Source organism: Protomyctophum bolini, assembly GCF_963924005.1.
Source record: "Protomyctophum bolini genome assembly, chromosome: 3".
Classification (NCBI taxonomy): domain Eukaryota; kingdom Metazoa; phylum Chordata; class Actinopteri; order Myctophiformes; family Myctophidae; genus Protomyctophum; species Protomyctophum bolini.
In genome coordinates, this window is record NC_137864.1 from 48,668,183 (window position 1) to 48,806,880 (window position 138,698).

Sequence of the window (138,698 nt, forward strand, 5' to 3'; positions counted from 1 at the left end):
TCCTGTGGTTTTTAGCTATAGAAAGAGAACAAAAATAATGACAGCTTATTAGAAAATACTGTTTGTGGAATATGAAAATATATATAAATTATAAACATAAACAAACAATGTATAATTATTTTTGTTAAAATACACAGCAATTTACTTACCTGACTGTTACCTATACACTGCATGCGTTGTGGCTCATATAAGGATAGTTCATGCAAAATATGTATATAGGCTAGGCTTGGGTTCGGTTGTGTCAGTGTGACATCTCAAAAAAAGACCTTCCTCTTTATTGAATGTCTGTAAAGGATGTTTGATCTATGTACACTATGTGAAGTAGTTTCATGGTTTTAATTCAACTAACAGTTACAATTTTGTATTATGACATTGTTACGCAAACTTCCAGGTATAAAGTAAGTCTATATCTATTTCACATTAGATAAGAGGTGTCACAAAATGTGTCACATTTGAGGCTTGAGGTTCTCAGAGACGAACATGTGACTGTCACAGTGCGACTCAGGATATGTAGAACCCAATTGCAGAAACAGAGCAGGAGCAGAGCAGGTCAAATGGCTTACGAGGCTTCTGAGGGATACTGGGAGAAGTTGCAACACGACCCAAAGCAATGTTGTGAGCACCAGCCCCACGATCGAGGACCTCCAAGAGCCAAGCTGGTGCCTAGATATGGGTCGTCTTCAGAATCTGGGTCTGAATAGACGGGGGGATCTTGACCCTGCTCTGGAAATAGCTGAGCAGGTCCATCATGGTGCTGGGTCTTCTCAGGAGCAGGATGGGAGCATGCTGGTTGCAAGCTCACGATACCAAGCCTGACACAGTGAGAAGCAGGCTGGGGAGCAGGTGTAACTGAGGTGGAGTGACGAAAGTCCTTTAGCCTCTCAAGTCACGGACGAGGTTAATGTGAGGTACAAAGTGGCTCACCCATGGCCGCTCCCGGAACCATTGCTGCTGGGTCGAAATCCTTTTTTCAAATTCAGCACACTGATCGGGAGCTGAGGTGATGACGAGGCACGTCACAACAGTGTCAAATTCATCCACTTTTTGCTGGAAAAGTCTCTGTTCTGCTGGGTCCATTTTATGGCTTGATTATACTGCCACGGTGCGACTCAGGATATGTAGAACCCAATTGCAGAAACAGAGCAGGAGCAGAGCAGGTCAAATGTAGGCGATTTATTCTCCAAAACACTACAGGAACACAAGAGAACGCAGGAGAATACAAAGAACACTACAAAAACATAAATAGGACTGAACACTGTAACAACATCTATAATCAAGCAGGGAACATAAGGGACTGAGGGTTTAAGTAGACACAGGGATCACAATACACACAGGTGAACAGAACAAACAATCAACACTGGGATTGGCTGGGAGACTAAACAGGACACAGGTGGAGAAAACTAGTAATCACAGGGAGGTGAGACAAGACAGGCAAACACAACTAGGCAGAACAGGAAACACTAGGGCAACACTACGTAATAAAAGTGTACAACAGACTAATATCGTGACAGTGATCTGTGGTTGCATGCTGAATAGTGTGAAATTAATCAGCACTGTTAAAAAAAACAGGATGATGAGAATTGGTCACTGAATGTACTGCCAACACTCCAACAATTTCAGGCACATATAGAGCTGTTGAATTTGTCATAATTGGTTTTGAGACTATTATTGGTGCAGATTGCAGGGCTACCGCACAGGAAATTAGAAGAGCTGGCCTATGCATTTTATGTTCGTGCATCAATTAATCATTTTAAAGGTACACAGAGAAGCAAAGCTTTGCGTGGAATGCAAGAACGTGCAGTGCCCAAAACAAAACGTTTGTGTGGACTGGCTATACGGTATGCTTTTTACTGCATAACGTATATGATTCTGCCTATACGTGCTTAGTGGAGAGACAGCGAGCTCTAATCATTCCGAAGAAGAATTTATGCATATACAGGTAGAACAGTGTGATAATTGTGAATCCCAGCCGTTGTATTCTCACAGTGCCCAATCTGGTTTACGCATGCCTTGACCTGTTCTTTGACCTCCCTTCTAAGCTTTAAGCCGGGGCCAATCATATAGTGTTTCTTGACATGACAGGGTCTGGCCGAGGATGTTGAGACGTCTCCCGGGGAAACAGATGTGAACCAGGAAATTTAGAGAGGGTGGTTTTCTTGTGAATAAATTCCAGCACTCAAATATGTACACAAACAGATCAACTGCGTGGATTAGCACTTGCAAACACAGATTCAATGTGACCAAGGCCAAATTCCAATAACCCAAATCTCAGCCACTCACTCACTCACTCACACTCGGTCACTCCAACACGTTACAGTGAAATTGATGACCTGCCGAAATATGTGACCATCTCAGAACATGCGCGACTTTATGGTAATTGTTTTTATAAATGGGACCATAATTTTCCAAAAAGAATATTATGACATTAGAAATGAGACTTTAAACTAGTGACTGAAAAGTATTCATGACCATGGCGCATGTTCTGAGATGGTCACATGTATTAAGGTAATACAGTCTAGGTGAAGTTGGGCCCAAATACATGGACTTCTATGGGGCTATGGGGGTTTTTGGGTCCAATGACAGCGCCACAACAGGCGTTCATTATATGAACTTTCAGGAAATCCCGATTTCCTTGTGGCTTCACAAAATATCTGTCTGACTGCCCCCCTGGTTAAATATCTGTCTGACTGTCCCCCTGATTCAAACCCGGGAGTCTAATTATTAACTACAAATGCCACCGAACTGGCTGCCAGAATTGTTTTTTCCGGCTGTTTTATAATGTGAAAATGCGGAGTCCGCCCCTACTACAGGTAGTATGCCCCCCCACCACCACTTCAGGGAGAGACCACAGACCAGTGAATGAGGAAGGAAGCCTCCCTTGAACAACTGAGGGTCAGACCTGTAGAGGGAGACATTCAATAATCTCTACAGGAGTTTCGTCAGAGAGACTCTTTCCTATGCCATATTATGATCATGGCTTGTCAACACATTGAAGGCCATGTAGTATGCTAATGTTTTCCACTGTTTACTGGATTCTCTGATATGATACAGTATATTGTCCAAGGGAAAAGCCTAGTAAGACCCACAATATCTCACACTGAATCCAGTTAATGCTACTTGTCCCGCTTCAGCAAATGGAGAAAATGTGTTATGGGTTAACGCCCATAGCAGGTGCTGTGTGTGTGTGTGTGTGTGTGTGTGTGTGTGTGTGTGTGTGTGTGTGTGTGTGTGTGTGTGTGTGTGTGTGTGTGTGTGCGTGCACGTGCGTGCGTGCGTGCGTGTGTATGCATGCGTGGTGTGCACGTGATCCACCATGTATTGCACAGGAGGCCTAGCCATAATATAAGAGTCAAGGCCATGTATGTGGATGCGTGCGTACGAGTGAGACAGACAGACAGACAGACAGACAGACAGACAGACAGACAGACAGACAGACAAATAAAACATATGTGATATTCTTTAAATACATGCAGGTATATGTGGGTATATGACACATCATGTAGGCTACTGTAAGAATAGAATATACCGGTATATATATATATATAGAAGGTAAAGTCGACGGTCAATGACAGAGGGAAGAATGAAAGTCATGAAAGTGGAGCACAGCTAGCTTTAATGCGGCTTAGTTGAATGTCAGCTGCATGAAATGCTGAACCATCGTGTATGACCAGCAACCACTAAGCCTGGTATACTGTTTTGACATGACTAAAGTGTTTTAGCTGTAGTTGGTCTGGCCTATTACTACAGTTGACAGCCCATAACACACTAAAAGTGATACGAACAGCAACATCTGTATTTAATAGCCCACTGCACCAATTAATAGGAAGCTGTGTACGTCGTTAAAAAAAAAAGCTCCCTTTCTGACCTTGAAAGCAAATCATTTGTGAATTGAGGACATCACTTTTTTACCATCTACAACACGGTTTATGTCCCATCAAAAGTAGAACAATCACAAACACAGTGGTTATAAGTAAGTACACAGGTAGCCACAGTGGTTCCAGAAACTGGAAAGACGGACCCATAAGCGCCCATTTGGTTAAATTTTTACACTCAGAGTTACAGAAATGTAAAGTTCCATTTGGATCCCTGGTGATCCCATAAGATCGTGACACCTGGACAAAGTGGTGTTGTCGCTCATGCATGGGGATGGTTTGTATTGTGTGACGTCAGCCCTGAACTCAGCCAATATAAAGTGTGGAAAAACATTTTCAAACGAGTGAAGTGAGTGAATTGTAGGCTATGAAACACCTAAACTAAAATCCCATCACAGTCCATGTGTACAGTAGCAACCTTTTCTGAGAATAACCCCCCATGCTCTCCCGTAAGGTAAGAGGTCTGCGTCTGCCCAGACTCAGGTCAGCTTTACTGAACAGCCATATGACTTAACGTCTCAGGTCTACCTTCATCGATACGCAAAGATGAGCCACAATGATCAGGAAATGCAGAGAAAAGGCCAGACCCTCTCAGCCGCCTGTCAGACGATCAACAGCTCTCTAAACCGACAGAAACAAGAAGACACAAACCACCCAAGATTGCATTGTGGTGATTGTGACAAGAGTAGCCTGAAGACACACCTGCGTATCCACACTGAAGAAAAACCCTACCACTGTAAACATTGTGACAAGGGTTTCAATCAGTTAGGTCACCTGAAGACACACCTGCGTATCCACACTGAAGAAAAACCCTACCACTGTAAGCATTGTGACAAGGGTTTCAATCAGTTAGGTCACCTGAAGATACACCAGCGTGTCCACACTGGAGAAAAACCCTACCACTGTAAGCATTGTGACATCAGTTTCAGTCGTGCTGATGCTTTGAAAATACACCAGCATATCCACACTGGAGAAAAACCCTACCACTGTAAACATTGTGACAAGGGTTTCAATCAGTTAGGTCACCTGAAGATACACCAGCGTGTGCACACTGGAGAAAAACCCTACCACTGTAAGCATTGTGACAAGAGTTTCATTCAGTCAAGTCACCTGAAGATACACCAGCATGTCCACACTGGAGAAAAACCCTACCACTGTAAGCATTGTGACAAGAGTTTCAGTGAGTTACGTGCATTGAAGACACACCAGAATATCCACACTGGAGAAAAACCCTACCACTGTAAGCATTGCGACAAGAGTTTCAGTCGTGCTGATGCTTTGAAAATACACCAGCATAGCCACACTGGAGAAAAACCCTACCACTGTAAACATTGTGACAAGAGTTTCAGTCATCTCACGTCTTTGAAGACACACCAGCGTATCCACACCGGAGAAAAACCCTACTACTGTGAACAATGTGACATCAGTTTCAGTCGTGCTGATGCTTTGAAAATACACCTGGATAAAGATCTTACATCTTACATCTTACGTGTTTTAATGAATCCGAAGAGACACCAGCGAATCCACACTGGAGAAAAGCCTTGATATCCTACTATACATACATTCCGTGCTCAGCCAATCAAATCATCACAAATGTCATTCCGGCCAGTCACTTTTGGCGTCTTCACTTTTCTGCCCTTTTATCCTCAATAATTTACTTTGCACAGCCAATCAAATCATCGCTATGGGGTGACCAGCCAATCATCCGCCAATGTTTGTGATCACACAAAACCCCTCAAAGGGCATAGGCTAGCACCCTTCAAATCTTCCTCCTAGTATAATCATTACCTGATGATCATGCATTGTTTTTTCGTTGGGGGGGGGGGGAATTAAAAGATTTCAGTGCACTGTGCCTACACATGTCGCGACCGCAGGTCGCGACATGTGTAGGCACAATGCAAGGAATAAATGCATTCGCCATGTATCCGAAGGAAGTCTGATCCAATCACTTTTAGATTTCTCCAGTTTAATCCTGAGTTTAAGTTTTTTAGTGTTCAAGATCTAATTTTAGGCATGTTTAAGCCTCGAGGAAAATCCGTGTTGAGGTTCTTAATCCACTGTTTTTCATTAAAACGTCTTTGTCCTACTGTCCAGTTAGGATTGTGTTGAAGTCCAGCGCATTTTAGAGCTCCAATGCCGTGCGCCATAAAATGTTGCACCAATCTTGTGGTTGTCTTTTTGGCATTGTTAATATTGTATCTGTGTCATCCCAGCCTAGTACCTATTGTTTTACCTGTCTCTCCGACATATTGTAAACCACATTTTTCACATGTGATTAAATAAATGCAGTTGCTGGTTCTGGCTGTTATTTGTTGTTTAATCTCCAAGACGCGTTTTGTGGTTCTATTTTTTACTAATTGTTTGGGTTTGAAGTATTCTGGTCCCTGGCGTGCTGGTGTGTTGATTTCTTTTAGCTTGCTGTGTACTAGATAATCTTTAAGGTTTTTATTTTTTCTGTAGGCCGATATAATTTTATAATCTTTTAGAAGATCGTCTGTTCGGTTCTCAAAATTCCTTTTTATTCTGTTGTTGGCTAGTGTGCTCTGTGTTGAATAACTGGTTATCAGGGCCAATTTGGGGCCTGTATCTCGCACTTTTATTTCTAAGAAGGTTTTTTGGGCTTTCCGGAGGAAGGTCCTAGTGTATCCTCTTAGTCTGAGGGCATTAAATAGAGTTTTACAAGCTATTTTGAAATCATTTCTTTGTGTGCAAATCCTATGGAATCTTAGTAGTTGTGATTTGACTATTCCTGTGTAGGAGTGTGTCGGGTGGAATGACGTTTTGTGTAATAGGGCGTGAGTGTCTGTTTCTTTAAAGAATACTTTTAAGTCTAGTTTCCCATTTGTGTTAAAGTTTGGGCCCTTGAAGATTGTTACATCAAGAAAGTCAATCCTTTCTGTGTGTGTCACATATTTTATCGTTATGGATCTATGATGGCTATTTAAAACATCAATAAATTCCTGGAATTCTTCTTGGCTATGTTCCCATATTCCAAATATATCATCTAGAAATCTATAGTAATGTGTCGGTTTAAGTCTGCATTTTTCTAGTGCGGTCTGTTCCCATATGCTCATGTAAATGTTTGCATAAGATGGTGCAAATCTCTTTCCCATGGCCGTGCCTTTGATTTGTAAATAGAATTTGTTGTTAAAGGAAAAATCATTCTGGGTTAGATTTAAGTCTAGTAATTGGAGTATTTCCTCCTCTGGTCGACTTGTGTCTGGGTATTTACTAAAGACTTCCCTGACTGCTTGGAGTCCTGATTCTGTTTCAATGTTTGTGTAGAGGCTGTCTATATCTATTGAAAATAGAAGGGCCTCCTTTCCTACTTTAATAGCTTTAATTTTGTCCACAAAATCGTAAGTGTCTTTTATAAAACTGGGGTGTTTTATCGACAGTGGGTTCAGGAAATATTCAATAAACTCTGCTGTCTGATACGTCTCGCTGCCACAGTCCGACACAATTGGTCTCCCGGGTGGAATTTCATATGGTATTGTCCATGAATCCGGGTTTTTGTGTATTTTTGGTAAAAGATAAAATATCCTAGCCCGTGGGCTATCCTGTCCTATTAAGTATTGGTGTTGTTTGGCGTTTATGTGCCTTTTGTCCTTAAGACTGTTTATGATGGCTATGGCCTTCGTAGCTGTCTGCATGTAAATGGGTTGGTCTAATTGCCTATAATGGTCCTGATTGTTGAGCTGTCTCTCACCTTCTAAAAGGTATTGGTGTCGATCCATAATTACTATGCAGGAGCCTTTGTCTGCTGGTTTGATAATGATTTGTTTGTTGTTGATTAGTTCCCTAAGTGCCCTGGTTTGTTCTATTGTGAGATTATCTTTTTCCTTAATGTGTCCTGGTATGCGTGTTACCGTATTCATGTCCTTCTGCATCAGTCGTTTAAGACTGCTTGGGATTAAATTCTCAGACGGTTCCCAGCTTGATTTTGGTCGAAAAGGCAGTATCTCCGTTCCTTGGTCCATTCCAAAGTGTGTAGCTAGTTTCAATCTGCGGTGATACTGAGAAAGGTCTTTCTTTAACCTGTTGGTTTGTTGTTTATAGATATCCAGTGTCGGGACAAAGGAAAGTCCCTTTTCCAGCAGTTCGGTCTGGTGTTGATCTGGCTGGAAGTAATGGGACAGATTAATTATGTTTGACTTGCCCCCCCTCCTTTCTGGGTTTATGGGGTCTATAAGTTTAAACTAGTAAGCCAATTTACAAGCATTGCTTTGCCTGTCTCTGTTGTCCAATGTACGTTATCAGGAACCACTTTAAACTCCCTGTCATCCAATTTAGCGAGGTAATTATAGGTAACAATATTGCGATTTAGCTCTCTCATGTTATCCTTATCCTTTATTGAGAAATTAGTTGAGTAGTTGACTAAAGGGACATGGATACTTGCAGTTGGGAAGGCGTTCTGTGCTGCTGCGATGGCCTCTCTCAATGCCCTCTGCGCTTGTTTTGGAGCGTGGCCTCTCTCGTTTATCCCAACCGACAGGATGCAATAGGCTACAGTGGTGTTGCTCGGTATCCTCTCTAGTAGGGCCTTCGTATGTTGGAAGCCCATTCCTGGGTAGCAATCCACTTGCAGATCTGGTCGTGTCAGAGATGGAAGTTGGCTCATGTTTGAGTCTCCTATGATGAGGATGCTTTTCTTTGGGAATAGTCTCCAACGTTGGTTCTTCTTCCCGGTGTTGATGTGTTTGTAGACTTCCCCTGGGGTCCTTGGCTCGTCTATTTCTGGTTCATCTGATTCCTTTTCTCGGTTCTCTCCTGGGTCTGTCCTGGTCCTCCTAGGGGCTGCTTCTGTGTCCTGGGTCCGGTCCTGTGTAGTCTTCTTCTTTGTTGGTTCCGTCCTGTTATGGTCAGTCCTCTGGGGTTTTGGCGTGCCATTTGGATTGGCTCTCCTACTTCGTGTTTGCCTCTGTGGTGGGCTCTTCTGTGGTGGTAGGGTCAGGGAGGGGAACTCTACTTCCGATAGATCCGTTCTAGGGGGGACCTGTACTATGGTTGGTAGTATTGTCTTGGAAATAAGTATGGTGGGGAACATGGGGGGGGTCGAGGTCAGAGAGGGTGGGGAGAGGGGAGGGTGGGGAGAGGGGAGAGGGGGGGGGGGGGGGGATCACAGCAGCTGTTTGGGTGGGCCGTGTGCATTTTCTGAGCATGATTATTTGAATGATCAATCTACAATTTACAATTTAGGCATTTAACAGACGCTCTTAATCCAGAGCGATTTACATTAAGCAAGAACAAATAAAGCATGACAATACATCACATACATAAAAAGGAGTTATCATGAAACATAATAGTGGAATAGTCTATATAATGAAACTATACTACTACTACAAAGTGCCATGTCTACATAAAATGCTATTCTAGTGCTGTCTAAATCTACTGAATGGGTTCCATGCTTGGATCAATGGAACTAACATATAGTGAACTAACATACTGTATCACAATAAAAACCTTTTCTCCCAAGGTTTAAAGACTAAATGGGGTGGTGGTGGGGGGTGGGGGGGGGGGGGGGTTGTCACAATTTGGTAGCCAACTGGCCATATAACGGGCCATCAGTAGGCTCCCACCGCGTGCGCGTGGGAGTCTTTCGACATGCGTCGCATTCCCTGGCGTCAAGTTCAAGCTACACCCATGATTGAACCCCTACCATGAAATGTTCTGCAGGGCCTGGCTCTAAACAAGTTCTTGAGCTTAGTCCAGTTACCCTGCAGGGTAAACATAGTACCTTTCCTTTGCTTCTGCCGACCGTCCACCGTCCGAAGACTCCCGACGATAGGGACAGAATCCTAAATCATGTTTTGGGGTGAGCATTCGGCACAGCATTCGGCACAGACCAGCTTGCTGTACAAGCTGGTAAAAAAAATCAGTTCCTGTTAATACCTGTGTGAAGCTAGTGTGAAGCCCCATTGACTTGATACTGTTGCTCCCACTGCAGTTTAACCCTCTCCCGCTCCCATTCAATTCCCCTGGCTCAGACTTAATAGCTTGTCTTGGTGCAGACTTTCTCTTATTTAGCATGTTTGATGACTTCTCCGGAGAGATATGGAGGATTGTAATGAGGGTTAATGAAAAATAGCACCAGTTCAAGTCTCAGCACATGGGAGAATCTCTGTCTTCCTGCCATAGCCCGCTGAGTACTTGGCCCAGGTACAAGAATAACACTGTATAATGAATACATAAACACACATTATGTGCTTGTACACATCGCATTCCACTGATAATATTGGCAGCAGTTCTGCATTTTGTAGTTATCGTGCTATTTTGATGATAGGAGTAGTTAGTATTTGTAAGGAATTATAGGACATTTCAACTGCCATGCTGTATACACAGTTTAGTACCTTAGTTTGTACATTTGTAGCCTACTAATTAGTAATTTCCACCATGAGAAAAATTGACATGATTTTACGGCATAGTGGACACTTTAATGGGAAGGACATGAGTCACTTATTAGCCAATGAAATCTCACTTCTACTTAAATATATATATTTTTGGTTTAATGGGGCTTGTGGGGTACATTATGTAGCATGAAGTTGAACAAACATTGGGAAAGGAGGAGCCGAATACTACATATAGGCCTATCATGTTTACATATTAATTGTGGGACAAAAAACACATCCAGATAATGGTTTAAATGTGCTTAATAAAATAAATAAAAAACAATACTAGGCTGTGTATTTGTTTACTTATACTTTGTTCTTTTAATTGTAGTGTAATCTTCCTCACGTAGCATAAATAGGGGCAGGTATAAATAAGATTTATCCTGCTCCTTTTCTTTTCTGATATGGAATATGTAAAAAAAAAAGAAAAGTAAAATTAATATAATCATGTAAAACCATAACTGAAATGAAATAAATAAATATGAAATTAAATAAATTGTTGACAAATACATTGGTCAAATTAAATTTCATTGACAAAATGTGTACTTGTCCACAAATTAGCACACATAGTCTACATGTACTGTACAAGGGAATACTAAACTAACACAACCACTGTACTTTGATACAAACTTACACACATAACAACGTTTACTGTGTCCACATTTCCATCCTCTTCCTAGCCAACATCGGGGCCAGGTCTCAATGTTGGTTCTTCTCATCATGATAAATAATAGGAATAGTTACATCACATCCATTGCACTCGTCCAGTGAATGCCACATTTTTCCTCATCATCATTAGCAGAGTCAGAGAGACATAAATTGGCAAATGAAGCAGTACATGGCCCTCCCAGACACCATAGCAACCAACCTGCGGCAACACATAATTCAGTACAGAGCAAGGCAATAGTAGTGTGTAAAATAGAGCATTGCTAAGTGAAAATAATGGCAATAACAAATAGCTGTATAACGATATAATGACTTCATGTTAGTATAAATTAGCCATTATAGGAATAACCCCATGAGGTTAAACATGGGCTAAACATTTCCATTAAATTATGGCCGACATGATGTTCTGGTGTGTATACTTTATAATTAGCCTTTGGACATGGCCCATGTTACATTCTGGTTTGTAAGGAATGATAAGAACTTTCTCTCTCTTCTCTCTATCTCTCTCTCTCTCTCACGCACGCACGCACGCACGCACACGCACACACACAGACACAGAAAAGCGTCCTATAAACAGCATGCGCTGTGTTAACACACATGTAAACACCCCTAAGTGGCGTGTTGACAACAGCATACAGAGCTGCTATCTGCCTCCTGTTCTCTCCTCTGCATGTGACACATCAAACACAGCACTTTACGGGAATAAGCACCTTCCTGTCAACAGAGGTGTCGATGGACCTGTGTTTGGGTGATGCTTATCCGTTTGTTTGTTTTGTGTGCGAGTGCGTGCATGCGTGTGTGCGCGTGCCCACGTGCACGTGTGTGTTCACAGTGTGAGTGTGAAGATACCATCTCATAAAAACACAAACATTGCAGTTTCTCTTCCACTCCTTTCCTTTCCTTCCTTTACAGTCTTTGGGATTTCTGTGTCAGGGCCTCGATTTAGCATCAACACGATTATTCCTCCTTCATCTAAAAAGCAGCATGCCTTTTCAAACGACGGCCGTGATGATGTCATCCAGCTCTGTGTGAACTTAACAGAGAGAGTTTTGTTTGCGTTACGTGTGCATGTGTGAGTTCACCACAAACGTTGAACAATACCCCCCCCCACACACACACACACACACACACACACACACACTTCCCTTCATTAAACGCACCAGAAATAACCGTCCTTCAGAAAGCACTGTATTGTTTTAGAGCCAAAATGACCACATCAGCTCAGGCAGCACTGAAAGCCCTTCACTTCAGTCATCCAAACAAACACACCACAGGCAATGCAACACATCCTTCGCTGTCAACACAGTGACAATGAGGCAGAGATCCTCCTTTTGGATGAGGGGAAGAGGGGGGATATAATTTCTTCTCTTTTGGATGAGGGAAAGAGGGGGGATTTCTTCTCTTTTGGTCCTTTTGGATGAGGGGAAAAGGGGGGATTTCTTCTCTCGCATGTTTCCAGAGCAGCGTCCGCTGTCGTGAGAACTTTACTATAAATTGGCCTAAAGGAAAACTGATCTTTCTGACAAGAAATAATGTTCAAAATCTTTCCTTTTTGGCAAACAAAGACATACTAACCATGGAGTTTGAGTGAGGCTTTAAGCTTCTGAAAATGCAGCAGAAAGAAAGGCACAACTCCGTGTGGGGGTCCCCGGAACTTCCAGACCCACAGGGTGCCGGCCCGGTTCCAGCGAGCCGCCCGTGTCCGAAACGGTCGAGAAATGACAGCGTTACCGTGTGGGGGTCCCCAGAGCCACAAACAGAGCCACGAGATAGAAAACCCATTGGACTAAACCAAATTATAAAACAGCAAAGGGAAACTATCTGACACATTGGAAAGAAGCAACACAAAAGCTGAGTAAACTAGAATGCTATCTGGCCCTAAACAGAGAATACACAGTGGCAGAATACCTGAGCACCGTGACCGACCCAAAACAAAGAAAAATCTTAACTAGGTACAGATTCAGTGAGCACAGTCTCACGATCGAGAAAGGCCGTCATAGGCAGACCTGTATCCCGAGAGAAGACAGACTATGCACCCACTGCACACTAAACGAAGTGGAAACCGAGCTACACTTCCTAACCATCTGTCCATTGTACCAAGACATCAGAGACACATACTTCCCACAGATTAAAACCACACACGAAGATTTTGAAAACATGACCAATGACAAAAAACTCCCATATCTGCGGGGCGAAGTACAACAATGTGCAAACACAGCAGCAAGATTTGTGAGTTGCTGTGATAGGAGAAGGATATCAAATGGAACACAACCACCCTAAAGACTAATCATTGTGTATATTCCTGCACTATACCTGCATCAAGTGATCTTGGTACACAGAAGTTGATCTATTGAAGATTCTGACCTTCAAAGTACATAATTTTTGTTCTGATTGTATTGCTGTATCGTTGTATTGTTCTTTCTGCTTTGGCAATGTAAACGTATGTTTTCTCATGCCAATAAAGCCCTTTGAATTGAATTGAGTGTGTGTGTGTGTGTGTGTGTGTGTGTGTGTGTGTGTGTGTGTGTGTGTGTGTGTGTGTGTGTGTGTGTGTGTGTGTGTGTGTGTGTGTGTGTGTGTGACGTGTGTGTGTGACGTGTGTGTGTGTGTGTGTGTGTGTGTGTGTGTGCGTACCTACTGTACAGTACATGCACATGATGTGTGCAGCGTACTTTTCCTGGCCCTCACAAGAGAAGGTAAAACAATTATATTTTAGGGTTGGTCTTATAATTAGAAAAAGATTCAGGTTGGGGTTTAGGATTAGGCATATAGGGACAGGGGTTTAGGGGTTGTTCGAGTTATGCATTGCAACGTGTGGTGAGCTTGTGTAGATTTGCTATAAGTACAGTATAATGCTATTAAGAAATAATGCAGGCTTTAGAGTTATAGGGTTAAGAATGGCAGAGAGATTGGTCAAAATGGCATCTAGAAATTTGCCATCTGAACATTTGAAGGACCTCATGTACTGTATACAGAAATAATACAAACGTGTGTGTGTGTGTGTGTGTGTGTGTGTGTGTGTGTGTGTGTGTGTGTGTGTGAGAGAGAGAGAGAGAGTGGTCAATGGGATTTAACAACACATACACATCCTGGTGATTCAACAAAGCATAACACAATTAACTCTCTCAGTGCCTCTCAATTAGTTCCAAGGAAAGGATTAGGGGGCTGTGGAAAGACTCTGACGGAACTGATGTACAATCAGGGGATAGATGGACCTCTGAATCAAATGTTCCACTGATCAAATGGTCCAATATGGCGTCTGCTCTCACACGGCTCAATCATTGTTCCAAAGCAGCTGTCAGCCGGACTGGACTGTGGGCTGGAAATAATGTTGTTTGTGTCTGTGTGTGTGTGTGTGTGTGTGTGTGTGTGTGTGTGTGTGTGTGTGTGTGTGTGTGTGTGTGTGTGTGTGTGTGTGTGTGTGCGTGTGTGTGTGTGTGTGTGTGTGTGTGTGTGTGTGTGTGTGCGTGTGTGTGCGTGTGTGTGTGTGTGTGTGTGTGTGTGTGTGTGTGTGTGTGTGTGTGTTAGGGGGCAGCCTTGGACACGCAGCTGTGTGCAGTTGTGTTGATCATCACCTCATCCCAGAAATCAATTAAGTGAGCAGAGGAAAGAATGTCGTTAGAATAGGAGGAAGATGGAAAGGGAAGGAAGCAAGGGACACAGAGAGAGAGAGAGAGAGAGAGAGAGAGAGAGAGAGAGAGAGAGAGAGAGAGAGAGAGAGAGAGAGAGAGAATTGTAACATACAGCTGGACTAACTGAGGAGGAGTTATGAGAGAGAGAAACAGAATACACACTACAGTAATATCCTCAGTGTTCATTAGCGTAAGTAGTATAGAGACTAGAGTCCAGCTGGGAGATGGAAACTGAGTGTGTAAAGACATACTGTAGGACCTGCGGAATCACAGCCAACTCAATCTTTCCCAGAGTACAATCTTTATATCCAGAAGGTTCAATTATAACTGCGCTGTCCTCTACATTGTTCTGCTGAGCTCTGGGTTTTTCAAGGCCATTGTAGTATTTCATAAAGCTCACCATCTGATTGCAAATGCAGAATAGAACAAGCTGTCGCGTCCAGAAATGAAGGGAAGGTGCAGAATAAAAGAAACATAATTGCAAAGTACAGTAGCTCCCAATGCGGTGCCAGTTCATTCTGAAGAAGGCATTAAGATCCAAAATGAAAAGAAATCCACTTTCGGGGGAAACTGCTAACTTTATTTTTGTTGAAACTCTTTGTCTCTATACCATCTGAGGACAAATGTTAAAAGTTTACCAAAGTACAGGAAGTGCCAGATATTGCAGGAATGTTTAGGTATGGACGAAGGGCAACATGTTCTGTGCATTCCTTACCAATATACAATATTAGTTATCTGTAGTTGTCATGCCTATTATTTATTGTTTAGTGTTTCATATAGATCTAAAGTGAACAGGAAAGTGTGGGTTTGGATCCCAGCAGTGGGTATTATGTGACTTTATGTGGTAAGTAGAAGGTCACACATTTGATCTGTACGTGTATATGCACTAACAACAACCCTCACCAGGTGCACCGCACCATTCCTTGTGGCCCAATTTAACCACATGTTTAAGCATAACATCCCTGTTTGTTCTGGTCTTAATTGACATAGTAGACCTTCAGTAAGCATAGGCAAACATTCGGCATCAATAGCTGATTTACAAGCTTTCAACGCGTTGCAACTCTAGAACTACTGAACACAGAGCCACTCCGCCCCATGGCATGGCAATATGGCATGTCATACATAGTCCTGTAGGCTTTTCACCAAAGAGATTTGGTGAAGAGGGAAAAAAGGAGGGAAACCAATTAGACTCATGGAGCACTCTGGTCAACTGAAGTAGTGTGTAGGGTAAACTCATGCATCTAAGATGGATATTATGCAAAACAACTTTCCTATTGACTTTGTGTGTCATCGATGTGTTACAAAAAAGGTCTAGCTGTAGCAGTTCAACTATTTCCCTACCAGTTGAGCTCATGCACTTCCAAGGCTTTGACTTTACACCGCACAACGAACCTCTGTTTGCCCTCCTCAAACACAATTAAATGAGCTCCCCCCCCCCCCCCACAATACCGTGGAGCCTATGACAATACAGAATGAGGGAATTGCATTATGCATAATAGGTAAACTCCAACATATTTCAGATCTTAATCCAGGATAAATCCATAGTTGGCCCATGCTCATGCCTCTCACAATAGGTTTTGGGTGGCGTCCAATAGAGCTTACCCTTTGGCTTAATGGTGAAATCCATTCCGACTTTTTTTGGCCAGGGCTTTTATAATTAATGTTGGGCAAATAGGCTGGAGGAGAAGGAAAATAGGAGGAGGAAAAATCTATATAAAGAGTTTTACCACCATGTTGAGGGAGTTTTGAATAGAATTGGGGATAGCCCTTATAACCCCCACCCTGCCTGTAACATTTTTATCCTCTTGTGGGATTAACTGCCTTTCATTACATTACAATGCTCACTTTTCTCCCTCACTGTAATGACCATACAGTATCTCCATCAACAGCCCATATTCTAAACTCTTACAGACCCTTTCTCTTTCTACACAATATATACTACTGTTCACACTTATGTTATAGGCCAGCAGGTTGATAATCGAGGGATTACTGGTTTGACTTCTATAATGTACAGTAAGTGTGCACCCAGTATTGCTGATGATAGTAAGCCAAGTAAGGACACTTGAACACCCAAGCATGTGTGTGTGTGTGTGTGTGTGTGTGTGTGTGTGTGTGTGTGTGTGTGTGTGACATAATATGTTACCCCTTTATTCTACATACTAGTACAACTGTATTTCTAAATGGTAAATGGTCTGCATTTCTGTAGTGACCAAACTGCCAGGTCAACTGTCTTTGACCTGTACTGTACATTGTCTTTGCACAGCTTGCACATACTGTATATTAGCACTAACTGTGTATACTTTGCTGCATGTATACCCGCTATTCCTGGTTAATTTTGCCATTCATATTCTATATATTTTATATTCTGTACATTCTCCAATGTAAACATTTGTTTTCCAATCTATCCAGTCCCAGAAAAGACGCTCTGTGGTTCACCAGTAGACAGACACACAGCGACGCAGTGTGCCTTCCGCACTTTCACTCGACTTCCATCTTACAACGAACTGCAGTGGCCAATGAGGCTTTTTTTTTAAATATATCTATTCCACCACTTCACCCTTCCCCCCTGGTGAGTCCTAGATTGACACTCTGGGCTCCACCTGGGTCCACAGGTGAAAGCTGTTTCCCTAATTACTGCATGCCTATTGGCCAGAGACTATTTAAGGCTGTCTGGGACGTACTGCGCTCTTGTTTGTTTCTCATGTTGCTTGTTCTGGGTCTCTGTGACGTGACGTGTACCTTGTTTTGTATTATGTTATTTTTAAGTAAAGGTCCCGGCACACTGGCTGAGTTTCCCCGTCGGTTGTGTGCAACCACCTTAAGTCCTTGTTCAATAGGCTTCCTGAGTTTACTTTGAAGTTGAGTTCTGCATTTTGGGTCAAAAAAACTTCCTCAGCGGTCCAGGCACCTTGGCTGGTAATCCAGCTGGCAGTGTGCCCCCATCTCTCTACCCATTTCATGAAAATAAAGGCGAAAGCCACAAAAAAACACTTCCCGGGCCCTGTACTATACTCTCGCCATAACCGCACCCACCAAGGCACCAGAGGAAACCTATCCAATCCATCAACCTATATCCTATCCTATCCACCGACACTGTCTTACTCAAGCTCACTTCAACACAAAGCCAGGAAGAGCCATGGGGATCGAACTGTGAACTTTCCGGTTCCCAGACAACGATGATGCTACCTCCTGAGCCTCTGGCACTACATTTCTCATCTGACACAGCCACTGTGCTCTTCTCATCCAAATACACATCTATCATAACTAGATATCCCTCTCACTTATTTCATTCTTCTGGGTAGTCTTTACATTTTTAATCTATTAAAATTACCCAAAGCTCAACACAAGAACACCGGTGAGGCCGCTTTCTGGGTCTATGGCCCCAAGTTGTGGAACACCCTACCACTGCACCTTAAAAGGGCTTTCTGGGTCTATGGCCCCAAGTTGTGGAACACCCTACCACTGCACCTTAAAAGGGCTTTCTGGGTCTATGGCCCCAAGTTGTGGAACACCCTACCACTGCACCTTAAAAGGGCTTTCTGGGTCTATGGCCCCAAGTTGTGGAACACCCTACCACTGCACCTTAAAAGGGCTTTCTGGGTCTATGGCCCCAAGTTGTGGAACACCCTACCACTGCACCTTAAAAGGGCGACCTCCCTTGATGTTTTTAAGAGCAAGCTGAAAACTTATTTTTTCAACTTGGCATTTGTTTAGTTTTATCTTGTGTTCTGGTACAAATTTCCTTACCATTTTTTATGTTTTAGTTTTGTATTGCTATTTTTATTTGCTAATTGTATATACTGTGTATTGTAATGATTGACCTACTTTTGTTTCCGGCATTCCGCTGCTTGTTATTTATTTATTTCATTTCATTTCATTTCATTTCATTTCATTTCATTTCATTTCATTTCATTTTATTTTATTTTTATGTGAAGCACTTTGAGTTGCATTTTATGTTATTTATTATTATTACAACTTTTGCTTTTTCATCATCTCTCTGCTACACTCTTTTTCTCTGTCCTCCTAAACTGTAGGAAACTGAGCAGCAAGCTGGGTGCATCATGGTGCTGACGACATGCCTCTGCGGATGAAGATCACTGGTGCTGATAGAGAGTTCTGCTGCTAATTAACAGCTCTGCAGATAATGAAGAGCCGCTGGCTTTGGCTCTGATTCTGTATTGTACAGTATTATATTATACTTTACTGTACAAAACGTGAGTTAACGAGAGAACTATAGGTAAGTCTAGGAAGACAAAGGATAGGGTAGCACACAGAGATAAACAACATGCTGACGTATCTTCATGTTGCTGGCTTCCATTGAAAATGAATGGTAGACGCTAGACGGTATCTTTGTATATCTGCCTGTGTGAACGCAGCATAAGAGCAGCAGCAGCAGCCTCATGCAACTGCATGTGGAGTGCCGGTGGTATAATCTCCCAGTCCTTAGTTGTACGCAGCAGAATTCTCACTGTTAATTTGCCATGTGTAACTCAGGGTTGTGACATTGCACAAAAGGGACCACAGAATGGTGTTTTAAGGATCATGTTATAGGACTTTAGCTATTGAAAAATCGAATCTTTGACTCTTTGAAGGCGCAAATCTTTATATATAATATTATATGCTTTCAGAGTGAACGTTTTTAACTAAAATCTATTATCTTTGCTTCTGGGGGGGTCCCTGGAACTACATATTTTCAGATGGGGGTCGGTGGCCAATTACATATATTTTAGGAGGTCCGTGACATGAAAAGGTTTGAGCACCACTGACATATAGAATAATGAGTTTTTCAGAAAACTGTTAGCATTTAGAAGGTATTTGTGGAATCGTCCTCGATCAGGTCTAAATGGGTTAAACAGTAATTGAAATGCACAGTAAAAATATGGACTGCACATGTGCAGTAAGTGATATTTGTTGGTTGAAGTAGGTGTTTAATAGCTCTATTCTGATAGTAATCATTGAAATAGTTCAGTAACTGGGGTCTCACATATCTCCAGATAATGAAAAAAAAAAAAAAAAAAAAACTAAAGTAATCATAAGCCAGTAAACACAGTCGACAGTCATCTTGTAAATCAATTTTTGTTCACCCTTTAGAATTGGGAAGTTGAGCAAGTGCTCATACTCACTGTGAGAAAAGACAATCAGCCCAATTCGACACAGGTCTTAAATCAAATGCTGTTCAATAGCGCCACCCTGTGGCACTACACTTACAGATGATGATAGACAAACCATACATCATTGCCACATCACCTTAGCTGTAGGTGTCCCTTGTTGACTTGTGGTGTCCTGTTTTGACTACTTCTGTGTAATAATGACTTTAAGAAATTATGTTCTTTAATATTATGCATTCTGTGTCAGGAATTCTTGGACAAACATCACGCATGTGTGTATTGAAGGGATCAACAGTAGATATGCCATGCCCAGGTACATCTCTCTCACTCAACAGACTATTTAGACAATGGTTCGATTTTAAACAGCCGTTTGATGATGTTACGTTGTAGTGTATTCTCCAGATGGTCAGTCAACTCACAGAATCGATGAAGTGAGAGAGAGTGATGCAAAGATCCATGTACCACTACCAGTGCACAGCTCTGTATAAATATGGTCCACCATCAACGACGTCGAGTCTGTGGGGGCTGTAGCCCCCATGAAGAATTAAATAGCCCCTTTTAGCCTTGTAAACCTTGTCCGCTTCCAGTCGCTTTGTAGCAAACAGTAGCGCGCGCTGGTTTGTTTTGGGAAACAGCAAAACGCAAAATGTATTTTCCAAGGCAAAGATAAAGTAATTCAGAAGAAGAAGCTGTGACTCGGCAGCTTCTGTGAACTCACAGTTCACACCACTGCAGCAACACTGACACGTTCAGCGGAGTGACTGCTGTCTCTGTGCCGTCTGTGAAGAGCCATGAGCCGCGACTCCCGGGAGGGGCAGCAACACCGCCGGGTAATCTACACAGACTATAGTGAGACTAAACACACTGACTCGAGAAAAGACCCATATCGTCCAAAATAGGCTAATCAGTCGTTGTCTGTGTATAGGCTAATTCATTGGTAAAAGTATGCTAAATAACTCATTTTTAGACCATTTGGGAAATAAATAAATCCGGCGGCACGATCTAAGGGTAATGGACACATAACAGACACCCGGGTATAAATGCAATAATTTATTAACAAGAAAATAATGAATATTTACAGATATATGGCATCATGCATAAATTACAATCAACATGAAACATATTACTTTTATTACAATTTTTTTTTACTATGGCGTCTTCTCTCGTGTATCATCAGATGTCCGGCTCCATGCTCGCCTCTCCTTGGAGTCCAGTTGGGTCAAAACAAAGTATACCACATTGTGACAGCTGTAGTGAGTCTACAGTCCACCTGCCTGCTGGCAATATAGCCTGGTTGTGATATGTAGATGTGATTGATATTTTGTTTTTTTAAGTCTTTCTATAACAACAACACAAAGTAATTGAATTTATTTTATGTATTAATTGTATTTTATATATTACTATGTTATTACTAATTTTATGTATAACTATATTACTAATTGTATTTATTTGATGAATTACTATGTTATTACTAATTTTACTTCATGCATTACAAATTGTATTTGTTTTATGTATTACTGTTATTACTAATTTTATTTTTTATGCATTTATTTATTTTATGCATTACTGTTATTACTAATTTTATGCATTACTATATTGATAATTTATTTTATGTATTATTGTCTATATTACTAATTATATTTATTTTGTCCATTACTATGCCATTACTAATTTTAATTTACTTTTATTTTACTATTTTAATTTACTTTTATTTTACTATAATCCATTTTGTTATCGTTCGTTTTATCAATTTATTTATATTATTATCTAGTTATTTATATTGGTTTATTATTTTATTGTTTATCATTTTCAAAGAGCCCTGATTGATCACATCTACATATCACCACTACCAGTCAGGATCTGAGTGACTCAGAACCCTGGTGACTTCCAGATGGAGCCACACAGGAGACCAGCAACGTCCTAAAGAAAAGAAAGAAATGCTCATTACTACTTTGTTCATAAAACAATATTGATTGAAATATTTATTAACAGTTTGCAGAATTACAGTACATGTCAAGCACAAACTCAATACAAAGACTGTTAACTGTAAGTGGACGAACCAATTAAGCATTACACTTGTTTACAAGAGGGTCCACCATGTTCAATTCATCAAAACATTTAGAGACGTACAAATAAGACACTTCTATATAGTCAAAGAACAGAACAGGAATTCATCATAAAGGAGGTAAAAAGGGAAAATAAACTTATACAGTGAGGGGAAAAAGGGAGTCAAGGGATTCACATGTCTTAATGACTGTTGGTAGGGCGTTCCACATTTTGGTGGCATAGGAGTGAAAATAATTTAGTCCCTTGTTTGTGCCGAATCTGGGTTGTACATGGTTCGTTGCACTCCCTCTGGTGTTGTGGGTGTGGACTTCGTTAACATAAAGGAAGTATCTGGACAGGTACATGGGTATCTTGGTGGTGTATCGAATCTTGTGGACCAGACCCATTGCAAGATGCTGTACTCTGTCGTCAACCCTAAGCCATTCCAGCCTGTCAAAGTGGGCAGGGGTGAGGTAGGTTCGGGGGGTGAGGCCAAGTAGGAGCCTGACCAGTTTGTTTTGGGAGGTCTGCATGGAGCCTAGTTAAGGGCCTTTGAGGTGCATGCATAGTCAAAGAAACCTTGTACGAGGGCTCCTGTTAAGGTCTTCAAGGTGTTTTTGTTGACCAGTGAGGAGATCCTGTAAAGGAATCTTGTTCTTTGGTTGACTTTTTTGATTACGTTGGTGGCCATTTTATCACCGGAAAGATTAGCCTCCAGGATGGAACCTAGGTAGGTAATTTCATCTTTACGTGTGATAATATTGTCACCCACTCTAACCAAGAAGCCATTTGCCTTGCTGAGATTACTATTAGATCCAAAGAGAATGGATTCAGTTTTTCACAGGTGTAAAGATAGTTTGTTATCAGCGAGCCAGATGCAGATTCTACCGAGTTCAGAGCTGAGGGCCTTTTCAACCTGCAGTTTGTTCCTGTCCGAGACTAGCAGTGCCGAGTCATCTGCGAACAGGAACAAGTTGCAGTCACAAGCTGATGTCATGTCATAATCATAGTGTGTGTGCGCGTGTTGTATAGTTACCTTGCTGTGATGTAACTCCAAAGGTGATCAGAAATAGTTGCTCCATCGGCTAGAAACGTGCTCTTCACCGGCATGATGATCTTGTTCCTAAAAAAAAGTCTATAGTCAACCCTAACTGATTACAGAACATGATATAAAAAAACACAACTAGAAGGATTTAGGCCTGTCACAATTACCTAATCGCCAAGTATTTGAGATACTTTTTTAGAGTCATAATCGTCTCCATGTTGAAAATGTTCATATATTGTCAAACATTTTAAAGAAATAATGCAAGCAACCGATCTACAAGCTCTAAATGTGTCACTTTGTAATTTACTTCTCTTTTGTTAGTGTATAAAGTTATTGAATTATACCATGTGCAGCTTTTTGTTTACAAAGCCTACAAAAGCCAAAGTTTTATTTAGAATGTTAGTATGACGCAATTAAATTGTTACTTGTAATTTAGCTTAGCTTTGCTGTGTGCGTGCGTGTCCTGTCACAACATACACATGCACTTACAGTAACGTTTAAGAATAGGGATCGACCAATTATCGGCAACGGACGATTATTGGCTTTTTACGAAGCCTAAAAAAGCCCTAAAGCGGTTCGTACCGTTGAGTTCCTCACTGAGAAGGCCCAGGTCCGAAGTCCTCCAGCGTCTACCCAGATCTCCGTCCTCCGTCCTCCCATCCATCCAGGCCCAGGTCCGAAGTCCTCCAGCGTCTACCCAGATCTCAGTCCTCCGTCCTCCCATCCATCCAGGCCCAGGTCCGAAGTCCTCCAGCGTCTACCCAGATCTCCGTCCTCCGTCCTCCCATCCATCCAGGCCCAGGTCCGAAGTCCTCCAGCGTCTACCCAGATCGCCGTCCTCCGTTCTCCCATCCATGGACAGACCTGCAGATCTCCATCTCTAGAGGCTCCAGCCTCCAGCTGTGTCTATGATCTCCATCCTGAGAGAGAAAGAAACCATTAGCTCTACAAGCTCACAACACATTGCAGTGTGAGCTTGTAGATCTGCTATTTTTGCTGAACGGAATAGGGATGCTGGGGTTGAAGTGGTTAACAAAAGTGTCAAAGACTTTGATTAGCTTGGAAAGCTGACAGACATTCAACCAGAGTGCCACTAGGAGGCATCAACACATGTACAGTCCTCAACATCTTTTGTAATTTGTATTCAAGTTGTTACAAAGACCAAGAGGTACGCTCATGATATGAGATATTGACTCTCAAACTATTGTGCAGATTTAGATTTATCCTAAAATATTTAAAACATTTGGATTACTGTAAATGATGCCATTCTTCGTACCATAACAGTACAAAAGCAGTTATCCATCCTCAGAAACAAGCAAGAACTATTCCTACTCACAGCTCATCAGAGTCCTCTGAGGAAGCCCCCGGGGGGGGGGGGGGGAGCTTTGGAACGGATCTCTGTCCAGGGAACATCAGCTCGTCTATCGATATCTCCATTCTAACAAAGAAAGAAAAGAAAAAAACACACCAAATTAGCTTTGCTCTGTGTGTGTGTGTGTGTGTGTGTGTGCGTGTACCCTGTCCAGCAGTGGCGTTCCAGCGACGTCTACCACGATCTCCATCCTAACAAAGAAATAAAGATTGATTAGAGTGACCAAGAGCCAGATATATATTATATCCCGTCACAACATATATATATATATATATATATATATATATATATAGCCTAGTCCTACATCAAACTTTTATTTATAGAGAAAATAAAAACAAGAAATATTCCTACTCACAGCTCATCAGAAGTACCCAGATCTCCGTCCTCCGTCCTCCCATCCATCCAGGCCCAGGTCCGAAGTCCTCCAGCGTCTACCCAGATCTCCGTCCTCCGTCCTCCCATCCATCCAGGCCCAGGTCCGAAGTCCTCCAGCGTCTACCCAGATCTCAGTCCTCCCATCCATCCATGGACAGACCTGCAGATCTCCATCTCCAGAGGCTCCAGCTGTGTCTACTGCCATCTCCATCCTGAGAGAGAAAGAAGAAAGCATTAGCTCTACAAGCTCACAACACGTTGCAACGCGGTGTGAGCTTGTAGATCTGCTATTTTTGCTGAACGCTCCCTCAGAATAGGGATGCTGGGGTTGAAGTGGTTAACAAAAGTGCCATTAAGACTTTGATTAGCTTGGAAAGCTGACAAGACATTAAACCACAGTGCCACTAGGAGGCACATGTGGTTGAACACATGTACAGTACTCAACATCTCCTTCCCAACAAGAAATATTCCTATACTCACAGCTCATCAGAGGAAGCCCCCGGGAGGGAAGCTTTGGAACGGATCTCTGTCCTTCCACGACCCATCCACCCTATAAGAAAGAAAGAAAGATTAATTTAAGTGACCAAGAGCCAGATATACGTACATTGTGTCCTTTCACATCATACACAAAATGTATAGAGAACATTTAAAACAGAAGCCGACCATACGACTCGCAGTAATAGAAAAGTCTAAGTGGTTTCTTACTTTGAGCCGCCTTCAGAGCCCCCCATGCAGATTCATCCATGGACAGCGAGAACTGCAGATGTCCACCTGTAGGGGCTCCGGTTGAGCCTCGCAGCATCTGGAATGAAGACATGGTGGTTATATTCTATGAATAGCTTTGCACATCACTCACTTGTTGCTGCCAATAGGAATTTGTGATGTCTGTGTGGCGACAATTGCTGTGTGTCTGTTTTTTTAAATAATACATACAATTTATATAGCACTTTTCAAGGTACCCAAAGTTGCTTCACAAAACAGTAAAAACAAATTTATTTGAAAATAAACTAGATTAAAAAGGTTCAAAACTAGAATTTTTTGGCATGTTTGTGAAGCTTTTCGGTTCCACACCAGTAACTGCTGTTCAACACTAACAGCTACATCCATGACCTCCCTGCAACAACATCAATGAAGTATGGCTATGCAGACGACCCGAGTACTGTGTCCCAGTCTGGAGCCGTAGCTCTCATGTCAAGAAGCTGGATGCTGCCCTCAACACCGGATGGGCCACGCCAAACAAACTGCCTGCCTGCTCTCGCTGGAATCACTCCAACAGAGGTCAGACGAGAAGCAGCCACGCTGGCCCTCACTGAGAAGGCACAGCTGAGTGAATCCCAGCCATCTCCTCCACAAGGTCGTCAGAGACACCACAGCACACGTGCCTCAAGTCACGGTGCCCTTTGCCACAACACACACACACACACCAAGTCACGGCAACCTTTGCCACAGCACACGTGCCTCAAGTCACTGTGCCCCTTTGCCACACAGGCCCAGGAACTGCTCCACACAACACCAGCTGACACCTCCAAGGCATCCTGGGTGAAGGCAAGACAGAGGGACCAGTGGAATACATCGAGGACCCCAAATATGTTCTTTGCCAGCACCTCCCCTGCAAGGCGTGGACAACCCTCAAAGCAGAAGTGGGACATCTCGGACAGTGCCCACTGTGAATGCGAGGATCCACTACAGACTGTGGAACACGTAATGACCATTTGCCCCAAATACCGGCCACCGAATGGTGATCGTGGCTTAGGTGACCTAGACAATGACACATTGTACTGGCTTGCTGCAACAGAGCTGAAGTTCTATGGACATACGGCAGAAGATGTTTAAGAAACGTATTTTTTGTAATTTCTTCATTTTTTCGGCAAACCTTTGTGGCATTTAATTTATGGAACATGTGGATGTTTCTTTATTTATTGGTGAAGTTTTAGTGCCACTTGTGGCATTCTTTGAAATGTATTGACACGTTTGATATACGTTTGTGTTAGGGATGTCCGATATTATCGGCCGATAAAGGCATTAAAAATTAATAACCCTAACCCTTAATTTTACTTTATTTATTATTTTACATTAAAAACATCTACAAGCTCACAATACAATAAGACACATGTGAGTGATTAGATCATTTTAGATGAGACATTTTGCATAATTATTAATAATTACTTTTGGTATTTTAAGTACATTTTATACCAAAACCTTTGTACCTTTACTCGAGTACATGTTGAATGGTAACGGAGTATTTCTATATTGCAGTATTGCCTACTTTTATTTAAGTAAAAAGTTTGAGTTATGTTTCCACCACTGGAAAAAGCCTGCATATAATATATATATCGGTATCTGTTGATATCGGCAATTAGGAGTTGGACAATATCCAACACTGACTGTCGGACATCCCTTGATTTGTGTGATTTTTGTGCAGCTTTTAGAGTTTGTGGCATTTTTTTGTTTGTTTGTTTTGTGAACGACCAAAGAGCACACCCAGTATGTATCACAAGGCTATTCCACCAGTCAGGTGTACTTATATCTACATCTCATAAGCGGCCATGAACTAAACACTACAGATATCACAATTTGACTTTGGCAGCAGCAAGAAACGACTGATATGCAAAGCTCTTCAGCCATGCTTCTCTCTATACAAACACTCATAATGTCCACATGGACATCTTAGCAGTCAGGATGGGGTGGTTCACACAGGAGACCAGGTTCAGTGTTCTAGCAGCATCTACAGTCATCTCCATCTACATCTAGAAAGAAAGAAAGACATCAGAAGCTGACCATATCACTCACAGTAATAGAAACATTTTAAAAGGATCTCTGGCTAATAAGACAAATACTCCTTAACATTATACTTGCCATCTATAACTAAAATTGTAAAATATAAACCAGTTAAATATTTTATTTCTTTCATATAATCTTTTACTACATAGGAACTGTTCCCGTTGCAGGTTTATGATGTCCATGTGTGGTCCAGCGCTATGGAATGCACTTGCTAATAAAAAGTACTTAAAATATTGCTTTGATGCTTATATCAATTAAGCTGTTTTTGTATTAGCAAACACACGGACAGGCCTCTTTCATACTGGAGTAGCCTAATTCATCCGCTTTATTTACAGACATCAGTAAAACGTGACGTGACGTCCGTATTTAGAATACAACAGCAGCGCTTATTTTCCAGATCCAAACTTAGCGTTGCACAAAGCTTGCTTAATAGCGACATCAATTCATTCCAATCCACATTAAATGTCGCGCTCTGCTCGTTCAGCCGTATGGTATCGCTCATTTCATTAGCTTCAATAGCGTGACACATCCATTATGGTTAGATCCTTCCAATCGATCCAATTTCAATACTTACCGTATCAGAGTAAAGATTTCAACTTGAATGTATAGGGCCAATATGCCTTTCTTTCTTTTATCACCAGAGATATACGGTTTAACAACGTGCTCACACTTTGGGACTTGGGCGTCTTGTTGTTTACTCACTTGTAGTGGTTTGTCGATGGTGATTGATGATGACTGCAACAGGTTGATTGTAGCTGCCCCTCGATTGATGAAAGAATGACAAGTTTGGGTGGTCTCGACGGGTGTGTTTATTGTTCCAACACGGTGAAAACTATAAGGATATAGAATAAATACAGTTACAATCGAATAATCTCATAGTTTCACTACTAAAATCTGTGCAATAAACTTGTCACTTCAGCAGTACAATCAACAATAAAAATGGTTAATTTATGGTCAATTATAAATACAGTGATACAAAACTCAAGTCATTTCAATTATAAGACAAGGAAAATGCACAATAACCAAAAGTACCACAACCATACGAAAACCAAACAAATACAATCATGAATGATATACTCCAAATGGAAACTAGACAAATAAATAATCATGTATACCTCACTCCGCGTATCGAGGGTGCTAAAGGGCTGCATAACCAACTTGAACCTCAGGGCACATCAACAGTCACCGATGGTCACATTTACACATAGTGTGACGGACAGGCACTGTAGACAATAGACAACTTCAGTCACTAAAAGTTCACTACAACTGCAAATGTCACAGGCTTTAACACTGCTTAATCAATAAGAGTAGGCTACAAACATAATAAGAGTCACATAAACAGTCAAACATTTCATACCGTGTGGTCTGGTGCAACACACACACACACACACACACACACACACACACACACACACACACACACACACACACACACAGGTGCTCTCTCCCTCTGCTCACTCTGGAGTCTGGCTGTGTGAAATGAGTCTATTGGTCTGAGGTGAGTGAAGCTAACAGGCTTCAGCTATATATGGATAGGTAACAGGAGGTGTCAAAGTAAAAGTATGCCAAATTACAGGAAGTATCCAAACAAACAATAAAATAAGACAAACAATAAATAAAGAATAAACAGACTTCAAACTAAATAAATTATTGCAGAACCAACTGTCACTGGCAGTTACATTGATATTATGGTAGGAGTTTGTGTTGTGTGAGTGTAATGGTTTCAAAATAAACGGGGCAAACAAAACAAGAACAGGCTCAAGACATAAACTAAATAAAGGTCTCAAAAAACAGACGAGCGCAGGTTCAATAAACAAATAATAAAGTACTTTTCTTTCTCTCTCTTGTTTGTGCGTTGCGTGCGAGCTGTTGAAATCTGTGTCTCTGCTCCGCTCGGCCGCGACAGTCCCCCCCCCCCCACCCCAACGCAATTCTGTCTACCCAAAGGATTTACCCAAATTCTGGCTACCAGTGAAAACATCAACTTCTTTTTTACTGCGGAAGGGAGGAACACCAACCTAGCGTGGAGTGGCTTCACAACACGTTAAACAGGACCCAGGAAGGGGTGAGTAGCTCCGAGGCTAAAACATAACAAGCGCTCACAGTCAAGTTCACCGTCAGCCATTAAGTGCAGGCGATTGTAACAGCAACGTACAGAAAACATACCTGCACTTAAGTGCGGACCAACACGCTGTCGGCTGTCACCCGAGGGACAGCTTTGTGTATGATGATCGCCTCAATGCGGGAGGAATCACTCCTGGCCGTGGGACGTGTGGCAGTGCACACACCAGCCGTGTGGCAGAGAGAGACTGACAGCTAACAAACACGGCCGACACGTCACCTTATAAAGCCAGCTGGGACACTAATCAAGCCCTAATCAGTGGGCGGAGGACGGGCCGTGACGGCGTGGGAACGCTCACGAGTCACGCCCATCATCCTGCCACACATGCATTGCATCAAAGCTTTCATTTCATTTGTAGACATTTTGTAACTGAAGTGATGAATTCAAAGTATTCTGAGGCACCCTAGGGTGCACCTTTTGATCAACCCTATAGTTTAAAAAAGTGACTAGACACGCACGCACGCACGCACCAACGCACCCACGCACACACAACCTGTGACCTTGACTCCCATCAGAGCAGAGAGAGAGAGAGGATCGAACGCCATGCATATCTCTGAACAACTTATTACAGACTAATCCAGCAGTGCCAGCTGGGTGAAGAACATGCTGTCATGTGTCATAGAAGCACCGTTGATTCTGAAGCACAGTTTTAGTCATATTTTTGTCATCTGAAATGTTTCATCTCATTTACTGTAGATAGCATTGTATAGTAGACATAGCATCCTATAGTGTAGCTTCATTGTACACAGATATTCTATACTGTAAGACAGATGTTAGGTTCTGAGCTTATACTTAAATTATGATCCTTGATGACTGTATGATGTTAGTCGCTCTGGATTGAGAGCATATCTGATAAATGTCTACATTGTAAATTCTAATACATTAATATTATTAGACACAAATGGAAACAGCACAGTGTACAGTCCAAGTTTGTCATCAAATTTTGTTTGCCGGCGCAGCGCTGGTTGGCAGGTATAGGCTATACCATCCCCAGACAATGGGGACAGCCTCTGTAGAACTGGCTTTAAAGCACAGCTCAAAACCTATTTATTTCTTCACTCTTGTTGCTTTTAATTGATATATTTGCGCACGCAGTCGCACACGCACACGCACAGCTCCTGCTGCCTTGGAGCCGAGGCCATGCTCTGGGCCTGCCATGACTCAGAATGGGGGAAGGATTTCACATTTGGTACTTTGAACCAAATGTGTGAAACGTTGTGACGTTGCTCCTGGACAGCTGGACTGCTTTAACCTCAATAATGTTTTCCCCTACGCCAGTAGAGTATACACTTTGTGAGGGGGGGGGGGGGGATACTGGAGTCCCTGATCACTGATGGTGTGAATCCTATTTTGAATAGGAATCTGAATCCTATTTTATTTGCATTGTAATCCCCATAGGGGGATTTTACTAGATCGCCTCATATAACTCTAGGACGTTTTCCAGGCCTACTCTATATTAGGAAGCGAACACAGGTCACATCACACCAAGAACCACACGCCTGGCAGCACCTCAGAACCCCCAGTTAGAACTGACTGATCTCACCTGCGAATGGGAAGTCTGTGATTCTCTGCAGGAACAGCTACCTGCGAACCGACTCAAAAGAAGCAGACAAAGATGGATGGATGGATGGAGCATTTCACCCATTACAAATTGTTGGTTTACTCATGATAATTCACTTGTTTTTTAAAGAAAATACTGTATATAAATGTTTTTATTTTGGCAGAAATTATACATTTTATGTCATATGGGGCATGTTGAGTAATATTTAATTGACAACAGCTGAATATAGACGTTGCATATCATCACTGTCAGGCAGGACGATTGTATGTCCAAATTTCATCCTTTTTTACTGTATGTTCCCCTCAAAAATGTATATAGTTGATCCAGGATTTGCTTGACAGTTACTTCATTGTAAGTAATTCAGTTCAGTTCATTTATTTTGGTCATTAAAAACAGATTAATACAGTGCCTGCTTTGTTTTTTTTGTTGCAAAAGAAACATTGACCAAAAAGGTGTAGGCTGTAGCCTAAACTTATTGTGCCTAGCCTACCCTTGTTCCAAAAAACGCTACCAGAGCATCAAATCTCGTACCACCCGTCTCAGTAACAGTTTTTACCCCCAGGCAGTCAGGCTGCTGAACAGCTGACCTCGAACTGTATTGCACTTCATTTCACTTGCACTTTTCTTTTCCTGTTTTTCGTCTTTTTGTTTTATGTCCTGTGTATGTAAGATTGAGAGTGCTCTGAGCAAAACAAATTTAATTGTATGTATACTCTGTATTTATACAAATGACAAATGAACCTGAACCTGAACCTGAACCTAACATAAATGGCTTTCATAGGTGAAATAATACAACAAAGCAAACAACAGAAAATTTGCCGTTTCGACCGAAACAGAAAATTCACTTAGGAAAATATTACGTAAGTGAATTCTGAGGTTTAAGAATATAATGAGGAAGGAAGTCCTTTCCATGTTGTAACAATCCATGGGCTTAATACAAAGAGAGGCGTGTGTCAACTGGCATAACGTCAACAGATGATCATCCTTTCTCAGTAAGTAATGCACTGTCAGTGCTTTATATGTGTGAATTCCATGAACAAGCTGTCATAAAAGTTGTTACTCGATCGGTCGGTCATCATTCTAGTTGTATTATTGTGGACAACAAGGACCCGTCCAGTCATGCTGTTGTCTGGAACTGGATGCGTGTTTGTGACTTTGCTCCTATCTGTTTCAGGTAGAAATGTGTAGTCAAATTTATTATGTTGTTTAATAGATTGTCGCTATTATTTAATGGCGTCTATGCTATTGTCCATCACAATGAGTTACCAGCATGCTAAGCTTGTACAAACAAAGCTTGTAAGGGATTCAATGGTTTGATAATATTAACATTGTAGGAAAGTAAGCAATTAAACAGTAATTGAAATGTACAGTAAGGTTGAATGCAAAGACTTAAAACATTTATTAAGCAGTATACTATACCTGCCAGTAACTGATAAGTCAAGTAGCAAGGTCATGTAACAGGTTTAAAGGTGAAATGGATGAATTAATGACTTTGTAAATTTAGCGTTTAATTTAGCATAATCTGGGAACAGTAAATGAACACTTATAAATGATCTTTCTATGCATCCCATGTCTATAATGCTTCATGAACATACTTATAGCACGCACTCACCACTATTGACTTATAATCACAGTGATTATAATACATTAACATTATTACAGATATGATCCTTGCAAAAGGATGTCTGTGAGTGTTGAGCAATTATGAAATATTATAATGCAATAAAGATTGATTCTGATTCTATGCCAGCAACTACAAAGGTATTTGTATTAGGGACATTTTGGCAGTACATTCAGTGACCAATTCACATCATCTTGATTTTTTTAACAGTGCTGATTAATTTCACACTATTCAGCATGCAACCACAGGTCACATGTTCATCTCTGAGAACCTCAAGCCTCAAATGTGACACATTTGTGACACCTCGTATGTGAAATAGATAGACTTAGCTCAACTTTATACCTGGAAGTTTGCGTAACAATGTCATAATACAAAAATGTAACTGTTAGTTGAATTGTAACCATGAAACTACTTCACATATAGTGTACATAGTGTTACATATAGTGTAGATCAAACATCCTTTACAGACATTCAATAAAGAGGAAGGTCTTTTTTTGAGATGTCACACTGACACAACCCAAACCAAGCCTAGCCTATATCCCATTCTGACCTGGCACCCATTTTGGTGTCAGCATCATGTTATGCTTTAGCTATTGAAAAATAGCAGATCTACAAGCTCATAGCGCGCCACCGAGTGGCGCGCTACGAGCTTGTAGGTCTGCTATTTTTGAAAAATCAAAGAACGACTGACATTTTTAGAATCTGATCTCAGGTCAGAATGGGTTGATCAGACCAGTGTGTGTCCAGTGGAAACCTCGTATGAATCTGATCTCAGGTCAGAATGGGATATACATATTTTGCAACGATCTATCCTTATATGAGCCACAACGCATGCAGTGGATAGGTAACAGTCAGGTAAGTAAATTGCTGTGTATTTTAACAAAAATAATTATACATTGTATACAGTATTTTCTAAATAAAGCTGTTGTTCATTTTGTTCTCTTTCTAGCTAAAAACCACAGGACCAGTCATGCTGTTGTCTGTGTTTGTGAGTTGGCTCCTGTCTGTCTCAGGTAGGAATTTGTGTAGTCAAATTGTTCATGAATAATATGTTGCCAAATTGTTGCTATTATCTAATGGCCGTTTATAAGGAATACACAATTAAACAGTAATTGAAATGCACGGTAAAAAATGGACTGCACATGTGCAGTAAGTGATATTTGTTGGTTGAAGTAGGTGTTTAATAGCTCTATTCTGATAGTAAATCATTGAAATAGTTCAGTAACTGGGGTCTCCACATATCTCCAGATAATTAATGACCGAAAACACATTTTAAAACAAAACTAAAGTAATCAAAGGCCAGTAAACACAGTCATCTTGTAAATCAATCTTTGTTCACCCTTTAGAATTGGGAAGTTGAGCAAGTGCTCATACTCACTGTGAGAAAAGACAATCAGCCCAATTCGACACAGGTCTTAAATCAAATGCTGTTCAATAGCGCCACCCTGTGGCACTACACTTACAGATGATGATAGACAAACCATACATCATTGCCACATCACCTTAGCTGTAGGTGTCCCTTGTTGACTTGTGGTGTCCTGTTTTGACTACTTCTGTGTAATAATGACTTTAAGAAATTATCTTCTTTAATATTATGCATTCTGTGTCAGGAATTCTTGGACAAACATCACGCATGTGTGTATTGAAGGGATCAACAGTAGATATGCCATGCCCAGGTACATCTCTCTCACTCACACACACACACACACACACACACACACACACACACACACACACACACACACACACACACACACACACACACACACACACACACACACACACACACACACACACACACACACACACACACACACACACACACACACACACACACACACACACAATTTAGAGAATGGTTCGATTTTAAACAGCTGTTTGATGATGTTACGTTATAGTGTCTTCTCCAGATGGTCAGTCAACTCACAGAATCGATGAAGTGAGAGAGAGTGATGCAAAGATGTACCAGTGCACAGCAGACTCCACTGATGTGTCAAGCTTTAGTCTCAATGTCACAGGTACAGTAGTAGTATCATGATGGAAATGTAGTAATTCAATAATATATATTTTTGACAATGATGGGAAAAATTACGTCATGTTGTCCCTCATTACGTCATAGGCTATTGTCTCTTTATTGTTAATGGCATTTAATATCACCATTACATCACCTAATCAACATGAGTTAAACTTTAATATATTAGCGCCCCTCACTTCACACTTTTTGTATATTTCTAACATGTCTAAAAATGTGAGCTTAGACCTACAGGTGAAGGTGATACTCGGCCCGTTGAGAGAGGGACAGGGAGTGATTTTGAACTGCAATACCAGCAGCTGTCCTCTGACTGACAGGCACACCTACATGTGGTATAAGAATGGCCAGTTCCTCTATGAGGACTCGTCTCCCTGGTACCAACTCCCTGTCAACAGTGAGGAAAAAGTGAACTACTCCTGTGCTGTTAAAGGTCATGAAGCTCTCAAAGCCCCTGATGTTTCAGTCAGTGAGTGGTGACATTATCACATCTGTTCACAATGGAGATACTGTAGATACTGTTGCTGTTTATTATTATAGTTTGAGGTATATAGATATCTAACTAAATATATATTCTATTTTAATAAATGAATGGTTTATAAGGGTTTGCATGTACGTGTGTCTCAGTCATTTCAGTGACTGCATGTGATTTTTCTCTCCTAGATTCTGTCGATCCAAGGTGCTTTAGAATGACCTATGCTGATGGGAGAATGTGTCCTAAGTCATTGATGAATAACTCCTGTTCCATCACATTCTTTAGAGGTTAGACACATCAGATTTGTTTAGTCCAGTTAGCGGTTTACACTATTGTGTTCCCCTAGGCCTAGGGCTAAAGGGTGTCACTTTTCCATAAAGGCCACATGGCTGCTGATAGTTAAGGCAAGCATAACATTACAAAATAATGTATTTATGACAGGGACCGGGTCCAATGTTATGTGTAGGCATCTTTTTGATTGAGGAGTCTTTGCAACATCACTAGTCAGAGCAAAACAATTCTGTTGTTCAACCAACATTACTGATGTACTGATGTATGTACTGTACTTCTTCTCAACAGATCTGCATGTCAAAGTGACTCAAAGTGTCATTAATACATCGCAAGTGCAGCTGACCTGCAGAACCACTTGTGCTCTGACAAACCTCAAACCCACCTTCCTGTGGTACGGGATTAGAGATTATGTTGCCACTGGTCAGGAGCACACCGTTGGAAATTCTGATGAAGGTCATTATTGTGTTGTAAAAGACCAAAAGGATCTCCGCTCTCCTTCAGTGTGTGAGTATGAATCAGTCTGTTTACTTGAAATAAATACTATATTCATGCTGCATAATAGGTATTAGGTCTCTTATCATTTACATGTTCAGAATTTAACATGTTCTTGAATCCATAATCTCAAAGTTTCCTTATATGCAGATATGGTCTATTTCAGGTGTTCAAGGTGAAAGCTGCTGGAGAGTGAATTATGTGAAACATAGAATCTGTGCTCTGATCGGCTCATCAGTGAACATATCATGTAATTATTCATACCCACCTGGTTATGTGCTGTTAGACACCAACACAGACACATACTGGTATAGGACTGGTATACTGTATTCCAGTATACCAGTGGACAAAGAAAGAACGTTGACCAAGGACCCTAACTATGAACATCGTGTGAAGTTCTCTGGACAGACAAAGAACCATCACACCCTGACGATCAATAACCTGACAGAGAGAGACTCATCTGAATACATATTCAGATTTCACACAGATAAGCCAGACGGAAAAATATCTGGTCTACCTGGAGTGAAAATACACGTAACAGGTAGACTTTTGATCATGTCTTGTACTTTCTTCTTTCAATTGTAGTCTTTAGTGTCAAAACAATGAATTGACTACTTGGACAAGCCTGCCATAACATAATGACATTATAACTGTCTTTCAGGCCTTACATTGAAGATGATTCCTGCTGCCAATGCAACAGAGGGACAGAGAGTGACACTGGTGTGTAGCAGCAGCTGTCCTCTCACTGACAACCCCACCTACACGTGGTGGTACCAGAACAGTGTAACCCCGAAACAGAGCCAACAGAACTATGTGGTTCTAGACCCAGTCAGCAGTCAGCATGCAGGGGAATACTCCTGTGCTGTCAAAGGTCACGAGGAGCTCAGAAGTCCCGAAGAAACTCTCACGGTCACACGTGAGTAGAGCTTCAATGTTCACACGTTGGAAACCCTTTCACACGTGAGTAGAGCTTCAATGTTCACACGTTGGAAACCCTTTCACACGTGAGTAGAGCTTCAATGTTCACACGTTGGAAACCCTTTCACACATGTGAAACCACAAGTTTCCAAAAAAATGTATACATTGTATTTGAAGAATGTGTTTCGTTTTTGTCATTACATTTTTCATCAACATTCAACAACTCTCTCTCCAAAAATCATTATGTTAATCCTTCACACAAAAAGTATGATCATTCTCATTGTAACCATACAGAAAATAACATTCACTCCAGAACATTCTGCTACTGTTCATAACTTTATAATAACTTTGTGATGTGTGTATTTCCATGTGCTATTACGCAATCACCAGCCGCTAAGACTGCAGCTATAGTAGTAATTACTGTAGTCGGCCTCAGCCTGATTATTCTGGTACTGGCCTGCCTGTGGATCAGGTAAAAAAAAAAGTTATTTTGTTTTCTAATTCCTGAATCTACATTTCTGCATTTCTATTACTACAAGTGGTGCCTTCAATTATTATTGTTTTCTGGTTCAATGTAGGAAGAAGAGAAGTCAGACCTCCAGCACTGAGCCAGCACAAAGCAGACAGGTATTAGAATTACTGGACCGCAAACTGCAGTGTTGTGAGTGTGTGTGTGTGTGTGTGTGTGTGTGTGTGTGTGTGTGTGTGTGTGTGTGTGTGTGTGTGTGTGTGTGTGTGTGCGTGTGTGCGTGTGTGTGTGTGTGTGTGTGCGAGAGAGAGAGAGATCTAAAGAAAAGTAATTGACCCGCCATACCCCACCACACACAACTTACGTCTCTCCTGTCTCCCCATCAGACCAAGTCAGATCCTATGTATGACAACATCTCAGCTGTGTCCAGGACACTCGTCACTGCTCCACATGGACCCACTGAACCACAGGATGAGCTTCACTACAGCAGCGTCCACTTCCCTCCTTCTACCAGCTCCAACAGCCAACCACCTCAGAGACAAGAAGATGTCCAGTATGCAGCCGTCCACTTCCCTCCTTCTACCAGCTCCAACAGCCAACCACCTCAGAGACAAGAAGATGTCCAGTATGCAGCCGTCCACTTCCCTCCTTCTACCAGCTCCAACAGCCAACCACCTCAGAGACAAGAAGATGTCCAGTATGCAGCCGTCCACTTCCCTCCTTCTACCAGCTCCAACAGCCAACCACCTCAGAGACAAGAAGATGTCCAGTATGCAGCCGTCCACTTCCCTCCTTCTACCAGCTCCAACAGCCAACCACCTCAGAGACAAGAAGATGTCCAGTATGCAGCCGTCAACTTTAAAACGTCCTCCAAGTGAGAATCACCGCTTGTTGTGAACGAACATCTGTGGGTCTCCCACATAATTGAACGTGTTGAATTTGACTATGTAGCTACACAAATGCATTTCATGTTACAGTATGGTTAGGTTTCAGGGTATTATAGGTCCATCTTGTGTTGAATTGTTCATTAAAATTTACAAAGGATATAAATAAATGAATAAATAAAATGGTAAATGAAGAGCAGCTTCATCGTAATTGATCAACTCAAGGAAAGCGTTTGACTCAGATTATAAATTGATTTAACTTGGTTATTCAGCCAGGTCAAGCTTAAATCCAGGATTCACTCTTTTGTTCTGTTCTATTTATTATATTATCACTATTTTATTACGATAACCAATGTCCAACTATTATGAAGTCCTTACAATATTATTTTTCTTTAAGTTAAAGTCTATGAGAATTATTTCTATTATTATGGTACTTTGAAAGGTCATCGAAATCAGTAGTTTTCATCCTGTGGCGAACATGAATGAGCTCAGCAAAAATGTAATGCAAGGCCAATGGGACAAACGGACAAAAGAACACTCAGTTCAATATTCAAATACTTTACTTATAGAATTAGTACTATAATACAGTATACACCTCATATTGTCAAGTACAAGATGTAACACATTACTCCAAGTTATATAGTGCAGATAGAAGTTTGGATTCATTTTTTTTTTACTTCAAGTAAGTTGTTCATTCATTCAAGTCCAGTTGAAACGGTCATCTTTCACGTATTAAAACAATGAATACATTACCATTAAAGGCATGAAAATGGTTATATAAGGGTGGTTATATGAAATCAAGCCCACTGATAAAAAAGGCAGATGTGGTTATTTGACATTTAGCTTTGTCAAGCTAAGCTACAAGATTACAAGAACTACAGTAGATGCAGTCTTTTCTCTTCTTTAATCTTTTTTCTTCCCTTCCGTCATATTATGACGTCATATTGATTTGTTTCTGTACTTCTGAGGCCTGTCTGGAGACACGTAAAACTTCATATTTGGGCAAAATGTGTGGAGACAGGAGACATACAATATGGCTGTTCATCTAGACAGCTGACCCGTTCTGTGCCACAGTGTAAAACGTATGCCTTCTTTAGGTTGGGAAAACAACAAGGAACCAGACGGAGCAATTCATATGGAGGAGACTACTTTCACAGCCAATCGCACATACTTCTGACTCCCCCTCACTTTTGCCAAATCACTCCCCCACAGGGCTATACAAGACCGCTGACTTCTCCCTCTACACCAAATCTCTTTCCCAACAATAGCCGATGATGTACAACAGGTGTTCCCAAACTTTTTTGGACCAGGTACCCCTTTTGGGGTAGATATTTTTCCAGGTACCCCTGTATCACATATACAGACGTCTAAATGTAGACGTCTAAATGTAGGCGTCTAAATGTAGACGTCTAAATGTAGGCGTCTAAATGTATACAGACGTCTAAATGTAGACGTCTAAATGTGTACGTCTAAGTGTAGACGTCTAAATGTGTACGTCTTCTCTTATGGGGGTCCCTGGCATATCTTTTCAAATGGGGGTCCACGGGCTAAGTAGTGTCAATTTGGGGGTCCTTGACATGAAAAAGTTTGGGAACCACTGCTTTAAACACTTTAGCACTTTATGAACATGAACAAAATAGATGGGTCCCCCCTGGAACTCCCTCAGGTACCCCTGGGGGTCCCCGGACCCCACTTTGGGAACCACTGATGTACAAGCTCACAAAGCTTGCAGGTCTACCATTTTTTGCTGAATGTTCGCTCCCAGAATAGGATCGGTGTAGTGATTTATGGTGCATTTACAATGTTTACAATAACTGGTGATGAGAACCTACCCTTTTTTTTTTTTTTTAACGCCTTCTTTTTCAGTTATTGTATGCATGTATATATCTAAATTAATTACATAAATAATTCAACAAATCAAATAATCAATCATTAATCAAATAATCCTAAAGAAAGTCAACAGATGAATCAATGACAAAAAACTATTGTTTGTTGCCAACCTGTACAGGAATGTCTCACGTGCAGTGCAGAGACCTTGGTGTACTACGGTGTAGTAACTCCAATAAGGTCGGATGTTGCTAGTTGCTACATAACATACACGTCCTCTGTGTTACAGCTAAAGCCTGTCTGTCACCATTACATCTCTTTCCTGTAACCCAGCAATACAATGCAACAACCTACTAAGATCTAATACCCGGCATACCTGACATTGTTTGTATTATACACATACTGTAGTCACAAGGCATTTGTTGCAGTCACACAGAAACGGAGCTTTACATCAAACACATTCAGTAGCACCTCACCTGACTGTGAATCACTCCGTGTGGACAATAAAAACACCCTGCCTCACCGCCCTCTCATTGTCCCTCAGTCTCTCCACGGGGTGGGTCAGTTCTCCGCTAGCTGTTTGGCGAGTTCCTGGATGATCTCCCTGTTCTCGTACAGGTACATCTGGGTCTCCCACAGCATGTTGACCAGAACGGCGTCGCTTACCTCGTCCAACATCACCTCCTGAGACAACTGAGGGCTCAACCTGGTGTGAAGGACAAGGGCAGGAGGACGTGGTGAGGGCGGAATGCAAAGACAGACGTGCGTGGGGATGGAGGGAGGAGGAGACATGGTGATGGATAAGGTCAGCGGGTGAGAGTCAAAAAACAGAGAGGGGAAGACTAATGAAAGACAGACATAGAAGTATAGATATAGTGAAATGATAATGTAACGTGTGTGATTGACCAACCTGTGGTACATTGTGTCAATCATCTCACACCAAGATCTGGCCCGGTCCACTGCACATCCATCTGAGTCCGTACACTGTAGGGGTCAGAAATCCAGATACAAAAAAGCTCTTAGATTAGAAGAGGTGCTGCTGTTAGGTGGGAAACGATTTTAAACACAATGTAGGTTACTCATCTCTGCATGTTGTCTAGAATGTATTTTAGATCTCTTTGTGCTTAATTGAAAGACCACAGTGGAAATGTTATGGCCTCTTGTTTGTATTTTCCAGTGTAATATTGCAAATTAGGGTGACCCTCAACGATTTCTCTGAGAATCTTAAATAAAGATTGAAGGAATGAATGAATTAATTAATTAATATACTCACACAGTCCACCAACATTTTGCCCAGCTCCTTGGCTCCTACAAAGCTCTTGGCCAGTTCCAGAGGGTTGGTCGGTCTGAAGACATCCACTGAATTCACCACCACCTGAGGAGGCTTGCCTGGAGATTGTACATACATGCATGTTTCAAAAACGTCAGTTACTGACACCACCATTAAAGCCCCACATGTTTTTCCTCTCATAAGTAGACCAATCACAGCTCATGCTGCTAGTGGATTCTGCCTGAAGTGCATGGTGAAATGAAGTCACAGTGGATATGAAAGTGATAATTGCTTAGTTACGCCAACACTGTTCTTGTTTCAAGCATTTTTGATGTATTTTGAGTATTCATAAAGATTTCCATTTGACCCCCATCACACTAGAACATGGACACAATCAGCCAGCCTGGTTTGCCACTGAAAACTGAGCATTGTGATTCGTTCACAAATTATCACAGCTGCAACCGTAGCATACTAACGTTGATCAACTCAAGGAAGTAGTACATGTTATAATATTTTGTGTACTGCAAAGATTGAAGCAATGTATATTGTATACATACATACATACATTGATTGATTGATATTTATTAACAGTTTGCAGAATTACAGTACATTTCAAGCACAAACTCAATACAAAGACTGTTAACTGTGAGTGGACGACCCAATTAAGCATTACACTTGTTTATACAACAGGGTCCACCATGTTCAATTCATCAAAACATTTAGAGACGTACAAATAGACACTTCTATATAGTTAAAGAACAGAACAGGAATTCATCATAAAGGAAGCAAAAAGGGAAAAGAAAAATATACAGTGAGGGGGAAAAAGGTCATGCCTTACAATACAGTACATACATACAATACATTGTCCTCATACATACATTGCTGAAAAATATTGACTTACCAGTGCCAAGAGAGACCACAATGCCTAGCTTCTTGACATCTTCACCACGCCCCTGAGGATGAAGAAGAGAGAGCACAAAGATGAATGAATATGAGTACACAACATGACACAGACAGAAAGAAGAAGAAGAAAACATTTAACCCATTCTGACCTGAGATCAGATTCATACGAGGTTTCCACTGGACACACACTGGTCTGATTAACCCATTCTGACCTGAGATCAGATTCTAAAAAATGTCAGTCGTTCTTCGATTTTTCAAAAATAGCAGACCTACAAGCTCGTAGCGCGCCACTCGGTGGCGTGCTATGAGCTTGTAGATCTGCTATTTTTAAATAGCTAAAGCATAACATGATGCTAACACAGAAATGGGTTCCCGTTCAGAATGGGTTAATGTATTTATTTAATTGCCTACTGTACCTCTGATTTCAGGGCTTTGTTGTACTGGTGGATTTCTGTCATGGTGTCTAACGTTGGGTTATTGGCCAGCAGCCCTCCGTCCAGAAAGCGTCCCATTGGGCGGAAGTAGGTCGGCGCGGCACCACTGGAGCGGGCAGCTCGCCACACAATTTGCTCTGATTGGACATAAAATAAAACGATCAATGATTGGACAAATGGATACGACACATATTTTGGTGGAAACCCGTGACCCGCAGAATCCAAAGTTCGGTGTGACCCCTGTGCCATTTCCGTGCTCATAGTGTCTGGTGGGCAGGACACACACACACACACACACACACACACACACACACACACACACACATACACACACCTTCATCAGTCACGCTACGCTTTCTGGGGGGCTGTACAGAGTATCCTACCATCAACACTTCCTCATCCTCCCATCCTGCAACAACAACACAGCTGGCGCTTAAATAACATGGAAAACCTGGAGACTCAATATGCTTTGCATTAGGAATAGCTGCGTTAATGTTCAAAAGAGTACCGTGTGTGAACTGTGAACTCAAACATTTCCTGTTGCATTCCGAGTGATGAATGTTAAAGATGATAATACTGTACTTTTTTTTCTTCTTGCAAAACAGTGCTGTGTCATTACGTGAAACGGAAGTCTGAAGTCTGGAGATCGCTATTTCGCCATAAACCGTCGTAAACAGGGACAATGTCACGGCCACCGAGGGTAGTGGCTGTAAAACCAGGCTGTATTACTAGTTATTTTCACATTAATACGTTTTACCCCAGTGCCATCACTGGAGTAAACCTTTCAGCACAATGGCATGTGCGTTTCACACAGAAGACTACTCTGTTTTATGGCTGCTAATGAAAAACACAGCCCTACAACAAAAATAGAGATCATTTAGAATTTGGGAGGCTTTAATGCTTGGTGCACACTAGAGGATTTTAAAATCTTAACTGATTGTAAAAACATGGGAGACCGCAGATATACTGAAACATTGTAATTTTGTTTTGTTTGTTATTCATGACGCAGGACCACACACACCTGTCGATTTATTTACGAGTGTGGATTCCATGGACTTGTTGTGACCTCACACTCACATGATCAAACATAACTTCAGAGAAAGACAACATTATTTCTCCGAGCAAAAGTCAGAGATGTCTAAAAAAAAAGAAAAAAAGAAGGTATGCTTTGAATTACAAAAAAAAACTGGAATTGTCTTAACTTGATGGGGACCTTTCGCCAGAAATAGCAGATCTACTGTACATGCTCACAACACGTCCCAACATTGTCTGGTGTAGAGATTCTGTGTGGGAGGAAGCAGACCGTGTACAGTTGTAACTCAGAATAGAGGGTTTAAGTGGTTAATCACAAGAAGCATGGGATTCATCTTGTGAAAGACAAGCTTTATGCCAGTGCTGGAATATGCAACTAAGAACATTTACATTACATTTAAGTAATGTATACTTAATTTTACTTACTTAATGTATACTTGTATTTGTACTACTTTTCAATACTTCTACTCCACTACATTTCGGATCCAAATATTGTACTTTTACTCCACTACTATTTATTTGAAAACCTTAGTTACTAGTTATTTTTGTAAGTTTTGATTATTATTAAAAAAACGTATAGTAACCACTGCAGCCTTATATACTTATATTTTGGCCATTTGCCGATTTGGCCATTAGCCGATCTACAAGCTCACAATGCGTCGTGAGCTTGTAGATCTGCTATTTTCAAAAGATTGTTATACATTTGAAAACATGAAATGGGACATTCTGCATAATGAGTACTTTGTAGATCTTGTAGATCTGCTATTTTTCCAATAGCTACATTTCTAATATTTCTATATTGCAGTATTGATAACCTTGAGTACTGTTTCCACCACTGCTTTATGCAATCAGCTGATGTGACCTACAGTATACGTGACTGAATCCCTGTGAACTAATTGACAGGAGGAAACAACCTGACTCGATGCAATATATTTTCATATATTTACACGTCAAAGTCTTTGATTTCACTTCAACCAGTCAGCTCACTCTTCTGTGGGTTTCCGCTCAATATTCCATTGCTGTTCCTCTCGCTCTATAGGATTTCAAGTCAGGTAAACAACAATCATAATATTTACAATTTAAAGTTGCGTGGACTCCCATCGTCAAGTTGGCAACATTAAGAAGATGTCTGTAAACGCCTCACACTTCAGGATCATTCAGGCACTTAACCGGTGATATCAGCCTCGAATCGGGAACTCCCCTGCGATTGTCAGGAGGGGGGCGACGTGTCGTGAACACCCAATTTTCCTCGTGTATGCCAGCATTGGAGAACACTTAGCAACAACAAACATTCCTTTGCAAGAATGACGCTTGAGCTACAGTAGCACTTGCTCTAGTGAGGTTTTGCAATAACATTGTGGCAACAAGGGAGACGTTAGTAATAGCTACATCTGAGCATGCAGTAAGTCCAGCCAGACAGTATACCCTGTGGGATGGTGAGGGGCTTGAACGTAGCTGTAGTGGAGTAGGGGGGCACTCTGTGGCTGGAGGGGGGATCATAGTTCCTGAAGATGTGCAGCTCCCCTGGGTGTCTGTCTGCAAGCACACTGGTCACCATTACCCTGTACAATATGAAAGCACACTGGTCACCATTACCCTGTACAATATGAAAACACACTGGTCACCATTACCCTGTACAATATGAAAACACACTGGTCACTATTACCCTGTACAATATGAAAACACACTGGTCACCATTACCCTGTACAATATGAAAGCACACTGGTCACCATTACCCTGTACAATATGAAAACACACTGGTCACCATTACCCTGTACAATATGAAAACACACTGGTCACTATTACCCTGTACAATATGAAAACACACTGGTCACCATTACCCTGTACAATATGAAAGCACACTGGTCACCATTACCCTGTACAATATGAAAACACACTGGTCACCATTACCCTGTACAATATGAAAGCACACTGGTCACCATTACCCTGTACAATATGAAAGCACACTGGTCACCATTACCCTGTACAATATGAAAAAGAAACGGTTAACACAAAACCACACTGGATAATATACCATCAAACTACTTCAAAAACGTCACTGACGTCCACACCAGAGGGAGCTCCACAAATCACGCTCAAAAACCAGATTCCCAAAATGTGGAATGCCGTACCAACAGTCATAAAAAGAAAAACAAGCACTTTACAGGTGGCTGCAACTCGGAACTTGTCTGGAAACTGTTTGCTGTACATATTTATATTTTAAATTCCCACTCATTTATATGATTTTTGCAAAGTATTGTCTATTTGTCTGACTGTCATTAAATGTTTCGATGGATCCCAATGGAAACAAGCCATAGTGCTTTCTTGTGTGTAAACTGTAAATCCTCTTAATATAGTATTCAATCAATCATAAAATGACACACAGTAAGAGACACAGTTAACAAACAAAAAAACACACTGGTTACCAATACCCTGTCCAAGATGAAAGAAAGAAACAGCAGGAAACCACACTTAAAAAAAAAAAAAAAAAGGAACTGGGTGCAAGAAACAAGAAATGGTAAATGAGGAACTGAAAGAAAGCTAAATAGAAACAGCAGAAATGTCATGTGGGCAGTCGAGTAAGGCCATGGGAGACAGTGATATATCCATCAGCGTTATGTACTCAAAATGTATTTCAAATAAATAAATAAAAACATTGACCCACAGTCCCACACTCCGGTGTTGTTGCAGTTACCTGGGATATCGAACTTCTGTCATCTTGGTGTTCTCTCCGAACTCTTTCTTCAGGAAGTCCTCGAGTGGCGCTGACTCATAGGGCCGGGAGCCCTTGAACACTTGCTCCTTCATTCTGAAGTAGAGACAGCGCAGATAATCCATCGACTTACCTAAACGCAGGGACCAGAAACAGAGCCATGATGGACTTCAGAATCAGAACCACAAGTACAGTGAATGTTACGCAATATTGGAGTGACACAAACACACACACACACGTGCACACGCATACACACACACACACACACACACGTACACACGTGCACACGCATGCACACACACACACACACACACACACACACACACACAAAAGGCTGTCTCACCATGGACGATGGCCAGTGCCAGGATGCCTCCAGTGCTTGTACCAGACACCCAGTCAAAGAGCTCTTTGGTGGGCCTGCCAGCCTCTCTCTCCAGGGCTATAAGCATTTGGATCAACACCAGACCCTTTATCCCTCCGCCATCCAGACACAGCACTCTGTCTATCCTGGAAGGAGGACAGGACAAGATCATTATATCAGCGAGACACATGTCCTCCATTTCACCCAGTCCTTTTCATTCTGCAGTGAGAGCATAACATTTTGCCAAACATACTTCTTTTTCGATGGTCTGGGGCCGTCGACACTGGATGTTCCTCTAGCGCCCACTGCGGACGCCCCATGCATGATGTCCCCAAACCCTGTCAGCCAATGACAGATCATTAACTTGACTATAAACATAATAAACTACAGATGACAAGTGATAGAATTATAATATGCACACTCACTGGCTATGTATTCAACAGCCTAACTTGTGTTATTTACGTTTGTTCTTCCCCCCCCCCCCCTTTTTTTTTACAGCAAAAAATGAGCTTGGAGGAAAATCCTTTCATTAGGCAATAAAGCTTTTTAACTTGGAGTGTTAACAGTGAATCATGGTTAGAACTGTAGCATGAGGTCATATTTGTATAAATTAAAAATGCAGTACATAGTAGGAGCCTTGGATACAGCTGCTGTATCCTATGTAGCACATGGGGTAGAAAAACCTTGAGCACGGGTGCCAACATTGGCACATGGGAGGGTGATCACTGGCACACTGGCATAGCTGTGAGAGAGGTATTTTCTTTTAAAATAAGTATTCAAAAAAGGGGTTTAGTTAGTTAAATTAGGCCCCCTCCTCACATTTATATACCAATGACATCCTGCACATAATTCTACATTCATTCAAACTCTGAAGTCTTGACTGCAGGGGAGGGAGTCTGGGAGATAGGTTGTCATGTTGTACATGAACGCAGCAAACAAAACCAACAATCTTATCAAAATCCAATAAATATGAAAGTGAAACTTACTGCAATTAGGTTATGCTGCATAATTCATTATAATACAAAGATATGTTTCTCCCTTAAAACATGCCTCTTGTTTTGATGGTTATTTCAAGTTCAACTGCACAAAGTAAGTATATTGTGTCTCTGGACAGTGTGATGTTGGCTGTGGCACAAAATGCAGTGCACGTCCCATATTAGAATGAAGCACTAAGTAGAAGCGCTTCGAATTCACTAATTAATTTGTTCAATCCAATCTGAGAACTGCTGACAGTTCAGGAAGGGTGTAACACGGGTGCATGAGCTACAATTATATACAATAAATAAATAATAATACATTTTTGGTTAATTGGTCCTTTGTTGTGTTAACACGGTTAACAATTTTAACATTCCATCCCTAACGGTCTACAAACACCACACCGACAAGATGAAGGCCTGGGTGTTTTTTGTTTTTTTTTATCATTACAAAATAACAAACCAGCTCATTATTATTTCCATTGAAAACTCAGAGTAAAGCAAGCGTGAAAGCGGTTACGGTTGAGAGGGAGGTTCTCTGAGGACACGCCAGGCCCTCCAGGGGGCTCGTGAAGAAGACATTCAGCCAGGGGGCTTAGGGGGTAGGACCACTTTTGTAGAGGTTTGGGTTGTGTAGTCGCCTTGCAATGATGTAACTCCAAATGTGGACAAGAAATCAAAAATAATGTATTGCTCCAGTGATTAGAAATTGAGAATTCAAAATATGCTCCTCATTGAATTACATTGTACGCTCTCAAAGTCACTCTTTTAGTACGTAAACAAACACACACAAAGTTGACAGTCAGTCAGACACCGGCTTTGTTTGTTTACGTACTAAAAGAGTGACTTCGAGAGCTGTTTCATTTCAGCATACAATGCAAGTAAATGTGGAGCATATTTTGAATTATCAATTTCTAATCACTGGAGCAATTTTTTTTGTAATTTCTTGTCCACATTTAGAGTTACACATTTGGATGGCAAGGTAAACTACACAACCCAAACGTCGTGAGTGGTCTTACCCTTTAACCCATTCTTTCCGGGAAACCATTTTGGTGTTAGCACTATGTTATGCTTTAGCTATTGAAAAATAGCAGATCTACAAGCTCATAGCGCGCCACCGAGTGGCGCGCTACGAGCTTGTAGGTCTGCTATTTTTGAAAAATCGAAGAACGACTGACATTTTTTTAGAATCTGATCTCAGGTCAGAATGGGTTCATCAGACCAGTGTGTGTCCTAGTGGAAACCTGGTATGAATCTGATCTCAGGTCAGAATGGGTTAAGTAAGAAAAGGAAATGAGCAGAAATGGCATGGAGGACGGGCATTACCTATGCCTGGAGAAGTGGCCTTGACGTTGCTGGGGGGAGGACTGTTGGGGGAGGGAGGGAGACACCGCTGTACCCCTACATGACACAGCATGTCCAGCAGTATCTTTCTGTTAGGGCCTTTACAGCACACACACACACAAGCCAATGGGGTTAGACATGCGCGCACATCAAGACATGCATGGACGAAGTGTGAGGAAGAGGGAGGGATAAAGAGGGAGGGGATGAGAAGAAACGGACTGAAGAGAATGCATTTACAAGTAAAATAATTCAAACCGCTAGCACATCCTTCAAGACAAAAGTGGTGAGATCACATATTATAAAGCCTGGTTTTTACTATATTCAACTAACTACCAGTGTCGTACTCCAGAAATAGCAGATATACAAGCTCACAAAGTGTTGTGCTGCGATGCGTTGTGAGCTTATAGATCTACATTGAGACATCTAACAAAGTATATCTCAGGTTTATTAATACACCCCATCAAACCTGCAACAAACACACACATGTTATAACACTGCATAGAGAGAGATGCATCCATGAGTGACTAATTATGCTATAATGTTGTCTGACTCAATATTGTTGTATTATTTTACAAATACGATACGACATATGGATAATGAAAAGTCTAAAAAACATGGGTGAGTTGTTTTAACAATAACTGCAAGAGCAGATTTAACAAGTTTGTTAAATGATGACACACTGTTTGATGTTCACATCTTCTGCGTAAACCTTGCGTATCATGTTAATTATTACATATCCAATCATTTTCATGCAAAACTAAACCATTTACAACCAGTAAGACGCGCAAACGCAGCTCGTACATATTTGGGTTTTGGACGTATAGCTGCTTTGGGGACTCCTTATATGGTTATGGCTGAGTCATGGTGACGTAATCACTCAGCTCCATATATGGGCACAAAAGCGGGACAGACAGACACACAGACATGATCTGCTAGGTCTCATAGTAAGTGCTCACTGGGTTCGCAATTACTGCGTTCGCAACAATGCACATGCTCTTCAATGGCGGTAGATGTTAGCTTGTGAGTGTCAAACTGGCTTGTAAGATCAGGGTAAGGCCCTTTAACTTGGCCCTTAGAGTTTTCCTCAACCTCTGCTCACTTCTTTTACAATGTCCATCATAGTTCCATAATAATATCCCTACCTTTGCTGGTACGTGCAGCGATGAGTCCTGGTGTCTCTCCCAAGTCATTGTGAATCTCTACGTCTGCCCCGAACACAATCAGAGCCTTGATCAGTTCCATGTGGTCCAGCTACAAAGCAGAGGGTCACATAAAAAAACAAAAATATATAGTCCATCCATAATTACTATGAGAAGACAATAATTGCATAGAAGACATATAGACTACATAGAAATAATGGATAATAAAACATACAGGACGTTTTATGTAGACCAACTAGCTTGGTAGCTAATAGTTGTTTCTCCGGTAGCTTTTGTCATTTCCCAGGGAAATCAAAGAGAATCTATTAGGGATATCTTTAACCTGGATTAACCCATTCTGAACGGGAACCCGTTTTGGTGTTAGCATCATGTCATGCTTTAGCTATTGAAAAATAGCAGATCTACAAGCTCATAGCGCGCCACCGAGTGGCGCGCTACGAGCTTGTAGGTCTGCTATTTTTGAAAAATCGAAGAACGACTGACATTTTTAGAATCTGATCTCAGGTCAGAATGGGTTCATCAGACCAGTGTGTGTCCAGTGGAAACCTCGTATGAATCTGATCTCAGGTCAGAATGGGTTAAACAGACTGGTATATTTCATGGGAAGAGCGTATATTTCCTACACACACACACACACACCTTCATTGCCAGGTGCAGAGCAGTGTTTCCGTCCTGCCCTTTGAGGTTGGCGTCTCCTCCATGCGTGAGCAGCACCATGGCTGCCTCGAAGCGGTCCTTCTTGGTGAGGATGTGGAGGGCGCTCTCCCCCGTCTTACTGAGGTAGTTCACTAAGCAGCCACGCTCCAACAGCATCAGGCACATCTGGCAGAGAGAGAGAGAGAGAGAGAGAGAGAGAGGTAGAAAGCAATTGAAAGATTGCTGTTTTTGGGGTGTCGCCAATCGAGGAACGGCTCACGGGTCTTCAGGCAAACGCTGTGGCATTCACAACGCTTTTGGCTCGTAGATTGATACTTCGACAATGGAAGTCGGGGACACCTCCCTCGTTCAAACAGTGGGTCAAAGAGGTTCTCTCCATGATTCCCCTAGAGAAACTAAGGTACAACCGTAGTGGTTCTAAAGATAGATACATTATGACTTGGACCCCTTTCATAGAGTTTGTAGAAAGTATACCTTTCACGTCTTAAACCCATATTCCCCTGTACAATCTGATACCTCACACCAAACCTGACATTGGCCGACCTCTGGTTAGAGGCCCTCAGTAAGTAGACAGTTGGATATAGAGCAATTTACTATCTAAACTGAAAGATGGATACACTGGGCTGTATTTTGCGTGTCTTAAGTACCAGGTCTTATTCCCTAACTTGAGTAAACTAAAGACCTGGAGGCGTGATCAATGCCATTTGGCTATTCTGAGTGGCCAAAGAGCATTGATCACGCCTCCAGGTCTTTAGTTTACTCAAGTTAGGGAATAAGACCTGGTACTTAAGACACGCAAAATACAGCCCAATGTATGTAACCTAGATACCATACCCTGATGGAAAATGCTGTTTATTTTTGTTTATTTTTGTTCATTAGTACTTTCAAAACTAGTTTACTAATTACTTTTACTGTCTTGTACTGTCTGTCTTTGTTTTATTTGTCTTGTTCTGACCTTGATTTGGGGGGAGGGGGGGATATTTACATGTCGGATATTGTACACATATGTTTTTTCATTTATTCACCAATAAAAATCAAAATAAAGTGTTAAAAAAAAGAAGAAAGCAATTGAAAGAGAGACGTGGACATGTAGGCAGAGAAGAGAAAGAGAGAGAAACGGATGTGTTCCTCAAAGCGCTGAATTTGTGTCATTTGTCATCTGTTGCAGCATGTGAATTTACAGTATATAAAGACTACTATACTTATATTGTGTTGTTCTTTACCTCAGCTGTCTTGACCCAGTGTAGAGGGGTTCCTCCGTACAGAAGGTCCTCCGCCTGCAGCTGGCCCGGGTCTGCCGACAGGATAGCCTCAGCACAGCTAGCAGAGAAACGGACAGGAGAAGTTGGACTAGTACGCACACATTATTCAGACATGCATATGGGCAGAAACCTTGGGAAATAACCCTTGTTCCAATGGATATACAATGTAGTTACTATTCATCTATACTTTTCAATATCCATAAAACCCACAGACAGACTTAACCACTTTCAACCTGAGCACGGGCATGTCACTATACTACAGAAGACGAAGAGCAAAGAACACAAAAGTGAGACAAACAGCACAACTATCCAAGGATTATTAATACATTCACAGCATCATCCATCTCACTCACCCTTTCTCGTTGTATTTCATGGCAGTGTGTATAGGGTACCCACTGCCTCCGACGATGTTGCACCTGGCACCGCCGCCCAGGAGGGCCTTGACGGCCTCCACCCGGCCCAGGCGACATGCCACGTGGAGCGGCGTCTCCCCAGAGTTGTTGAGCTCATCCACCCCCGCACACAGGCGCGAGCACAGCACCTGGTGGCCATGGGGTTAGAGGAGACAGGAAGATGCCAAACAGAATGGGGGTTAATAGAATGATGATGTGAAGAAGGTAATAGAACACAACATGTCCACACACACACACACACACACACACACACACACAATTAACTCAACATGCATCTCATCCTGTTACTATAGTAGTAATATGACACTGCGCGTTCCAACCTATGGTTCCAACAAGCAGGAAAGAGGCAGAAACAGAATAGCCTAGCTAGCCTACTCGGTCTCTGACATTTTACACTAGCGGATAGAAAAAAGAAATAAGCGACCCTGGCGACAGACAGTCCCTGTCGAATATTCACTATGTTAGGATCAGTATCACTATCACACAGTATTGCTTAAGTTTTGTAACAAGTCTAATCACTTTGCATGCATGTGATCTACAACTGGTAAACACTAAACAGCAATGTTACCAAAGAAAGAAAGCAATGTATGTTTCATCACATTTAAGGTTCCATTTTAAAGATCTTTAAAAAGTTGTGACTGGTTATCACTCAATCCCCCGCTTCCCAAATTACCTCAGCAATGCAATGCAAAGTGCATCTCGGTCGATGATAGAAAAGCGTTATAACTTGACCCATCAGTGGATGTTGTGAAGGGAGGGAGGAGGGGGGGCTAGACTCATCTCAGATGAAGACACTTGAGTCGGGTTTCAGCAACCTCACACCAACCACAGTACTACTACAGTACCTGACTGGAAACCTGCTTTCTCTCCATTTCATGCTCAGTTCTGTGATCTGGTCTAGCCCATTCAGACCTGAGATCAGATCCTAAAAATGTATTCTACATCCTGACAGTTTCCTGAAAAAGCTATGTTTCTATGTCAGTCGATCTTTCAAAAATAGCAGACCTACAAGCTCGTAGCACGATCTGCTATTTTTCAATAGCTAAAGCATAACATAATGATTTAATCCTGTGATGAGGTAGGACCTCTGCTGGTTGACAAGAGGTATTGCATCAAAGTCAATACAGTATGCAATGAAGCCTCTGCTCAAACAAGCAGTCCCTTATGCAGTAGCTCACTCTCAACACATTTCAGAGCTTGCACAGGTTTGAATCCCGGGTAGGACATGAAAGTTATGGATTGCAGTTTAATTTATGTCTATGTTCTGTGCTAGACCACAAATTGTCTTTTGATTATAATACACAAGAGGGTGTGCGTTACTGTCATTAATGGCACACCTGCGTTGCTGCAGGACACTTTGAAATATTTATTTCTAACTTACTGATGCTTTGAAGCTCTGCCCTCCTTTGACTTGGTAGTAAACCGTCATCAAGTCATCACTGTGGTCAGTGGTGACCACAGTGTCGACCCCATGAGACTTACTACAGTTAACTGGTAGTGGTACTACCCCCCCCCCCCCCCCCCCAGTCTCATGGGGGGGGGGGGGGGGGGGGGGGGGGGGGGTAGTACCACTACCAGTTAACTGTAGTACAAATCCCAAATGTTTATAAACAAATCCAAAATGTTTGTAAACAAATACCAAAATGTTTGTAAACAACTATCAAAATGTTTATAAACAAATCCCAAATGTTTATAAACAAATACCAAAATGTTTATAAACAAATACCAAATGTTTATAAACAAATAGGTCTCATGGGGGGGGGTAGGACCACTACCAGTAGACCTGTAGTAAGTCGCAGGTGTCTTTATTTTCGACCACACCTTATGCACTCCATTAATCATTTGCCTTTCAAAAATATATGTTGTTATCCCACAAAGGATTGAACAAACATATTGGCCTTTTCAGGGAATTATGTCTACTGTGTAGCTGTTTTGTTGTCGGGTACCAAACTACCACAAATCTTGTGCATGTCATTCAGACACAAATTCTTAAAAGATTAGATTGTGAACATGAACAATTAGGATAGTTATGTTTTTACATTATGAATGTGCCGTTGGTTCATCAAATGCACACAGGTTGGCAGATACTGTATGAATACATTATCACAACTCTTCTGTGAGTTTTGCATTCTTTCACACTCTTCATCAGTTTACGGTGTTCGTTCATAGCCATATGTGGTTCTCTTTCATGAGCCCATGCACATACAGTACTATATGCTGCTGTGAGCATGAGCTGTAATTCGTCTGTTCTTGTGTGTACATACTGTAGTGTAGTCGATACATTCATACATAAGCACTGTACATACACACAGTATGCTGTAAAACAACACAGGGGAGACAAAAGTCCTCTGATTCTCACCTGTATGACAGCAGGAGAGTCCTGCTTGGCGGCAGAGTGCATGGGTGACTCTCCGTTGCGGTCCTTGATGTCAGTGCGAGCCTGGCTCTCCTCCAGCAGCTGTTTCACACACACCACGTCGCCACGCTCACACGCCAAGTGCAGAGGTGTCTGTCCTGACGTGTCCCGTGCATTGATCTGACTAAAAAAAAGAAAATAGCGGTTGTGTAATTTCAGCAACTACAATTTATAGTTATCCTGGGCAATTCGCAATAACAAGAGTATTTGAGGATTGGATGCGTCTTGCTCAACACAAACAATTCACTGTTGGTGGACATTTGGCTGTTGCCAGACAGCAGACAGCAGACAGCAGAGCATTTTCATTAGTTACAACTGTGGTTTCAGTATTTTAGTTATAAACTCAGCTCACAAGTAGCAATTATAATACATCAATGATGAATATATTTACTACAATGTACAATACTAAACTCAGAACAGTGTCATATGCACACTTGCAGAGTTATAATAAACACTGAGGACTTTAGAAGAACAGGTATCCAAAAGGGAAGCACGCACGTCGCACATCTCAAAATATTCTACGGGTAGAAATACATACAGATTAGAAGGAAGGAAATCTGCACACCGGAAGACCGCATCGGTGTGTGGACTTCCTTCCTTCTAATTTATAAAAGAATGCACATGAAAATAGCAGTGCCACTGCCCTCCCACATGTAGTCACTGAAAGTAACCGAGTGCCATATCTAGCAATCTAGCAGCTCCATAAAAGAAGAGTCTCAGTCTGACCTCTGCACATAGTTGTGTTTCAGGCACTCCCTCAGGCCGGTGTCCACAGCGATGTGGGCAGAGCTCCAGTCGGGGTGGCTACGGAGGCAGTCTACTATTGGCTGGGCTGTTTCGGCCTTCAGCAGCAGGGTCTCATAGAATGGGCGGAGCTTGAGGGCATACTGTGGAAACCAGTTCATGGCGTTCTCCTCGGTCGCCACCTGGAACAGCCTAAAAGGATACCAGTGGATGTAACTGTCAGTGATGTAATGTAACCTTTTACTTACAGAAGACTAAGAAGGAGCTTATAGATACGCCAACCAGAATGCCTCCCCTTGCGTTATAATGATTTGCTTTAAATTAGAGCGGTCATCTGGTCTATGTACATTTACTTAACCCATTCTGACCTGAGATCAGATTCATACGAGGTTTCTACTCGACACACACTGGTCTGATTAACCCATTCTGACCCGAGATCAGATTCTAAAAATGTCAGTCGTTCTTCGATTTTTCAAAAATAGCAGACCTACAAGCTCGTAGCGCGCCACTCGGTGGCGCGCTATGAGCTTGTAGATCTGCTATTTTTCAATAGCTAAAGCATAACATGATGCTAACACCAAAATGGGTTCCCGTTCAGAATGGGTTAATCAATCACACCAATAATGAGCATATCACACATATCTCTTTGGTATACTGTATAGAACAGTGGTTCTCAATGTGTGGTCGTGGACCCTTAAAAGCCAGACCGCACCACCAGGGCAACTACTGTTACAGTCACAACTCAAAACCATAGCATGCAATGGCAGTTGCAAGGAGTTGCATTGGGGTGGACTATAGACTTTGCATTGGTGCGGTCTGGCCTCTCAGGGTCATTACGTGGGTTCCATTAAGGGGGTCCCGTTTCACAAACTAACATAATTGGTAGTGTTATACTCTATCAATTAAATGTGACCCCAAGTCCTGTCTCGCATAAATCTTTCGTCACTCTTTGGCCTTGGTTTCCTATCTCTCGCCACACTGACCTATTATATCTGAAATAACATTAAACTGCAAAAAGAATGTATCTTAACCCATTCTGACCGGGCACCCATTTTGGTGTTAGCATCATGTTATGCTTTAGCTATTGAAAAATAGCAGATCTACAAGCTCATAGCGCGCCCCCGAGTGGCGCGCTACGAGCTTGTAGGTCTGCTATTTTTGAAAAATCGAAGAACGACTGACATTTTTAGAATCTGATCTCAGGTCAGAATGGGTTAATCAGACCAGTGTGTGTCCAGTGGAAACCTCGTTATGAATCTGATCTCAGGTCAGAATGGGTTAATAATAATTGTTTTACGTGTCAGTCAGTGGAAATCTATGGCTTTCAGTCTGATTGTCTCAATATTTTCTTTTACCTTAGAGCCATAGTTGGAGTTTCGGGACACGTGAGCAGACAGTCCCATGACTGATATGAAGGGTTTTTGTAAAGAAACATACGTCCCTCCTCCTTAAGCCGGACTTTTCCACCTCCACTGTAGTCAGACAATTGTACTTCTCGGACCCGATAAGGGTTTGAGAAGAGGTTGGACACAGAGGTGACCGTGTCGAATATCCGACCAATGAACTGCATCTTTATGCTTTATCTGGAGAAAGAGATGGAAAAAGCTGTGGAAAGAACACAGGCAACTGCACAATATTGTAATATATTACAATAGTAATATATAGCTATAGGCTATCTTGCAGTGAATATATTTCAACGGTACATAGGCAGCTATATACATAATATATACTTGAACTATAGTTACAAAAATAATACTGTACTCTCATCAACACTACAACACTACTAAACCATTATTGCAGCCAAGGACTTGTTTAAATACATGACTGAAATGATGTCTGATGTTAGCCCTGGTTCTTGACTCTCGGCAGTCATGTATCAGGGCTAGTCTGATGTCTGCAGTCACAGTCAGCACTGCACTGTTGAGAGCTTTTTTATTATGGACATGACCGTCATGATTATCATGACACGAGCATCATGTGAACCATGGCTATGTTAACTTTAAATGTATTACCTCCACTCCAGCTCACAAAGAGGGACTATCACACTGAGCCGAGGGGTCACACGCCACAGCAGCTTCAAGTCAGGCTGGCTGACCATTAATATCACACACTATGAATAAAGTACACTAGTCAATTCAGCTGTTTCTTACCACTTCAATCAATTCGACACGATCATTAACCCAAGCTCAGGGCAGCTATATATGCTTAAATGTTCCAACTTCCTTATACCACTAATCGGCTATCTACCTATAGTCGCGGCAGTATAATCGCATTAATAAAATAAGCTTTGTGTAGTTTGACTGTACCTGCTGCTGCGCTCCGTTGGGATGTGATCCGGAATCCGGATACCAGTTGACAGCTTTGGATGACAGTCGACTTTTGATATTACATCAACAACCGGGTCGCTGCAACCAACCCTCACTGATGTCACGGATAATGCGAGCTGCACCAATCATAGACCAGGGACTTGCAGAGGGATAAGTCAAATGGGGCGGGCCATAGAAACCAGAGTGGTTTAAGCTAAGCAGCTATAAACAGCTAGGTCCACTCGCACACTGGGTCTGAGATCAGTACAGATCAGTCTTTTATCACTTTTATTTTTTTGAATATTAATCTACGAATAAAAAACGTTATAAAATCTACATAGATAGATACAATAGATTAATTCAAATGTAATAACTCAGGTATTCACTATTCAGGTTATAGTAAACAGTGTTATGTCGTTTATGGAGTAAGGTGGTATTAATATTAATTAAGCTACATCTTACAATTTAGTACAGTCATGAACTGTTAATGTCACTGTTGTCATATTGTTACTTTGTCACCAATAAAAGAATATAGCCTCCCTGCATGTATATGACATTTAAAATGTAAGAACATCATCTATTATAAACACCATAGCTTATCCAATCAATGACAGTGGCATATAGCTCATGCTCCAATCAGTGTGTTGGCCTTTTCCCCTCTTGAGACTGCTGATATAGCTATGACAAAGCACATTAAGTGAGTGAGTAATGAAAATAGTGAAGCCTACTGTAAAGGCCAGACCATGCAACTAGTCACTCAACTGCCATTGGGGACATGGTTGCAAGGAGTTGCGACTAGGATTGCAGGTTGCATAGCTGATCTACAAGCTCACAACATGTCACGTTGTGCACTTGTAGATCATCTATTTTTGGTGCATGACATAATAGAAATATAAATCAGGCTGAGGCATAGCGCCAACCCTAACCTCTAAAATCTACCGTAATATGTACATATGCATAATCCTAACCCCAACCTGAATCTTTGTAAATTTGTAAATTTACCGACTCAGTGCTCTACAGCGGCAGCCAGGTAGATTACTACTAGATTACTAGTCTAGTATAATAATATTAATAATCCAATAATATATGCTCTTCACAATGTCTAGTTCTCAAATTCGACTAAACTATACGTTTCGCCCTCACACAAGTGCATAAAGGTCTGTTTCACAAAGCCGTTTTGAATTTCCAGATAGAAATTCTCTACCAGTATTGCGTTATGCTGAAGATATCGCAGTAAATACTGCGAGAGGGGGAGAAAAAAAAGTGAGAGTTTTTTCTTTTTGCCATTTGCCAGGAATCTTGAGGCGCAAATATCTTTCACATTATTGTGAATATTTTTTTTGTCTGAATGTTAAACATTTTGTGAATATTAATCACAGATCCATCCACCCTCCCCCGATCAGTTCCACACTGATGCCATCAATTATATGACATCATCAAGATGATGTCAGAGTCACTTACGTTCCTCCCCCTTTCATTGTGACTTTTAATGCATGCACATAACTGAAACATTGTGATCACATGCCCCAATCGGTGGGCGGGACGCAGAATCAAAATCAGAAGAATCATCTTTATTGTCACATGAGAGTTTTATAGTAAAAAGGGTTAGGTGAAATTATTTTTTTGTGCATGGTTCCTATCGTGTTATTTCTTCATATGGTATGGCATATGATATGGGGTATGCCAGGCATGCCACCCCATGGCAGAGATTTGGCCCTGTTGGATGCACCTTTCTAGGTTTTTCTTGTTTTGTTATTTATTATATCTGAGATAACAAAAGACCATGAACAACTGGTAAAGTAGGTTTTTTACTGTTCAAGTGAAACCTCACATGCTGAATATCTCAATCACTGCTTGATAGGAAGAGGACACCCAAGACCAAGACACTCGTTTGGGACAGTCTGTCTCGAATACAGCTCATCCTGATCGAGGAGTTAATGACAAGGATCTTCACTAGCCTCTTTTGGTGTGCGTCCACGCAACTGATACACGCCTCTTTGTCCATCTGGAGTCTCAACAGTAACGAACCTGGGGCCCTTATCTCCACTCACCGCTGGTCTCCCCCTGTGTAGCTCCGAGCAAAGTGTATTTTGGTGCTCGTCAGCCGGTTCCTCTTTTGCTTTCTGCACATCTTGCATCGTGAAGTAGAAACTGGAGAAGCTGACATACACTCGATCCGAACCTGGATTTACACCAGTCAACAATATCGCTTTCCTTTACAACACTATATACCCTTGCAAGTCCACTGTGGCCACAGTGAGAGTGCAGGGATTTACACATAGTTGTGTAGTGCCAGCCTGAACATGTCATTGGTGCACACCCATGCACCGTTAATGTTCTTGAGGACGAAACTCTGGTGGAATCCCATTATGGGGTCTTCGTCTGCTTTTATCTGTCCTACGACCATGCTCATGATGGAGTTGTCTGGGGTCGGCTGGTGGTCCTGTGCTGTTATACTGTGGGCGATGTTTCCGAAGGAGAGACTGGAAAGCTTTTGGACGATCTCTGCTTTTCCCTGGAACTGCAGTCCCTCCCATGTGAGGCATGATGAATCGATATACATTGATCCTAGTTGCGCTCTGTCAGCGTCAAACAACTGGTAGTAGTTCTCCACGAAACTAGATCCTACCTGCTCCCAAACGGGCTTGTCCCCCATATTTGACTCACAGAGCAACACACACACTAGTCAAAAACCTTAACCTGTTTCGTTAACACAGAACAATGTCGAGTGACATGTGCCATATGAAATGTGTGCTATATACTATATAGAATCTCTGACATCATCAATATGACATCATAATTGAGTAAATTGACATAACAATATCATGGAACCTCTTAATAACTCCATCATCGGTTTGCCCTGCCTGCCTGCATCACATGGCTGCATCCTCTGGTGTCAAAAGCCGTTGCCGTTGCTAGGACGACCAGAAGGGGGCTGCCTGACTTCAGCCACGTGACAAACAGCAGCCAGAAGGTTGTGTCTGGTCTGGTCCATGGTTGCTGTCTGCTGTGGAGCTGATGTTGGAGAAAGTGCTCTGGTCCTAAGAGTGAGATTAGAATAGAGCACAATAATATTTTATATGCATATTGTCAATATATAACTTTAATCCCTTTTTTTCCAATATAAACACATTCTTTTCCATATCATTCCACTCAGACTACTTAAATAACATATTTATTTTGAATAATTAGGACCTTTTCCTCAAATGTCCTTGTAGCCTATATACCCTAGCCTATATGTGCTGCTGCTTACATTTCTGACTTTTCAGTATTCATAAATCAACCAAAAATGATCTTATAATATAGTTATATTGCCATTATCTTGACATTAAAGTCTTCGGCTAGCATACTGCTCAGTCTCAATCGTATTATATAGTGTTTATAATATTGGTGAATTAATTAAGCGTCTGCGCGCGCGCGTGTGTGCGTGTGTGCGCGCGCGCGCGCGTGTGTATGTGTTGTGTTGAACAGACAGAGAGACAAGTCGGGCATGAAAGATGGAGCTCTCGGCGGCTGGGGATCGTGTCTTTGCCGCTGAAGCCATACTCAAACGCCGCGTCAGGAAGGTGAGAGAGGGCAGCTGCCCTGCGTCTTGTCGTGACTGTGTGTGTGCGCAGATGTTCCCCAGGGGTTTTCATCCATGGCACGACTCCAAATGCATGATGAACAAGCATGCATTTATTGTTGAGGCCTTGCAATTGTGTGTGGATGCCTTCATGGTAGCTAAAAGCTAGCAGTCAGGCTAGGCTATCAGTCATGGCTCGTATATGTTGGCATTGGTAGAGCAATAAAAATAGCGACACAAAGAAGGGGCTAGCGAGGAGGGAAACCAGACAACAAGCCATTTAACGGAGGGGCCTTTATATTTGACTGCAAGCTAATGGTAGCTAACGCTGCACATTATTCGGTGTCTTTGACCGTTCCAAATGACAGTAAAGGCGAACACAACATACCCCAGCAGCGGGTTATTCTTTTTTTAAATTTTAAAGAAGTTGCTATTAGTGAAACCACGCTTGAAGATAACACAGACATACTGCAGAGTGCAGACACAAGTTTAGCGTCCACTGGCCACATTGGGCAAACTTGCAAAGGTCCTTTTCAAAGTTACTTGTAATGTAGTGGTTCCTAAACTTTTTAATGTCAAAGACCCCCACATTGACACTTATTAGCCTGCGGACCCCCATTTCAAAATATATGCCAGGGACCCCCATAAGAGAACATTTTTATTAAGGCTCTTTCAGTGATTCTCAACCATTTTAATTTCAAGGACCCCCAGTTTGACATGCATCAACCCCCATTTAATGCCATTTCTATCTATGGGACCCCGATTTATATTCTAAAACTCTGAGAGTGTACAAATGGAACCAAATGGACCCGTTCCATTTTTTTACACTCAGAATTACAGGGGTCCATTTGGTTCGTAACTATCATTTAGCTGGGGACCCCCTGGAACTCCCTCAAGGACCCCTAGGGGGCTAACAATAACTTACTTACAATGGTTACTCCATTGCAAGTAACCAACTAGGCCTTCACACAAAGCTAAAAAATAAATGAATAAAAACTCTTGTGTGAAATGTATTTTTAAAATAGGGTGTGCAACAACTGTAAAGCAGTTCTCAAACTTTTTTCATTTCAAGGACGTGAGTTCGGGATCAATTTAATCTCTTAATGGACCTCAGAGTCCCTGGACAGCAGTGGACACATAAAATGCATAATTGACACATATTTGACACTTGACAGATGTGTTGAGAGTGCAAATCCGTAGTTGTGTATGCATGGTGAGCACTGCAATTATTATGAATTCATAGCTGAAATGAATACAAAGTTTGGCCAGTGAGTCAGAGTGAAACACCACGATAGTAAAAAGGACTTATACCCTGTTCTTGCAGTGTGGATTGTCATTGAATTGTTGTATGTATTTACATTTCTTATTTTCATATTGAGCTATAAGTATTATGGTGTTTTGATAACCCTTTCTCTTACAGGCTAGAGTTGAGTACCTGGTTAAATGGAAAGGATGGGCACTAAAGTAAGTTACTCTTTCAAAAAGTACTTAAAAGGTGTTTACTGCAGGGTCTGGAGTATGTGCTTGGTCTATTTTTGCCTAATGTTCCTTCGCTCATGAGTTATGAGTTAGCCTAGGATTCGGATGCTATAGGGTTCATGTGGTTAACTTACAGTCTCTGAGATATTTATTGTTTTAAGATAGAACGTTGGTCTGAATAGTCACTGTGTGTGTGTGTGTGTGTGTGTGTGTGTGTGTGTGTGTGTGTGTGTGTGTGTGTGTGTGTGTGTGTGTGTGTGTGTGTGTGTGCTGTTCAGGCACAGCACCTGGGAGCCAGAAGAAAACATTTTGGATAACAGACTGATAACGGGCTTTGAACAGAAGTAAGTACAATAAGTGTGGCTTAGTATAAAACAACAGGTCACAAAAGTTTTATAGACGACTTTTTCTGTATTGTCTTTTATACATTTAGGGCTCCATTTTCGTCACCGCTTAAACCCCTTATCCCTAAACTTCTTTGCCTTTTTTTCTTTTTACTATTTTGCTAAACTTTTTTGAATAGTTATAATGGCCTAAAATGACTCCACAACGTGTCAATGTAGATTGGCTATAGTTAAACTATTCAAAAATGATTTTTAAAATAGTAAAAAAAAGAAAAAAAGGGCAAAGAATTTTAGGGATGAGGGGTTTAGCGGTGACTAAAATGGAGCCCATAGGGCCCTATCTTGTGCCACCCCTTATCCCTAAACGTATTAGCCATGTTTTACTACTTTGAAAAACATTTAAAAATAGTTCAACAAGCCGATATTGTAATTTTTTTTTTTTTAAATAGTAAAAAAAAAAGGCAAATAAGTTTAGGGGTAAGGGTGATGCAAGATATAGCCCATAGGAGCAGACGGGACTTATCTTTTCTAATAATGGTTTAGAAAACAGGGTGAAATGTTTGAAAAATGCTGATTTATCACACCCCTTAAAGTTGATGGGTCTCTTCAATACTCAGTCTGCCTGTTTACGCTTTTCATACATTTATTGCACTTCCCGTTCGGTCCTCATTCACTGTGCCCTGTGTTAACGAGCACATTGTTACTGAAATGCCTTTTGTCTACTGCCAAGCCACTTGAAAGCATCTCACTGGAAAGAAGAGATGTTTACAGGAAACCATAATGGTCACATCAGGACAGAGTATCTGGCTCTGTACAGACTCGAGGCTTCAAAAGTGTGTGTGTGTGTGTGTGTGTGTGTGTGTGTGTGTGTGTGTGCGCACACACACACACACACACACACTCACTCACACACACACACACACACACACACACACACACACACACACACACACACACACACACACACACACACACACATCATCATCATATCCTTATGTCACATTTTAATCTCGCCCTCATTACAAGGCCTGTTTTCAGTTGAAAATGTGTTTCTTAGTTTCATTGGACTGTATACTTATTTATTTATTATTAGCATTGTTTTTGGTGCTGATAAAACCCAAAAGGTAGCGGCGGCATTCATTGTTCATCTCCCTAAGACTTGCTATCCATCCCGTGTCTACATTTTTTTTAATTTTTTTTAAACATATGTTTATTCATTTTCTTTATATTACAGAAGTATTTTCAACAATTGACATATATTTCCCCCCCCCCCACATCCCTCTGGCAGCACAAATACAAACAAAATATTAAAACGAAATGAATTGACAATAATAAATACAAAACAAAAATAAATAAATAATGACAAAACAAAAAATAAAACGAAAATAAAACACATTACATACAGTTAAACAGATTCACAATGTCCATCACAGTTCCCTACCCCCACCCCCCAGCTGACTACTCAGATAACCACTTCCCGTGTCTACATTGATTATAAGCATACTTATAATGCATTATAATCTGCATATATTTAATAAGAACTCACACATTGTGCTTTATTATAACAATTGTTATGACACAGTTTTAAGCATTCTATGGTGACCCGGTCAAGTTTTATTTTACTTGCATTATATGAATCTTATAATGTATTAAGATTGTTTTAGAGCTTTATAGTGCAATTATACATCACTACAAGTCATCAACTGGTCATTGTGTGCTTTCAGTAAATTAATTACATTCCTGAATGTGTATTTATTTTTATTTTATTTGTTTATTTAGACAGGACAGAGTATAATACAGTACATAAAAAATGTAGCGTAAATAGACCGGATTTAGCAGAGATGCTATTTTCCATCCGTAACATAAATGTTGTGTTGTTCTTGTGTTCTTGCTTAAATTTAATAAAATCTATGTAAAGCGCCTTGGATAAAGGCCCTATATAAATGCACCTTTACCAAAAGATCAAGTCTGTGAGTGACCAGTCATTTTGAAGTATTATAATACTTGACTTGATGTCATTATAAGAGGCTTATAAATTAATGTGTTTGTGATTGCATTATGAGTATTTGTCATTGCTTATAAGCAGATTACTGTGTGTGTGTGTGTGTGTGTGTGTGTGTGTGTGTGTGTGTGTGTGTGTGTGTGTGTGTGTGTGTGTGTGTGTGTGTGTGTGTGTGTGAGTGAAATATAGTCATGATTATTGATATACGAGTGCTTATAACAACTATAATTATACAGTGGTATGAGCAGGTTATAAATAAATGCATTATAGACATGGGATGGATGCATAGCAAGTGTTGCCTTTATCTCACTAGGATACATTCTATGAACGGTCCTTTCATCACGGAGAAAAGTTCTAATTGGAAAATGAAGTGTTTTTTCTGACTTTCAGTTTTCTTTTCCGTTGTTCCTTTTTCAGGGAGCGGGAGAGGGAAATCCATGGGCCAAAGAAACGGGGGCCAAAACCCAAAAATGTTGTCGTGAACGTCAAGGTATTGTTCAGAACTCGCCTGTATTTAATTGCATTTCTAACCTTTTATCTATTCAGAGGAGCGTTTTGTTTAACACACCAATATTTCTCTGCACCACCTGCAAGACAATAATATCGTTGTTGTGGTCAGGCTAAAACAAACAAACAAACAAACAAAATTGTGAACAATAGATCTTTACATTGAGGATATACTCATTATCTATATTAGTATATAGTTTTATATAAGTATTTATCTTGTTTTATTTTTAATTAAAACTAGTTTACCTTCCCTAATTGTAAATCACTTTGTGTCCTCTCCAGGCTCGTTCCCAGAAAGGAGAGACCAGCTCTCAGTCCACAAATCCCCGTCAGACTAAAGCACGCTCCTCCTCGACCGCATCCATCCAGCCAATGCCCTCTGCCTCTTCTTCCTCCTCAGTTGTGGCGCACACTCCTAAACTCAACTCAACCCTTTCAACCACCCATAAGCTAAAGAAAGACATTCGTCGTTGCCATCGCATGTCCAGGCGTCCTCTCCCCCGTACAGACCCCTTGGCGCCCCCCTTCAGCCAAGGTGGCTTTCCCTCTCGCCCACATGTCTCCCCCTTCTCTGAGACCGTCCGCATCCTGAACCGTAGGGTCAAGCCCCGGGAGGTCAAGCGGGGTCGAATCATCCTCAACCTGAAGATTACCGGCAAGCCAGGGAGGGGTGGCGCAGCGAGTGGGGGCAACAGGAGTGCTTCCGGAGGACGGCAGAACATCCCCTCGCGCAATAGAATAATCGGAAAGAGGACGGGCGAAGCTCCATATAGGCCTTTCCAGCCCCCTGCTAAGTTGCTGGGCTTCCCCATGTACGGGAAACCCTTTGGGATGCAATGTGGAACCCCTGGGACCTTTGGAACATGCTCCACTGCTGCAGCCACAGGAAGCCCTTCCATGTCCCGGGGCCGGGGTAGGTTTCCTGCTGTCCAACAGCGCCGGTATGCCCCGGGAGGTCCACAGCGCAAACCCAATGCAGAGGCTTCTGTAGCGGAACCACCCTCCAGCCAGAAACCCCAGGACCCTTGTTCTTCCCAGCCAACACCCAGCCAACCTCACTCAGAACCACAAAAGGGCAAAAGCACCCACCAGTCAGCTTCTGCCCCGTCAACTGACCAAACCTCAACATCTTCCGTTTGTCTCCCCTCGTGCCCATCCGGCTCTGCCTCTTCCTCCTTGGAGGATGAAGAGGAGGAGGTTGCCCTGGACCATTTGGGGACTTCAGATGGGGGGAAAAAGAAACTTCACAGAAACCCACCTAAATGCCAACCCTCTGCTTCCTCCAACAACACACAACCCCCACCACCACCCATCGCTCCTCCTGGCAACCAGAGTTCGACCACCGCTGAGCCCAAAAGGGTTCCTGCGGAGGGGGACCCCAACTGGCATCCAGAAATGGCGCCCAGTTGTCAGGACGTGGTGGTCACGGATGTCACCACCAACCTGGTCACTGTCACCATTAAAGAGTTCCCCTCCCCTGCCTCCGGCCCGGCGTCACCCTCCTCCATGCCTGAGAACGGCTCCTCCCCTGAAGACCCCATCCTCCCCAAGCCATAGAAAGCTGCATTGTTGCCATTTTTATTTCCATTGTCATGCGAACGTCTTGCCAATATTGCCACTTTGGCCCTCTGCCCCGCCCCCCCCCCCTCCTCCCATTACTTGAAGATGTTAAATGAAAGTAGTAATGTAATGTAACTTAACCGCCCAGTCAATGAATGGTAATAAGAACATATTTTTTGAAAACGAAAGTGTGTAAATTCAAAAGGGTCAGCTAATATAGCCCTTCCTTTCACATAAATTACCATATTTTGTTCACTTGCACAGCACTGACTCTTTTAGACCGCTTGGGTGGAAGTGGTATTTGATTTATTTTCAGTTACTTCAGGCATGCTGAGTTTAGCTTGTTTGGTGTAATAGAATTATCCCCAAAGTAAAACCTTATCAAGCACACTTAGTGTAAATGAAAGAGATGGATACTATTTTGATACAGGATTTGCAGTGAAGGCTAGAATTGAATGCCTTCAGGGTGTTATGCCAATTTCTCCCCATCCCAAGTTCATTGGAGGTCCAACTTATTAATGATAAAGGTTGTGTTTTTGCACTTAGTTGGACTTGTATAGCATCATTACAGAGAGGTATGTACTTACTACATAAAAAACCCTCTTATATGTTAACTTGCTATCATATCAAGGCGTTTTCTTCTCGCTCTCTTGAACGCACAGGCATATACATATGAATAGTTATTTATATGCACGCACAACAACATTAGAAGCTACAAACAAAGATACAACAACAAAAAAGATAAGATTTAACTTATTGCTGTCCTTGCCTTGTTTTCATGCCTGCCTTGTGTTTTTCCGTTTTTTCCTCTCCTTTCTTTTTTACAAAACCCACGCTGGAATGTCTACCAGGACTCTAAACTGGCCTGCTTTTTAATTGTGATAAGTATAAGAATGCAGTGTTGTCTCCCTAACAACTCCTGAAGGACTAGAAGAGCTATACTGGTAGTCTTTTGGTGATTGATGAGTTCGATTTCATCAGCTACTGGCACTGCACTTCCATAGATTACTGCTATAGAGTTTTTGTCTATGGAAGCTCAACAATACAGTACCTAACACCACTTTAACCTGGTGAACATTCTGAGCAATGATGAAAGTCTCCTGCCACTGTGGTAGTTGGAGCAAAGCATTTATTTTAATATCCTGCTATGGTCATTGGTGTGTTGCTGACCAGTCTTTAAGCTAACAGTGCATTCTTAGTGAAGGTTAGTCTCTGCTACACAGGGCTAGTGTAGGCTGAGGCTGGCTGAAGATAAAAATAGAAATGTATTGTCATGTATTTGTTCTTGACCTCTCACTGAATGTTTGTTATTAAGTAAGGAAGTGGAGAAAATTGTCCCTGTGAACTCCTTGACATTTTGAAAACTAATGGCAATTAAGTATGAATTCAGTTTGGACGGCACAGATAAGTATTAAGCAGATCCATCGCACTGAACTGCACAATTGATGTAATCATATTGCAGTTTATATATTGCAATTATTGTGTAATGAAGGATACTCTGACAGTGACTGGTTTACAGACATAATTACCGTTAAATACCGACTGAAATACTGACTCCAGATATCAAGGTCTGTAAGATGGTATGGAATGTGAGTGAAAAGAACAGTAAGAAAGGTTTCTTGAAACCTTGTGCATTGTAGACAAAGTTGACAGAGCTTCAGCTTGTCTTTGGACCACATTTAGTGGAATATCTCATGTTTTTTGTTGTTGTAGCAGACTTGAGAGGGCATCCTGCACAGATGGGGAAACTCTTGAGTCACTTAACTGCTCTGTTATAATCGAAGAAGCGATGTATGATATGATTTCTCATGAAGTAAAAACATAATTTGCTTCAGTAAGGCTTATGCACAATAACCTTGATTTGAAACTGAGAAGACACCCTAGCTAGTTTGTGTGGTCTGCTTGGGGTGTTTAGTGTGTGTGTGTGTGTGGCATTGGCTATTTCTTCTGATTATATGTAGCAGTGGTACATGGGGCAGTTGTTGCTAATATGGCTTCATATCCGTCCCAGTTGTGTCATGATTATGTCTTAGTTTTGGATTCAGTGGTGAAAACGTTCTAACGAGTTTAAGATGGGAGCTATATGAGGTATCCAACAAAATTAGAATAACCTCTGGTATTACTGCCATCCAGGAAACAGACACCAGCCATTGGCCAAATGGCAGATAATTTCTTCCTGTAATCAACTCGAGTTGGTAATCAGCAGTTATTTTTAGGTTAATGTTCACGCAGCAGGTGAAATGGGGATAGGTGCTAGACGTTTTAATGGGATTTATCAACTATTGTCCCCAGGAGAGAATGTTATTGTTTCCTGCCATAGAACTGAGACCAACCATGCAAGGCAGCATTAGGACCCAATGTCCTCCAATCATGGGAAGAAAAGAGCAGTGAATTTGCAGAAAATGTGTGTTAATGCAGCAATACAATTAGTGTAAAAATGCACCTACAACACGTATATGGGTTAATTTGTAATTAGTTAAATTAACACATTCAATTGGCTAGAAATATTGTCCTTTTACTGAAAGGTCATGTTCTATCCCCACAATAGCTACATAAACATGTCTAAAGTGCTCTTCGACAAGATGCAGAACTGCTCCCCTAAAATTACTAAATGTGCCAGATAAATTGCCTGCAAATGTAACATTGTTAAATGTTTGAAATGTTAGCCTCTTGATCTACCTGGAAACCTACATCAAGTCCACCTGAAGTACTTGATGTAGAAGTACAATTATATAATATAACGTAAAAACTCAAAGTAAACCCAGACTCATGACGATCTCTGGTGCTACCCCTGACTCCCACCACGCCCCTTTGTCTGTTGATCCTCTTTTACAATATTTCAAACCTTCCGCATGTTGCCTTACAGCTGCTCTCTTCCCATCCCAGCTTCACACCAGGTGACGTCTTCATCGTCCTACTCGTTTCCATACTTCCGTAAATCTGCCGTCACTTGACATTTAGAGTGCAAAGATACATTGGCACAAACTGCAATATTGTAGGGACTTATTTGAATTACACTTGCCGTCACCTAGCGTCGCAAGGCGTTCAGTAACACCTGAGTGCTTTGTGCACACTGTAGAACTCCGTGTTCCTCTGAGCACATGATGAAGCTGTCGTGTTCTCCTGTCGTGTACTGTAGAATTGTAGTTGTCAAAACTGTATCATACTCTCAATGACTACATATGCTGTATTGTAAACATTTTGAATGGTGTAGAGGATACTCTAGTCTTTCATTTTGTAGTTCCAGTGTAAGGATATGGCGTATTAGGTTACCTGGCAATGATTCAATAGTAAATAGCATAGTTTTTTTTGTCCCTCTCTTCCTGTTTTACGGGGTAGCACAACTTGACTTTTAGTGGCCTATCTTTGTACCAAATGGGGCTCTTGATTATTTTGTTTTTCCCATTTAATTGTGATTTTTAAATTTGAGGCGTAATTTCAAGGTGCTAAATGCGGCACTCGTTGAAAGTAAGACAAAAGAGAGGTTAAAAAGCTAGGATGAAGTTTCAATGAAATTAATTGATTTCTTTGTACTGTATATTATATTAATAATTTTTTGAATTGTGCATAATGTTAATGTGATGCTTTTTGAGTGCCATTTGTTTGTTTTTATTCTTTATTAGTCCAATATGGGTTTGATCGGATGGGAAGCCCCAGTTGAAGAACTTATGTGTAAGACTGCAGTTGTGTGTCGTAAATGGTAATATGAATAATGTAAATGTGTTGATGGCAATGATGACGACGATGATAATGATGACGTGTAATGTATCTGAACTTCTGAAGCATGTTTTGCAAACCCGTATTGTACAGGTTATGTATTCAGTGTCATGTTACCTGTTACAGTTGCTTTTTGTGTGTTTCTTGTACAAGGCTTTTAATTAAAAGTGCTTCAAAAAGTAATTTGCTTGTGTGTTTTTGTCCTTACAATTAATTGTATTATTTATTAACATAACATTCTGAAACCTCTGTCATGATACATCACCAAGGACTATTTTTAATCCATGTTGCCACTTGCCACATATCCTTGGTGCCAGTTGGTCAAATCACTGCCCTTCTCATCCAGGCTTCCAGCTATCCTTTCTCTTATGCCAGAGCCAAGGCTGGTTTGCGTCCTGCCTAGGATCCTCCTACGTCTCATTATCATTGTCCTGTTCCCTGAAGAGGACTTGTCTCTTTTGGTGGTGAATACCTGCAGTCCCATAATATTCCACATGATGGTGCTGTGAGCCTGTTCAGACCAAAGGCTCAGACTGCAAAGCAAAGGGCAAAGCAAATACCGGTGGTAGGCCTATATTGCTTAGGTTTCCATATCCCAGATATTATTATTATTATTATTATAGCTTGGAGTTTATTTTTAATGTGAAAAGGAAGTCAGATCAAAATGTACTTCAATGCATTTCCTGAATGAACAATGACTTGAATGCTGAACGAACCTTCAGACCTGAACAGAAAAGGACACACCCACATTTCAAATCTGGGTTTTCTTATTATATGTTCGAGAACCACTTGCCAAGATAATCCCATTTTATGAAAAGTTTTCAAAATGTTATTTCTAATATGCTGCATCACATTAAGAAAATACCTTGGTGTGTCAGACAGTCGATATCTTATTGTTATCTTATAAAATGCATGGTGCATTTGTATGCGCATTCTTAAAGTGAATGGCACATCGAGTGGCAAAGCAACATGCAAAGTGAGTTTAACATTGTTTAACGTTTAATGCAATCAAATAGGACTTTTCTGTTTGGATGTAGGGGTTGTCAAGGCCAGAAAGTCGTTTTTTGCCACTCTTTTGCCACTTTGTCTCTGGTTCATGTCTCATGTCTCTGTCTCATTGTCTCAATTGTCTAATTTCATCCATTCCCCCCCCCCCTCTCTCTCTCTCTCTCTCTCTCTCTCTCTCTCTCTCTCTCTCTCTCTCTCTCTCTCTCTCTCTCTCTCCACACCACCGTCCTGCTTTGTAGCATTCTGTTCGTGATGGCGCATGCTCACAGCCTCTCTCCCCATCCATCCCCATAGTAACGCGGGGAGGAGGAGAGCAGCTTAGCAACACGGAGAGGAGAGCGACCTTCTGTCAGCACATCCCTGGTGGTACACTGGTGCTCTCATCAATTTTATATGCTGGGCGGAAAAAAACAGCAAGGCGTCTGACATACGACGGTGATTTTTCTTTAGGTAAGTAGGCTAAGTACCTATATTTGTTTTTGTTTGATTGTTTGCTTTTTCGTGGAACATATTGCCAATAGGTAGCCTAATGCTATATAGTCCTATAAGATTAGACAAATAGCCTATACAATAGAGCTAATCACGTTAACAATGTCTCGTTTGTGGTTGCAATGCGATCGATAGATATTAGCGCATGGCTTGTTGTATTAATGTATAGGATATACAGATTTAAATACTAAACGAAATCATTTTTTTTAAACTTGTGTGTACAGTAGCCTATGGGCCTATACTAGCCTATACCTGCTTCTCTTTTGTCTTCTTTTAGCGAAAATATTCTAATCTATTTGACCGATCTCCTCTAATAGCAATAATAATTGCTGCTATGAAGTTCGTCGTGGTTCTCGTGGCCGCAGGCAGCCTGGCCTTCCTCGGCGTGGTAATCTGCATCATAGCCAGCGTTTATCCTCGTAAACACGCTACGCTTCTGAGCGACAACGGCACTCTCACCGCTGAGAGCCTGGGGCTCGACCCTCTGGCCACGGCATCTGTAGCCCACGCTGGGCCGCTGGGCGCTCTCCATGGCGCTGGATCCTACGACAGAGGAAACGGTCTGGGAATCGACTTGGAGGTCCCCACGCTGAACGCGTTCAGCCCGGGCGAGGTAACAGGTGGCGGAGCAGCACCCAAACAGTTCAGCTTCAATCGACTGATTTGCACTCCCGTACCAGTCGGGGATTGCAGCAGGCGACAGAAGCAGACGCAGGCAGATGAGCCGTACGGGGCCGGAGGAGACGATCAAGACTGGACTTACCTCCGAACGACCGCGGGGGAGCTCCGCCACATGGTCCTCCAGCAGAACGACCAGATCCTCATGGACCAGAGGACCATCCGGGAGCTCACGGGGAAGCTGACGGAGTGTGAGAGTGGCCTGGACGAGGACATGAACGTCCCGGAGCGCAGTGTCGGAGTCTGGACCGGCAACCGTCGTCTCATGGCCGGGGATGAAGTCAGCTCGTCGGCAGCAGCGCAGCTGCAGACGGCGCGGGCCGTAGAGGAGCTGGAAAGGGCCATAATGGACCTGAAGGACCGCATTGAGAAACTTGAGGTAAGGAAATGATGTATTGCCTATTAACCACTATAGTTAAACCCCATAATATGGTTGAGTGCAGTCCCTATGGCTATATAGTGTCTTTTCTGTCATAAAAAAGGGGGGGAAAGTGTGACACGTTGTGAGCTTGACGATCTGTAGTGGTCCTACCCCCCCCCCCCCCCATGAGACTTACAAATCCCAAATGTTTATAAACAAACAAATCCCAAATGTTTGTAAACAAATCCCAAATGTTTATAAACAAATCCCAAATGTTTGTAAACAAATCCCAAATGTTTGTAAACAAATCCCAAATGTTTATAAACAAATCCCAAAATGTTTATAAACAAATCACAAATGTTTATAAACAAATCACAAATGTTTATAAACAAATACCAAAATGTTTATAAACAAATCCCATGAGACTTGGTCCTACCCCCCCGACCATGAGACTAACTACAGGTCAACTGGTAGTGGTCCTACCCCCCCCATGAGACTTACAAATCCCAAATGTTTATAAACAAATCCCAAATGTTTGTAAACAAATCCCAAATGTTTATAAACAAATCCCAAAATGTTTATAAACAAATCACAAATGTTTATAAACAAATCACAAATGTTTATAAACAAATCACAAATGTTTATAAACAAATACCAAAATGTTTATAAACAAATCCCAAATCCCATGAGACTTGGTCCTACCCCCCCGACCATGAGACAGGTCAACTGGTAGTGGTCCTACCCCCCCGACCATGAGACAGGTCAACTGGTAGTGGTCCTACCCCCCCGACCATGAGACAGGTCAACTGGTAGTGGTCCTACCCTGTAGCCTATACATCTATACACCAGAGCTATAAATCTCTCGTGCAATTTCAAAAGTACTAATTAATTCTAAATACAAATTAGATATTTCTGCAATAGCCAGTCTGTACTTGACTTGAATTATGGGTCCTATTAATGAAATGAAATATCCCTCAAATTGTCTTATTATAATTTTAGATGTTTTACTGTAGCCAGTAGCCTACACATAATATGTGCCTATATTATATATAGGCCACCATAATAGCAATGGCATTATTCAGTGTTGAGATTGCATCCCTATACACAGCAAAATCTTATTTTATGTGAAACTACTCTAAGTGTAAATATTTACACTTAGCTTAGAATTTGACCGTGTATTGTTTTTTATGCCACATGCCTTCCCACCCTGCCACCCACGTCCATGCAAACTCATTTCACATGGTGCATGTCTCACATGCTCTAGCCTCGTTAGTGTCACATCAAGGCCAAGCAGCCTGTGTGAAACCTTTACTTATACTGCAGTGACTAATTTCTGAGCTGTAGCTATATGAAGGCGTCTCAGGCCGAAATATTAGTAGCCTGGCCCTACATCATAAACCCACAACGCATGCACCACACGTCTGGCCCTACATCATAAACCCACAACGCATGCACCACACGTCGTGAGCTGAGCTATATGAAGGCGTCTCAGGCCGAAATATTAGTAGCCTGGCCCTACATCGTAAACCCACAACGCATGCACCACACGTCGTGAGCTGAGCTTGCAATGTTTGGAGCGTGACACCGCCCGGCACGCAAGTAAGTATAGAAATCAGACTTAACACCACCCTGCCCCGCAACGACCTCCACCTGACGAGGAGAGGCGTGAATAAAAGATGAAGCTTGCAGGTGGACAGTAGAGAGAGATGGTGCGTTCACATGGGCAGATGTAAAAGATGCAAAGCTACACAGTGTATTTTTGTAGTTGTTGTAGCTTTTGCAGCAGCTACAAGTGTCGGATTTTGCTTCGTAGCTTCATGTCGTTGGCTTCCATTGACATAGAAGTGTCACCCCTGCACTGTCTTATCACTTACAGGCAGAGATAGGCCCTGCTCTACTGAACCTTACCGCCGACACACCCGTGAGTGCTAGCGGCGGCGGCAGCAGCGGCAGCGCAGGCGGCGCTAACGCCAAGCCGCCACCCCCACCTGGCGGCGCTCATCCCCCCCGCCCCGCCGTGGCACCCCCCCCGGGTGCAGGGCGCCGTCCCGCCTCTCCCGCCGGCAGGCCTCCCTCCCACGGCGGCTCCCCGGGAGGGAGAGGCAAGGGCGGCACGTGGCGAGTGGAGGACCTGGAGGGAGAGCTGGAGAGAAAGATCAAGATCCTGGAGAAGGAGCGTCAGACCATGAAGAAGGAGGGCCAGCAGGAGAGGATGGACCCGGGCCTCGGCGCGGTCACCCACCACGGGACAGAGCTGGAGCACAGTGAGTCCAAACCTTAGAGTATATATACTCTAAGGTCCACACACCGACAGTGCTGGAAAATGTACTAAAATGTTTAACTTAAGAGTATAAGTACTGACAGCCTGCAACACTCTGGGTTATAGTGAAGGGTATCACCTAAGTAAATCACCCTAAGTCAAAAGTATCAATACTGCAATATAGAAATACTCCGTTACAAGTAAAAAAGTCCGGAATTCAAAATGTACTTGGGTAAAAGTACAAAAGTATTGACATCAAAATGTACTTAAAGTATACTACAAGTAAAAGTACTCAATATGCGGGATGTGCCATTTCAAGTTTCCGAATTTTTGAAAATAGCAGATCTACAAGCTCACAATGCGTCGCGCGGTCGCATCATCGCAACGATGAGGATGAGGTTGAAGGGCCTTGTTTGAGAGAGGGAGGGAATGGATGAAGAGGGTAGATCGGACGCATGATTGTGTCAAATAATTTTGGAGATGAAATAGTAATAATGATACAGTACATGACTTGTATAACACTTTTTAAATGGTGCATTTATATAGCGCCTTTATCCAAGGCACTTTACAGAGATTGTGCATTACATTCACCCATTCACACACATTCATACACCGATGGCAGTGGAAACGATGCAGGGCACCAACCAGCACATCAGAAGCAATTAGGAGTTCAGTGTCTTGCTCAAGGACACTTTGACAGTAACTCTGGGGGAGCCCGGGTTCGAACTGGCAACCTTACGGTTACCATCCAGCCACTCTACCCCTGAGCCACCACCGCCGCACTTTTTAAAACAAAATGCTTAAATATGAAAACAAAAGCATTGTGCGAGATCTTTTATTATATAAAAGAGCATACAAGATACAAACATAAGAGGATACAAATGTACAAAAAACATGAAATGGAAATAGAAGTGGACAGCCGGAGAAAGAAAACAAAACAGGCATGGGGCATTATGAAGGAAATACTAGCGTTTCGTTGGTGGGGAGTGCAGTTTGTCCTTGAGGTAGAGAGGCGTTGATTTCATCCCTATCACCATCCCTGACTGCAGGTGGCTCATGCCTGACTCATGACTCATGACTGACTCATGACTGTGGGGTGAATGTTATGTATACCATCCATCTACGTGTCACTGTTTTTAAAGAGCTGTGTGTGACAAATAAAGGTTGAATTTATTCAAGCTCACAACGTATTCCAATGTGGCATGCAGGCTGTGTGACCATGTAGATCTTGTTTGCTGATTTTGAACAAAAATAAATGATGTATTTATTTTTTACCAAAATCCAGACACCAGGGTTAGAGTGGTAAACCTCTTGTGTGTTCCTCTCCCTGTCTGCACTTACAGCCTCGACAGAGCCGTCGTTCCCTGATGGCTTCATCCTGTCCTTCCCCATGCGTACCAACTACATGTACGGTGTTGTCAGGAAAGAAATGCCCGAGATGTATGCCTTCACCGCCTGTGTGTGGCTCAAGGCCAAGGAGGGGGGCATTGGAACCCCTTTCTCCTACTCAGTGGCAGGACAGCCCAATGAACTGGTGCTGCTACAGGGGGTACATAACCCTGTGGAGCTGCTCATCAACGACAAGGTAAATGGTCATGGAAAACGAGGATTATGAGTTTATTTTGCTGTGGAGACAGTGGAATATAGATGTGTTTCTTCTACTGTGGAGACAAGACGGTGGAATATAGATGAGTTTATTCTACTGTGGAGACAGTGGAATATAGATAAGTGCATCAGTCAAATTATAGAATAGACAAACCAAATGTAGAACAGAGAAGGCCACCTGGCCAACTCAATATTATCAATGCTGAACTAACTTGTTAGACATGGGTTGACCTGCAGAGATGCCTTTGGTATACCTACTGTACTGTGTTTTCTGTCCTTTATAGGTTGCACAGCTGCCACTCTCCTTGCCACAGAATGAATGGCAACACATCTGTGTGAGCTGGACCCTGAGGGACGGCGTGTGGAAGGCATATCAAGGGGGGAAGATGAAGGGCCGGGGAGAGGGACTGGCTGCCTGGCACCCCATCAAGCCTGGGGGAGTACTAATACTGGGCCAGGAACAGGTGAGACAGATGGAAGGATAGAAGAGGTTAAATACCTTGTACTCTGATATGCTGGGTGGTGGAGCTGCAGGAGGTTTGATAGAGTGGCAGAAGCAGGGTAAGGCCATTCAAAGTGCTTTAAAACATGAACATGTATGTAAAAGGACATTTGGAATTCAGTAAAGAAAAGAATAGGAAACTCCTATTCGGAACACAGATAAAGAAACAAAAACACACACAATATAACTGACAACAAGTTTGTTCCAGGTGATCTGCATAAAACGGAATGCTGCTTCTCCACATTTAGTTTTTAAGAGAAGCTATAGATAGACAGAGATAGACATTGATCATTTCTGTCCTAGACTGTCTAAAGTCTAGACTATCTTTCTTATCACCCTGATGCACCAAAAGCCTAGGATCAAAAGCATAAAACTGGACAGCGTCTGAGGGATGCTGAAGAGAGAGAAATCCAGCATTAAAGGCCAAGATTGTCTTGGGGCAAATAAACCATCAATAGAAGGACTCACTGCCAGTGAGTCTTTTGGACACATCTGGGAATTATATGGATAACTATACTAATAAATACTTTTGGAGCAAAAAAGAGAAAAATAAGAAAAAACATTGGCTAGCAGCTGCTTAAGCCTAAAGGTCATTTCACATGGGCAGCGATTAACGCGCCTAGTAATTCATTTTCAATGAGCCCTGCATTTTTGTTTTGTTTTCATGCGCAGAGAAGTCAGCGCATATATTAAGAGCAAACCTGTCGTTGATCCAGGCGACAAATTATTAGTATTTTTTTTCATGTCAACTCCTAAATTTCAAATAACAGTTTGTTTTTAATGCGGAACTTCTCATTCCTTCCATGTCCTGCTCTCACCCAAGGATACACTAGGTGGACGCTTCGATGCCTCACAGGCCCTGGTGGGGGAGCTCTCCCAGTTCAACCTGTGGGACCGGGTGCTGAAGCCCGCTGAAGTCGCTGCCTTGGCTGACTGCAGTGCCTCCACGCTGGGGAACATCGCACCCTGGACGGACCATGATGTGGATGTCTTTGGAGGGGCCACTAAGGAGTCCCTGGACCCCTGCCATGCTGCGCAGAGAACCAACCTCTCCAGTCCCAAACAGTGATTGAAGACTGTGGGGGGGGAAAAGAAGGCCAGGTCAGTGAGCCAAAATGTTCAGGTTTTGTCCTGTTAAAGCACTGTTTATGGAGTTGTCAGAGGGTTTCTTTGGAAAGATCAGGTAATGGTATAATTAGGAGCAGTGTAGATGTTTTTCTTTCACTTGGTGTCCAGTCCACAGTACACTCGTGTTTATGTCTAATTGGATTCAGTGAGGCTTGTGCGCGCTGCAGCCATGAATTCACTTTAACCGAGAGAGCATTGGTGGATCAACCTCTGGCATGCATTTAATGTGTTAAGTAACAGGAACCTGAAGGTGCATTATGTAATTGCGGTTTTAAAGGTTCTTGTTCATACATAATGCCTTTTGTTTTGGCAAATAACATTTTAGCCAACCAATCTTTTGGTTGTCAACGGAGGGTTTTCATGCCATAAAGAGTTGTTTTGTAAATGAGTTTCTTAACTGAAAGTGACGTAGAATCCTGTTTTTTTCTTCTGTCCATTTGCCTGTGTTTCACACTGAAAGATGATTTTTGAGGTGCCATCATGTTATTTCAGTTTTAATGTAATGAAAAACAAATTGATTTTTTGTTTGTACTTGTTTCTGTACTGCACAGTTTTGTTGCGCAATGTTTTGTGTACTCTATGTTTTATATAATGCATATTGATTTCTTAAAGCAATTATGTTCTGTGCCAGACGTTTGTTTCGCCCTGCTTCAGCACACATACTTTATATGGTGTAAGTTGCAATATTGTTATCGTTTGAAACTTGTGCCAATTAATTGACCTACTGTAGAAGCATCAGAGCATCAACCAGGCATTGAAATCATTAACAATTTGGGTACTGTACGTTTGGTTGATTTTAGACCTGCTATGTTATGAATGTAAACCTGATGGAATGTCATTGTATTTGCATGAATGTATTTGCAGTGATGAAGTAACATTTCCTATCACCAAATATCTTCACAAAAAGGCATACATTCTTTATACACGGTGCTTATACTGTACCTGTACCTAACAGTATATGAGCGTTTCTTGGCATATTGTATCCTCACAGAATACCTTATAGGTCTATGTAATGTCAAATGGTCTTGGAGAAGTACATAGTGTCGATGGAGGTCAGTAGAATTGTGTACACCTCTATGTGCTCTCGTGTAGCTTGCCATATCAGCGCCATAAACCATTGACCTTTTGCTGTAAAGTGCCTGCCTGGGTTCACCTGCCCAATTTCAGCTATCGTCTTCTTCTTCTTCTTCTCCTCCTCCTCTGTGTCTTTGTCTCTCTCTCAGTTTCTCGCTCTTGGTTATGACGTGAAATACTTATTTACACCTCCATGAATTGTCTATGATATTGTCAAATATGTGGATGGAAAAAACATTTATGTTATGGCAAAGAATATTAAAAGAATATGAAAAACATCTTTGTGTGTGTGTGTGTGTGTGTGTGTGTGTGTGTGTGTGTGTGTGTGTGTGTGTGTGTGTGTGTGTGTGTGTGTGTGTGTGTGTGTGTGTGTGTGTGCGCGCGCGTGCGTTGCGTGCAAACCATGCCATGGATCCAAGATCCAAGTGTCGATCCTGTTCTGTTAATATGAGCAGCAATGCAGTCAGTATGTCGGTGTAGTCTAATAATTCAATCAGTCACTCTCTTTCCATCAGTCATGATAATCACCTTTGGTTCACCATAAAGAGCAGCAGCATTGCATGGGGTCTTCTTAATCCCCTTCCTCAACCACTATACTATCTCTCTTTGTCTGCTGTTGAATAATTGATACCTCATAATAACCTTTCACTCAGCCACAAGTTATAGAACTCTCCCGACTCCACATGCACACATCATTTTCTCTCTCTCTGCAACACTGACGTACAGACTAGTGCACATCAAAAGCATCTTTTCCCCTTCGCCATTCATCCTAGTTAACTCACGAATCCACTCTTGTCAGCTCGAATGCTCGATCAATCAAGCATCATCACACCCTCTGTAGCAACCATTCATGTTCTCTCTCAATCAATTATTGAGCTCCAGCTCCAGTTTATCTATTTTTGACTTTCAGCGAGGGCTTCTCTCAAATTCTCTCTGACCTCTGTTTAAGATTCCTCTAGTTCCAGATGGTATTTCCATTTTCCCTCCTTTATTTCAATTCACCCTCTGGTCCTGTCCTCTTCTGCAGTGTCTCTCCATCAATCTCTCTTGGGTGCTCTGTATCTTATTGATTTTCCTCTTTCACTTGGAGTAAAGTAAAAACAGACATACACATGCACACAGACAACTGTGGGTCTCAAACACGTGACGTGTCATAACTCAACTGGGTCAAGTTGTAGATCAAAACCCCACTAGCTTTCATGTGTAGTCGTCCACCCATTTCATAAAGTAATCATGCTGTGCAGTTAATGACTCACTGTATAGAACATGATATACATGAGAGACAGAGAGGCTAACAGGGAGGGGCAGCAGACAGACACAGCATAATATGACAAAATGATCAAACTGAATCCCTATATCTTCATTAAAAACTGAGAGAGAGAGAGAGAGAGAGAGAGAGAGAGAGAGAGAGAGAGAGAGAGAGAGAACAGAGCATGTATGGGGAGGGGGTGATGGAGAGACATTATCATGTGATCTGTGGGAATACTTCTCGGATAAACCATTATAATACACAAGATTGTATTGATTACATGGATTGTGTTATACACATGCAATGTCAGGTGCTGCTGTGTGTGTGTGTGTGTGTGTGTGTGTGTGTGTGTGTGTGTGTGTGTGTGTGTGTGTGTGTGTGTGTGTGTGTGTGTGTGTGTGCGTGCGTGCGTGCGTGCGTGCGTGCGTGCGTGCGTGCGTGCGTGCGTGCGTGCGTGCGTGCGTGCCAGGTCTGCCAACAGTCTCCTGCAGGACCCTTTGTCAGCAATGCACCAGGGGGGTCTGGGGCATTCTGGAGGTGTATACTTTTTGCGTTTTAATGGCTGTGGCTGTTTAATAGCCAGTGCTTTGACTGTGAGCTTGACCGTCCTCCGTGTTTTCTCATCCACCATTTGATCCACCTGATCCATTCTGTTTGTGTCTGTGCTTGTGACGTTCGGTCACTCATTTTGACATTTACATCCATTTTCAACCACAAAATACATATAGAAGGGATGAACTTGCTATACAATACAATCCTATTTCTCACTGAAAATGGTGAATTGAAAATGGTGGACCCTCTTGTAAATAAGCGTAATGCTTAATCATGGATCATCCACAAAGTAACAGTTTTTGTTTTGACTTGTGTTTGACTTGAATTTACCCATTCTGCATACTGTGAAATAAAAATGTCAATCAATCAATCAATAAATCAATCAATCAATCAATCCAGACATGACATTCTAGATCTAGACTAGGGCCCGGGTCAAACTGAGATTTGTTTTCCTATAGTGTCCATCAAATGATGCAAAAGGTGATATCTAAGTTTTAAAACAATTACAATAAGTAAAAAAGTCTGGTCTGGTCAGAGTCTGACTGATTGATGTCCATGAGTGACATCAAGAGGGCAAAGCAATGAAGGCAGCCAGATAACATTGTAAAGTAAAAGGCTCAATAACAACAGACATACACATGCATTGCAATATGGCACGTTAATATTGCAAATCAGGATGATGTCATTGTGTCATGTCTATGACGTTTTAAATCCCTGTTTGATGGAGAGGTTTACTATGTGGGTGATGATTGGAGCTATGGCCGAGTCTCTGAGACATTTGGAGGGAATATTGTCATGGCCAGTGGCCTTGTGGGGTTGGAGGCAGTCTATGGTTGGAGGGCACTCAGTTTTTAAGTACCTCCTCAGTTGTTACCATTGCCATTTTAAAATCATCTTTACAAACACCTAGGTTTTTGTAGAAGGCTTTGAGTTTGATCATGTGTATACATATTACATACATACATATCTTAACATGTAAAGAAAATCATGTTCTAGGCCTATATATGTGTATCTGTGGATATATTTAATTACCGGTTTATATTTAGCTTTTTATATAATATTTTAAGTGTGCATTGGTTTTATAGTGGCGGGCAGCAGTCATCGCTCACTCGGTGGAATGACTGAACCAATGAAGACCAGGCCAACGTCAGAGAGGGCGGGACTTCCTCTTTGAGGGCGTTCTTCCATTTGTTGACAGTCAAAAATGTCTCCTTGACAACCGCGGGGCTGAGGCTGGAATAAATGTCGTTTTTTGCAGAACATGCTGTGTGAACATACTATGTTGCCAATAAGGTCGTAATTACAAAGACAGAGACAACTTCAAACTCTGCTCTACATTCCTCCGTAGGCAGGTAGGAACACAATGCACTGTAAACAGAAACCATAGACCGGCTGTGCTGTGCTGGCTGCTAGCTAACCTGATTAGCTAATGCTAACTATAGTTGGTGAACTGAGTGGGATAACTTTCATGTAACGCTAGCAGGTGCAAACTAGGCTAACTGTTGATTGCGGCAGCAGAGCAGTGTAAACGGGCGATATGTGGCCTCGTCTAGTAAAACGGGCACACTTTGCAGTAATATGAGCTAATTGCTAACGCTAGCCTGATAATGTTTGTGTGAACGATATGCCATTACGTCATAGACATGACATCACCCTGATTTGCAATATTAACGTGCCATATTGCATGTGTATGTAATTGTTATTGAGCCTTTTACTTCACAACGTTATCTGGATGCCTTTATTGCTTTGCCCTCCTGATGTCACTCATTGACATCAATAAGTCAGACTGACCAGGCCAGACTATTTTTTATTTTACTTGTATTCTTATTTATTTATTCTTGAATATTCTATATTTTTTTCTTGCCGAGTCACATTCTGTCCTGTCTGTCCATGCCCACTGCTGTGCTGCTATGGCAATGGTTCTCAAACATTTCAATATTTCAAACATTTTCTCATGTCAAGGACCCCAACTGATCATACGGCCAATAGGTGTAGACCCCCATTTAGAAGGATTTGGTGCCCCATAGCCTACATCATTCTACAACTGTCTGTACTGTAGATGGAGAGAGAAACGTTGCTCTTATACAGCACATTCTGTCATTGGATTACCTTGTGGTGGAATGATAATGAAATTAACCACTTTCAATCTGGCATACCTGGCTATATTGTGCAACACGCCCACATTTTGCTAGGCTGAACAATTTCAAAGATACAGAAAATTGCAGATCTCCAGAGCTCACAGCATCAGATCATCATATCGTGAGCTTGAGCTTTTAAATGAAGTGGTTGAACAGTTCCTAGGGACCCCCTGGAAGAAGCCCCTCAAGTACAGCTGGGCCTCCCTGGAGTGCAGACCCTACTATAAGAAGTTAGAACCACTGTTGTATTGGCTCCTAGATTTCCCCATGGGATCAATAAAGGTTTACACTGTCTTTCCAGGACCTTGGAGGAGGAATGGCTGAGACGGGAGAGGTGAAGAAGGAAGAGGCTGACTACAAGAGACTTCATAACTTCCCTCTTATCAGGGTATGATGTGGGACAGGAATACGGGCCAGGGTGTACGATGTGGGACAGGGCTTGTATTAAAAAAAAATCATTGTTTTCATGACTTTAGCACACAGACATGCCAGAAGAAATGAGAGTCGAGACCATGGAACTGTGCGTCACAGCCTGCGAGAAGTTTGCCACCAACAATGAGGTGTGTATTTACTATTTTGTAAGACGCTATTGATTTCGAAAATGTGTGAGTGTAGGATCTTTGTCCAAATTAGCAATGTCTTTCTTATGTCTTCCGCTTGTGTTATGCTCCATCACACAATGGAGTTGTGCACCGGGAATAGCTGCTATTTGACGTGCTATGAAGTATGTATGAAATAGGTTTAACTCTCCATCTCTGTCTCTCTCTCTCCCCCTGTCACTCTCTTTTCTCCGTCCCTCTCTTTCTGTCTGTTTTTCCAGAGTGCAGCCAAGATGATCAAAGAGTCTATGGATAAGAAGTTTGGCAGCTCGTGGCATGTGGTGATCGGTGAGGGCTTTGGCTTTGAGGTCACTCATGAGGTGAAGAATCTCCTCTATATGTTCTTTGGAGGGAGCCTGGCGGTCTGCGTGTGGAAGTGCTCCTAGCATTTCTTGTCCTCTCTCTCTCTCTCTCTCTCTCTCTCTCTCTCTCTCTCTGTCACCAGGATGGAATATCAACACCACCTTCTGGAATTTGTTGCTGTGATAGTTTGTGAACTCTGAACCACTTTGTCAGGGAACCCAACTATAACTTGGCAGTCCTCTATAGTTTCATATTGTTCTATGAAAGGGTGAACAGTGGCTGGTGAATTTGGAGGGCCATTTTGTCTGGTGGTTAAAAAAAAAAAAGAATAGAAAAGAATACCACTCTCTTGAGTCTTTCTCACCTTTTTATCTGTCATCATCAGTGTCATTCTTTTTTCCGAGTAGGCTGGCTACACACATGTTGGCATGAACTCACCTTTCAGAACAATTCAGCCAGCCAGGCCGGGTCTCCAATATCCATTTTTCCCTCATTTCTCTTCAGGGACTGCGACTGCACGTATGTGTATGTGCTCGATGATGTGTATGCTGGACAAACACTGTTTTTTGAAAAAAGATTGCACTATTCACCATACTGCAGTCTGACCACGTTTTCACTATTCACCATACTGCAGTCTGACCACGTTTTCTTTGCAACAGCAAAATGTCTTGCTATTTGTTTTCTTCGAGCTCCATTTGTATTCATTTTGCCTTCTCTTTGCCTCTTTCTCCTCTTTTTTCCAAGCACTTGGATTGTGTTTCAGTTAAGTTTTTTGATATTTTATATATGTAAATATTTTTATGCAACTTGTAAAAAAAAAAAAGTGTTTTTAACACCCAAGACTTCTTGTTATACTGAAGGGCTCTGACACTTGGCAGCCAAATACCACTAAACCAGATTCACTTTTTCTCCCTGAAAAGGTGTTTGTATTACTCTGTTTGTATTACCATGCCAATATCTCCCTGCTCGGTGATATTAGCAATGTGATAGGTTTTTATGTTGATGCCAATTTTCACGATTCAGTAGAACGGACCTATGTGTGTGAACTGACCTGATTGTACAATAAAAATCTGAATTGTAATCCACAAGTGAGCTGTTCTGGCTCTCTGTCATTCTCACAGGATTAGTCTTTGGGCAATCAAAGGAAGGAAACATTTTGCAGCAGTGTGATCAAAGGATTAGAGAAGGGATTGTGAAATGATGAATTGAGATTAATATTTATTTGTCACATAATTATTGTATATAACTGGTTTATTTAGTAATGCACTCTGACTTGAAGATGAGATATAAACGGTGAAGGAACATTGTGATCATAACAATTTGAATTGATGTTGATTTAAATAATGATTAATAATTATTCCCACAGAGAATGAGCTACAATATAAAATAATCAAGACATTTCAACTATATAGATCGGCACCACAGATAGCTGAGTATGACAAGGTTTGTGGACCACAAAATGTAAGTAAAGTACCTACTTATTTATTACTATATCAGTGCAATAAATAACGATAAATCTATTTTGAGTATTTTTACATACTCTAAAATACATTCGTAAAATGGTTGCTACAGTACATGTCTTGTGTTTAGCCTGGTTGGAGGGAGGCTAACTTTAGTTTCAAATTAGGCCACCCTTCTTTTTTTATGCAGCAGTCTAATAATAGACTAGCCTCATTGAAGAGTATTGAATCAGTCTTGGGTAGAAATACACCAGTTGTTGTACTTTTTTTGAATACATAAGTAATATTCTTTTGGACTATACAAAGAAGTCAGACATGTTTTTGAGGATAAAGGGTATCACTGGATTCAAAGGTGCAATATAGATTTGCCCATGCAAAAGGCAGGTAGATAAAAAGTAATACACAATTTTGTGACGTTTCAGGTTTCCTATGAAGTCTTACTGAAATCTCAGCACACACAGTTGTTCGAGTTTGACATGCGGCCGGGCTACCAATAGGAAGGTAATGTTTCGAGGACAAACGATGCCAAATATCAGACAAGAGAGCCTGCCAATTCTCCCCGACCATGTTTAACTGAAACATCCCAACACCATTTCAGGTCAGGCTGCACTATGGCAACAAACAAGCAAACACACACGCCTCAGATATTTTTTATTTACACAGGCAGTACTTTTACTTACACGTACAGGTTTGGGGTTAGAATTAGATTTATTTTGAGATCTGGGTACATAGAGGTTGAGTTTATTGAAATGCAATGTGATAGACTAGGTTAAAATTGGCATGTAGTGTTCACTCATCAACTGTTTGTTGATGAGTGAATTTCATTGCGTTATCTCACCCAACGCAAGTGAAAACGGACTATGTCCAGGCCTTTAGGGTTACCTAGAGGTGAATCACTGGAAATAAGTTGAGTGTGAGTGTGTATCTATGTGCGCGCGACCATGTTTGTGTGCATGTGTTGTGTAAGACTGGTTTGACAGTTGACAACTGTGGGTAGAGTAGATAGTAGATACATTATCTCAAATAATATTCGAAATAAAGGAATGTGTGGGCATTGTAGGCAAGTCTATGTCAACTGGCTGCATACAAAAATAATGAACTATCAAATTTCAAACTAACTACAGCTACCAGTACACGCACACACACACCCACAGAAAATAAAAGACTCCTACCACCTCAGAGAGAGACATACACAGTGTATCCTCAGAGAATCTCCATGGAGTCTCTGGAGCATTTCTGAAAGTCTGAGCATACTGTAAATGCACACAGAATATGAAAGAGCAGTCCCTCCCACTGTCAGATTAGAGAGTGCAGTCGAATGCGTTATTTGCACATTCCTGTCCAAATGGCATGCACACATTATTTTTATGCTCCTCTTTAGACGGTCCCTCTGTATCACTTTCACTGTCTAACTAGACTCATTGATATAAAACAAAACTTTAGAACAAACTGTATGATGAAATATGACTTGAAGCAAACTCAGATTCCTAAAACAGTAAACCACATAGTGTGTGTGTGTGTGACACCAAGAGAACACTATTAGCTTGTAGGTAATGTTCCCTTGATACATACCATTGTAAATGGTAAATGCAGCCTAACCTTTTTAGTCAAGCGGAGTCGCTTGGTGGTGTCGCTTGGATGCCAAGGTAAACAGAAATATATAAAAAATAAAATTGCAACACTTGCTATGACGACATCCTTTTAGGGGTCCAACTATCGATTATTTTCTCTGTGATTATTTTATCAATTACATTTTCTGAATATAATAAAATAAAATAAACACTTTTTAAATTAATTTGTCTGATTAACCACACCGCGACGCATTGTGGACTTGTAGATCTGCTATTTTCTGTATTTCTATCATTGATTTATAATCTTGATCAAATCGATTTAGTTTTACTCATTGACTGCCAATGACGTGTTTGATGTCTCTTGTTTTTTTTCCCAATGGAGCTGGATGGCGCTGTTCGCTAACCTATGGGTCACCACATAATGCATTCCTATGGGCAACGGCACACAGTGCTCGTTCTACACCAAAGCCTGTAGCTTTCAAACGGATTGACGCTTACTGTATATGGATCAGGATTGTTTTCCCATTCTAGCACACCTGTGTGCGTCATTTGAGGCCATCCGTGCGCAGAATATGGATCCACGCAGAATATTTTATGATTTTTCAAATGTTGTAACTGTTGCACCCCTGCATCCTTTGATAACCAGGAGCCATGTGACACAAAACTGCTTTTCCCTTTTCCCACCCTGAACAGGTGTGTGTATTCTTCCCTCATTACTGTACAAGTGTACAACCACTCCGGCTATAGACCGTCGAAGTGGTTGTCTGACTGTTCTCCACCGGCTTGCATGTGAATGGTGACACAGATGAGTGGACAGATAGACCTAAGGTACCTCATGGGAGGGATGAGCACACACATTGATCTGTGTGTCCACACGGTGCCAACCAGATCACCGTAACCTGGCACCTCACCCCGTTGGAGCCTGGAAAAGTGCAAAACTTGAATAAAGAGTGAATGGAGGACCGGAGCAGTGTCTGGTTTCACAGAGACATGAGAGGAGAGTGACGGATATTACAGCACGGTCATTCAAAAGCCAGGTTCGTAAATGGATATATGTGCCTTTGTTCATTTCAGTAACCGACTATCCGGTTGCCTTTTGTTTCCTTGCTTGAGTAGCTTTGTCTGATGAATGGTGTGATTGAATGACAGGAGGAGAGAAGAACAATGTACAATACATTATAAGCCTTTTAGATAATGATGCTTGTATCATTATTCATTACATTGTCTTTAGGTCTCTAAGGCCTTACCTCCTCTGCCTGACTGACTGACTGACTGTCTGTCTGTCTCTCTATTTGTCCCTCTGTATCATTTCTTAGTTCTCTTTTTTTCACCCCTCCATCTGCTCATCTCATCGTTTCTCTCTTCACCCCTGTCTCTCTTTCTTCTCTGTGATAACTACAATATGCACATTTTGCTGCTGTTCCTGTGCATTTCACAAATGCACGCACGCATGCACACGCAGTCACGCACATGGTGTGTGCAAACACAGGATAAGATTTATATTACAGATTTTTCAAAGGTATTGTTATTTCCTTGTATTTTCAAGTGTAATGAAGTAAGGTTGTGTCTAAACCTCCCTGGTTATTAAATGAGCACGGAGCCTGGCCCCTCTGTCTCTATGAGACGGGTTTCACTCACTTTTTCCTCTCTTCTTGAATATTGTTTCTTTCAAATGTTCCATATACACTGAAATATACTGAAGTGTGTATAATGTACGTTTGTTTTTGTTTAGAGAAAGTTTATTTTGGCCATATTGATTGAGCTAATAATCTTCTTGTATAGCTGATTGACTGGTCGGTTGAGGGTATTTTGACCTTTGTTAATTTCATGCCATTGTAGGTTTATATGTATATTGTGGTAGAATTTATTATCTCCGCCAGGTCAGAGAGGTGCAGAGGCGCTGTGAGCTCATGTTTTCGCCCCATGTGTTTTCGTCCAACCAATTATGCACAAATGGCCATCAAACAGGGTTTTGATACTATACATACAGTTTGCCATTCACATACAGTAGTTGTGTGTGTGTGTGTAGGGGGCCCTGCTATGTCTCATTGAAAACGCCATATGAACGCCACATCTAATCATACCCAAATTGTAATTTCAGTTTGAGGGCTCTATAGAGCACACCTCCAAAACAACTTTCACTTATGCCTGTTGGGGTGCCACAAACGTGAACATTTGTGTACATCTGTCGTACAAACTCAATTTCCTCACACAACTTCCTCGTGAGCTGGCACATATGCAACCCTGTGTAGGCAACCAGACTTGGTGGAGATCTGCACTCTAAGGAGCACGCTTTTCTTTTCTAGTTGTTATGCAAGAGCCTTCTATCTGAAAGGGGCTTGTTTATCTTGAGACAAACATTGACATGAGGGTGTCGATCCTTGACCTTATGAGTTGTTCTAACAATCTGAACATTATAGAGTCAAGACGTCTCTTTCATGCTGGTCTTTTGACTATGACTAAAGCTCCCCCCATCTGTGTTTATAGGGGATAGTCTAGTCTGGCCACTAGAAGCAGAGGACTACTTGACTATACTGACCTCTGTGTTTAACGTACTTCTCCTTTGCCCTCTTGTAATAAATGTATGTATTAAACATACAATTAAGTGGTCCCCCAGGGGCTCTAAACTAAGTCCACTAGTATTTCCCTCTACGCCAAATATCTTTGCTGAAAATAGCTGATCTACAAGATCACAACATGTTGTGACGTGTTTCGAGATTATAGGTTGTCCTGTAGATTGTCACAGATCTGCTATTTTCACTGATTTCTTTGGCCTAGAATAGGGACGCTAGGGTTCAAGTGGTTACATTTCAATTTACAATTAAAGCATTTAGTACATGCCGTTATCCAGAGAAACGTACAAGCATGAATCAGGATGAGCAGAATAAGCAAGAAGAATGGGTCGATAAACAATGGTAAATAATTAGTGCAGAGCGAGACAGACTGAGTGCTATCTCAAATAAACTTGACCTCTTATATGGGTTGCTTGCTGCCTGCAGCCTTATGCAGTATTACTTATATAACAGCATGCCCATAATGTACCTTCACAATTAAATGTCACGTTGGTTCATTATCCCCCTGCTGTCTCTGGATAGCTCAATCTATCACATTTATCATCCCATTGTAGCACTCATTTCACCAAGTCCCAACTCCAGGTTTTCTGCCAGTGCTGACTTTAAACCCAGCAATTCTCTGACTCTGTCTCATTAAATGTCCCATTTTTCTGAAAGCTGAGGGCCAGAGGGTTCCATGACCAAATCCAAGGTTCCCACTCCTCCAGGCCCTTTATCTTTTCGCGTTGAGAATTAAATGCAGGCCCTCAAGCTTAGCCATTGTCTGTTTTCAGCGTTTTTATATCTCTTCTCAACATATTCTTCAAGCCAGCAATTTTCTTGTGAAGCTTTTATTACAAATCTCCATCTTCAGGAGACTCAGAATGCAATTAAACTAAACTTGGACTTTGAAAATGTTACAGTGGTTTGTATACTCTGGAGGTTCTTTCATTGAGCACATGGCATTCGATCTCTCTCACTCGTATCTGTACGTTGGGATTCCTCCTTGTTGGCGTTTTCTGTCTAATTTGTTAACTCTTGACTTTATTAAGTCAAACACTAATTACACAGAGTGTACTGACAACTGTATACACAGAGTGTAGCCTACTGACAACTGTATACATAGTGAGTGTACTGACAACTGTATAGAGAGAAACTGGTTTAGTTTGAAATGTCAGAAGTGCAATACCAAATCTGCACAGACACCAGTGATAAGAGTGAAGGTCACTGGATTTTGATAGTGCAAGTTTTGTTTAGTTTTATGTTCTCTCTCTCCCTCTCTCTCTCTCTCTCTCCCTCTCTCCCTCTCTCTCTCCCTCTCTCTCTCTCCCTCTCTCTCCCTCTCTCCCTCTCTCTCTCTCCCTCTCTCCCTCTCTCTCAGTGGGATGTGGTGGTGTATGCGTCGACGCTCCAGGACAATCTGTCTGTCCTTGGCAGTCGTTACCGTCTGCTTCCACCTCTTCTTGGTGCTCGTGTCCGTCTATCAGCAGCCCTGTAGCCCCTCCTCCTCCCCGTTACCCAGGATACAGCGGGCCTTGGAACGCGCTAACTATAGCTCAGTGGGAGTTGGTACCCTCGTCAAGCCACCGACTGATGCCAACCACGTGGAGTTTGCTAATGAGGTTACCAAAGGTCACTCAAAATCCGCTACCCACAAATTGGCCGCCAAGGGCTTTGCTCGGAAAGAGGCGGAAAGTGTTTCACTTGACATTTCAGCCCCAGAAGGACGCCATGCCACCTACATGCCACCTGGGGGGTCAAAGTTGGAGGCCCTCTTTAGCCACCCACTGTATAATATGCCCACCCTGCCCATACCTGAAGATGATTGGCTTCTGAGGGTCAAACCAAAAGTCAAACCTAGCGAGAAGAGCTCACAAATGTGGTGAGTGCAGCAGGTGTGTGTGTGTGTGTGTGTGTGTGTGTGTGTGTGTGTGTGTGTGTGTGTGTGTGTGTGTGTGTGTGTGTGTGTGTGTGTGTGTGTGTGTGTGTGTGTGTGTGTGTGTGTGTGTGTGTGTGCCAATCACTATACTGTGATTGCCTTTTGGCAACCACACTAATGAGGGAGAGAGTGATGTTTTCATATCTGCTGCTACAATAACCAGGAGCAGACATACAGTACAGTACATGCGTTATGTTATGTTCAGTAAGCGTTCATCAGGCTCATTGTTATTCATAATATCACCTCTCTCTCATTTGATTAGAGGAGGGAAGGGAATTGGCTGAGTTTTGCACTGTATCCATTTCTGTCATTGTTTTGTTGGAAGTTCATGATATTCAATCCAGCCAACAGCCAAAATGGCTCCAATTGATGATTTATGGAGGTGGTTCGCTCTGCTGCTCAGTGGTATACTTACTTTGTAACATTTAACAGTTTTCTTGGCGCTCTATTTATTTGACCACTTACCCTGTTCTGCGTTGGTTAGAGTTAAAGAAGCGGCAATCCGGAACTTATTTAAATTATTAAAACTATATTTTTAACCAATCTGTATGCTGCCCTACAAAACCACAAGTGCTGTAATTATGTTTTTGGACACATTGACTTATTTATTTGTCTCAAAGGTGAAATTATTATTCATGGTGATAAACAACGTCAGGAACCGATAAATTATTTGTGCATTATCTCTTATATTCCAATAACCTGTTTGGCTGCCCAATTGAAACACTTTAAAGCCTATTTTATCAGTTTAATGTATTGTTTGCGTCGCATCTGCACCGTGGCCTTTTAGGATATGTGTATGTGAATACAATTCCAATCCGGCTAATGACTTGTGGCGTCCTCACTTTTTGAGTGGTGCAGCCACTCCAAGGAACAGCAACATGTCCGTCCCTATGGCTGTGCCCCTCAAAAAGAGAAACACTGAGATGGCAAATAAATGGAACCAAAAGGACCCGTAAGGGGATTTGACTGTGCATGTTGACCCTCTGATTCCCAGGATGAGTGAGCGCCAGGATGTGTACGAGAATGTCCAGTGGAACAGTAGCAGTGACAGTCACCCCCCATGGCTGCGTTTCCACCTGGGAGTCTCCCGCTGGCAGCTGTATCCCCACCGGGACTCCAACATGGAGGCGCTGATCCAACAGTTATCAACCCACCGCATCGTCAGCTCCGGTCTGATATGAACAGATTTCCTGTTTTAGCTGAATTGTATACATTCTGTATGGAATATGGAATGATATTGTAGTAGTATAATGTATTTCCTACCAAACCACATTTCGATTACATCAATTTTGTTATTGTTTTTGTAAAATGTGGCTCCAAAGGGCCGAGCTGTGTAGGAGTCGGGTCTGTAAATCTGGGTCTGGGGCTAATGTCACAGAAGATTTGAACTAATCAGCTGTAGGCCAAAGAAGTAAAAAGCCCTGGACTGGGCTGAAACCTTGCCCAAATATGGAGATGACACAGTAGGCAGTAGCCCTTGAAGTCCCTTCACTTGAAGTCCGAGATCCACATGGAAGCAGCCTGTCTTGTTTGTTTCCCTTTCCTCCCAAATTAGTTCCCAATCTCCCCACTGTGGTCCCTGTGTCTGATAAATAATACTCCCCCAAATGTTGGCCCAGGGAGGTTGTTGACTGTAGTCCCATGGTTTCCAGAAGGTGACAAATCCGGTTCCTTTTCCCATAGCTTCATTTGATAATTCATTTGACTTAACATATGTGTTATTGGGAATGGGAAATCACATGGGAAAATGAATAAAAACTGGAAATGGGTATGTTTATGTTACCTTCTGCAAACCTGGGACTCAGCCTTTACCTTTCAGCTGATAGTGAGTCACTGGGGGAGTAAAACATGCATAGGTTCACTTCACGATATATCTCCCCCAGTTCCCTCCTAATGCATGCAGTACTAGGGCAGTAATGTGCACATGATGATCCCTCATCAGCTTCCCACCCACAGTCTCTGACGGTTGCGTTGGCTTCCAGCGAAGACAGAGCAGACGCACTGCTGATGGGAACGGAACACAGGTCCCTGCGGTGGGACCTTTATACCACCTAGACGCCTTCTGAATGTCATTATAGCATCCTAGTTGAAACACTGGTCGTGTGTGTGGGGCTGGCCATGACCCTGGGATGGTGACGTGTGAGGACAGAAGTAGAGGACTGAATTAGTATTATGTTGTGTATACCAGACACTGTATACCAGAGCATAAATTAAGCATTAGTGTGCTTCTGTTAGAGGCTATGCGAATTCACTTAGAGTAACGGTTTCCAGCAGCTGGAAGGATTAAAGGATTGCGCTCCTTGTGTGTCTTAGTGTTTTTTAAATAATTTAAAACTTTCTAGGCCGCCCCTCTGACTGTATTTTGAGAGATGCGTGCTTGACTGAGTGTGCGTGTTCATGTTTTCTGAGAGAGAGCGAGAGAAAGAGAGAGATAGAGGGAGGGCTACAGTAGTAAAGGCCTTAAGCACTAAAACAAAACAAAGCAAACGAGGCAGACCAATTTGTGCTTTTACAGTGAGTCATGTTTTGAGCTGGTACATGATTCTGTTACTGAGTCAGAAGACATGACAGAGGTGTTTGGGTTAGTGTATGGAGTATGGAGTATGGCGTATGGAGTGTACGCGGATGTTGCTATGGTAACGTTCCCTGCATTGTTTTCAGTGCAGAAGTCCGGAGGGACGCAGCTGAAGCTGGTGATGTCATTTCCCAACTATGGACAAGCCATGTTCAAGCCCATGAAGTGAGTCAATGAGGCAAACCCAATACACCACACATCCAACACATATACTCAACATAGTATACAGCAAGTACAGTCCAAGTGAGATCTATGATTCCGTTTAGATGTATTGGTTATTGCACAAGGTCAATGTAACTGTGTGAACGTAATTTACACCAATAGGCAGGAGAGAGATGATGAATCCAACTACAACCTCTATTACTTCTCTGATTTTGAAAGGCACAATGCAGAAATTGCTGCCTTTCATCTGGACAGGTATGGCAATTCTAAATAAATGTTTTGGAGAATCCAGCATGGACCACACTGCAATGAGCACATTGAAATTGCATCACATTTACTTTTTTCTTCTCTCAAACAATTTGCCCTTTTTTGTTATTCCTACATACAGTATGCACTATGTTCTCTCTTTCTCTGTTCCTGCCTTTCTTTCGCTGTCCCTCTTCAGTTGTAGCTCTTGTAGCCTCGGAAACCCAGACATTTTTTATACCTCTTGTGGTCTGTCGTTAACACTGCCCCTCTCTCTCCAGAGTCCTGGGTTACAGGAGGATCCCTCCAGTAGTGGGGAGGCTGGTGGATGTAGTCAAGGAGATAAAAGACATTACGACCGATCACAAACTGGCCCGAACCTTCTACACATCCCCTGGTACCTATTACAGTTCATTTCTTTAGTGAAAGTAACAATATCCCATAAACTGATCATATATATATCATTGTCCTCTGCTCTTTTTTATTGATTGATTGATTGATTGATTGATTGATTGAAATATTTATTAACAGTTTGCAGAATTACAGAACATTTCAAGCACAAACTCAATACAAAGACTTAACTGTGAGTGGACGACCCAATTAAGCATTCAACTTGTTTACAAGAGGGTCCACCATGTTCAATTCATCGAAACATTTAGAGACGTACAAATAGACACTTCTATATATAGTCAAAGAATAGAACAGGAATTCATCATAAAGGAGGTAAAAAGGGAAAAGAAACATATACAGTGAGGTCTACAACCTCCCACCTCTCCTCTTTATGTGCATGTTGTTTACTCCTCTCTCCTCTCCTTTCTGTTTGCATTGCTGCACCCATTACTTTCCTTTCGTCTGGCTCCATCTAGTGGGGAATGTGTGTTTCTACGGCCAGTGTTCCTACTACTGCACGACCGAGCATGCAGTGTGTGGTCGGCCCCGGGCCCTCGAGGCCTCTCTGGCTGTGATGCTGCCAGACCTCGCTCTGGCCACCCGCAGATCTTGGAGGTCGCCGTGGAGACGCTCGTACAGCCGCAGCAAGCTGGCAAAGTGGGTGTATAATATATCTGTACTTTTGTTCTTCTGTTGTTCTGCTGCATTAATATGTTGTCCTGTGAAATGAAGTGATTCATTTTGGTGGTTGTTTGTCTTACCACGACGACCTCATCAATCAATGGAATCCACTTCACATTACTGCTCACCACCCAAGCTGTCTCCCCCCTAACTCTGCTCACCACCCAAAAGGCACTCCCCAAGCTGCCTCCCCCCTAACTCTGCTCACCACCCAAAAGGCACTCCCCAAGCTGCCTCCCCCCTAACTCTCTGACCTCCTCCACTCCCCAAGCTGCCTCCCCCCTAACTCTCTGACCTCCTCCACTCCCCAAGCTGCCTCCCCCCTAACTCTCTGAACTCTGCTCACCACCCAAAAGGCACTCCCCAAGCTGCCTCCCCCCTAACTCTCTGAACTCTGCTCACCACCCAAAAGGCACTCCCCAAGCTGCCTCCCCCCTAACTCTCTGAACTCTGCTCACCACCCAAAAGGCACTCCCCAAGCTGCCTCCCCCCTAACTCTCTGAACTCTGCTCACCACCCAAAAGGCACTCCCCAAGCTGTCTCCCCCCTAACTCTCTGAACTCTGCTCACCACCCAAAAGGCACTCCCCAAGCTGCCTCCCCCCTAACTCTCTGAACTCTGCTCACCACCCAAAAGGCACTCCCCAAGCTGTCTCCCCCCTAACTCTCTGAACTCTGCTCACCACCCAAAAGGCACTCCCCAAGCTGTCTCCCCCCTAACTCTCTGACCTCCTCCAGCTACATGTCCCGTCCCGTCCCGCTTCCTCAGGTCCAGTGATGTCATCCTCCTGGAGGTCCCCATAGAACCGTCTCCGAACCTAAGGCGACAGCAGGGCTTTCTCTGTGACTGCCCCAAACCTCTGGAATGCACTCTCCAAACTAATCAGAGACACTCCCCTGCATCCCTTCTTTCAAAACTGCCAATAAAACCCACCTGTTTAGAATAGCTTTTTATGAGCTGAGAATCTGAGATTGATCTCAACTCTTGTTTTTACTGTTTTATCGCTTTTAATTGACTAATTAATTGACTTAAGTTCACGGCCACTTCTTACTATGTCACTGCACCCATGAACTGTGGAAACAAGTATAGGCCTATGATGAATGATCTCATAATTATCGTTTCAGGTGGGAGGTGGAACCAGATTACTGTGAAACTGTGAAGAAGACATCCCCATACGATACGGGCACCAGACTGGTGGATGTCATGGACATGGTCATACTGGACTTCCTTATGAGTAGGTTCATGCCGTGTGTGCACTATAAAATCTATAGTTTTCATCTAAAATCTAAACACTTTGTACTGTGTACTTGTTGTGTTTAAAATGGTTTCGATAACTACGACAGCAGTGGTATAGAAGTGGTATATTGTAGCCTCCCATATAAGTTAGGTAACATAACGTTGTTGTCAGGCAGAAAACGCTCCTAAACTTTCCAAAGTTTCACATTTTGTGTTTTCTTTTCATAAATTAATGCCTTTAATTAATAACTATCATACTACAGTGTCACACAAAAGTATCAAAAATAGCAATATGAAAATGCAGCGCGGTGGTTGTACATGGTTGCCACTACAAATGTACGTCTTTATTACATTTAAAATACAAACTATATTAAAATATCAAAAGGTAATTGAAAAGTAGCTAATTGATAAGGTGTTATCAAAATAGTTCTAAATGTACACACTCTTTGAGGTTTTCCAAAAAAATGCATGGGATTCATTTATCATCAAATTAGGATCATGGAATCATCATTTCACTGCATAAAAAGAAAACGCAAGACATTTTTCACACTTCACACAACATAAATAAAGTAAAATGGGTCCCAGCCGGTTTATTTCCTGTTGCTGTGTTTGGGAATAGCCAAGAGGAAATGAACTTGGACCCAAGCTGTTCCCTAGCAACGTAATTACACTGCAACTCACAGGAACTGCTGAAGAGCACAAGTAAAGTTGTATGAGCGCTACTATGGCAACGAGACATTGCTGTGGTTGCGGGCCTACACTTCTTCAGGTGAGAAAACCAATGAGATAAAAGTTTATCTGTTTAAGACTTTTGGTTTGTTTGAAAAGTAACTTTATGAACATTAAACAGTCAATACCTGATATTGATATTGGTAAAATGATTCTGCAAATGAATGAACTGTTGCACTGTGTGTGTCTATAGCTAGCAAGCAACTTTGACAAAGCTAGGTGAGCTAATGATCCTAGCTTGGAAGTGTCTAGTTGGCAGGATGTAAGGATTATATCTTATATATTTATTTAAAATTGCAGCTGTTGGGAGTGATCGACATTAGGTTAACATGATCATGTCACAAAAACAAGCAAATGTAAAGTTAAACTGATAGATTTGATTGATACTGTGATACTTCTGGCAACTTTTTGGACTGTGCAGTTTTCCAACAGTATTTGAAAAGCTGTATGCAATTATTGCTGTAGGATTGTGAAGAACTTAATGGCCACAAAAAGTAACTTGTATTTCTTTATTTCCATGCTAGCTTGGCCAGACTGTATTATACCCTTGGGTTGCTGTTTGTGGAAGCTGTCCCGTTAAAGACTTGCTGATGCTATAGTAACAAAGCACCTGCGGCATGTTTGCTGCCTCAAAAGAGGACAAACCCCCTGATGTGATTTTAAGGGACAGAGGCAGGGGCAGCGCTATGTTGAGCCCCAAACCTAAGAGAAATAACCATGGCTGCATGGCCAGTGTTGTTTCTCGGCCTTCTGTGACTTTACCACCACTATGTCAGGATCAACAGCGCTTATCTGCCTTTGCATTTAAACCCCTGTCTGGCCGTACTTCCATCCTTGAGCATCCCCCTGCACCCATCAGGACCGCTGTGTCAGTGCTGGAGCTTCCTCGCCTTATAGCACAGGTGGGCCACGAGAAGGCCATAGGTGACACAAAATGGATGCAAGGACCTCGTCTCATGGCCTCGGCATTAAGCACTGACATCCCCGTCAGGTCTGTGCGGGGTAGTGAGACAACACCTCAGAGGTAAGCAGAATGGTTTCTTCGACTGGGGGCATTTGCATTATATTTGAGACATAATAGATGCTTGTGCCCTTATAAAGGTGAGCAGCATCTTACTGAAGCACTACATTAGAAAGTCTATAGGCCTATATGTAAATACATAAATCAAACATTTTCTATTTCATTTCCAGTGATGGGACCAACCTACTAGCTTTGGTAGAATGTGAGACTCATAATATTCAAATGAAAATGAAAAGCAATTATTGGAACTCGGAAAATACATTAGCTGTATTGTGTGGCTGTCTCGCTGGCCCTTTTTCAATGTGTCCAGGGCAGGAAATTGTGTTCACAGAACATTTTCACGGTTACAAAATGTACTTAAGAAAAGGATAGTGCCTGATGAACCCCAGTGGAAATGCATTAGTCATGTAGTTAAAGTTTATTTGAGCTCTCCAAGTTGCTGAATGTAGTTTTGTTGCCCAAATGATCTGGCAGTTTTCTTATTTTAAAAATGTAAAGAAATTATTTTTAGAAGACTTAGTAACTGTTTACCGGTGCTTGTAAGTGTAGATGTGCGGCACTATGTTTATTACCCCTAGGTAATGTGTCTGTCTGTCTGTCTGTCTGTCTGTCTGTCTGTCTGTCTGTCTGTCTGTCTGTCACAAAAAATTACCAAAAAACTTTGAAAGAGGTTTTATCATGAGTGGAGGAAGAACATTAACTAGTCCAGGGTTTCTCAACGCGTGGGTCGCGACCCCTCGGCGGTCACCAAATTATTTGGGGGGGGTCCCCAAATTATTTTTGCAACTGAATGGCTGGAAATTGGAAATGAAGAGTTTACATATAGTACATGCATACACCTTCCCTAATGATTATATCTGGTTTCAGTATTTATTTATGGTGTATTGTCAAAAATGTTGAGGACCCCTGAACTATTCGCACCGTTTCATTGTCAATCTCCAGAGGCCACTGAGTGTATGCTAACGATGTGTATGCTAACGATGCGTCATGACATTATATTGGCCAAACGAGGACGAGGCAGCAGCAGAAGCACTGCAACACCACAAACTGTGGCCTTGGCTGGTGCCTGACTGTGCTCTACTACTCTACTGAGAGTGTGCATTTCATATTCATAATGTACTCTATATTCTCTCCAGTCTTACAGATCGAGATGAATCCATGATGCTCACGATTAAGAAAGACAAGAGAAAAAGCGAGTGGGTGACAGAGACCATGCTGCACAAAGGCCCTCTCTCTGGCACAGAGGTGGTTGAGATCCTTGCCGTGAAAAGAAACCCGAGAGAGTTTGATTTTTACTACCTCAAAGAAGTGGATGAGGACTCATTCAGGTATCTGATATGTACTATGACTATGTCCTTATCTACATTATAGAATGCACAGTATGTACAGTAAGTACGTCATGCTGCTTTGAAACAGAATAGTCACTAAATATTGAGAGATGCTTCAGATGTAATATACACGAGAAGGGGGGGCGGCCAGGTCAATAGCGGCCACAATAAAATGTATGGAATGGGTTGGGTCCAGACTACTATACAGCCCTTGTATCTACAGTCAGCCCTGTTTCCATCAGGTTCTTGTAACATGATGCAGCATGTACAGTAATAGTTTCCGTTTTCCTCTATAGACCTTATGACCTGCGCGTGGTTCATCCCAACGAGGCTGGCACTCAACACTACGTATTCTCCCCCAGTACGGTCCTCCATGTGACGGAGAAGGGCTATGGTGGGTTTGTTACCCTGGAGGAGTGGTACAGAGAGGCTGTGTTGTGGAGGGCTTTGCAAGAGCTCTCGTTCTTCAGAGACTATCCACTGCGGAAAGCTTTCACCCGGTAAACACGCACACGGTGGCATCCATCCTTGTCTGATTTGTGAATAACATTTCCTTGTTGTTTGACCCTGACTATTTGTTTCTAGGTGGCACAGAAATGTGTGCAAGATTACCTTCCAACGCAAATGTGAGACATTGCAGAATATGCTGCTTATGGCGGTGCCTCAGTTCAGAAATGGCCTTTGTCTCCTCTCCAGGTGCATAGATTAACTACCTCATTTAAAATTACTGTAAATATCATCAGTGTTGTTCCCAAACATCTCGCAGTGTCTCCAATCTGCATCTGTGATGCTGCAATATGTTTTAATTGTTATTTACCTTTTACAGAGTAATTGAAGAAGTGAAAGAGACCCCCTGGCTGCCGCAAGATGAGTCAAAAAAGACTTACACAGTGATGGAATTCAAGAATATGCTGATGAACAAAAACAAGCAGTGGATGGGGATCATTGAAAGATTGGTGCATTATCGCACTGTCGTCCTAAATATGGTACTATGTTTACATTTTTTAGATGATGATTATTATTGTTATTGTGTTATTGTGGACAATCAGAGCCCCCTTTTACTTGAATTATAAAATGAAATGTATATTCATTTTATATACCGGTATATTTCAAAAAGTGTAGAACGTACAGTATGTGTAAATATGTGAACTATTATGTGAAAAAGCCTACTACAGTATACAGAAGAGTTCTGGTATTGATCAGTCCAGAGGTTTGTGAGATTAGCTCCGGAAAACGATTTAGATGCTGACGTTAACCCATTTTGGGGGGGGAGGGAACCCCTTTTGGTGTTAGCATCGTGAAAAGCAATTGTGTAAAGTGACATGAAAGTGTTTGAGAACGACTGACATATATAGAAAAACAGCTTTTTCAAGAAAACAGTCAGGAATTAGAAGACATTTGCAGAGTCGTTCCCAGGTCAAAATGGGTTAATAATATTGCTACGGCCTTGTCATTGTCTTGCCTTCCAGGTACAAGAGGACAGCTATAGCACATGTCAAGAGCTGCAGTTCCGCGTTGAGCAGTCCACAACACCACGTGGACACCACCACCCACCGCTGCACCGTCAGCTGGCTCACCACAGGGAATGGAAGAGCAGCGTGGTCCGTGCAGAGGACGTCATGCAGAAGATGGGCAACATGGCCGTTCTCGTTGATCAGATGACCATGCAGGGGCTTGTCGCTGTCACTCGACGAAAGATCCTGTCTTTCCTCAACAATGTTATGAAGGTGGGGACACTACTGATGCTGTGACACTACTGATGCTGTGACACTACTGATGCTGTGATCAAAGGCTTTAGTAGTGGTGTTTCCTCTGCATTCATGCAGCGGCGGTGCCTTAACCTGACTTTGCCAGCTGGGGGCGGTATTGGGTAACCATGTTCCCTAACACCATACCCATCTGGGATCTCTGAGGGGGTTGAGCTAACACCAATCCGTTCCGTACCGAACCAATCAGCGTGAGCTAAGGGCGGGATATGTGCGAAACCGGATGTGAAGCTATATAGACACGTCAATATGATTGGTTGTGTTTGCACGCCCACACGGTGATAGACAGACGGTCCCATCCAATCATCTACCAAGTATCTTGAAAAAAAGGAACAGCCCCGTCATCGAATTTGCTTCCGCGATCCCAGATCCCAATAAGCTGTGAAACAAACATGTGTAGCAAGCTTCTTGGATCTGGCAGCGTCAGGTTAGCGGTGCCTTACCACTACCAGAGAAAACTAATATCATAATAACGATTCCCTAAAACAGTGGTCCCAGTCCCCACAACGATTTATTTTCTTTTTTTTTGGGGGGGGGGGTCCTCAGATGACAGTAAAGTGACAATGTAAGGACTTTTAATATCTTTATTGTGGGGGGTCCCCAGATCAAATATGATTATTTTGAGGGGTCGCTGCCTGAAAAGGTTGAGAACCACTGCTGTAAAACACAAATGAACCTCTATGCTTCACTACTGCATGGTATTGCAGAGGGAACACTACAGTAGGCTAGAATCTGGAAAGCGTATAATGAAATGAATCGTATAGAGCAGTTGTTCTATTTAGTTAATTGGCTATACTACCCACTTTCCTTGATTTCTGAATCCAAGTACCCCCTTCACCAGACTACAACATTTTGTTGTTTTGCATTTCATTTCACCCCATGTGTTACCCCATGTTGTGTAAGCTAATGCCTCATTCATTTGGCAAACTGATGGGGGGGGGGGGGGGGGGGGGAACTACAAAAGAAAATCAATCATTTTATTTAGGAAGTAAGAAATGGAGTGAAAGAGTTGTGATTATTTCCTCCCAAACAGATTAATTGTTAGATTAGTTAAATCAATATGTTCCTAATTAAACAGCACAATTCATATGGTATTGCTTTCTATTCAATATGCTGGTTGCTTTTTCCATTTCATTTAGTTAACAGATCAGCAGGTTTATACAAAGATGCTCAGTATTTTATCATTATTCTAAACAGTATTTATTCAAGAAACATTGGCATAAAGATGATTAAATATTTTCCTATTATGTTTCCTAGAGGGAGAAACCTCTCTTCCGAGCCCAACTGATGTTCAGTGCAGATGGTCAGCTGACCGTAGATCCACCTGTGCACTTGTTTGAGGGAGTAGTGCGTGAGGCTCTCCTGACTGTCGGTGGCTCTGCAGTCCAGGTAACAGTGACTCTGTACTCCGGGTAACACCAATTGTCCTCTTGGGAATGTTCTGCAAAACAACCTCGCCAACTCCCTAGTGACCGGAGTGAATAGAGATGACTAAAATGATTGGATACCTGAAGAACATCGAAATGAAGGGGACAATATATTCATGAAGATATGTCTGAAACATGCTGCTCAGTGCTCAGACTGCTCACACATAACCTTGGTTATGTTGTAGCCTATGTATCAATTATGATATTTCCTTTCATTTATTTATGCTCACACTGTTGCAAAATGTATTCTGCTGTCCTTGTAGATGTTGGACGCGTATGGTGTCTTCCCTGAAACCAATCACAGTGAGGCTTCCAGCAGCTTCAGGTCCAGCTGTGCTCCAGAGCTCACCCCTTTCTTCAACCTGGCAGGTTGCAGTGCTTTTACAGGCAAGGGCTTTTGGCTTGTGGTTGGTGGCTGTTTTCTTCCTTCACGCTTTTTCTGGTGTGTGTTTACAAAATGTTAACTTTTCAGGAATTTAGAGGAATAGATAAGTTTTTTAAACATCAACTGGTCAGATTGCCATGAAACAGGCTGAGCAAGTGACATGAGTGCTCCCTGGATGATGAACCCCCTAATCCTCTATCAATCTTTACCACCAATAACCAAATACATACAGTACCACTTTTCTTCCCATTTATAATTTATAGTTCCACTACATGCTCTTAGAAGATCAGATTAGAATAGGTATTGTTCTTGTCATTGGTCAAAAAATGTATATGAAGATGGTTCATGTTGTTTTTTAAGACGGTGTGTGGACCTTCTCTTTCTCTTTTCAGTTATTCTTTTTTTGATCCAGCACCCGTCGAAATGTCTGGATGTGCGCACACCTCACCTCACCTGCTGCTCATGTTTCCCCCTCCCCAGTGACAGCATGCAGTCTTTGACTGTATAGAACATCCAAGGAATGTGGAATAATGTGTTCTGCCTGTTCCAGGGGTTGAGGAGGAACGTGTGATGACTGGTCTTGGGAGCCTGTCAGACCAGGAGTTGAGCCGCCTGGTGGTTCAGGGCCAGAGGCTGCGAGGATGCTACTATCCCTTGCTCAAGGAGCAGCTTGAGTGGCAGCTCAGAAATGAAGATCTTTCAGAAGAGGTTGAGAGAGAGCAAGCAAGGATCATACAGGCAGGTCCCCCCCCCCCCCCCCTTTTTTTTTCTCATTCAATTTTTATTAGTTTTTTGAACAAAAAACAAAGCATAGTCATTATACAATATACAGTGTATAAAATTGAACTCAAAACATTCACTCTCACATGCATACTCGTGTGCGCGCACGTACACACACACACACACACACACACACACACACACACACACACACACACACACCCTCCCCCTCCCCTATTCACAGAACAATCAACCCACAACACCTCAATTACAATATCACCGGGTCAGTAAGTCTTTCAGGTCTAATATTAGGTCTGTCCACATTGAAATTGCCCCCCCCCCCATTTTCATCCTCTGTTTGTTTATTACTTATACTTTTATTACCTCTGTAGCACCTACTGTCTGTAGGTAATACAGAGCCAAAGCTCTTTTTTCTGATAGTAATACTTAGTGTTTTCCTCTGGCCTGATTTATTTATTATTATTTTATTCTTGCCAGAGAGATGGGAAGACCCAGGCTGTTACTGAACAAACACTACAGCAAGGATTACTGTCGGAATACTGAGATATTTAACACAAAAAAAACAACACACACACACACACACACACACACACACACACACACACACACACACACACAGTATATCTCAAAACACTATTAATTACTGTACTATACATTTAAAAGCAATTTTATGAAGCTGTACTGTGTGTTGTCATTGGACTCTGGATAGGAGATTCAGTCAGAGATCCAGCAGCTGTGTGAGGAGCATGCCTGGTTGGCTGACATCCATTTATTCATCAGCCAATGGAGCCCAGCCTGCCTGGAGGCCCTGAGGGACCAGCCTGCCTTACTGTATGAGAAACTCATTGAGAAAGTGTGTTCCTGGACCGAGAGGATGTGCACGCTTCCCCCCTCGTTCACTACCTCCAACAAACTGTTTGTCATCCACTGTGCACACATTCAGGAGAAGCTAGGTATGCATGCAAATGCATCGCTTTACAATTTACAATTTAGGCATTTAGCAGACGCTCTTAATCCAGAGCGACTTACATTAAGCAAGAACAAAAAGCATGGGGAATACATCACATAAAAACATTTATCATGAAACATGCGTATAAGCTAAGAAAGTAACAGTGGAATATCTATAATGAAACTATACATATAAGCTATACATCTATACTACTATGATATACATTATGTACTATGACGTGCTATGACTATATACAATGCACTTATGCTGTTTACATAACATGCTATAAGTCTGTATCAAATGCTATCTAAGTCTACAGAATTGCTATCTAAGGGGGTGGGGTAAGTGCTATGGGCCATGATGGAGTCTGAAAAGGTGGGTTTTCAAACTACGGCGGAAGATTGGGAGTGATGCTGCAGTTCTGACAGCAATGGGAAGTGCATTCCACTTTTGGAGCCAGAAGGGAGAAATGGTCTGGGTACAGCATCCACGCCTGATATGTTGATGCACATGTTGTTTGTTCTTCCAGGAGTACAGTTGAAGTGCATTGTGGGGGAAGTGAAAGCGCAGCTGGTGGAGGAGATGAAGCAGTGCTCAGAAAGCCTGATATCAGATCTGGAAAGGTCTATCGGTGAACTCAACACAGAACCTTTTGATTTCTACCACTTGAACAAATTTGCCTCAATGGTATGAACAAGTCAAAGCAACACTCCAGGACTTATTTTAACCTCTTGAAGTCCCCCAGGGGACTTGATCCCCCTCATGAATCTCTTTGTGTGGTAAATGGTAAATGGTAAATGGTAAATGGTGCATTTATATAGCGCCTTTATCCAAGGCGCTTTACATAGATTGTGCATTACATTCACCCATTCATACACCGATGGCAGCGGAAACCATGAAAGGCACCAACTAGCACATCGGGAGCAATTAGGGGTTCAGTGTCTTGCTCAAGGACACTTCGACAGTAACTCTGGGGGAGCCCGGGTTCGAACTGGCAACCTTGCGGTTCCCATCCAGGCACTCTACCCCTGAGCCACCGCCGCCCCATAAATACGGGCATGTGTGGAAATAGCCGATCCAATAGCGAACAGTGCGATGCGTTGCAATGTTTGTAGAATCTTTATCTATTTACCTAAATATAAAATAATTATCCAATCTGTATGGTAGAGTATGTAACAATAATATTGTTACATACTCTACCATACAGATTGGATAATTATTTTATTTTATTGGATAATTGTCCAACAACTATACACGTGTTAGTTATATTATAACTAACACGTGTTAGTTGTTGGAGTTGTCTCCATCTTCCATTGAGTAATTTAGACCCTGATGACCTGGTAGGAAACCTGTTGTTTGGTAATGTCCTTTACGTTATTTGAAGCAGACATTATAAGCACTTGAAATAAATCTTGTATTAATTAAGGATAAACTACAATGATCATTATCTTCCTTTAGGTGAAGCAATGTGAGAGAAACACTGCTGACATGCAGTTACGTTTTGAGCGTGTGCATTCTCTCCAAGACACCATTTGCAAGAGCTGTAGAAAGATGACCTCACAGGAGGTGACGCTGGAAGATCAGGTCAGTGTTAAAATTATGTTTTCAATTTCACGCATGACTTCACTCTTGTCCTAATTTACCCTCCCCTGTTTATGTCTTTAAGTCTGTCTCCATCTGTCTGTCTATGTTTTATATTTAGATGCAAAGCCTGTGGCGACGTTACGTCCCTCTCCTGAAGCAAGCAGAACAGACCGTGTGTCAGCGTGTTCCCTCAGTGGCCGATACCTTGGATCATACCTTCTCATCGTTCGTCAATGACCTTGACAAAATGGCGTCCGACGCCACTTCCGGACCCTTCCTTGACCCCACTCAGAGTGCTGATGAGATGTTCTCCAGAATCAGTGATGTGTGCAGACGGGTGCATGCTGTCGGTGCCAAGCTGAAAGAGCTTAGTGGGATCAGTGAAAACCTAAGAGGTGAGTGCCCCACAGACGGTGGAACCTAAGGTAAAACCTAAGAGGTGAGTGCCCCACAGACGGTGGAACCTAAGGTAAAACCTAAGAGGTGAGTGCCCCACAGACGGTAAAACCTAAGGTAAAACCTAAGAGGTGAGTGCCCCACAGACGGTGGAACCTAAGGTAAAACCTAAGAGGTGAGTGCCCCACAGACGGTAAAACCTAAGGTAAAACCTAAGAGGTGAGTGCCCCACAGACGGTGGAACCTAAGGTAAAACCTAAGAGGTGAGTGCCCCACAGACGGTAAAACCTAAGGTAAAACCTAAGAGGTGAGTGCCCCACAGACGGTGGAACCTAAGGTAAAACCTAAGAGGTGAGTGCCCCACAGACGGTGGAACTAAACCTAAGAGGTGAGTGCCCCACAGACGGTGGAACTAAACCTAAGAGGTGAGTGCCCCACAGACTAAGAGGTGAGTGCCCCACAGACTAAGAGGTGAGTGCCCCACAGACGGTGGAACTAGTGAAAACCTAAGAGGTGAGTGCCCCACAGACGGTGGAACTAGTGAAAACCTAAGAGGTGAGTGCCCCACAGACGGTGGGACTAGCCAAGTGATTCGCAACCTTTTTAATATCAGACCCCCAGTTTGATATGCATTAAATGGTAAATGGTGCATTTATATACAGTAGCGCTTTTTATCATCCAAAGCACTTTACATAGATTGTGCATTACATTCACCCATTCACACACCCATTCATACACGAAGGAAACTATGCAAGGCACCAACCTGCACATCGGGAGCAATTAGAGGTTCAGTGTCTTGCTCAAGGACACTTCAACGCTAACTAAACTCTGGGGGAGCTTAGGAACGCACTGGGAATCTCACGGTTCCCATCTGGCCACATGGACCCCCATTTCATCAACAAAAAAATTTGTATCTCTGAGACCCCAATGTACACTGTAAAATCTCAACTCCGAGAGTGCACAAATGGCATTGATAAACTCTCTGAGTTACAGACCGTAACTCAAGGATCTTAATCCCTCAGATCTCTAGACCCCATGTTGAGAACCAGTTGAAGTACTGTAGAGGCGACGCATTTGTTCATAGCCTTGAAGAAACTTGAAATAAATAAATAAATCTTATATTAGACAAACCAGACAAACCACATTTTACAGCTCTCTCAACGACCTAGAATGTGTTTGTGCCTTGGTTTCTCTCTTCAGGGCATCCTCTGGATCTGACTGTCGTGACGGCAGCTCTGCAGACCCTTGAAGCCCGTAAGGGGTTGTGGGAGTTGATGGCTGCATGCACAGCTCAGATACGAGATTGGAAGCAGTTACAACTCAGCGAGGTGACTGTTATATGAACGTAGCTTTGCATATCATTAAAAATAAATGCTACCAACGAACAATGAACATGAACTAAACTAAACTAAACTAAACTAAACTAATTTGGTAAACAACCAAAAATAACCCATATTTCCTCTCAGGGGATTAACAACAGATGCTGTCTGTCTGTCTGTCTGTCTGTCTGTCTGTCTGTCTGTCTGTCTGTCTGTCTGTCTGTCTGTCTGTCTGTCTGTCTGTCTGTCTGTCTGTCTGTCTGTCTGTCTGTCTGTCTGTCTGTCTGTCTGTCTGTCTGTCTGTCTGTCTGTCTGTCTGTCTGTCTGTCTGTCTGTCTGTCTGTCTGTCTGTCTGTCTGTCTGTCTGTCTGTCTGTCTGTCTGTCTGTCTGTCTGTCTGTCTGTCTGTCTGTCTGTCTGTCTGTCTGTCTGTCTGTCTGTCTGTCTGTCTGTCTGTCTGTCTGTCTGTCTGTCTGTCTGTCTGTCTGTCTGTCTGTCTGTCTGTCTGTCTGTCTGTCTGTCTGTCTGTCTGTCTGTCTGTCTGTCTGTCTGTCTGTCTGTCTGTCTGTCTGTCTGTCTGTCTGTCTGTCTGTCTGTCTGTCTGTCATCTTGTCTGTCTGTCTGTCTGTCATCTTGTCTGTCTGTCTGTCTGTCATCTTGTCTGTCTGTCTGTCTGTCATCTTGTCTGTCTGTCTGTCTGTCATCTTGTCTGTCTGTCTGTCTGTCATCTTGTCTGTCTGTCTGTCTGTCATCTTGTCTGTCTGTCTGTCTGTCATCTTGTATGTCTGTCTGTCTGTCATCTGGTATGTCTGTCTGTCTGTCATCTGGTTTGTATGTCTGTCTGTCATCTGGTATGTCTGTCTGTCTGTCATCTCGTATGTCTGTCTGTCTGTCATCTCGTATGTCAGGTTGTGGTGTCAAAAGCCCTAGAGCAGGTTGATCTGTGGCGACAGCAGGCTGTATCTCTGTCCAGTACCATACCTACCAACGATGCCGTGCTCCAGGAGACAGTACACATCGTGGAGCACTTTCACCAACAGCTTTCTGTCATGGACAAACTGTGCATGAGTCCCGGAATCACACATGAACACTGGAGTAACCTTTTGAAAGGTCAGAGAGTAGTCTGTGAATGTATTGTACAGCATTACTGTATACGCCTTGTGATAGTGTTCACTGTTCACTGTGTTACTAAAATCACGATGGAAATACTTTTCTTATCTTCAGGCATGGGGCGAACGTATACCCCAGACATGAAGCTGACTGTAGATGACCTGATGTCTAAGCAGTTTGGAGAGCACCAGGACAGCATTAGCAAGGTGAGAGGAGAGCTATCATTCACATGAACACTGTAAGCACATGCAGTCATGCACGCTTTGTGTGAACATGGAACAAGTGTATATAAAGAATAGACTATTTAATTGAAACGTGTAGTTTGCAAAAAAGAGTGCACCAGCCCTGGGCCGGCCTAGCGGTCTGGGCACCTAGACTAATCCAGCCTGACAGCGTGTTGTGGGTTCGAGTCCCGATCCCGACGACCGTTGCTGCGTGTCTCTCCCCCCACCTCTCTCCCCGTTTCCTGTCAACCTACTATACATCTATCAATAAAGGCAAAAAGCCCCAAAGATATCTTAAAATAAATAAATCATAATAATCACGTTTCTTTTGCTCACGATCCGATTCCGATCATTTGATTTTGAGTATCTGCCGATCCGATATTTATATTTTTTATAGAACACGTTTATGCCATATCATACAATATCCAAAATCACAGACAATATCCAGTCTAATATCACGATATGGATACAGGTATAATATTGATACTAGGGATTTCTTTGCTCCCGATCCGTTTTCCGATTATTTAAAAAAATGACATGATCAGCCCCGATTTCCGATCACATGATCAGATCAGGACAGCCCTAGGCTAGCTATATCCTTTTGTAAAATGGTAAATGATGCCTGGGCCACTGCCGCCACCATTTTGTATAGCTACAACAACAGGACATATTTTCATTTGATAAAATGTGGATCTTTTCACCTATTCAGATATGTCGAGAAGCAAAGGCAGAGTGGGACATGAAGCAGGCGCTCCTGAAGCTACAGCAGGGTTGGGAGGCCAGACTCTTTGGACTGGCTGCGTTCACAGTGGCTGTGGGGCAACATGACGGCGAGCCACGTGACGGAGAGACACGTGACCACACCTGCAAAGAGTTTCAACATGACGGCGAGCCACGTGACGGAGAGCCGCGTGACGGAGAGCCACGTGACCGCACCTGCAAAGAGTTTCAACATGACGGCGAGCCACGTGACGGAGAGCCGTGTGACGGAGAGCCACGTGACGGAGAGCCACGTGACGGAGAGCCGCGTGACGGAGAGCCACGTGACGGAGAGCCACGTGACGGAGAGCCACGTGACGGAGAGCCACGTGACCGCACCTGCAAAGAGTTTCAACATGACGGCGAGCCACGTGACAGCACCTGCAAAGAGTTTCCTGCAGCCGACATTGTTTCCAGTCAACAACATCCAGTGCAACAATCCTGTGACGGCCATACATTCATCATTACTGGTTAGCCTGACAATCTGAATTTTTATTTCGTTTCACTGAATCGCCAGAACATAATTATTTTCTTAATGGGTGTGGCTAGTGATTCAGGGCTGGAGCCAGGCTAGAGACTAATGCTTATTTTTTTTTTTTACTATAATTATATGATGGTGTAGCTTAATGTAAATAGCAGTTCTGCAAGCTCATAACCCCGTTGCGATGTGCTCTGCACACTCTTGTACAACAAAATAACAAATAACAGAAATACAGTACAAGCTCACAATGCATGGATATTTTTGAAAAAATAATAATTATGTTTTTTTTATGGAAGGCGTGTTCAAATTATCTCAGTTCCTCACTAGCTTAGGGTTATCACAATTATTCCACTTAAATTTGTAATCGTGACAGCCCTAGACTAGTATACATTATAAATATCCCATGTAGAAGTTGTTGCTGAATTATGTTTTAGATGTGGAGATTGTCCTTGCTGAGACGGAGGACAGTGTGAGGACTTTATCCAATATGTTGGTGTCTCCGCATGCTGCTGAATTCAGACCAGAGGTGGAACACTGGGTGCATTCGCTACAAGAGCTCGGTAACATGAACATGAATACAAGAACATGACTGATGAGAGTTGGATGGCGTGAAAGGTTATGAATATTTGCCTAAATAATGACTTTTTCTGTCTCCTTTTCCTGACTATTTGCAGAGGAGCTGCTTGATTTCTTTGAAAGATACCAGCAGACATGGATTTTCCTGGCCAAAGTGTTTTCTAAAACAACTATTTGTAATCAGAGGGTGGAACTGGTAGGGTATATTAAGTACTTTTGCTCAAATACTGAATACTTTATTAGTCAGAAATGTAAACAGCACATGGTACAGTATAAAGCCATTAATTCTAAAAGGATGGGGACTTGTTTCCATTGTTGTCTAATGGGTCAAATAGAATTCTAAAGAACTTTAAACATTCATAACCGGTTGTAACTGAAAGTCCAGGTCTGTTCATATAAAGTATTTATTAACCACACAAACCTTTTATAAGGTTTAAGTGCTTATGTTAATTTGACATTTCTCTTCATTTATAGCTGGAGAGGTTCCATCCAGTGGATAAAACATTCAGGGACATCATTTGTTCGATATCAAATGACCCTCATGTGCTGAGCATTGCACCGTCCAAGAAGTCAAACAACCTGTTTCATGGCAGTAGCCTTCGCCAAATCCTCATCAATGATCTGTCTACAATGGAAGCTATTTCCAACCAGATGCTGTATGTACCCCGTGGAGAGTTCCCAAGACTCTGCTTCCTGAGCGACCGAGAAGTGATAAAACTGCTTTCTCTGCACCCCACACCTTCCACCTTGCTCCCTGCTGTGCGGAAATGCTTTCAAGGAGTACGTTGGCTAGAAGTGGACTGTGAGATGACAAATTACACAATAGATACCTCTGATAAACTCATACAGATGAAGATCCGAGGGGTCTTTGGCAGCTTCAAGGAGCACATTGGTTTTCAAAGTCCTGTAGAATTTAGTGTGAATCCTCTGGTTTGCCTCAGTCTAGTGGAGAAACAACTACTGAAAACTATGATGCAACTCATGAAAGATTGCATTGTTGCACGGACAGCGCTTGAACCATCCGACCAAGATTTGAAGACTGACTCGGGAGTTGGAGGTATCAAGTTACTTGAGAAGAAAGCAGGGAAAGACATGCTACCTATGTTGAATTTAGTGTCTGATTACCCTCTTCAGTGCCTCCTGGTGGCTGAGGAAGTGGTGTGGTGCGCTGATGTCCTAAGGATCAACCAGGCTTCCGGCCCAGCAAAGTGGAACCCCGTCAAAACACACAAGTCTTCCATACTGAAAACCTTGTGCCATGTTATAAGGGAAGGAATCACTGGTGGTGCCGAAGAGAAATCCCAGGTTTCTAATCGCACAATGATGTTTCTGCGTGCTTTGGTGCAACTTACCATGAATCACGCACGACAGATATCCAAACTCATGGATGTGAAATGTGAGCTGGGATCTTCGTTTGAGTGGCAAAGTTCACTGAAGTATCACATGACTTCACATGACCAGAGTAAGACTGAGAATGCCTTCCGGTGTGATTATGCCACTTGTTACGTGGATGTCCTTGGCACTCAGCTGCTGTATGGCTATGAGTACCTTGGTCCAGAGCACTGCATGGTGGTGAATACTCCTTCTACAGAAAGGGCAATAATCGGGATTCTCCTTGCTTTGACCAGCTACAGATGTGGTTTTGTTACTGGACCTTCCATGTCTGGTAAGAAAAAGATGGTGGTTCAGTTAGGAAGAGCACTGGGACGACAGGTCATTGCTTTGCAGTGTTTTTTCAGTACAAGTCCTAGCATTGTGCAGCAGATGCTCCTTGGCGCGCTCCAGACAGGAGCATGGCTTGTTTTGGACGCTGTGGACTCATTGAAACAAGGAACGCTGTCATTATTTGGACAGCATTTGGAAGATATTCACCAATCCTTCTCTGCCTGCAAGACAATTTTACAACAGAAAGTGCACAGAGAGACACAGGACAGGATGACCAACATGTATCAGGGGTGCCCAAACCGTGAAGGGCCGGAGGTCCCAATGTCATTTGCAGGGAAAGACATCTTTGCCAAACTGAGCTATGGATGTGTTGTTATCTCAGCAAAAGGGCACACAGCTGAGGTTGCTGAGAGTCTGCAAACTGCAACCAGACCCATTGCATTCATGTACCCAGATTACAGGGTCATCACAGAAGTAATGCTTGCTTCTATTGGTTTCTCAGAGGTCATTTCTTTGAGTCAATGCCTGATGTCCCTTTTTAGCATGGCAAAAGATTCCAACTGTTTGCCTGAATGCATGAATGAAGACCAGATTGGCCTGCTGGTGGTCTTGCAAAAGATCATCGCAGCCTCTGGTATACACCTAGATGGCAGGTCTTCCACTTTAATGTACAACAGGCAATCTGCAGCCGTTGTGCGAGGCTTAGCTGAGGAAAAGGCTGTTGTCAAAGCACTCTTCTCTACCGTAGTGCCATACATTTGTGAGCTAAAGAAAGCTTCACAGTTTCGCACCCTTCTTGAAGAAACCTTTCCCATGGCAAGGTACTTTCCTTTTGTCCCACACCGTACTGAGGAAGAAGAACAAAACTTACTTAGGGATGCTGTGACAGAAGAGCTACAGAGAGCTGGGTTACACCCTGACACACAAACGATTTGCAACACCCTTGCTCTCTACCAAGCCATGAAGTTCTCACGGGCAGTTGTGCTGATAGGTCCCTCGGGGAGTGGAAAGTCAACCTGTTACTGTGCTTTAGCTGGGGCACTGCATATCCTGGCTGCCAGAACAGCAGAGCATGTCGGTGAGGGAGATAACGCACAGACAGAGCAGCAAACCCCCCTTTCAAACTGGCACTCTGTTGACACTGTGGTCTTATTTCCTAATGCCATGTACCGTGACGAGGTGTTTGGATGCTGCAGAGAAGAGCGAGGGTGGTGGGATGGAGCCTTCACTAAAGTATTAAGAGACTCAGAGCGGCACGACCTCTCAGCCGCTGTCATTTCCAACAGTAAGATAGGGAGAGAACAGACACAAAAAGTGAAGTGGCTAGTCATGGATGGAGAGCCACTGGGCCAGCCTGGCTGGTTGGACTGCTTCACTACACTCTGCAATCCTGACGATCCCTCCCTGTGTCTGTCTTCAGGTGAAAGACTTGTGCCATCCCGGTCAAAACTAAAATTACTGGCAGAGATCACAGACCTCAAGGACGCAGCCCCCTCAGCAGTAACCAGTTGCAGCCTGGTGCATGTCACTGGAGCTGATCTGTGGAAGGCTGTGTGGAAGGTGGAGATGGACGCTCTTCGTAGAGAACGCTCACTCGAGGAAGGGATCCTGAAAATGTGGAATCGTTTAGCTGAAGACCTTTTCTGCAGAACCCTTGATGCGCTTAGGCACAAGGCCCTGACCTCTGTATTGCACAGTGACGGAGAGGGAAATGTTGAATTATCTAAACCCCCCACATATGGATTGCAGGAAATTATGTCATTCTTTAGTATTATACAGGCCCTCCTGGATCCTTTTTGGAGGAATTCTGGGTCAAAAGCATCACCAAGACAGACATACAAAAGAGGTACAGTAAACTCCTTAATATAACAATATTTAAAGAGGTGATAACATTCCTAACAATAGGTGTTTATTGCCCATTCTCCCAAAAGATATGCCTCTGCTTGGAAATGTGTCAGACACAGATATCTACGTAATTTCAACTCCGAAGGAGCTACAAGCCAGGGGCATTTTCCTGGTGGCCTATATCTGGGGCTTTGGTGGACACCTGCACCCCCGGTGAGGCTATTATCATGTAAAAGAGTCTATGAAACTATTTGATATTTCTGTTTAAGCGTCACTTTGTTTTTAGACTTGAAGACTCTAAAATGAGTTATGAATGTGTTTACATTAACATACATGTTTTGTCTTTATTTTAGCCACTGGCCACAGTTTGATACACTTGCCCGCCAAGTGTTGTTTGATAGCCGATATAGAGTTGAGGTTCCAGACGAAGGGACCATTTTTGAGCACTTTTTCAATCACAGTGAGGGAATAATTGTGGACATAATCAATGGCATCAACTGTCCCAGGGTTAGAGATCCATGTTTGGCCAGTCCAGTTATACCCAAGGTTTGTTGTTCCAAATCTTAAAATTTTTTACTTTATATTTTAGTATATATTTCTTTTGCACTGTTGTATTGGTTAGCATTTACATAAATAATGTGTTTTCAATTTTTTTTACAACCTGATAATTGTACAACTTTTAATCAACAATTTCTGTTGGCACAGTATGAGAAGCACGTGTACCTTCTAAAGCTCATGTTGGAGGCAGAGCAGCCTGTGATGCTGGTAGGAGAGGCCGGTTCAGGGAAGACCATGTTATGCAACACGTTGCTGAACCAGGACAGGCCACACGTCAGCCTACCTGCCAGTCCACTCCTGAGTTCCCGCCATGTGCGCAATGTGCTGAACAGCATGAGCTCCACGAGAAGACAATCAGGAATGCTGCTGTTTGTGGATGATCTGCACGAGGCTCCCTGTGGTGAGTATAGAACAAGTATAGAACATACAGTGTATATAACCACATTATATTGGCAACGATGCACTAAACTGTGTCTGTTTCTGTGTCTTTCCTGTGTTTAGATGCTTTTGGAAAAACATCAATGGCTCTAGAAACACTCCGACAAAGTGTTTCAAAAGGATACATCCAGACCTATGATGACTATCATTTCAAGGGCCTGAGTTGTAGCGGCATCAGTTACATGGCTACGTCTGGTTATGGCACCATGATCAGCTCCCGCCTCTCTCGTCTGTTCTCCGTCTTTGTGCTGCCCAGCTTATCCGCTGAGGTTCTATTTTCTCTTCACTCCCCCCGACTAAAACTATGGCTCAAAGACCTCCCATGCTCGCACGGATCTGCAGATTTGACACGCTGTATCATCGGCGCTACTCAACATCTGCTTCATGCAACGTGTGAGCAGTTCCCACCCACTGCACAGAGACCCCATTACACGTTCTCCCATCACGATCTTCAAAAAGTCTTCCAAGGAATGCGTCTCTGGCAACCTTGCAACAATACAAACCAGGAAGATGCCAGCCTTATGATGGATGTTTCCAAATCTTCACAAACTGGCGTTGCCACATCCACAACAGGTTATGCTGCCAGTGTCCTCAACATAGTCCATCTCTGGACGCATGAGTGTCTGCGCACCTTCAGTGACAGGCTGTTCTCAGTAGATGACGGCAAAGCGATGGTGTCACTCATAGCCAGAGTATCGGCAATATACTATGGAAGTGAACTGGTTGAGAAGTCCTCATCCATGAGCCCGGAAGACAAATCCACCGCTATGATCCTCACTACTTCTACTGTCATCACAGACAACCTCAAGTCGAGTAGTCTAGACACACCAAATAAAAGAGAGGGGGACAGTGATGCCTCATCTTCACAGTTAGCTCCTGAGGCTCTGTTGAATTTTACAACCCTAAGAGAAGAGGTAGAGTCCAGACAGTCTGGTAGACTAATCAGCATTGAGTCTACAAGTTCAGACTCTAGTTCAATTCGGAGTCATGGAACTAAAGAAGACATTTCATTTCCTGATGAAGAGAATACAAGAAATACAGTACAATACAAGAAAGTTGGGAAGAAGGATCAGCTGATCCTGCGAGATGCAAGCTTGTGTAAAGTGTTAATCCCCTCTCCGCCTAAAGGCCCCAAACCAGCGGCTCCGTTAGAAAGAGGCCATAGATTCACTGAACACTCCGTGCAGAATGAAGGAATGTATTCAGGAGAACCCAGCTCAGCCCCATGTCTGCTGCCATCTCAACTTATTCAAGATATGGAACAAGCAATGACTAAGATTGTATTTGGCCCTGCGATCACATGTCCAGTCAACTCAATGGCACAACAGTACAACTTCAAACGCAATGCTTCTTATCAAGAGAAAGACTTTGATCTGCTGGTGCAGCAGCTGTCTGCTTCTGTGAAAAGACAAGAGGAACATGGAGAGAAGTTTCATGATTTCACCATGACATCAGGTTGTGCAGTACACAGACAGAGGATGCATCAGTTGTTGCATATCCTCAGAGCACTGCTTATGCCTGGAGGTCATGGAGTGCTGTTGGGCGCAGTCAGAGGCACAGGCCGTAAGAGCAATGTACGTTTAGCTGCCCATCTGACAGGTTACCGCTTGATCGAAGTACACCCCGGTAATGAGAACAAGTTAGGTGAAATCCTGAAGGAGGCCATTTGTCTGACTGAAGTGAACAGTGCTAATGTGGTGATCTTGGCCCATGAGGAAACGAGCCAGTCTGTGAGAGAAGAGCTACTGATGCTGATGGCCAGTGGCACCTGTCCAGGGCTCTACTGGGAAGAGGAGCAGGCAAACCTCGTACCCAGAGAGAATGGTGTCAAGGATTCACACAGATGCCACATGGATTCTCATGCACTTGAGAGGTATACGAGAACAGACATCTATCTGTTTTTCCACATTATTCAAGTCTAACTCATCTATTACTCATCTATTATCAGTTACAATATTTGTACCCTTTCCAACCTATTGACAGGCATTTGAGGCAGTTCCAGAGGAATATGCATGTATTTCTTCTGCTACCTTTGGCTACCTCAGAGGGACGCAGAGATCTGCCTCACTACAATACCCAGTCCTGGAAGGTAACTGTACTTTCTCACCAGAAAGATTACCTTTTGTAAATTGTAAAGTACTTCAATGAAAGTAATTTAATTTGTAATGTATTGATCACCTTGGGGACATTTTGTCTTCAGCATTTCACTATCATCCTAACTAATGTAGACTTAGTTGCTTTGAAAAAACATGTTTTTGCATACATGTCATCAGTGCACAAAAAAGGTATTCACCTTTTAAACAGTATAGTACAATACCCAGGTATTTAAAACAATACCCAGGTAGTGGGGGAAAAAATATTACAAAAGCACACACAACATCCAAATCATAAATACTATATAAGTGCTGGACAGAAGAACATAGGTATACCAAGCCACCAATGTATTAGTAGTTAAACCATAGTATATTAATATTTCTCACCATGGTATGCTTCTTCCATTGTTATGATATACAGGCACACATAACGAAGGCCCTGAGCCTGAGCAGCTGTGTGGAAGTGTACCAACCATGGTCCAGAGAGTCTTTCGTGGAAGCTGCTACTCACTGCCTTAAGGATAATCTCCGGATTCCTGAATTACATGGACAACGTTGGTTGCTCTTTCTTATACATTTAATTCAGAGAGTGTACAAATGCACTACATTCTTTAATTATGTTTCCGTTGTGGACACTGGACAGTGTTTCATGCTTTTAAAATATGTGTAAACAGTACAGTGTCCATGAAGAAAATCTATCAAATTGCCTCAGTGACGAAATTAACGTTACGCAACATCAGATCTGACCTGATGTTGTATTGTTTGCTTTTGATGCAGCGCAGAGACGTTGCTTGGAGGCCAGCATGCCCCTGGCCATGGAAAGAATCCACAAGTCAGCATGCAGATATGCTTCAGTCCTGTTAAAAACCCAACCGTTCAGCCCCCAGACCTATATGGAGTTCATCTGTCACGTCTTTTACCTCAGTAGCCATCTCTACAAGCAGGGACTGTGCCAAGCCAACAGGTTAGCCATAGATTCTTTTGACACTGTTAATCGTATCAAAGTAGAGACTCCATTCAACATGTTATGCAAACAAATGTTTGCATAACTCTAACATTTAACATGTTAACTCTAACTTTAACATCCCTTTAACAAATGTTAAAGGGATATTTAACTTTTAAATAAAATAAATATAAAAACAATCACACCCCCTCACGCATTAGAAGGACATTCTCTAATGCATTTTTTTCTATCTCTGCCTAGCTTAGCCAAATTACAATAAAGGCTTTTTAAATTCAACTGAGCGGAGTGCCTTGGATTATTTTTTTCACTGTTGCATATCAGCCCACTTACTGTACCACAAGGCAAAGGAACATCCAACTTGTTATTACCTATACGGTATTATTGAACCCTCTTCAATGAGCACCTGTTTTTCAGGTACTCATGACAACTACAGACTACGCAGTGCTTCCTCTTCTCTCTATTCATAATGTATACATAATGTAAACTAGAGTGTTCTACTGGAGTGTACTGGCCTGAAACTATTCTACATCTTTCTCAGAGTTACAACTGTCCTGGCCCGACTGGAGGCCATGACGGATACAGCTGTCCAGTACAAACACAACGTAATCACACTGCAGGAGAATGTTGCTCAGGCACAACAGGTACTGTACTGTAAAGCCATTTATCACATGACAAGTAAACGCTGCATGTATTTACATTATGGGATTACACTAGTAGACGTACAATGTATTTACATCTGGGATTACACTAGTAGACGTACAATGCCAAAGATATGAATGCTCAAACCGTTACCAATGACCATATTACAATTTCTGCGAGAGAGGATTATTATTAATATTATTATTTTTGCCTTCGTATTCCCTTATACACTATATTATCATATTTACCATGTATGTGCCCAAATATGCCCAAACACACACACAGGCTACCGGTAATATAAACTGTTATAGTATAAACTATAATCAGTTTGATATGTATTAGACCAAAGACCATCATTTGGTTAATAAATTATCTCTAAGACCCCAATCTTACAGTAAAATCCTCGGAGTTCATTGAGTGTCGATCAACACTGAGAGTGTACAAATTTGATCATTTAACAATTTGTATACTCTGAGTTACAGACCTGCAGTGGTCTATTTGGTCTGAATCATTTACAGTAGAAATGTTTGTGCTTTGAATGCATGGTGCTTGTTCTGCAGTGTGAGAAGGAGCTCCTGAGAGCCATGGACGCTGAGAGGATGGTCTGTGAAAGAGCCCGGCAGAGCGTTGTGTTCGCCCAGATGAAACTCTTTCAGTTGGAAGAGCAGATTCATCAGACCAAACACAAGGTACATTTTACATTTCAAGGATCCCCCTGAACTCTTGACAGTATCAAATGGAACCAAATGGACCATTTGGTTCCATTTGTATACTGTCAGAGTTACAGACTTGTAAAGGTCGATTTAGAACCCCCCCAGAGCCCCTGGACCCCCTTTGAGAAGAACTATACTACCTTAGAGGCATTAAGATGGAGCTTAAAGGCCCGGGATCTAGGTTGGAAATCCAGCCTGCCAGCGTGTCGCGGGTTTGAGTCCCGATCCCGACGATCTTTGCTGCATGTCTTCCCCCCCCATCTCTCTACCCGTTTCCTGTCAACCTACTGTGATCTATCAATAAATAGGCAAAGAGCCAAAACAATATCCAAAAAAGAAAAGAAGATAAAGCTTAAAGTGTGTGCAAAAATCACATTATAGACTCTTGCATAGTCTCATCTAAGCTTACAGTCGGAGATCTCTGCTTATACCGATACATCTGGTGATCTTAATTCTAATCTAATGTGCTGTAGTCACTATAAAACTTGGATATTTACAAAATAACCGCATTGCAGAACCAAAGCAAATACTTTATTGCCCATTAGGATGGTGATTTGAATAATTTAATCAAAGCGGTGATCGTAGGTTTCTCTGCAGCCGTTTCCCACACTGTTCTAGAAACTACATTGAATTTAGAGGTCACCAGATGTATTGGTAGGGAGACATTTCCAATCAACTGGCTACATGTTCAGATATGATAGAAAAAGAAAATAAAAAGATATGATCATGTCTCATCAAAAATACTTTGCCATAAGAAAGTGCATGGACTCTAACCCATTCTGGGCGGGAACCCCTTTTGGTGTTTTAACATTATGTTATGCTTTAGCTATTGAAAAATAGCAGATCTACAAGCTCATAGCGCGCCACCGTGTGGCGCGCTACGAGCTTGTAGGTCTGCTATTATATTTAATATCGTGAAAATGAGGCACAAATTTGAATATATATTCTTTCAGAAGACTTTATTTATTTTCGACGTCAGGCCTAAATGTATGTACATCAATATTACCTCTCCAGGAGAGTCCACTGTTCCAGTTGAGCCTTCAGATCTTCAGGTGTCTCAGTTCATCTGACCTGGAAGAGGTGCGTCGCTACACCAACCCTCCAGAGGGAGTGGTGAAAATCATGGATGCCCTGTGTCTGCTGTTCAACCGCCCATGCAACTGGGAAAGTGCTAAACAGCTTCTTGTGCAATCCAACTTCTTCCAGGTGTGTGGGACAATATTTTTTAATCAAGCACATGTTTTTGAAAAAAAGCAGACCCATCCAGTCTAGGTATGGAGTCAAGTGTGATTCGACTGATAAAATAAACCTACTTAAAACTCAAATCCTGCACAGGATTTATTGTTAATAAATGAATTAATCTGTCTTGGAAGAATTTGGTCTCTCATGCAGGAGACTGGTGTTCAAATCCTGGGTAGGACAGAGTTGCGAAACGCAGCTTTAAATCAGAAATGACTGATTCCGAAATAATGGAGCTTCCAACTGCACTTTCTCTCCCTTTTCTAGGAATTAGAGTTCTTTGACCGCCACGGACTGACTAAAAGTCAGCTACAAGCGCTCGGCCAGATAGTTCACAGTCCTCACTTCCAGCCAGAGTCTGTGAGAGAGGTCAGTCATGCTTGCGAGTCTCTGTGCAACTGGGTGCGCGCTGTGTACGAGTACGCCTGCATGGAGCGCCGCATGGCCGCCCATCAGGGACTTAGCAAGCAGTGCTTAGGAACGCTGGCCAAGGAGGCTCATGATCGCCTGGTCCTGGCCGAGCTGCGGAAGGAGGAGGTGTTTGGGAATCTGGCAGACATGGAGTGTCGGCTCCAGGCTGTGCAGAAGGAGCTGGTAGAGCTTCTCAAGCAGCTGAGTAGAGCAGAGAGCCTGGACAGACATGCTGCCACTGTCGTCAGTCAGATGCAGAGTCACAATGCAGACTGGAACACTGCTGCTCAGGTAAAACTCATGCTTTGTCTTAATGTTTAATTGATTCTGTCACTTCGAACTGTCCAACATACAGAAACATGTTCCAAAAGAAAGTTAAATGTATTTCGTGTTTTTTTAATGCACATAATATTCTAGGAGGCAGACGTGAACAACCAAACCCTACCAGGGGATGCCCTTATCCTGGCTGCTGCCATTTCATACTTGGGCCCCTTTGGAGCTGACACACGTACTGAGTTACTGCACAAATGGAGGGAGTTGTGTCTGACGGGGACAATGAATATCAATCCTGAAGATCCGCGAACCTCCCTGTTCACGGAAACAGACTGTTCCTGCTCTGAGCCCCCCCTCGGCGCAGCCATCCCTGTGGCTGAGGAGCTTCAGTGGGCCCTGGCTCGTGCACTGGGCATAGAGCAATGCCATCTCCAAGGTTTGCCTGCCAGACTGGTGCTAAAACTGCTCCTGTGGGGCTACAGAAGCCCCTGGGTTCAACACTGGCCTCTACTGGCAGACACCCAGCATCACGAAGAGCTCATTACAGGTACAGTAAGTAGTGTAAGCCCAATCAACATGACATTATAGCTAGTTGGTGTTGTTATCAAGACTGATTTACAATACAAATAATTTGTATTATAGGCAACAATGTGTAAAAAGTTGAAGGTTCAAATCCACATGTGACAAGACTTGCTCATAGCTATGTTACACTTTGGTGTGTGTTTTAACAGTGGTATTTTAATGTAATTCATCTGTTGTGCTACTGCTAGCACTGCGCAAAAAGCATGGAATACGGATGTATATTACAGGAAACTCCTGTTAAACTTTCCAACAAACTCCGGTAAACTCCCGAATTGTACCATCACACCTGTATATTACCGTATATTAACTGTATATGCACGCTAAACTTGAGGTTTATGGCCAAAATACAGTACCTATAATTGCCCGTTAACAGTTGGCTTAAATAAAACACTGTAGGATATAAATTGTTGTACATTATGATGAGAGAAAAGCACAAGAGAAAGAAATTAAATGTGTTTTGTTTGTTCTGCAGAGTTTGAGAAGGAGCCAGAGTATGGAATGGTGCTTTGTGCCGATGACCCAGAGCTGCTGGACAAGTTGAAGCAGGCTGCTGAGAATGGTGGGTCTTGTAGTTCTATATTGTAGTGCAGTATGATTTGTATGACGTTGATTAACAAAGAGACAGCATAACCAAATACTGTATCACAGTCAAGTATTAATATAACTCTGAGAGTAATGTAATGTAATGTAATGTAACCAAATGCACCCTTTTTTTAACTAAACTTTTATTAATCCTGCGGTTGAAATTGAACCTCTCTAGTCTCTACCCACTAATGGACTCAAATGGAGGGCTCATTTTACTCACTCTGAGTTAAATGAACACAGCATAACTGTCAAACTCATTCCTATCCTGTCCCTGTGCAGGTGTGAGGGTGCTGGTCAGACACGTGGAGCGTGCTGTCCCCGGCCCACAGTTCCTGGCCATGTTGGTGCGTCCAGCAGCACAATGTCATCTTCATCTCTCAGCAGGCCTCAGGCGACCCTTCCAGCCGACCCACCCACAGTTCTGCCTCTTCCTCAGCACACGCCTGCCTGTCCGACTGCTTAGCAGTGGTGAGTAGTGTACACTCAAATCTTCAGTGTTAATTTAAAGGTCCTTTTGATAAGACTTACAGTATATTATGTAGACGAATAAAAAAAAAAGAATAATACACCCACAGACCTATTAAAAAGTGTGGAGTAAAGGTATCGCTTTTTACGTGTGTAGATAGATATTACGGGCAAACAAGCTATCAACTGTTTTTCTGTTGATCGTCAGGTACAGGTTGTACCTGATGGAGACCAGAAACATTGTTTTAGAATTTAATCAAGTTTGGTGGGATCTTCGGTGTGTGGACACCATTTGTGCGTCTTGAACTGTTCTTAGTTTTGTTTAGTTTTTAATCCTGCACCTGTCAAATCATCAGAGATGTGCGTGCATTATTACCTATATGAACTGAAGGTATACTGTGTTGCTCCTACAGAGATCCACCCATCCATACTGCATTATTACCTATGAACTGAAGGTATACTGTGTTGCTCCTACAGAGATCCACCCATCCATACTGCATTATTACCTATGAACTGAAGGTATATACTGTGTTGCTCCTACAGAGATCCACCCATCCATACTGCATTATTACCTATATGAACTGAAGGTATACTGTGTTGCTCCTACAGAGATCCACCCATCCATACTGCATTATTACCTATGAACTGAAGGTATACTGTGTTGCTCCTACAGAGATCCACCCATCCATACTGCATTATTACCTATGAACTGAAGGTATATACTGTGTTGCTCCTACAGAGATCCACCCATCCATACTGCATTATTACCTATGAACTGAAGGTATACTGTGTTGCTCCTACAGAGATCCACCCATCCATACTGCATTATTACCTATGAACTGAAGGTATATACTGTGTTGCTCCTACAGAGATCCACCCATCCATACTGCATTATTACCTATATGAACTGAAGGTATACTGTGTTGCTCCTACAGAGATCCACCCATCCATACTGCATTATTACCTATGAACTGAAGGTATATACTGTGTTGCTCCTACAGAGATCCACCCATCCATACTGCATTATTACCTATGAACTGAAGGTATACTGTGTTGCTCCTACAGAGATCCACCCATCCATACTGGCGGAGGTACATGTGGTTGACCTGGCTCTGAGCTCCGCAGAGACTCAGGAACTCATGTTGTCACGTCTGCTGCTACAGTCTGAATGTGTGGACGCATTGACACAGCAGGCTCGTGTCAGCAGAGACAAGAGGACGTTGCAGGACAAACTGCTGAAAGAGGAGGTGAATCAGTTGGCTATAATATGCACACACGCCATTTTGGAAAGAACTTGGGCCACTTCCCTATACTTACTTCACAGTTGTTACCGAACTTACCGATGATACTAATTAAGGCTCTGTTCCATTTAGTGTGCAGTGGTTCTCAAGCATTTTAATTTTGACGACTCCCATAACTCTGAGGGTGTACACATCCATACAGGGATCTTTCCAAAATGGTGTGCAACTGTTCATAGAGCCCATTGCCATTATATCAAACAATTATACAGGTGGAATATGAGAGTGAAAACAGTATGACGGTCCTCTATACAACCAATCAGTTCACACGGTAACCAACCACCTGGTGGTTAACCAACCAATCATTATACAAAACGTGTTTGGTTGGTAAAAATATGAAAGAGGCTGGTGAGATTTCTTTTGCAACTGTGGTTTAAAAATATTTGAACGCTTCCATCATAATTTCTATCCACTAGAGGGTGCTAATGCTCACTAAAAACAACTACAGTATCACCTTTGAATTATGTTACTTGCATAAAATATCATGGAAATAACCAGGCCATGTTGAAAACAATGTTTTAAATCATTTGTGTTGTAAACCTTTTCTTTTTAGGTCTCTCTGATGGACTATGTCTTGCAGTCCTCCGTCCCACTGCTGCAAGACCCTGAATTCCTCCCCCACATTTTGGCCTGTCAGGACGCATCTCAGAAACTGCAGGCTGATGTCAAGCAGATGAACGTTGAGCTGGAACTCTATGAGTCGCGACTGTCAGCCCCCAGAGACGCAGCGAGGTTGGCCTCTGCTCTCTATCAGGACCTGCAGGATGTGGCCCGTTTGTCTCCTGTCTACCTCTTTCCACTGCGTGGCTTTATCACAGCCATGGGCGAGGCCTTGGTTCCGAAGGGGGATTCAAATGTGTCCAATACCGGTAAACAAGTGACAGAGGGCATGATGTCAGAGATCACTCACAGGATGGTATCCCACCTACTAGCCCAATACCGGCCTCGTCTCTTCCAGAGCCACGCCGCACTTCTGAAATTGCTGATGTCCGTGACCCTTCTCCAGCACCAGAAGATGTGCTCTGAGGCTGAGAGAGCAGCCTTCCTCCGGGGACTGGGAGACCTGGATATGCAGGAACAAGAAACCATTAAAGTTGACTCCCCACTCTCCGCCGGTTCACCTATAGGGGAAACACAGAGACATGCCTTGCCAGGATGGATACCTCCTCAGATCCTTCCCGAGCTGCTCCGCCTGGAGAGGATTCCATCTTTCGGGGGATTGCTCTCGTCACTGGCCACGTCTCCCGGGCAGTGGCAGGAGTACCTGCGCTTCCCCTCCTCCACGGTGGCAGGGACCGTCACCGTCTCCTCTCACTCCCATCTGTCCTTACTGCAGCGAGCTCTGCTCTGGAAGACCCTGCTCCCCCACAGCCTGGTCGCAGTGGCGGAGAGCCTGGCCGCCTGCAGCCTGGGCCTTTCTGGAAGCGCAGCCCCTCACTGTGGCAACCCAGAGGGCCTGTCCCCATTACTTGTCACACACGACGGACCCATAGTCCTTACATCGCCTGGTCCAGAAGACAGAGAGAATTGGGCAAGCATTCAGCCTCTTCAGCTGCTGAAACAGCTGACTACTTACCAAGCAGATGCAAAGAGGGTAATGGATTTTGAACAATTTAAGTTACTAGTTTGCCATAATATGACCATTGCTTGTCTTTGCCCGACAGTATTTGATGTGTTTCCACCTGTTCCACCTGTTTTTCAGGTTCAATTGAAAGTAATTTCATTTGGAGGCGAGTGTGAGACAGAGGTCATGCTGTCAGTACTGGACAGAGCTGTTACTGATGGTCACTGGTTGGTTTTTAACAACTGCCACCGGTTGGAACGATGGGATGAAAAAGTAATGCTACGCCTTAATCGACTGGTTTCGTCTTCCAGAGGTAAACTTAGTCAAGCTAAGCTAGATACATTTTTACATTTTGCTGTGGTGGGGCTCTATGGATGCCTAGGTCAGCCGGCCGTCCGCTTTTCTAGAAGAAAATATATGGAGAATAGTTTTAGAGAGCTACAGACATTTCAATATATAATGCTGAGCGCAAAGAAAGGCCAACATTTTCAAGAATTACACATACAACTAAAGTGAACATACTTCAATCAGTCAATCAATAAATCAATCTCAATGCAGTGACTGAGTGGAGGTCATGGTATTTATACCGATGTACTGTATGACGTGGACACCATAAATTTAATTCAGGTGTTGTCCACAGTAGACACTAGGCACACATTAGAGGGAAAGAGAATTTTCTATATTCTTGTTCCTATTCCTTCTCTTATTTACTGCCACACACTGTACTACTCCTGTTCTCATGTTGTTTTACCTTACCTTTCTAGGCTACCTGACAGATGTGGAGGCAGGCGAGGTGGTTCATCCAGACTTCAGACTATGGTTTATAACTAGAGGATATACCCCATGCTGCATTCCTGGTAGGACTGTGTATACATGACAGGAATAGATGCTCTTGATCACCCACTACCTAGCCTTCATTCTGTGACATTTGCTATGGGGAACATTATGGATGTTTTACCATGTATTTCAATAAGCTTCGATGAGCCTCGTCCATTGCCCAACCAGCTCGTACAGTACAGTTTTGGTGTCTGATAAGCCTTCAAACTGGCCTTGCTGTCATTGTACACAACAATACACATCATGTCAACCAAGCTTGTTGCGTAGCAACGTAGCAACATTTTCCAAACTGGCAGGACAATCCATCTTCTTCCAGATCACCTTGCGATCAATCCATGGATGGCGATACCAAGTCAAAGTTGAGCTAATTGTGCATACTGCACCTCGTCAATATCAAACCTGTAGCTGCTGACCTGCATTGAATGCAGACCTGCATTAACTTCTAACTAAGAGTTGTTTGATCCTTCTTTGAGGCAGTACAAGAATGTCAATCATTGTACAGATTTCTTGGCATCTGATAAGCCTTTAAACCGGCCTTGCTGTCATCATGTCAACCAGCTTCCTCAGATGTTGATAACAGCTGATGAGGATGTTGGTTGATTATAGTAGCAGAACACAGGACCTTATCAATGCAGATTGTACTGTGGTTTTTTCCTACTCATGGTGAGCCTTACAGATGAACCACATATACTCTTGCATAAATTATTATTTTACTATATCTACTACACACAGAACGTCAATTTAAGCACCTTACTTTCATTCATCCTCAATGTTCATTTGCACCTCTGCTCTGAGAGTGTACAGGTGTAACCAAATGGACCTGTATAAGCATTGGCATTGTCCCCTGCAGCTGCAGTGAGAATGAGGGCCCTGCATCTGGTATGTGACTGTCCCCGGGATGTGAAGGAGGAGCTCAGCAGCTCCCTGTGTCGGGTGCTCTCTGCCGTGCAGTCTGATGAGGGGATGGAGCCTCTCCTCCTCCACTGTGCCGTCGTTCACTCCGTCTTACTGCAGAGACAGACCGGCAGGAACGTGCAGGGCCAGAGCAACATCTATCACTGGTGAGGACACATCTGTAGCACGCACGCACGCACGCACGCACGCACGCACGCACGCACACACGCACGCACGCACGCTCGCTCGCTCGCTCTTTTGCAATACAAATAAATATGGATTTTACCAAAAAGTTGTGGGATACTATCTTGTTTAGAAATAAATAATAATAGCACACACACACACGTCGCATCGCCGAAATGTATATTGCGCTGGTTATGTATGTTTTGTAATAATACTCCAAATCTACAAAGTAACTATAGTAACTAAAGTTTAAAAGAATTGTAGTAGAGTAAAAGTGGAAAAACTGGAAATACTCAAGTAAACAAAAAATACCTCAAAATACAACGTACAATTGTGTCTCTACTAAATAGAATTTTCATGAGTCGGTATACTTTAAATGATTGGAGAGACATCACATGGTACAAGACGTATAGGTACTATGTTATGTGTGTTAGACATGGTACAAGACATATACAGTAGGTACTATGTTATGTGTGTTAGACATGGTACAAGACGTATAGGTACTATGTTATGTGTGTTAGACATGGTACAAGACATATAGGTACTATGTTATGTGTGTTAGACATGGTACAAGACATATAGGTACTATGTTATGTGTGTTAGACATGGTACAAGACGTATAGGTACTATGTTATGTGTGTTAGACATGGTACAAGACATATAGGTACTATGTTATGTGTGTTAGACATGGTACAAGACATGATATAGGTACTATGTTATGTGTGTTAGACATGGTACAAGACATATAGGTACTATGTTATGTGTGTTAGACATGGTACAAGACGTATAGGTACTATGTTATGTGTGTTAGACATGGTACAAGACGTATAGGTACTATGTTATGTGTGTTAGACATGGTACAAGACATATAGGTACTATGTTATGTGTGTTAGACATGGTACAAGACATATAGGTACTATGTTATGTGTGTTAGACATGGTACAAGACATATAGGTACTATGTTATGTGTGTTAGACATGGTACAAGACGTATAGGTACTATGTTATGTGTGTTAGACATGGTACAAGACGTATAGGTACTATGTTATGTGTGTTAGACATGGTACAAGACGTATAGGTACTATGTTATGTGTGTTAGACATGGTACAAGACATATAGGTACTATGTTATGTGTGTTAGACATGGTACAAGACATATAGGTACTATGTTATGTGTGTTGTTGTTAAAGGACTCAGGAGGACCTCCAGGCCTTGGTAGAAGCACACATTCACATTGCCAGTCGCTGTGATAACAAAATGGAGGCGCTGGAGTACATCGCAGGTGAATCCCTCTAGTTTTAGTGAAACAGACCTCAGCTGCAAATCTATTACTACTATCTACAATGGCTCATCTACAAGCTCACAACACGTTGCACTGTCGCGACACGTTGAATTCTGGGGTTCAAGTGGGTTAAGGCAGGGGAGCATTTGATCAGGGGTGCATGCAACAGTTATAGTACTTCACCCATTTTCAACCTATATTCATAATATAATTGGTCTGTGTCTCAGATGAGGACTGTTTCTCATGTTGATTCGTTTTTAAGAAAAGGGGAAAAAAAAGAAAAACATAGTTGCAGCCCTACATTTTATGTAAATTTGAATATGCTTAACCCAGTTCCTTTGTTCCCAGTCAATGTGGTGCATGGCGGCCATGTGTCAGACGCTGCTGCCCTGGAGGAGGTGGCCAGTGTTGTGAAGGCCTGTCTTAACACTGCATCTCCACTCTGTGACCAGGAGGAGGTGGCCAGTGTTGTGAAGGCCTGTCTTAACACTGCGTCTCCACTCTGTGGCAGTGGCCCGCACGTCCTCGGGAACAGCATCAACGTTCCTGCTGGACACTTTGCTTCTGGCTGTTTTGGCAAGACAATTAGTTCTGTTATGATTTCTCAATTATTTCCTATAGTTGTATGTCAGCAATGTTGGCAAGAAATCATAAAACTAAGATGTGTCAATGCCACAGTGTGGATATTCTGCATGTTCTGTTTAACCACTTTGAACCTGATATATCGCTATCTTTTTTTTTGTTGTCTCGCGTGGCCAGACTATATCACTGCATGGATATTAGGACATATTTTTGTCTGGCCACGTATAAGGCTACTATTTTTTGGCCTATCATTTTAAGTGACGATTTGTGTTCACAAATAGTGCAAATGGCAGATCTATAAGCTCACAACGCGTCTGATCACTGTTTTTTGCACGAACACTGCATTTTGCATGAATACTGTTGTACAATGACGTACATACTGTATGAGGTTATATAAGTTGTTAAATATTACATTTTAGACAGGGATCATAGTCACTGAATTGTTTTCTATTCACAGATGTGTCAGGATTGCTGCAGGGACTGGAGCAGTATACTCAAGACTTGGCTCACGTCAGTGAGCCCTTAACGTTGGGCCACGCTCTGAACAACCTGCTGCAGGATTCTCAGATAACACGAGGCAAAGTCGGAGGCCGCGGCAATGAGCGGAACTACCGTGCGATGCTGCCGGACTACGGTCAATCCAGAGAACGACTGCAAGCTCTTAAAAGCACGCTTGCAACCAAAGGCACCCGTACAGTAACGAGTGACGGAAGCGTTCCACACGGCCCCATGCGGGGCTTTCTCCTGGCCGAGTGGGATGGTCTGACTGACCTGGTTTCCTCACTGATCTCACAGCTCAAGCAGCCCAATCAACACAGCAAGCCAACCACTTCTTCCCTCCTCGCTTTGGCAGATCTGTTCCGATTAGAAAGGAGAGCCGAGTTGCTCAGGGCTTATCTCTGGGATGAGGCCTGCAAAGATACACCTACCGCCTACCGTCTGTCCACCTTCAGCAATGCCAGAGGCTTTCTGGTGGCTGTGAGGAGAGAGGCTGCTCAAGCCCAACGCAAAGACGTCAGTAATGTAGGCCTGCATTTCCAGGTAAACCAAGACCATTTTTTTCCCCAAAGGTAATTAAGTTAAATTAAATCCCAACATTATAATGGCAAACTGTCATACTATTCATTAATTCCACAGTCGTCATAGTTTTATTTTATTTTTTACAAATAACTCCATTTAAGCTTGTCTTGAAATTCTATTTGGCAAAAAGTGATGTGGTTTTCTCAGTCCTATCATCACACTGAAATGGTTTTGGATTTGACTTCATTTCATAGGTGAGGGTAGAGGAGAATAATGCCTAATTTATACCTTGTTGCTCACTCGTTTTATGCACTGAAAATAGCTATTCTACAAACTCACAACGCAAGCTTGTAGATTGTGTGTCACCACCAGCTCACAGCTATATAAATCAGGCCTAATCCTCCACCTTGCTCCCACTTTACACTTTGAACTTTGAACGCCTTCCTGTGCCATAGCATAGGAAGTAAAACTGTTTTTACCAGTGGTTACTGCTACTGTCACTGTCACATAAGCGGACTCACGCGTCTAACCAGCCGCATCGATACAAAAAACATTTAAGAATACAACAGCCATTGTTTGCTGTACAGCTAATGTGTGTGTCCTGGTCTTCCCACCCCAGGTCCTGAGTGTTTTCTCACCCCCAGCCTCTCCTCTGACTCAGGGCGGCGTGTATTTGTGTGGCCTGGAGCTAAGGGGGGCGCTGTGGGACACGAGGCTGGGCGCTTTGCAGGACACGCCCTCCCCTCAGCCCTGTGCGCTGCCCTTGCTCTGTGTCAGGCCTGGTGCGGCCGGGGACACTGCCCTTTACAGTCACCAGCGTGAAGCCTCACAGTCACACGTCCCCAAAACTGATGCCACCCAAGTGTTGGATGCCCCTCAGCTGCCAGTCTACCACTGTCCTCTGTATCTGGACCGGCAGGGTGGCGACAGTGGAGAACGGGGACTGGCAGACGCCGGTGTTGTCGCCAGGGTTCCCCTTGCAGCTATGCTGAACCCTGTGTTGTGTGGTCTGAGAAGAGTGAGGCTGGTCAGTACACTCTGACCACTCTCTCTGACTGATTGGGTCTGCTCCTGCCTGCATTGTACTGTGAAATTCTGAGTGTTCATTTCACTCTGATCATTTGCAAATTCATGTAACCAAATGGACCCCTTTCCGTTACATTTGAACAGTGTTGTAGTGTACCCTTGTAGCTTGTAGATCGACTATAGTAACTAAGTATAGGGTTGAAGTTGTTAAACGTGAAGTATGTTAATCATAATATATTGATATTCTATGTGGATTCAAATGTGTAATTATCTTCTCCAGTTGGCACAGATTTTATTTGTTAGTTGTTCCTAACGTGTATTAAGGCAGCATGATATATATTTTTTTTAAACATTTCTCATATGAGAAATATTGTTTCTTTTAACATTCATAAACATTTCCAAACTTTTTTCTTTCCATAATGTATTTCTCCATTAAAATGATACGATCTTCTGTTCATTTTACTTTAAATTATAGTAATTATAGTAATCATTTAATCAGCATTCTAGTTCAGTGATTAAGTTACATTTTAATATGAATGTAAAAGAAGTGTGCAATGGGTAGACAATAAAGCACACCATGCAGCCTTTTTGTGGTTGAATTATTTTCTCCCTTCTGTGTTTAATTAAATAGTTGTCAACATTCATTAACCAAAGAGAAAATGTGAACACCCATAAATGCAAAATATTATACTGTTGTTCTCTTATACAGTTTGAACAGTGTAATGGAAAGCACTTTATCAAATTATATATGACATTATTTTGTAAATAACACAAATGTGGCAAAAATGCATATACCGGTAGTCTGTTATTTATCAATCCAGGTCTGCCTGTAAAGAGCTCGGTACAAGTGTGTCGGCCTACCAAATAGAAGGAACAGTTTTGTTTGGGTGTGTACATGTAGTTTTTTTTAATGCAAAAGTGTAATTTTAAATAAAATCTAACACTCAACAGGATTTGTACACCAGAGAGAGTTGCTGAGGTGGTTGTACAACTTGTCCTGTACCGTATAGATGACTGCCTTAAGGCCTATTCATATTCCAATTTTAGGTGATATAAGGTGACTACTATTTTCGAGTATTTCTGACTTTCGCTGGTCACCTTATCACCTAAAACTGGATTATGAATAGGACTTTATCAGATGATTGCTGAGTGTATAACGGAGGTCTTCTGGCATGTGGTCCTCTCTATAGGTAACATGGACAGACATCACTATGAAACATTCGAGAAGTTTGGCAACAACACATTCTTGATGCACCTGGACAATGGCAGGGGGTGAGTATCATAATTCTGTCTCTCTCTCTCTCTCTCTGTGTCTCTTTCTCTCTCTCGCTGACTGTCTGTCTATCTCAGAGATAATTCCAAAAAAGATTTTGCATACTCCAAATAGTTTAATATCTAACTATAAATGCACCAAGTCTGTACGTACGTCTGTACTCTGTACGTCTGTACTACTCTGTACGTAACTCGAGAACCGTTCGCCCCACCGACTTCAAATTCGACACCACAGGGGGTGCAGTGCAGTGCCCGGTGTCAAGTTGGTCGGACCCACGGTTGTCCAGAACCGCCCCAAAAAGACAGGGCCCCTTCATGCCCAGTGTCCATATATGGAGCTGGCCTTGTTCTGACATCATTCTGACGTCTGCATATATTCCATATTTGGACATGCCTGACAAAGAACTCCATATATGGGCATAAAAGGGACACAGACATAATATCTGGTTTGGGCATGCATTAACAAACTTGCATCGTTCCAAGTAGGCCAGTGCCCAACGGGCACCGCTGTAGAGGCTCCAATGGGCAAAATAATATAGGCTAAAGGCTACTAATATTTTTAATAATATCGGCGGAGCAAGGCAGCCGGCCTCTGGCGGGTGATATATTTTTTTATTTATTAAAGTATTTATTATTGCTGTGTTTTAATAACATAAAATGCCAAAATGCTGTTCGGTCACATCCATGTTGACATAGCAACCATAATAACAGCTCAGCGAAAGTCCATAACTAGAGTGAGAATTATACCATACTGCACATACAGTACAATGCCCATACGCAAGAAAATATGTCACATACATGCATGTCACATATAGGCTGTGGCCTGACGGCGTGTCGCGTGTTTGAGTCCCGTTCATGACAACCTTTTCTGCATGTCTCTCTCCCTTTCCTGTCAGTCTTCACTTGATATGTATCAATAAAGGCAGTTTTAAGCCTAAAACAAATCTTTAGAGAATATATTATCATATATTTACCACGGAGTAAATTAACAAAAGTTTGGTGGTGGTGTTTGTTATCTCAAGATAACAAATGATTAATTTGTGGCCACGAAATAATCATTTGTTATCTTGAGATTACAAATAAATAAAAAAGATAATTAAGATTCGGGGGGCTCCGTATTAAGGCCTATTCATAGTCTGGATTTTCGGTGGTGAGCTGAGACCACCGGAGCTGAAATAACGTTGAGCGGTGGTGAGTAAAAACAGAGAGAAGGGCTGGAGCGGTGGCGTTGGCGTTGGCGGTGGTTTGCTCTTCCCCCGCGGCTCGTGACGTCATAGTTGTAGTTCGTTGGTCACCTAACCACCGAAAAACCAGACTATGTATGAGCCTTTAATGTCCTTAATATTGTGGGGTATTCAGAAAAGTAAAATCTTCAGTCAAAAACATAAAAGAAATAAAAGAAAAAGTCCAATCGTACCAGTTTTGGTGGAATGACTCATATAACCTGAACATCTCTGAACAATCACTTCACCCATGCTATGGATACCCCACATGTTATCAGTATCTTATTATTGCCTACTATGAGGTCCTGTCCGTCCACACTGTGTTTTCATGGTTCTGCATAATGTTCTGTTTGTCTTCTGTGATGAGCTGTCACCCCGTACAGTATTATGCAAATGTATCTGGCAATAAAGGGATTTCTGATTCACAATTATGATTTGTGTGTGTTCTCACTGTAGGTTTGGACGCCACTCTAAAGATGAGCCTTCTATCCTTCTACCTCTAGAGCAATGTTGCAGGTAAAATACAAATGTGGTTAATCACTTAGTTAATCCCTAGTGTGCCTGTTCTTGGGGGGCGTTGCATCAATCATGGCGCGTTGTGATTGTGAGGTTGTACGTCAGCCATTTTTGTCGAAGATATTCAGTGTACCGTAGGTTGAAAACAGGAGGGTCACTTGTATAGAGCTCTGGGGGACTCCGGTCAACTAAGTATAGAGGGTTTAAGCATGAAGAGTGTTAATCATATTCCTCTATGCAGACTTAAACATGTCTGAACAGTAGCTTCTTCAGATGGCACATTTGAGTGTATAGATGGTGTGTCACACTTGCCTAGTGTGGGTAGTATGAAAACCGGGAAAATATATAGAAATAACCTCCAGGCAGTCCGTGATGCAGAGATGCTGTTGGTCTTTATTCACCAAAACAAAAGTATTTACGTTGATACTGGCCAGGTGGCCCTATAGCTCCTTCCACCTCCACAGTCCTACTTTGACTGCCAGGCAGTGGGAGGACTCCCTACATATAAAGGCTAAGCCCCTCCCACTGGAACATACCACCCTGAATTGATTCCACAATTATACCAGTACTTCATAATGTCCAGGGACAACACATATTATTCATCACATTATTATTATTATACATCACTTATTTTTCAATCAATTAACCATATCATCAATGAGAAAACAGGGTGCTCTAAACAAACCCTCAAACTGTTGGTATGTTCCCCACACCCCACAGCTGATAGTTTCTCCCTACTATGGAGACAACAAGCAATTAGCAATCAAGCATCAACCCATATACATACATACACATCCCAAAATATTATAATTCTCTGCAACATACACAATAAATAATAATTCAAACTTGAGCCATTCTGTCTCAGTGGCAGGCTGAACTGCCACAGATGGTTTTATCACAAATGTGTATCAATGCAGTTTAATATATAATACAGCAAGTAAGCCTTGCTGCGGCCCACAGGACAGAAGCTTATCTCGTGTTTCTGTAGCATGAGGCAGCTTGATTGGCAAGTCCACCCCCTGGACATGACACTTGCTACTGTAGTATGTCGCAGCGACTGGAGGACGAACCCCGGCCTCTCAATCTCAGACCAGACACTATATGAGCTGGTATAAAATATACTGTATAACTTTTAAGTGCATCCAGAGAAAACTGTCATTTTCTCATTTCTCTCCCGCCTTCATTCACCCCATCTGTCCCATTTCCCAGAATCCGCCGCTCCACTTGGCTGCGTCTCCGTGTCCTTTCGCAGCCTCAGTACCGTCTCAGTGACGTCATGCGGGAGTCGTTGTCCCGAGACCCTCTGACCAGCGTGGCTCCGCTGCTCTCAGAGGCCCACCTTGCTGCTCTCGACCGTCGATTGGCAACGGTGGTCGAAACCGTCCGCCATTGCCAAGAGCAACGGAGCAGGAGGGGCAAGGGCGATGAAGTCATCTACGATGACATCAACTCCACCGAAGGCATGGTCACTCCTGCTGCGTAGCATGTACTTACTGTACATGTTGCACCACAACCACTTGTGTTATCATATCCTGGAGAGACAGCATGTGCTGCTGTGTAACCCAGTGTTAGACGAGTCTTCCAAATATTATTATCGAGATGTCACAAAGATTTGTGACCTGCTGTACTAAAATCTGTCAGATGTTTGATGTTTGAACTTGATTAGAAACGGGAATTGTGCATCTAACTGCGGTTCTATGAATTCTAGATAGCCCTCATAGCACTGCATTATTTCCGATCTCGTGAGGTGTCATTATACCAACAAAGACCTCAGATGACATGCAGGGCCTACACCCCCATATGAAACGCCCACAGTCATCCAAAAGAATCTTCTTCTGGACAG

At 42.4% G+C, this 138,698-nt stretch overlaps 9 protein-coding genes across 12 annotated transcripts; 6 read left to right on the forward strand and 3 right to left on the reverse strand.

Moving 5' to 3' along the window:
• Nucleotides 1-20,782: 20,782 nt before the first annotated feature.
• LOC308310059 (uncharacterized protein) lies at nucleotides 20,783-29,582 on the reverse strand. 3 transcript variants are annotated; one of them, XM_080756111.1, is made up of 12 exons: nucleotides 29,453-29,582; nucleotides 28,402-28,509; nucleotides 27,989-28,118; nucleotides 25,211-27,252; nucleotides 24,986-25,055; nucleotides 24,486-24,717; nucleotides 24,276-24,321; nucleotides 24,146-24,196; nucleotides 24,095-24,114; nucleotides 23,341-23,678; nucleotides 22,750-22,836; nucleotides 20,783-21,587 (listed from the first exon to the last, which is right to left on the reverse strand). In XM_080756111.1, the coding sequence occupies exons 6-10, from the start codon at nucleotides 24,590-24,592 to the stop codon at nucleotides 23,639-23,641; spliced, it is 264 nt and encodes an 87-aa protein (XP_080612237.1). In that variant the 5' UTR covers nucleotides 24,593-24,717; nucleotides 24,986-25,055; nucleotides 25,211-27,252; nucleotides 27,989-28,118; nucleotides 28,402-28,509; nucleotides 29,453-29,582; the 3' UTR covers nucleotides 20,783-21,587; nucleotides 22,750-22,836; nucleotides 23,341-23,638. The 3 variants fall into 3 exon arrangements, with proteins under 3 accessions (XP_080612237.1, XP_080612236.1, XP_080612235.1); XM_080756110.1 differs by having other exon boundaries at nucleotides 24,095-24,196; XM_080756109.1 differs by having other exon boundaries at nucleotides 24,095-24,321.
• A 3,802-nt stretch (nucleotides 29,583-33,384) lies between these two features.
• Nucleotides 33,385-38,142, forward strand: LOC308312488 (uncharacterized protein; the record flags this gene model as incomplete). The annotated part of the gene is made up of 12 exons (XM_080759096.1): nucleotides 33,385-33,445; nucleotides 33,540-33,603; nucleotides 34,201-34,266; nucleotides 34,489-34,608; nucleotides 34,849-35,088; nucleotides 35,283-35,381; nucleotides 35,674-35,889; nucleotides 36,044-36,418; nucleotides 36,539-36,793; nucleotides 37,186-37,267; nucleotides 37,374-37,422; nucleotides 37,651-38,142. Exons 1-12 carry the CDS (start codon nucleotides 33,422-33,424, stop codon nucleotides 38,140-38,142), a joined length of 2,082 nt encoding a protein of 693 aa, XP_080615222.1. The 5' UTR covers nucleotides 33,385-33,421.
• pla2g6 (phospholipase A2, group VI (cytosolic, calcium-independent)) lies at nucleotides 37,693-57,997 on the reverse strand. 2 transcript variants are annotated; one of them, XR_013963879.1, is made up of 19 exons: nucleotides 57,809-57,833; nucleotides 57,014-57,241; nucleotides 55,641-55,850; nucleotides 54,858-55,038; nucleotides 52,439-52,626; nucleotides 52,047-52,143; nucleotides 50,806-50,988; nucleotides 50,149-50,257; nucleotides 48,989-49,105; nucleotides 46,942-47,026; nucleotides 46,671-46,834; nucleotides 46,310-46,460; nucleotides 45,040-45,176; nucleotides 42,565-42,719; nucleotides 42,147-42,198; nucleotides 41,249-41,364; nucleotides 40,886-40,959; nucleotides 38,084-40,681; nucleotides 37,693-37,795 (listed from the first exon to the last, which is right to left on the reverse strand). XR_013963879.1 is itself a non-coding variant. In XM_080760363.1 (18 exons), exons 2-18 carry the CDS (start codon nucleotides 57,226-57,228, stop codon nucleotides 40,537-40,539), a joined length of 2,379 nt encoding a protein of 792 aa, XP_080616489.1. In that variant the 5' UTR covers nucleotides 57,229-57,241; nucleotides 57,968-57,997; the 3' UTR covers nucleotides 37,971-40,536. The 2 variants fall into 2 exon arrangements, 1 of the variants encoding a protein (XP_080616489.1); XM_080760363.1 differs by lacking the exons at nucleotides 37,693-37,795; nucleotides 57,809-57,833 and adding an exon at nucleotides 57,968-57,997 and having other exon boundaries at nucleotides 37,971-40,681.
• A 2,239-nt stretch (nucleotides 57,998-60,236) lies between these two features.
• Nucleotides 60,237-60,620, reverse strand: LOC308312489 (nuclear transport factor 2-like; the record flags this gene model as incomplete). The annotated part of the gene is made up of 1 exon (XM_080759097.1): nucleotides 60,237-60,620. One exon carries the CDS (start codon nucleotides 60,618-60,620, stop codon nucleotides 60,237-60,239), a length of 384 nt encoding a protein of 127 aa, XP_080615223.1.
• An 816-nt stretch (nucleotides 60,621-61,436) lies between these two features.
• Nucleotides 61,437-69,523, forward strand: cbx6a (chromobox homolog 6a). Its single transcript, XM_080760292.1, has 5 exons — nucleotides 61,437-61,530; nucleotides 62,950-62,993; nucleotides 63,287-63,352; nucleotides 65,772-65,844; nucleotides 66,144-69,523. The coding sequence occupies exons 1-5, from the start codon at nucleotides 61,462-61,464 to the stop codon at nucleotides 67,416-67,418; spliced, it is 1,527 nt and encodes a 508-aa protein (XP_080616418.1). The 5' UTR covers nucleotides 61,437-61,461; the 3' UTR covers nucleotides 67,419-69,523.
• Nucleotides 69,524-72,969: 3,446 nt separating this feature from the next.
• On the forward strand, nucleotides 72,970-79,110 carry nptxrb (neuronal pentraxin receptor b; the record flags this gene model as incomplete). The annotated part of the gene is made up of 5 exons (XM_080756098.1): nucleotides 72,970-73,692; nucleotides 75,551-75,938; nucleotides 77,278-77,519; nucleotides 77,824-78,003; nucleotides 78,865-79,110. 5 exons carry the CDS (start codon nucleotides 72,970-72,972, stop codon nucleotides 79,108-79,110), a joined length of 1,779 nt encoding a protein of 592 aa, XP_080612224.1.
• A 4,145-nt stretch (nucleotides 79,111-83,255) lies between these two features.
• LOC308312870 (dynein axonemal light chain 4) lies at nucleotides 83,256-86,174 on the forward strand. Its single transcript, XM_080759623.1, has 4 exons — nucleotides 83,256-83,396; nucleotides 84,484-84,570; nucleotides 84,659-84,742; nucleotides 85,003-86,174. Exons 2-4 carry the CDS (start codon nucleotides 84,499-84,501, stop codon nucleotides 85,165-85,167), a joined length of 321 nt encoding a protein of 106 aa, XP_080615749.1. The 5' UTR covers nucleotides 83,256-83,396; nucleotides 84,484-84,498; the 3' UTR covers nucleotides 85,168-86,174.
• Nucleotides 86,175-92,052: 5,878 nt separating this feature from the next.
• On the forward strand, nucleotides 92,053-138,338 carry LOC308312490 (extracellular serine/threonine protein kinase FAM20C-like; the record flags this gene model as incomplete). Its single annotated transcript, XM_080759098.1, has 10 exons — nucleotides 92,053-92,549; nucleotides 93,601-93,776; nucleotides 95,268-95,346; nucleotides 95,506-95,598; nucleotides 95,871-95,986; nucleotides 96,456-96,636; nucleotides 97,785-97,894; nucleotides 135,035-135,116; nucleotides 136,796-136,855; nucleotides 138,065-138,338. 10 exons carry the CDS (start codon nucleotides 92,053-92,055, stop codon nucleotides 138,336-138,338), a joined length of 1,668 nt encoding a protein of 555 aa, XP_080615224.1.
• On the forward strand, nucleotides 99,243-134,166 carry dnhd1 (dynein heavy chain domain 1; the record flags this gene model as incomplete). Its single annotated transcript, XM_080760494.1, has 41 exons — nucleotides 99,243-99,649; nucleotides 100,783-100,974; nucleotides 101,271-101,474; nucleotides 101,801-101,960; nucleotides 102,444-102,701; nucleotides 103,998-104,129; nucleotides 104,431-104,536; nucleotides 105,103-105,290; nucleotides 106,003-106,246; nucleotides 106,772-106,873; nucleotides 107,768-107,826; nucleotides 107,984-108,221; nucleotides 109,423-109,550; nucleotides 110,449-110,635; nucleotides 110,765-110,856; nucleotides 111,684-112,076; nucleotides 113,165-116,201; nucleotides 116,287-116,413; nucleotides 116,554-116,707; nucleotides 116,906-117,158; nucleotides 117,260-118,129; nucleotides 118,505-118,995; nucleotides 119,711-119,843; nucleotides 120,067-120,253; nucleotides 120,792-120,894; nucleotides 121,453-121,516; nucleotides 121,549-121,581; nucleotides 122,585-122,811; nucleotides 123,112-123,546; nucleotides 123,673-124,075; nucleotides 124,583-124,669; nucleotides 124,975-125,163; nucleotides 126,226-126,407; nucleotides 127,012-128,052; nucleotides 128,161-128,335; nucleotides 128,787-128,879; nucleotides 129,710-129,920; nucleotides 131,125-131,216; nucleotides 131,565-131,792; nucleotides 132,256-132,839; nucleotides 133,438-134,166. The coding sequence occupies 41 exons, from the start codon at nucleotides 99,243-99,245 to the stop codon at nucleotides 133,858-133,860; spliced, it is 12,912 nt and encodes a 4,303-aa protein (XP_080616620.1). The 3' UTR covers nucleotides 133,861-134,166.
• Nucleotides 138,339-138,698: the final 360 nt, after the last annotated feature.

Bases quoted from the DNA above. Each gene is read 5' to 3' on its own strand.
- LOC308310059 (XM_080756110.1), bottom strand. From the start codon at position 25,322: ATGTCTTCATTCCAGATGCTGCGAGGCTCAACCGGAGCCCCTACAGGT. The intron at 25,056-25,210 runs GTAAGAAACCAC...TCTTTCTTATAG, and splicing joins GGCTCTGAAGGCGGCTCAAA to GGTGGATGGGTCGTGGAAGG. The intron at 24,718-24,985 runs GTGAGTATAGGA...TTTCTCTCTCAG, and splicing joins GGGGCTTCCTCTGATGAGCT to GATGGAGATGGCAGTAGACA.
- pla2g6 (XM_080760363.1), bottom strand. From the start codon at position 57,228: ATGCAGTTCATTGGTCGGATATTCGACACGGTCACCTCTGTGTCCAAC. The intron at 50,989-52,046 runs GTAAAGAACAAC...TCTCTCTGCCAG, and splicing joins ACTGGGTCAAGACAGCTGAG to ATGTGCCTGATGCTGTTGGA. The intron at 50,258-50,805 runs GTGTGTGTGTGT...TCTGCTTTGTAG, and splicing joins CTCTGCACCTGGCAATGAAG to CTGGACCACATGGAACTGAT.
- cbx6a (XM_080760292.1), top strand. From the start codon at position 61,462: ATGGAGCTCTCGGCGGCTGGGGATCGTGTCTTTGCCGCTGAAGCCATA. The intron at 61,531-62,949 runs GTGAGAGAGGGC...TTTCTCTTACAG, and splicing joins TCAAACGCCGCGTCAGGAAG to GCTAGAGTTGAGTACCTGGT. The intron at 63,353-65,771 runs GTAAGTACAATA...TTCCTTTTTCAG, and splicing joins ATAACGGGCTTTGAACAGAA to GGAGCGGGAGAGGGAAATCC.
- LOC308312870 (XM_080759623.1), top strand. From the start codon at position 84,499: ATGGCTGAGACGGGAGAGGTGAAGAAGGAAGAGGCTGACTACAAGAGA. The intron at 84,571-84,658 runs GTATGATGTGGG...TCATGACTTTAG, and splicing joins ATAACTTCCCTCTTATCAGG to CACACAGACATGCCAGAAGA. The intron at 84,743-85,002 runs GTGTGTATTTAC...CTGTTTTTCCAG, and splicing joins AGTTTGCCACCAACAATGAG to AGTGCAGCCAAGATGATCAA.